This window comes from Ambystoma mexicanum, chromosome 8 (genome assembly GCF_040938575.1).
Source record: "Ambystoma mexicanum isolate Mex_15411 chromosome 8, UKY_AmexF1_1, whole genome shotgun sequence".
Lineage (NCBI taxonomy): Eukaryota > Metazoa > Chordata > Amphibia > Caudata > Ambystomatidae > Ambystoma > Ambystoma mexicanum.
Window position 1 is genome coordinate 1,056,767,469 of NC_090929.1, and position 144,179 is coordinate 1,056,911,647.

Genomic DNA, 144,179 nt, shown 5'->3' on the forward strand with positions numbered 1-144,179 from the left:
CAAACTACAGAGGACATCAGGCAGAGCCTCTTGCATTTACTCATTAAATCATGGCTAAGAATGTGATCACTGCTTGCCATCCTAGCCAAGCAATATACAATTTACTCCATCTACTTAGGTCTTTAACTATTTCCCTAAACAGGGCGGGGTAGTTGGATCCTTGTAGATCGGAACCTCTCTTTGTAATATTGATGCCCAGGTATTTGACAGTTGCCTTAAGCCCAGAGAAATGGTGCTATTTGCTGAATTCCCCAAATCATGGTCCCAGAGTCAGTATCTCTGATTTGTGAATGTAATTTTTAATCTTGATACCAAGCCAAAGCTACGTATTTCCTCCATAACTGCCGCTATTGACTCCTGTAAGGGAAAGAACAACGTACTCTGCAAATAAGCTCATTTTGTTTTTAGCCCCCCACTTTAATCCCTCTTATCCTTTCAATGGTCTGGACCCGTTCGCAAATGGATCCATTACCAGAGCAAATAATTGGAGTGACAGCGGGCACCCCTGCCTTGTCCTCCTCCCCAATGGGATTGATTCAGTTAGCTGCCCATTCACATGAATTCTGGCCTTGGGAGATGCATACTAGCCATGATCATGTTCATCATTTTTGGTCTCATCCCCACTTGGACCAGGGTTTTCCAGAGGAAAGCCCAGTACACCCTGTCAAAGGATTTTTCTGCATCCATCGTCAGTACCACTACCTCTTCCTTGTCCCTGTTTGTCCTATCGATAAGAAGGTTTACCTTCCTAATATTGTTGCCTGTCGACCTACTAGCTATGAAGCCCATCTGATCTGGGTCAATCAGGGTTTGTATGAATATGTCCAGTCTATTGGTCATGATTTTGGTGTAAAACTTTGCGTCTTAATTGAGCAACAACATAGGTCTGTATGATGCACATTCACTCATATCCTTGCCTGAATTAGGGATCAGTAGAGTGTGCTTCTGTCGTTGAGCGTGGCATCTCATTACTCTCTTCTCTAAATGAGTTAAATACCATAGAGGTTATGAGGGTTGGCGACATTAGCTTTTAGAAGGCTGCCGAGAGGCCATCTGGACCTGGGCTTTTCCCCAGCACCAATCCCTTGACTGTTTTCTAACTTCTTGATTCTTCATCGGTCGGTCTAGCCACTCTCTATTTCTTTAAGGAATTCTAGGAAGACCATTTTGGGACAGATATTCCTCCTGGCTCTGTTCACTTGCCCCTCCACTGTGTAAAGGGTTTGGTAGAATTTCCAGAAGGCCTCTTGTTTGTGCACTTCGCCCCCACTTTCCTTTCCGGTATCATCCACTATCTTTTGTACAACGCAGCGGTTTTCCCGTGTCCTTACCTTATTTGCCAGGACCCTATCTGCTTTCCCTTCATTTACATAAAAACGCTGTTTAGATCTCGAGCAGTTTTTCAGCTTTATCAATTCTGAGCCTTTTCAGTTCCCCTCTTTTCACCATCAGATTCCTATAGATACCTTCGGGTCAGGTGCGCAATATAAATAAGTAGATGACCCTCGTTTGTTTCAACCTGTGTGGGCTTTCCAACTCTGCTATGCTTGCTAGTAGCGGTGCATCTTGCTGTTTGCAGATTTTGTATAGGGTTGCTGACAAAGCGATAATGTTGCCTCTAGCCACCGCATTCATGGCATCCCAATAATTACCCCTCAATATGTCCACTGCCACGTTATATTGAAAATACTTGGCAAGAACCTTTTGTAGATTATCCCTTACCATTGTGTCTTTTAACAAGATATCATGCAGTTACCAAATATGCTGGGTTGTTGGTCTCCCTACTAGCAGGGTAATTCATAGAAATTCGCAGAAAAGTGTCGCAAGCGGCTGGCGCAGAGTGTCCGCGTGCGATTGTCTGCGCCAGGCACGTGCGCTAAAACCGATTTCTGCGCACAGCGTATTCATGGATTTCAGGCTCCCAAACCAGCCGTGGCGCAGAGAATCGCAGCGACCCTGCAGCAGCGCCAGTAACGCCCCCAAGAACGCCCTTGCGCAAGGAAAAGCCATCAAAATCGCTAAGTCATCGCAAAGGGCTGCGCGAACCCTGGACCAGTTCACCGGGCTGCCAAACAGCAAACGCCAAGCGGGGAACGTGTATTTCAGGGGTGCGCGGGAAGTTGCATACGCGATTGCAGCAGGGTACGTGTATTTCAGGGGTGCGCGGCAAGTTCCACACGCGATAGTCCCAGTGCGAGCAGGGTACGTGTATTTCTGGGGTGCGCGGGAAGTTGCATACACGATTTCAGCAGGGTACGTGAATTTCAGGGGTGCGCGGAAAGTTCCACACGCGATTTCAGCAAGGTATGTGTATTTCAGGGGTGCGCGGGAAGTTGCACACGCGATTGTCCCAGTGCGAGCAGGGTACGTGTATTACAGGGGTGCGCGGGAAGTTCCACACGCGATAGTCCCAGTGCGAGCAGGGTACATGTATTTCAGGGGTGCGCGGGAAGTTGCACACGCAATAGTCCCAGTGCGAGCAGGGTACGTGTATTTCAGGGGTGTGCGGGAAGTTGCACACTCGATTGTCCCAGTGCGAGCAGGGTATGTGTATTTCAGGGGTGCGCGGGAAGTTACACATGCGATCGTCCCAGTGCGAGCAGGGTACGTGTATTTCAGGGGTGCGCGGGAAGTTGCACACGCGATTGTCCCAGTGCGAGCAGGGTACGTGTATTTCAGGGGTGCGCGGGAAGTAACACACGCGATTGGCCCAGTGCGAGCAGGGTACGTGTATTTCAGGGGTGCGCGGGAAGTTACACACGCGATAGTCCCAGTGCGAGCAGGGTACGTGTATTTCAGGGGTGCTCGGGAAGTTACACACGCGATAGTCCCAGTGCGAGCAGGGTACGTGTATTTCAGGGGTGCGCGGGAAGTTGCACACGCGATTGTCCCAGTGCGAGCAGGGTACATGTATTTCAGGGGTGCGCGGGAAGTTGCAGACGCGATTGGCCCAGTGCGAGCAGGGTACATGTATTTCAGGGGTGCGCGGGAAGTTGCACACGGGATACCAGCAGGGAATGTGTATTTCAGGGGTTCTGGGGAGTATTACACGTGAATTGGCCGTGTGGGTCCTCCCAGGTGTACGCTCCACAACCTCCACGGCCCCTGCAGGCAGCCCACACCACGGGGGACTACCCTGCACCCCTGCCCATGTCCCGCAGGCAGCCCATTCACCATGGGCATGCCCCCCAGCCAACCCACATGTCACCTTGCACTACTGATCAACAATGCATGTCTCCCACCACCCCCACTCCCCAGCAGTGCAGGGGCAGCCTCCACCAGGCCCCCACTCATGTCCCCCTGCACCCTCATCCCCCAGCATCCAGGGTCACCCTACACCAGGCCCCAACTCATGTCTCCCACCACCCCCACCCCCCTGCCACCATGGGCAGCCTCCACCAGGCCCCCACTCATGTCCCCCTGCACCCCCACCCCCCAGCATCCAGGGTCACCCTCCAGCCCCCACTCATGTCTCCCACCACCCCCACCCCCCGGCAGTGCAGGGGCAGCCTCCACCAGGCCCCCACTCATGTCCCCCTGCACCCCCACCCCCCAGCAATGCAGGGGCAGCCTCCACCAGGCCCCCACTCATGTCTCCCACCACCCCCACCCCCCTGCCACCATGGGCAGCCTCCACCAGGCCCCCACTCATGTCTCCCACCCCCCCACCCCCCTGCCACCATGGGCAGCCTCCACCAGGCCCCCACTCTTGTCCCCCTGCACCCCCACCCCCCAGCATACAGGGTCACCCTCCACCAGGTCCCCACTCATGTCTCCCACCACCCCCACCTCCCGGCAGTGCAGGGGCAGCCTCCACCAGGCCCCCACTCATGTCCCCCTGCACCCCCACCCCCCAGCAGTGCAGGGGCAGCCTCCACCAGGCCCCCACTCATGTCTCCCACCACCCCCACCCCCCTGCCACCATGGGCAGCCTCCACCAGGCCCCCACTCATGTCTCCCACCACCCCCACACCCCTGCCACCATGGGCAGCCTCCACCAGGCCCCCGCTCATGTCCCCCTGCACCCCCACCCCCCAGCATCCAGGGTCACACTCCACCAGGCCCCCACTCATGTCTCCCACCACCCCCACCCCCGGCAGTGCAGGGGCAGCCTCCACCAGGCCCCCACTCATGTCCCCCTGCACCCCCACCCCCCAGCAGTGCAGGGGCAGCCTCCACCAGGCCCCCACTCATGTCTCCCACCACCCCCACCCCCCTGCCACCATGGGCATCCTCCACCAGGCCCCCACTCATGTCCCCCTGCACCCCCACCCCCAAGCATCCAGGGTCACCCTCCACCAGGCCCCCACTCATGTCCCCCTGCACCCCCACCCCCCAACATCCAGGGTCACCCTCCACCAGGCCCCCACTCATGTCTCCCACCACCTCCACCCCCGGCAGTGCAGGGGCAGCCTCCACCAGGCCCCCACTCATGTCCCCCTGCACCCCCACCCCCCAGCATCCAGGGTCACCCTCCACCAGGCCCCCACTCATGTCTCCCACCACACCCACCCCCCGGCAGTGCAGGGGCAGCCTCCACCAGGCCCCCACTCATGTCCCCCTGCACCCCCACCCCCCAGCATCCAGGGTCACCCTCCACCAGGCCCCCACTCATGTCTCCCACCACCCCCACCCCACGGCAGTGCAGGGGCAGCCTCCACCAGGCCCCCACTCATGTCCCCCTGCACCCCCACCCCCCAGCATCCAGGGTCACCCTCCACCAGGCCCCCACTCATGTCCCCCTGCACCCCCACCCCCCAGCATCCAGGGTCACCATCCACCAGGCCCCCACTCATGTCTCCCACCACCTCCACCCCCGGCAGTGCAGGGGCAGCCTCCACCAGGCCCCCACTCATGTCCCCCTGCACCCCCACGCCCAGCATCCAGGTTCACCATCCACCAGGCCCCCACTCATGTCTCCCACCACCCCCACCCCACGGCAGTGCAGGGGCAGCCTCCACCAGGCCCCCACTCATGTCCCCCTGCACCCCCACCCCCCAGCATCCAGGGTCACCCTCCACCAGGCCCCCACTCATGTCTCCCACCACCCCCACCCCCCGGCAGTGCAGGGGCAGCCTCCACCAGGCCCCCACTCATGTCCCCTTGCACCCCCACCCCCAGCAGTGCAGGGGCAGCCTCCACCAGGCCCCCACTCATGTCTCCCACCACCCCCACCCCCCTGCCACCATGGGCAGCCTCCACCAGGCCCCCACTCATGTCTCCCACCACCCCCACACCCCTGCCACCATGGGCAGCCTCCACCAGGCCCCCGCTCATGTCCCCCTGCACCCCCACCCCCCAGCATCCAGGGTCACCCTCCACCAGGCCCCCACTCATGTCTCCCACCACCCCCACCCCCCGGCAGTGCAGGGGCAGCCTCCACCAGGCCCCCACTCATGTCCCCTTGCACCCCCACCCCCAGCAGTGCAGGGGCAGCCTCCACCAGGCCCCCACTCATGTCTCCCACCACCCCCACCCCCCTGCCACCATGGGCAGCCTCCACCAGGCCCCCACTCATGTCTCCCACCACCCCCACACCCCTGCCACCATGGGCAGCCTCCACCAGGCCCCCGCTCATGTCCCCCTGCACCCCCACCCCCCAGCATCCAGGGTCACCCTCCACCAGGCCCCCACTCATGTCTCCCACCACCCCCACCCCCCGGCAGTGCAGGGGCAGCCTCCACCAGGCCCCCACTCATGTCCCCCTGCACCCCCACCCCCCAGCAGTGCAGGGGCAGCCTCCACCAGGCCCCCACTCATGTCTCCCACCACCCCCACCCCCCTGCCACCATGGGCATCCTCCACCAGGCCCCCACTCATGTCCCCCTGCACCCCCACCCCCCAGCATCCAGGGTCACCCTCCACCAGGCCCCCACTCATGTCCCCCTGCACCCCCACCCCCCAGCATCCAGGGTCACCCTCCACCGGGCCCCCACTCATGTCTCCCATCACCTCCACCCCCGGCAGTGCAGGGGCAGCCTCCACCAGGCCCCCACTCATGTCCCCCTGCACCCCCACCCCCCAGCATCCAGGGTCACCCTCCACCAGGCCCCCACTCATGTCTCCCACCACCCCCACCCCCCGGCAGTGCAGGGGCAGCCTCCACCAGGCCCCCACTCATGTCCCCCTGCACCCCCACCCCCCAGCATCCAGGGTCACCCTCCACCAGGCCCCCACTCATGTCTCCCACCACCCGCACCCCACGGCAGTGCAGGGGCAGCCTCCACCAGGCCCCCACTCATGTCCCCCTGCACCCCCACCCCCCAGCAGTGCAGGGGCAGCCTCCACCAGGCCCCCACTCATGTCTCCCACCACCCCCACCCCCCTGCCACCATGGGCATCCTCCACCAGGCCCCCACTCATGTTTCCCACCACCCCACCCCCCAGCATCCAGGGTCACCCTCCACCAGGCCCCCACTCATGTCTCCCACCACCCCCACCCCCCTGCCACCATGGGCATCCTCCACCAGGCCCCCACTCATGTCTCCCACCACCCCCACCCCCCTGCCACCATGGGCATCCTCCACCAGGCCCCCACTCATGTCTACCACCACCCCCACCCCCTGCCACCATGGGCAGCCCCCACCAGGTCCTCACAATCCCCAATCATGTGCGTAATGGTCAGCCTCCACAGCCAAAAAGCCCTACCAAGTAACCCATTCACCCACATGGAAATGTAAATCACATGTTAAACCCTCAATGTTCATGAAGCTAATGAACCCATGTCCGTCACACACAATTGTTGCAATTGAATGGGAAAACACACAACATGACATGCATGAAACCAATGAGATGATACCACACAGTGAAGTATGCAAACAAAATTGTATTGAAAAAAATAAAGAATGCTAAAGAAAGAAAACAAACTACAATGTGAATGAGAAAAAATAAGCTGCAAGTCCGTATACAAACACAAAACTGGAAATCCAAATTGAAAAAGTTTTGTCCAAAGTCAAATGTAAAAAAATCTCCATGCAATAAAGAACTATGTACAAAAATAACAGTTCCATGGCCCCGAGGGTCCGCAGGGACGACGCTGTGTCCTCCTCCAACCCCCTGCGGATTGCCTCGAGGCACTCGGCCCGCCTCAGGGCCCTCCGCATGGAGTTCTCCACCCTGACCATTGTGAGCCGCGCCTCTTCCGCCCGCCGCCGCTCCGCACCTATGGCGTGGCCCAACCGCTGCCACACGGAAGACACTCTCTGTCCTGGGTCCCCCTGCCCTCCGGCCGATGCCTGCCCCTCCGATGTCGAAAGCCCCGAGCCTGCATGTCTCCCACCATGTTGCTGCTGCTGCTGCTCTGCCTCTGCCCGTGCACTGCCTCCTGCTGCCTGCACATCCTCCGCCGGCTGGGGTGCACTTGTTGATGTGGCCACCCCTGCTGGACCTCCGACTCCCGACTGTGGCAGGGATGCCTCCTCCACCAGCCTGGCCGCACCGCCAGAGGCAGCCCCACAGGGCACCCAGGTGACTGATGGGTGGGAAGATGGCACAGAGGACGACTGGCGCGTAGGGGGTCCAGTTGAGGAGGGGGTCGGAGCAAGCCCCATCAGACAGCGGAATCCGGCCTGGGTGACCTGTCCCAGCAGGCTGACGTGGTCAACGAGCCATTCGAGATGACGTGCAGTCTCTCCATGAAAAGACTGCAGGTCACCTTGCATGGCCCGTTGACGCAACGCCACACCAGCCAGGACAGGCTCAACCCGGACCTGGATGGCCACGTCCGCAGGCAGAGGAAGGCCAGTTGACGTCAGCTCATCCCCTGCCTGAAAACGGGTCTGGACGTAGGCATCCCTGCTGGTGCAAGATGATGCAGGGACAGGATCGGGGACAGGATTGCACACAGGCACCTCCGCGGCCGCCTGTGCTGCCTCCTGTCCCTGGTCCTGCACTGCACCACTAGCACCAGTGGGATCCCCACCTCCAGACCCCGTCTCTGGTGCTTGCGCGGCCCCCTCCTCCACCAAACCCCCCACCAACCTGGATGACTCCATGCCATCTTCCCTTGTTGGGCCCTGTGGGGTCCCAGCTGCCCCTTCTGCTGCCGAGGAGTCCAACTGCAACCTCCGCCTCTTGGACCTCCCCCCGGCAGCTGCGGCCTGGGACGCGGCACCGGACTCCTCACTCCCCGACGAGATGACAACACGGGAGGGGAGCCGGGCCTTGCGTCTCCGGCTGGCGGTCGGATCCCCGCCGCTGTGCTCCACAGCACCTTCTCCGCCCTCTTCATCAGTTGACGCTGCAGACAGGGAGAAACAAAACACAGGCATCAGGGCACTGTACAATGGACACATACACGCATGACAGTTGCACATGAGTGGCATTGGCAAACCTCAGACATGTCATCACAATCCCCAACACACATGTCATTGCAACTGGCACACATGAGCCATACCACAGCCATATCGCAACTGCCACCACCATCCCTACACATACAACAGCATCAGCAGCCAAAGGGGAGCCAGACATCACATGCAACACAGGAAGTGCACCACACATGTACACACACCACCACACTTGCATGCATGTCTACACCTCTGCCAAGTGTCGCACTGTTCAGACGGGCATCCATGTCACATCTGCCAATCAGGCTTCCACATACCGCTGTCACATGCATCCATGTTGCATCACTGTTGCACCCTTGACAAATACACACACATGCACATGTACACAGTGCTCATACATGCAGCCGAAAACAACATACATGCCTGACATCACGGACATGTCTACTTACATACACATTCATCCAAACATGTGTGCACGCACAACTGCATTTGCCATGCAAGCCCACACACACAAGCACCATCCATGTCTCACACATTACAGCCCTCGCATGTGTCAGCCCCACGGCCCTGTACACCCCCACCCATACTCGACCCCATACAAACAGATGTGCAACCGGCACAATGGCGAATGATCACCACACGCACTGCTCACAATCAGGATGCATGTACACTCACCGCTCGACTCCAGACGGGTCTGCTTCTCTAGGACCTGGACGTGGAGCGCTGGGGATATGCGTTCCAGGACCCCCATCTGTTCTTCCGACAAGTGGCCCCGGCGCCCCTTGGCATCCGCTGCCTTCAAGAGGCGCCGGGCCTTGTTCAGGGTCCTGGACCTGAAGTCCTCCCAGCGCTTCCTGACATGTTGTAAGTCCCGGACTGCCACCCCCTCCGCGTTGATGGCAGTCACGATGTCAGTCCAGATCCGAGTCCGTCCTTCCTTGTCGGCGCGGGAACTTCCGAAGAGGGCATCATACTGCCCCAGGACTTGCTCCACCAGGACACCAACTTCGGTGGCACTGAAGCTGGTGCCCCTCTGCCTCTCTGGCCGGGGGTTGTCAGTGGTCACAGATGGTGTTTGCCGCGACATGACAACCCCAGAGGCAGGAGTGGGTGGGCAACTGGGTCCTGGGGCTGGGCTGTGGAGCGATGGAATTGCAGTCAGGAGTCTTCGGTTCCAGCAGGGGTGGTCACAGCAACTGCACCCCTGGCTGATGTGCAGGCAGCAAATGGCAGTGCACGTGGGCAGCAGGCAGTCAGGCAGCAGCAGATGGCAGGTGGGAGCGTGCTCGGGGCTCTGGGGGGGCAGTAGTTCGGCCTTCTGGGCAGGAGCGTGGTCTTCCGTGTGCTTACGCGTGGCCAGCTTGGTACGGAGTGATTTGGCACGTGAAAATCCTGCACGTCAGCGTGAAAACCGAGGAAAGGCCCTTAGCGCGTAAGCGCGTCAGCACGCATACGCGATTCCATTGGACCAAAGGCCCTCAGCGCGTAAGCGCGTCTGTGACGTGAGCCGCACGGGTGTTTCCCATACAGCATGTGATGACAGAGCACACGTGGAAAGACTGCACGTCAGAGTGTCATCGCGTGTGATTGGTGGAAATGGCCGTACACGCAGAAGTGACAAAGCGTGTAATTGGTGGAAATGGCCCTACACGCAGAAGTGACAAAGCGTGTAATTGGTGGAAATGGCCGTACACGCATAAGTCACAAAGCGTGTAATTGGTGGAAATGGCCCTACACGCATAAGTCACAAAGCGTGTAATTGGTGGAAATGGCCCTAGCGCGTAGACGCCGCGTAAGTGACGCTGGACGTGTGGGCCTGTATAAAAGGTACGCGTAGAACACCATTTCCTTGTACGTGCTTTTCGTGGAGAGCGAGTGGGTGAATTCTGTACTTCTTGTCGGTTCACACGCGATTTACTTTACGGCGTTTCAAGTTCGTATTCCCTGTTACCTCTGACAAATTTTTCTCCTTTTTCTCTTTTACTGGTTTACCTGGGCCTGTTCCCTCAAACAGTGTTCCCTTCTACTGTTGTCCTGTCTCCTCAGACAGCGTACATATCTTCTTTTGGCGGGGGTGTTGCCAACCAAACGCGCTCCTGTTTCACGCTCTTTTACCTGGCAGACGGTGAGTCACGCACGTATCTAACATCTGTGCTTGCCCCGTGTGTAGCCTACCCCTTCAGAGGTCATTCTAGGCTGCGTGTGACACGCATACGTTCATTCTTGTGTTACTGGGTGCCACAGCGTAGTGCAGGTTTTTCTTTCTGCACATGTGGTCTAGGAGGGGTTGCGTGCACGTCATCTCCCTTTTTTGGGGCTCCTGTGCGTAGCGTGACCCGTCATCTTTCCCCAGGGGTTACAATCAGCCTTGCAAGAGCACTAGGGTACAATTACCATCTGGTACCCAACCCCTTTGACCCCCAATTGCCCAGGACAATATTTTACTGCCACTCCCATACGCACATTAACATCAGTGCCATGGCTGGGAGGCGAGGATTCCGTAAGGGTGGCAAAGGTGGAAGAGCCACAAGTGGTGGCCGTGGTGGATCCGGTAGGGGACATGGTCATTACTTGCAGGGTGAGCCTGTCCCCCCATGTGTGGAGGACCAGTCAAGGGCACCCATAATCCCCCCTCCTCCCCCCCTCCCATTGAGGCTGATGTGGCTGACACCATCCATGCTCAGCCCTTGTTGGACCAGCCCATTGTGGCACCAGACCTGGCTGACTCCATGGCTGACTTCCAGGTCAGCAGGCCTATGACACGTGCGCTGGTGCACGTTGATGTCACCATGCCACGTGCATCTGGGGCAGCAAGGTCATCTGCTGCACCAAGTAGGCAGGGCGGAGAGGCTGCAGGGGCAGCTGCGGCTCCATCCACCCCAGCCCTCACACACCCAGCCCGGACAGTGTCGGTCCTAGTCCATGCTGCTGATATACCCCCTGACACCATCACACTAGAGCCAATGCCTGCACCATCTCCCATGCTGAGTGTGCAATCCCACACTCCTGATACAGAGTCCACCAGGGCTCCTGCCCCTAGTGTCCAGAGCGGCGCAGGACACTCAGGATCACCACCACCTTCCAAGCGGAAGAGGAAGAGTGCTTGTCCGGCACAGGCTGATGCCCCAGACACGGCTACACAGTCCGGCCCGTCCAGGAAGCCCAGCTTCACGGATGACGAACTGAATGCACTTGTCGAGTATGTCTCCGCACATGACAACGAGATGGTCATTGTTGCAGGATCCAAGACCACACCTGCACAACGCCAGGCACACTGGCAGACCGTTGCGGACATCGTAAGTGCCCTTGGAATCGTGAGGCGCACAGCCAATGATTGCTATAAGCGCTGGAATGACCTCCAGCGCAGGGCAAAGAGTAAGCTGGCCTCAAGTCATGCCGCAACTCTAGTGACTGGAGGTGGGTCTCCAGTAGTAGACATGGAACTCACTCCACATGAGTCAGTCGCTGGGACCTACGTCACGGAGGAACAGATCCAAGGCGTGGGAGATTTGGCTGATTACGAGGCATTGTCCGGTGAGTGCACATGCATGTGTGTGTCATCCATGTGCATGGTGTGTGTGAGGGCTTCTGTTTGTGTGCCAGGTGAGAGTGTGTGCGCCTGAGTCGTATGGGTCAGCCATGTGCTTCATGCAATACATCCTGCGCAGCTGCATTTGGCCATAGCTGTATCCCTTCTGCCAACAGGAGACATCTAGCCCAACTGCACGCCAGTTGCCCTTGAAGTGTCACCTTGCCACAACATTGTTGCAAAATTTTCCACTGTTCATTTAGTCAGATTTTTTACATTCCACCACTTTTACTAGGCATGTCGCAGTCGTCTAGTCACATGTCTGACATGGCTATGGTAAAGTGGAGTGACTTTGTTACCTGGATATCATTTGTTCAAACATGTCCCTGTGCAATTGCACCATTTCGGACTGGCAGCTCCAGGTGAAGAATCTGACCTGTTTGAATTAGAAAAGCTATTACATGCGGGAACTGGACAGAATGAATAGGTGCTGCCCTCCTCTCCATCTTCACTCAATAGCAATGGTACATGCCATCTGTGTGATGGCATGTGTGTTTCACCTGCCAATCACAGGGCAATGTGTGATGCCACTGCCAGGCAGCATGCAGAAAATGTGTTCATCTTCAATCTTAGTGTCATCAGTGTGTGCCATTTGCCTGCCCTTCAATCGCAGTGAGGGTGCATGCATGGGAGGGTTTTAGTCATGTGGGACACGTGTCAAACAAGTACTGGTTCTCTTGCTTCTCAGCCCTCATTGTGTGCCATGGTGCTAATGCCTGTTTCCATTTCTTTGTTTTTATGTCTTTGCAGGGGAAGACGCACCTGATACTGCTGGGGTTGTGGAGATAGTGCAGACCCAGGAGGGGTCCGAGGGCCGACCAACCACCAGTGAGGGACGTGGTGTGGTGGTGGGTGAGAACCCACAAGTGCTGCAGGTCGTGCTCTCAAGGGGTGTCTCTGGCTGCACCTCCCCCGAGCTGTACTCAGGTGTTGATTCGGATGAGACCTACGTGTCGTCGCAGGTGAGTGTTCCAGGGAGGGATTCTGTTCTGTCTCACCCACCTGCACCAGGGTCAGAACCCTCAATGGGGATGTCAGTGTTGGCAGCTACGCCTTTGGTGGTTACGGATGCAGGGTCACACTCCGTGACATCTGATCCTGTTCCTGGGCCAGCAGATCAGAGGGGGAATGCAGTCCTGCAGCCTCAGGCAGTGCCGGCACAGCAAGGCGCAGTTCGCCTTGCCCCAGACAGGTGTGGTGCCCGCCAACGTGGTGGCCGTACGCCACCTGGCAATACTGCATGGGAGCAATCCATTTACGGTATGGCAACCCAATAGGCAGCATCATCCGAGATGATGGCTCAGGCCATGGATAGGGTGGCCACTTCCATTGTCCCCCCTGAAAGGCTGATGGAGCGACTAGAGCAGGCAACCGACTCCATCTGCCAGTCACACAGGGAGGACATGTTGGGGTCCAACAGGGACAGGCGGGCGGCACTGGCGACTCTGCAGGAGGCCATCTCCATTGAGTCCCAGGGCCACAGGGAAGCCCCGAGGCAGGAGCTCCTTCACCTCAGGACGACTCTTGTTGAGCTTGAGGCTTCTACACACCAAAGGACAGAACAGCAGCTGGAGCGTCTCACCCGTACACTCTCAGCTAAGATGCAGGCAACGAGGGCGGAGGTCCGGGCATCCCGTGAGTTGTTGCATGGGGACCTCCGCACACTCATCCTCCAGAACCAGACCTACCACACCCGCATGCTTGCAGCCATGGAGGAGCAGACTAGGGCCTTGCGGGGGCTGCCTCCCATAGTGCAACCACCTCCCGATGCAGCTGCACAGGGTGATAATAGCGACAGCAGTGATACTCCCACAATAGGGTAGCCGTGTGGGCCATGAGCCCATGGAGGTGTTTTTTTTTCCCAGGATCCACGCAGGTGGGTTCTGGTGTGCATCCTGTCCTCGGACCTCCTGGGTGGCCTCCCCAACCCCCCCCGGGCCCTTCAATGGCCATTTTTAATTTTTTATTTTTTTATTTTTTTTTTAATTTTTATTTCTTTTATTCCCAATTTTTTTGGGACGATTTGTTGGCTTCCGTGGTTCCTGTGGGCATACGCTGCATTGTGGCTGGTCACATGCAGGCTTGTAATGTATTTGGTTCAGATGCTTGGGTTTGAGTCACACACACCCCTCCTGCTTCCCGTTTCCATGGGCTTGCAAAGGGTGTGCCCAAGTGACAGTGAATTACACAGTGACGTTGGACTCCCATGAGCTGTGTGGGCAGTCTGTACTCAATACTGTGTATACATTCCTAGTGCATATTGCTGTTGTGTTGTACACTGCATGTTGCATTGATGTGTAACTCATCTTCTGTGTCTACCTCCCAATTTGCAGGTCCCTTCCTCATGTCTACACAAGGACCTCTAGTCTGGAGATGTGGTCCATGTTGGCAGCAGTGCACCTACAACTCTACAGGCGCCAACACTGCACAGTTGGTAGTGGTGGGAGTGCAGGCATTTCCAGGTGGTGAGACTACTAATATTAAACATTAGTGATGTCAAGTTAATGGTAGTATGTGCTCAAGTTTGTTGTTGGTCCGCCATTACTGTGAGCATTTCAGGTGTTGGAAGTTTCTAATAGGGACACTGTACATTGTGACACTAGTGTCATGTTGTGGGGATTACTTTGTTTACCTGCAAATAGCATGACATGGCACGGTGTGTCGTGTGGCGGTGCTGGGGTTGGGTTGGCTGACATGGCACTGTCCTCTTGTTGCATTTTGCAAGTGGGTATTAATTTTAGCTGCTTGAATGTGTAACTTCACAAAACTGCATTGGTGGTATCAGTGTGGGTAGGGATGCACACATTGTGACACTTCCAGGTGAACAATCTCAGGCTGATATGGTTTTCACGGTTCTTTCTCCAGACATTCAGGATCAGTGTCAGGTTGAGTCATCATTGATTGTCAGATGGAATGTGCCAGGGCAGTGTGCACTCCACAGGGGTGTGATTTCTATGTGAAGTAATTAGCCATTAGCTGTGTACGGGCTGCCTCCCCCCGTGCCCTTTCCCCTCCCATGCGCAGCGGCTGTGCATGTGGTTGGGGATGGGGGGCACCACCATGTCCACGGCCAGGCCCCGGCGTGCCGCAACGTTGTGCAGGACACATGCTGCCACTATGATCCTGCACACTACTGGGGGAGTGTACAACAGCTGCCCGCCAGAACGGTCAAGGGAGCGAAAGCGTGACTTCAGCACTCCGAATGTGCGCTCCACTATGCCCCGGGTTGTAATGTGGGCAGGGTTATATCTTACCTGGGGTGGCGTGGTGGGGTTCCGAATTGGCGTCATCATGTGGGGGCTGAGAGGGTAGGCACTGTCCCCTGTGGAGGTGGTGATTGGTATCATTGGTGGGGTTGTGACCTTGCTCAGTATCTGACATGCATGCATGTGCAGTGGCATTCATACTCACCAAGCAGCCATGTATCGCCATGCCGGCCAGCTTCTAGGTCCCGGTTTAGGGTGGACATTCGGTAAATGAAGCTGTCGTGGGTTGACCCAGGATAGTTGGCATATACTGAGGTGATGATTCCCTTGGCATTACATACTACCTGCACGTTGATGGAATGCCAGTGCTTGCGGTTCCTATAGATGTGCTCAGATGCCCTGGGGGGACGTAGAGCCACATGGGTGCAGTCGATGGCACCTAGCACTTTGGGGAATCGTGCCACAGCGTAAAAATCCAGGGCGGCAGCATGCCTTTCTGCAGGGGTTCTGGGCAGGTATATGTGCCTGCGGACTGATGGGCGTGCAGTGATGATGTTCAAGACCTGGTGTAGGCAGTGTGACTGGGTGGCCTGTGATACACCACCCACAATGGCACTTGTCCGCTGAAATGATCCAGTGGCTAAGAAGTGCAGTACATTGAGGACCTTCTCCAGGGGGCTGAGTGCTTGGGAGCACAGGGTGGGTGATGTGAGGTCGTCCTCCCACTCACTCACCAGGTCCAGTATGATGTGTGGTGGAAACCTGTACCTCCCATGCACCTGGTCATCAGGCATCCCGAAAAGGCTGGTTCTGGGTGTGAATATTCTGGCCCTGACTATCCTCCTCCTCCTCCTTTGGTAGGCCACGGCCACTGCTGCTAGGAACGGTATGTTCATCCTGGGTCTGAGCTAGTTATTTTGTTAGCGCGCAAATTAATGCGTTGCGCGTGTTGTAGGCGAGCGTGTGACCCGCGCACCCCTGAAATCCAGTGCACAGTCCAATAGCGTGTGGAAATTGCAGCGCACACCGGGATACAGGTGCGCTGACGTACTTGCGTGTGTAAGTGTCCGCGCACACCTGATATACACGTCCATAGGCCAATCGCGTGTACACGCACTTTTGTCCAATTACACGCGATGAGACTCTGACGTGCTGTCCAATTACACGCGATGAGACTCTGACGTGCTGTCCAATTACACGCGATGAGACTCTGACGTGCTGTCCAATTACACGCGATGAGACTCTGACGTGCAGTCTTTCCACGTGTTCTCTGTCATCACGTGCTGTGTGGGAAACACCCGTGCGGGTCACGTCACAGACGCGCTTATGCGCTGAGGGCCTTTGGTCCAATAGATTCGCGTATGCGTGCTGACGCGCTTACGCGCTAAGGGCCTTTCCTCGGTTTTCACGCAGACGTGCAGGATTTTCACGTGCCAAATCACTCCGTACCAAGCTGGCCACGCGTAAGCACACGGAAGACCACGCTCCTGCCCAGAAAGCCGAACTACTGCCCCCCAGAGCCCCGAGCACGCTCCCACCTGCCATCTGCTGCTGCCTGACTGCCTGCTGCCCACGTGCACTGCCATTTGCTGCCTGCACATCAGCCAGGGGTGCTGTTGCTGTGACCACCCCTGCTGGAACCGAAGACTCCCGACTGGAATTCCATCGCTCCACAGCCCAGCCCCAGGACCCAGTTGCCCACCCACTCCTGCCTCTGGGGTTGTCATGTCGGGGCATACACCATCTGTGACCACTGACAACCCCCGGCCAGAGAGGCAGAGGGGCACCAGCTTCAGTGCCACCGAAGTTGTTGTCCTGGTGGAGCAAGTCCTGGGGCAGTATGATGCCCTCTTCGGAAGTTCCCGCGCCGACAAGGAAGGACGGACTCGGATCTGGACTGACATCGTGACTGCCATCAACGCGGAGGGGGTGGCAGTCCGGGACTTACAACATGTCAGGAAGCGCTGGGAGGACTTCAGGTCCAGGACCCTGAACAAGGCCCGGCGCCTCTTGAAGGCAGCGGATGCCAAGGGGCGCCGGGGCCACTTGTCGGAAGAACAGATGGGGGTCCTGGAACGCATATCCCCAGCGCTCCACGTCCAGGTCCTAGAGAAGCAGACCCGTCTGGAGTCGAGCGGTGAGTGTACATGCATCCTGATTGTGAGCAGTGCGTGTGGTGATCATTCGCCATTGTGCCGGTTGCACATCTGTTTGTATGGGGTCGAGTATGGGTGGGGGTGTACAGGGCCGTGGGGCTGACACATGCGAGGGCTGTAATGTGTGAGACATGGATGGTGCTTGTGTGTGTGGGCTTGCATGGCAAATGCAGTTGTGCGTGCACACATGTTTGGATGAATGTGTATGTAAGTAGACATGTCCGTGATGTCAGGCATGTATGTTGTTTTCGGCTGCATGTATGAGCACTGTGTACATGTGCATGTGTGTGTATTTGTCAAGGGTGCAACAGTGATGCAACATGGATGCATGTGACAGCGGTATGTGGAAGCCTGATTGGCAGATGTGACATGGATGCCCGTCTGAACAGTGCGACACTTGGCAGAGGTGTAGACATGCATGCAAGTGTGGTGGTGTGTGTACATGTGTGGTGCACTTCCTGTGTTGCATGTGATGTCTGGCTCCCCTTTGGCTGCTGATGCTGTTGTATGTGTAGGGATGGTGGTGGCAGTTGCGATATGGCTGTGGTATGGCTCATGTGTGCCAGTTGCAATGACATGTGTGTTGGGGATTGTGATGACATGTCTGAGGTTTGCCAATGCCACTCATGTGCAACTGTCATGCGTGTATGTGTCCATTGTACAGTGCCCTGATGCCTGTGTTTTGTTTCTCCCTGTCTGCAGCGTCAACTGATGAAGAGGGCGGAGAAGGTGCTGTGGAGCACAGCGGCGGGGATCCGACCGCCAGCCGGAGACGCAAGGCCCGGCTCCCCTCCCGTGTTGTCATCTTGTCGGGGAGTGAGGAGTCCGGTGCCGCGTCCCAGGCCGCAGCTGCCGGGGGGAGGTCCAAGAGGCGGAGGTTGCAGTTGGACTCCTCGGCAGCAGAAGGGGCAGCTGGGACCCCACAGGGCCCAACAGGGGAAGATGGCACGGAGTCATCCAGGTTGGTGGGGGGTTTGGTGGAGGAGGGGGCCGCGCAGGCACCAGAGACGGGGTCTGGAGGTGGGGATCCCACTGGTGCTAGTGGTGCAGTGCAGGACCAGGGACAGGAGGCAGCACAGGCGGCCGCGGAGGTGCCTGTGTGCAATCCTGTCCCCGATCCTGTGCCTGCATCATCTTGCACCAGCAGGGATGCCTACGTCCAGACCCGTTTTCAGGCAGGGGATGAGCTGACGTCAACTGGCCTTCCTCTGCCTGTGGACGTGGCCATCCAGGTCCAGGTTGAGCCTGTCCTGGCTGGTGTGGCGTTGCGTCAACGGGCCATGCGAGGTGACCTGCAGTCTTTTCATGGAGAGACTGCACGTCATCTCGAATGGCTCGTTGACCACGTCAGCCTGCTGGGACAGGTCACCCAGGCCGGATTCCTCCGTCTGATGGGGCTTGCTCCGACCCCCTCCTCAACTGGACCCCCTACGCGCCAGTCGTCCTCTGTGCCATCTTCCCACCCATCAGTCACCTGGGTGCCCTGTGGAGCTGCCTCTGACAGTGCGGCCAGGCTGGTGGAGGAGGCATCCCTGCCACAGTCGGGAGTCGGAGGTCCAGCAGGGGTGGCCACATCAACAAGTGCACCCCAGCCGGCGGAGGATGTGCAGGCAGCAGGAGGCAGTGCACGGGCAGAGGCAGAGCAGCAGCAGCAGCAACATGGTGGGAGACATGCAGGCTCGGGGCTTTCGACATCGGAGGGGCAGGCATCGGCCGGAGGGCAGGGGGACCCAGGACAGAGAGTGTCTTCCGTGTGGCAGCGGTTGGGCCACACCATAGGTGCGGAGCGGCGGCGGGCGGAAGAGGCGCGGCTCACAATGGTCAGGGTGGAGAACTCCATGCGGAGGGCCCTGAGGCGGGCCGAGTGCCTCGAAGCAATCCGCAGGGGGTTGGAGGAGGACACAGCGTCGTCCCTGCGGACCCTCGGGGCCATGGAACTGGACCGCCTCCGGGACATCGAACAGGAGTTCGATGATGCCCTGGCCCAGGACACCACGGAGTGAGCCGCTGGACTTGCCCGCCGCCTTTGTATATAGTTCTTTAGTTTTAGGTTTCCTTTCTTTCTTATTATGATTTGGAGTCGACGGACACTGCTCCACTTTTTGTATATAGTTGATTTTTAGGTAGGTTTTTTATTAGGTTTCCTTTGTTCAGTTGGGCTCATGGACCCTTGGTATTTTTTTATACGGACATGCATGTTTTTTTTTTCTAATTCACATTGTAGTTTGTTTTCTTTCTTTAGCATTCTTTATTTTTTTCAATACAATTTTGTTTGCATACTTCACTGTGTGGTATCATCTCATTGGTTTCATGCATGTCATGTTGTGTGTTTTCCCATTCAATTGCAACCATTGTGTGTGACGGACATGGGTTCATTAGCATCATGAACATTGGGGGTGTAACATGTGATTTCCATTTCCATGTGGGTGAATGGGTTACTTGGTAGGGCTTTTTGGCTGTGGAGGCTGTCCATTACGCACATGATTGGGGATTGTGAGCACCTGGTGGAGGCTGCCCCTGCACTGCTGGGGGGTGGGGGTGCAGGGGGACATGAGTGGGGGCCTGGTGGAGGCTGCCCATGGTGGCAGGGGGGTGCAGGTGGTGGGAGACATGAGTGGGGGCCTGGTGGAAGGTGACCCTGGATGCTGGGGGGTGGGGGTGCAGGGGGACATGAGTGGGGGCCTGGTGGAGGGTGACCCTGCACTGCCGGGGGTGGGGGTGGTGGGAGACATGAGTGGGGGCCTGGTGGAGGGTGACCCTGCACTGCCGGGGGGTGGGGTGGTGGGAGACATGAGTGGGGGCCTGGTGGAGGGTGACCCTGGATGCTGGGGGGTGGGGGTGCAGGGGGACATGAGTGGGGGCCTGGTGGAGGCTGCCCCTGGTGGCTGGGGGGTGGGGGTGCAGGCGGACATGAGTGGGGGCCTGGTGGAGGGTGACCCTGCACTGCCGGGGGTGGGGGTGGTGGGAGACATGAGTGGGGGCCTGGTGGAGGGTGACCCTGGATGCTGGGGGGTGGGGGTGCAGGGGGACATGAGTGGTGGCCTGGTGGAGGCTGTCCCTGGTGGCTGGGGGGTGGGGGTGCAGGGGGACATGAGTGGGGGCCTGGTGGAGGGTGACCCTGCACTGCCGGGGGGTGGGGGTGGTGGGAGACATGAGTGTGGGCCTGGTGGAGGGTGACCCTGGATGCTGGGGGGTGGGGGTGCAGGGGGACATGAGTGGGGGCCTGGTGGAGGGTGACCCTGCACTGCCGGGGGGTGGGGGTGGTGGGAGACATGAGTGGGGGCCTGGTGGAGGGTGACCCTGGATGCTGGGGGGTGGGGGTGCAGGGGGACATGAGTGGGGGCCTGGTGGAGGCTGCCCCTGCACTGCTGGGGGGTGGGGGTGCAGGGGGACATGAGTGGGGGCCTGGTGGAGGCTGCCCATGGTGGCAGGGGGGTGGGGGTGGTGGGAGACATGAGTGGGGGCCTGGTGTAGGGTGACCATGGATGCTGGGGGGCGGGGGTGCAGGGGGACATGAGTGGGTGCCTGGTGGAGGCTGCCCCTGCACTGCTGGGGGGTGGGGGTGGTGGGAGACATGCATTGTTGATCAGTAGTGCAAGGTGACATGTGGGTTGGCTGGGGGGCATGCCCATGGTGAATGGGCTGCCTGCGGGACATGGGCAGGGGTGCAGGGTAGTCCCCCGTGGTGTGGGCTGGCTGCAGGGTCCGTGGAGGTTGTGGAGCGTACACCTGGGAGGGCCCACACGGCCAGTTCACGTGTGGTACTCCCCAGAACCCCTGAAATACACATACCCTGCTGAAATCGCGTGTGGAACTTCCCGCGCACCCCTGAAATACACGTACCCTGCGGAAATCGCGTGTGGAACTTCCCGCGCACCCCTGAAATACACATACCTTGCTGAAATCGCGTGTGTAACTTCCCGCGCACCCCTGAAATACACGTACCCTGCTCGCACTAGGCCAATCGTGTGTGGAACTTCCCGCGCACCCCTGAAATACACGTACCCTGCTCGCACTGGGCCAATCGTGTGTGGAACTTCCCGCGCACCCCTGAAATACACGTACCCTGCTGAAATCGCATGTGGGACTTCCCGCGCACCCCTGAAATACACATACCTTGCTGAAATCGCGTGTGGAACTTCCTGCGCACCCCTGAAATACACGTACCCTGCTCGCACTGGGCCAATCGTGTGTGGAACTTCCCGCGCACCCCTGAAATACACGTACCCTGCTGAAATCGCATGTGGGACTTCCCGCGCACCCCTGAAATACACATACCTTGCTGAAATCGCGTGTGGAACTTCCCGCGCACCCCTGAAATACACGTACCCTGCTGAAATTGCGTGTGGAACTTCCCGCGCACCCCTGAAATACACGTACCCTGCTCGCACTGGGCCAATCGTGTGTGGAACTTCCCGCGCACCCCTGAAATAGACGTACCCTGCTCGCACTGGGCCAATCGTGTGTGGAACTTCCCGCGCACCCCTGAAATACACGTACCCTGCTGAAATCGCATGTGGGACTTCCCGCGCACCCCTGAAATACACATACCTTGCTGAAATCGCGTGTGTAACTTCCCGCTCACCCCTGAAATACACGTACCCTGCTTGCACTGGGCCAATCGTGTGTGGAACTTCCCGTGCACCCCTGAAATACACGTACCCTGCTCGCACTGGGCCAATCGTGTGTGGAACTTCCCGCGCACCCCTGAAATACACGTACCCTGCTGAAATCGCGTGTGGGACTTCCCGCGCTCCCCTGAAATACACATACCTTGCTGAAATCGCGTGTGTAACTTCCCGCGCACCCCTGAAATACACGTACCCTGCTCGCACTGGGCCAATCGTGTGTGGAACTTCCCGCGCACCCCTGAAATACACGTACCCTGCTCGCACTGGGCCAATCGTGTGTGGAACTTCCCGCGCACCCCTGAAATACACGTACCCTGCTGAAATCGCGTGTGGGACTTCCCGCGCACCCCTGAAATCCACGTACCCGGCCAAATCGCGTGTGAGACTTCCTGCGCACCCCGATATACACGCACACGTATTTTTTGTCAGCGGGTGTCCGTGTTTGTGGGTACCCCTTTGCACGTCATTTGTCCTGGAGGGCCACAGTATAGGTCATTCCTCATGGCAGTATATAGGTGCTATTTGTTGGCGCACCTTTTGGCGCACATTTCTTAGAGCCGCAGAGACGCTACCGCCTGCTTTCTTGTGGCAGTCGTGTTTGTGCCTGTGCGCTGGTTTGAGCGTGCGCTTTTTTGCCCTATTCTATTCCATGAATCCGTGTTGTAGGCGACCGTGTGGGCGTTCCGCGCACTTGTCACCTGTACTTTCCCCGTGACGCCCGCGTTTTGACAAGTTGTTCCCCATTCCGAGTGTTACGCCCGTGTTCCGCCTACTTTTGTTGCGTGCGCCGCGCTATGTGCGATTTTCGCTGTGGCCTGTGCGATTTTCGCTGTGACCTGGCGCACGCTGTTAGATGGCCTGTGCGCCAACGTGCGCCGCGCACTTTTTTATCGCACATCCGCTGGTTTTCTCGCGCACGGCCTTCCATGAATCGATGTGCGCTGCTTTTGGTGCGATTTTCGCACTTGCACTGCGATTTTCGCTATTCCACTGCGATTCGCACATTTTTGCCCACTTGCGCCGCGCTAATTATTCCATGAATCGGCCTGTAGGTGCCATCCCACCACAATAGCAGAGTGTTTTGGAGGGATGTTGCCAGCATGAAGACATAGTCAATACATGAGTATAGTTTTTGTACCGCCGAGTAGTGAGTGTATCCTCTCTCCCCAGTGTGTAGATGTCTCCATGCATCAACTAGGTCTATGTCTTTGAGCCCTACTTGAACTCTCTTCGTAATATCTCCAGTCGGTGAAAATTTGATTTGCGATGATCTATCCCAGCAAGCCTTCATAACGGAGTTCCAATGTACAGTAACAACACTTTCCCCCTCCCGAAGAAAGGCAAGAAGGAATTGTTCCTGTCCCATGTTAGGCGCATATACTGACACCATTGCGAGAGTCCTCCCTCCTATTTTGCCTTTCTCTATAATGTATTTCCCCTCCCTATCCCTAATCGACTCGGTCATCATGAAATTAAGTCTCCTATGGATCAGTATAGCCACCCCTGCCCTTTTATTTGCTGTGGTAGATTGTATTTGTATAGGGTACCGCTTGCTTTTCAGTCTGAATTGGTGTGTGTGTGTGTGTAAGGTGGCTTTCCTATAGTGCAAGCACCTCTGCTCCTTCCCTCCTCAGCTTCCTTATCAGCTGAACCCTCTTGTTCGACGTTGTATATGTCTTAGTTGTACCTCTGGTTTTCCCTGAGTTGTGTCAATAAATTCCCCAAACAACTTCAACTTTAATCCATTCCCTGCCTCGTTTTGAGTGAACTCTTTTTGTGCACTACCCTTCAACCACACACAGAGAATCATCCCCGTCCCCATGGTTTAATGAGCGTTAATAGTATACCCGTCTACTCTAACACTACCATTGCTCAATGTTTCATCCAGTTCCCCTCCCATGACCTTCCCACCCTCTTGTAAATACCTTTGCCTGACTGATCACAATCCCCCCAAATACAGTAAGTTTCAAACATGCAAGTAAACTCAACTCTTAACTTGCCTCTGCAAAACCAATGCTTACATGGAGTAATGCTTTACACCTCCAGACTGTGCCCCCTTTGCTAGCCACTATCTCAACTCAACTAGGCCTCAGTGCTGTCTCCCTTTAGGTCTTCTCCCTCCATTGCTGCTCATCTTGGCCCCAGTGCCTGGTGTCGGCTCCTCTGGACCCAAGACCAGCCTCAGTTCTATACCCAGCAGGTTTCCCCTTGTTCAGATAAGAGAGGGTAACCACCCTTTCCTCCCATTTGAACTGTAAGCCAAATGGATATGCGCACCAATATCTATTGTCCTTTTTGGCCAGGACTTCAGTAATAGGCTTTATTCTCATCCTTCTAGCTAGGGTCATGCATGACGTCCTGAAAGATTTGGATCCTTCCACCCTGAAAGTCAATGGGACCATGTTTTTTTGCCTCCTTAAGTATGGCCTCCTTGATTGTGAAGTCATGAAGTTTTGCGAGAATGACCCTTGACTCCCCAGACTACACTCTCCTTACTCCCACCCTGTGGACTCTGTAGATTTTAACCGGTCCATCAGTGGAATTGGTGAGGAGCAGATTAAATAGATCGGAGATGCATTCCCTAATATCATTCTCTTCAACTCCTTCTTTCAGGTACTAAATCCTTAGATTGTCTCTTTGTGATCTATTCTCCAGGTCATCGCATTTATTCTGCAATATCTCGCAGTTGTCCGTTATTGCTAGGATCACCTGGCAGATATGAAACGTGCTGTTGGCACATGAGGCAATCACTTTTTTGTTGTTGGAAATGCTTTCCCCAGTTCCTAAATCCCCTTTGTAATTTCTGATATTACTTTGGAAAGTTCAACTTTGATGGTGGAGACCTCCGATTTGAGAAGAGTAAAGAGGTCGTCTTTGAGTTCCTTGATCATGGAGACCATCATTCCCCTCATCAGAGGGCCTGAGTCCGTTTCTCCTCTCTAAGAGACACTGTTTCCCTCGTCACTCTTTTCAGAGGGGACGTTACCCTGTAGGAAGGTCTTGAGCGAGGCTGTATCCATATGTTTGTTTGATTTAGTCATGCTGTTACCTCGGGGGGATGTCCACTCACTCGCAGGGTCTGCTCTCTGACCCTCCTATTGCACCTCCTCCAGGTCCGGGTTCCAGCTTAGTAGACCTCCTCAGTGCAGCCTCTCCTCGGTTTGTCTTCTTTTTGGCTCTCCTCTATGTCCGACTGCCTCTCTCGAGCAGCTCGATTTCTCTCTATCCTCGTTGCCATTGGTAGGGAGACACTCAATCATGTCATGCCCCTTCTGAATTTCAAATCTCATTCCCTGTTCCCCTGTGCCATCATAGGCCAATGGCTGCCACGCACCCTACTCTTTCAAACCATGGCCCGTCCCCCTCTCTCAGCTTTCTCTCACTTCAGGATGTCAGGGGACTTGCTGCAGTAGCCTCTGAGGTCGTCTCTCCTTTGAAGAGTAGTGAATGGAGCTTGGGACACCACCTTTGCTGTCTCCTGGGTTTCACGTGGGAAAGGAATGGAGTTGGCTCCTTTATTGTGTATTGTTCCTGGGAGTAGGGTGGGGAGCCCTGTTGCCTCCTCTCTCCACTGTGAATCTTCTATACTCTTATGAGAGGTGGGCGGGGGCACCTCCGCTGCCACTTCGGATCATTACAGGACTCCTCTCCATCTGTCGTGTGCCCGCCATTTACCATGGGGCACAGGTCGTCAGAGCTGCCATTCAAGCTCCCGCTCCGTTGGCCATCTTGGCCACGTCCCATATAGATTTTTTTAAACTAAAAAAGGGGTTGATCCCTTTAAAAAAAAATCTTTTTATTTTCTTTATAATGGTAAAACAAGAGACACATGTCAACACATGGAAAAATACCACTTGTACAATATATACTGTTATACCCGCTTTTCCCACCAAAGCCACCCACACAGAGGAAATATGTTCACGTCTGGGGTTGCATACCAACCAACAGACAATATGGAAACTTAAACAACATTCGTGAGTTACCTGAGACCATCTTAACCCCCTTAATATTTATGCAGAAATGAATAGACATGGGTATAACACTGGGATGCTCTCCTTCACTTTGATGGAGGGAGACACATTCATCCGTCCACCCTCGTTTCCCACCTCCAGCCCCCTTGATAAGCCCATAATGATATGGTGCTAACAAAACAACCATGTACACATATTATGTTCAGAGAGGTTTGTTGTCAGATGGATAAAAGAGAGACTGTGTCAGTGCTTTCCATGCCAGTATAGTGTCACTTTCACCATCTGAGTGTGTACGTGCATGTCTACACCAACTTGTTGTTTTTTCCAATTGTAAGGGATCAGAAGGAGGAGACTGACACAGTAGTGGTATACTGGTTGGCATAAATCTTTAGTTTATGTTATGTTACTTGACATTTATATAGCGCTCTATATATCATTGGTATGACCTCAAAGCACTGGTAGGTTAAACGCCCTCGGGAATCGTAGTTCTGGTCAGTAGAGAGAGATAGTGTCGTAGGGTGCGTGGATGCACCAGATATGTGTGCAGCTGATGTAATTGCCGGATGGTAGCTGCATACTAGCGTTGGGTGTGGTGCTGAAGATATCAGTTGGATGTGTGCAGTCTGGTGGGTGGACACCTAGTCTTGGCTCTGGCTGCGTTAGGCCTGAAAGACGCATATGTGAGCAAATACGCCGGAATGTGCTCGGCTAGCTGCGCTTTATTAGGAAGATGAGGTGTTCATGGGGTCGTATTTGTATTTGAACAGCTAGGCCGAATTAATCAGGGGTATAGCTGTGTTCTAGTTGAATGATGGTGTATAGTAGAGAGTAAGCGTAGTGATATAATATGATGGTTATCTTTAAAGCGCCCGAGACCAGGCACGTGAACAGGATGGCAGGGAACAGGGTGATACACGGACACATAGAGACATAGGGCTGGGCTTACAGTGACAGGAGGGGGGGATACGGATATATAACAACAGTATTCTTATTCAAAAGAAAATATGGCAAAACCCTAGCTAGCCCTATTACTAAGCGGGGTTTCCCTGCCTCAAACCAAATGCTAAGGACTCTGTCGGGATGTCCATCAAAAGTAAATGTGTATTACTTCTATACAAACTGATGCAGGAGATACCTTGTTCAAGAATGTCAAAATTTGTGAGTATGTCCGTGATTTTTATTCGCGACTGTACAAGGAGGAACTTTCCCCTAGCGATGAGGAGCTGAATAGTTTTTTTTACTAAGATTAATGTCTCAGAGTTAACAATTGAAATTAGAATCAAAGATTGATGTTACTGAAATACATAATGCAATACTACATCTAAATGATGGGAAATCACTGGGACAAGATGGTTTGGTTTCTGAATTTCATAAAATGTTTGTGGCGCAATTATCACCAATTATATGTGAGTTATTTAATAATTTTCTGTTGACAGGGAAGATGTGTGAATCAATGAAGGGTGCTCTGATTATTGTGTTACCTAAACCAGATAAAGACCATAAAAAAATGTGCAAACTACAGTCCGATTTCTTTGCTAAATGTGGATCTGAAAAACTTTACTAAAATATGGTCAAATCGAAGGATGGGTTGTATAGGAGGCTTAATTGATGAATCACAAGCCGGTTTTACTCCAGGTAGATTTGGATATGATAATATTAGGACGGTGTTGGGTCTTATGGGTGCGCACAGTGGTAGGGGAACAGATGCAGTTATAGGTTTTTTGATGCAGAAAAGTCCTTTGACAGAGTTAATTGGAAATTTCTGGAATATACACTGTTAATAAAGGGGTTTGGTCCAATACTTATGAGAATGATTGATTGTATTCATAAGGATATTACGGCAAAAGTGTTTGTTAATGGATTGATCTCCAAATCCTTTCCATTGTCTAAAGGCATCAGGGAAGGATGCCCATTGTCGGCGTTTTTGTTTAACTTGGCTTTGGAACCACTAGCGGCATATATTAGGCAATGTGGGGGAATTAGCGGAATTTGTGTTGGAAATACAGAAGTTAAGATTTTATCTTATGCAGATGATATGATGATCCTTCTTTTGAATCATGAAGTATGTGGACCACTATTGAAACACATGTTTGAGAAGGTTGGGGATTGTCAGGACATAAGGTAAATTGGGACAAAACTGAAATTTTTCCTTTGTCCAAGACATGTCTAGGTATATACATAATCGGTGATCGTAATAAAATCGCTCAATATTACATTGATAAAGCAATAGACAAAATTGTGATGACTATTAAAAAATGGGAAAGGCTAAATTTGAATCTGTGGGCAAAAATGAACACGATTAAAATGGTTCTCTTACCTAAGGTACTGTACATTATACAATCAATTCCTCTACTAATTTCGAAGAAATTGTTACAAAAGATTGATTAAGTGTTTCAATCTTTTTTGTGGGGAATGGGTAAGATACCACGTATCCCCAAATTGTTAACGAGGGAGGGTTTGATTACCCAGATCTGATGAAATATTATCAACCTTTTTTACTTAAGAAAAGTTCACATTATTTTGATAAAGATGTCAAAGATCCGATTTGGTTACGAATGGAGAGAGAGATTTGTTATCCTTATTGCTTGGATTATCTGTATACAATGGGAACAATGTTGAGCAAAAGGTTAAAATTGCCATTAATAGTAACAGCTAGGCAGGCCTTAATGTCTTTGTTCAGAGGGAATGGTCAATGTTTTGGTTTTAGTTATGATGCATCCATCTGGCATAATGAGGCACTACAACTAAATAATAGATGTTTGCATTGGCACAGTTGGACACGCTGCGGTATATTAAAAATAACAGATTTACTGAGTGGAGATAGCTTGCTGAGCTTTGAGGAATTGCAAGATAAGTTCAGTTTGGGGAGGAGAGAGCTGAATCGATACATGGAATTAATCTCGTTGATCAGTCAAAGGATGAGTAAGGTTGATAAAGCACTGGAAGCAAGACCAGAGATTTGCAAGTTGTTGGTTGGACAAGAATACAATGTACGTACTTATATGCGTTTTATGCCTATGGAGTTAGGTTATATAGAAGCATGGACTAAACTAAAGGATACTTGGTCAAATGACATTAACATGGTCGTATCAGAGGAGGAATGGAGGGATCTTGCTAGAGTGGGCACGAATGCGGGAATGGATATGGGCCTACGTCTAATTCAACAGAAGGTCGTTGGTAGGATTTATTGGACACCAGTTAGGATGTTTAAGATGGCCCTAAGGATAGATGAGGAATGCTGGAGTTGTGCTAGCGGTAGGGGAACCCTATTACATCTGCTTTGGGACTGCCCAAGAGTACAAGATTTTCGAAGGAAATCATAGATACGATTGATATGATTTTTGGTGTAACTATTCAGAGGTCGGCTGCTAATGTGATTTTGCTTATGCATAAAGGAAGATGTGTTACTACTAGAAAGCATAATGCCTGGATTGATACAGCTATGGTGGTAGCGATTAAGCTGATTCTTAGAGTCTGGAAGACTAGGAAGAAATCTATTGTGAATAATTGGCTAGTGGAACTACAGATTTTGTCTAAATATTAAAAAACTTCTTTGAAGGACAAAGGTATAGAAGATGATTACCTTTCTTTGTGGGGTTTATTTAATACCTTATATGACTAATAGAGAAGTGGGGAAGAGAGAGAGAGAGGGAGGAAGAGAAAGGGGGGACCCCACCCCTTTTTTCTATTCCCCCCCCCCATATTGTTTCATGTGTTGTCTTGTGTGTTTATGTGTGAAATATTGTATTTTGTATCTTTTGTTTTTCATCTAGGAATTATAATGTGCTGTTATTTTAAATTGTGAGGTCTGGTATGATGGTAGACTTAGATACATAGTATTATAGTTGTAGGGACATAGGATATTGTTAATTACAATTATTCATGGTTGGCTTTGTGTATTTTTATCACTGAAAACTATGTGATGGAAATTTATTTTGATGGAAACCTAATAAATATATATATTTTTTAAGTAAATAGTCCACAGTCCTGTGTTCAAAACCTATTCCCATCCTTTACACTCTGAACTTAACTAGAAAATGATGCAGGTTTGCTTGATCCAAAGGGATGGATTTATAGTTCCATTTGCAGGGGATAACTTTGCCTGAGAGAATGATTGCCTGCCCCCAGGTTTCAGTTCCTTTTCCAAAACAAGGTTCCAATTGTGGAAAAACAAAGTTCCAAAGTGTACGAAAAAAACAAAGTTTCAAAGTAGCAAAGTTCTCTGGCTCAAAAGAAAGCAAAGTTCCAACTCAGAATGTTGATATCAAGACAATGGCTCCCTTCTCTTGGTCTCACTCACGCTTCTCACCGTGGTCACAAACACAAGGGGGAATGACTTCCTTCCCCTGGCTTTCTTTCCCGCTCTTCACAAATTCCAAGAGAATGCCTCCCTTCTCTTGTATTCTCTCATGCAGTTCTCAATAATAATAATACCAGTTTTCATATAGCGCTAGCTCACCCGAGGGCATCAAAGCACTGTAATAGCCGTGGATATCATTACCAGCAAGCGTATCTCTTCTTGACCGCACTGTCCCCTGGCTTTGCCTGCTTGGACTACTGCTTCTCTCTCTGTCCGGACGGTCCTTCCACATTGGACTGCTTGGGAGCACCTCTCTAGACTCGGTAAGCCCCTGTTATGCAGCTCCTTCTCTTATTCAGCAGTTTGAGCTTTCCCCACGCCTGTGGTTCCTCCAGGGAAGGCTTCCTCACTTCTTCCTGGGTCTCTCTTCCTTTTCTATTCTACTTGGACCAATGAGTAACCAGTAACCACTAGAATGTTCAATGTGTTTCTTAGGAGTACCCTTCATGCTTCCGCTCCCCTTCCTCATCCCAGTAGATGTTCCAAGTTGACTTGACCGCTCATGTTGGTTCTGCGTGGCACTCTGCATTGCTCCACGCATCTTCTTTGTCTAAGTGCTGTTCTTGAGGACTCCCACTGAGTCATAGGTGTTCTTCTTCATCACAGTCTTGTGGCGGAATTCGCATGGGTAGTCCCTACTCTTCTTCATCTCAGTACTTGTTAAGGAGTTGGACATGTCTACCATACACAGGTACATGGGTAGAGGACTATGGGATCTGGTATAGGGTAAGAGGGTGAGGGAGGTGCTGAAGGGGTAGAGGTATACTGCGTTCTCCCCAGAATGTTATCCCTCGTTCCATAAGGGTTTTCCCTCCCCATGTGATCCTCCCTCAGTGCACCACCCCCAGAGGGACTATTTGATTGTGGCTGCACCACCCTGGCCCCATGGGAAGTCCCCCCCCATTGGAGAAGGGAAGACGTCCAAGGATTCATCACACCATGCCCATTCTTTCAAGTCCCCCCTCCATGTTGCCACTTCTGGACCCCTCAGGTTCTTCCAGGCCATCACAATTCTGCACTTCATCAGAATACATAGTAGATCCACAAACATGGTGATATGTTTCTTTTTTTTGGGTCTTGGTTACAAACCCAGAAGGCATGATTTTGGTTAACCACACAAAGCTATGAATTCCTATCCCACTTAATTTATGGCGTATTGTGATCCAATAGGACTGTATAACAGAACTTTTCCAAGATTCAAGTATGAGATCAGCCTTGATATAACTACATCTCCCACAAAAACATTGCCATCCTGCGTGGGCTCATGTATGTCCTATGGAGCACATTCAATTGTACAAGTTTATGCTGTGCGTTCCTGGAAACTTTCTGCACATAAAGAAAGGCTCTATTTAATTTCCCATTTTCCAGACTTGTACCCAAGTCTTTCTCCCATTCCGTCTTAGCCCTGAGCACACTATTATGCGTTATTTCCAGAAATCTACTGTATAATTGTGTAACCCATTTCCTGCCATCAGCTATCGAGCACATGAGTGCCAAAGTGGCGTTCAGTTCCGGGTCCCCCTGCAGACCCGTTCACTGGTTTTTGGCCTCCCGTACCAGGGACATATACTATAAGAATTGCGTGCAGATCATATTCTGTTCCTAAGTCTTCAAAGTTTTGTGAGGACCCATTCGCAAACATATTTCCCCAAACTAACAGCCATTTGTCTTCCGAGTGAGGTTCTATGGAATGTTGCTCCTTGGCATTTCTAGCAATATCTGCCACCAATGGAATGTTTGGCGAATATGGGGATCCTTAGAATCCTATGCCAGAATCCTTTCCCCAAGGACAGAAAGGCGGGACTACGAGGGAGTATTTGATCATCCATCCAGAGGGCCTCCTCATGTGTAAATGAGTAGATAGTGTTTTGCATCAATGGTGTTTCTAGGTTGAGTTCATTCGTGAGCCACAAGGACACAAACTGGATCTGAGCTGCTAGGTAGTATAATTCATCATTTGGGGCTTTTAGTTCTCCATTTGTATAAGATCTACAGAGGGTATACAGTGAGATCTTTTGTCTTCCCCCCTCACTAGAGGAGTTCCCTTATCTTAGCTTTAGAAGTCTTGAAAAAGGTTTTCGGATTTCATAAGGAATATTTGTAAAGTTATAAAAAAGGCACAGGAGAAAATCATCTTGGTTATGGTCACACACCCTATCAAGGGCAGTGGTAACCTCCTCCAAAAGGCAATGGATCCAGAAATACCTCCATTGCCTGTAGTGGGTTGCATTTATATGAATCGCAGATGGAGTGACAGACAGTAATCCCCAAATATTTAAAGGACTCTAATGCCAAAGGAAGCCCCAAGTCTGGAAACTGTCACTCTCTATTTTTAACTAAAGGTGTTAATGGGAACAGGAATGATTTCCCTTGCTTTATTGCTATGCCCGATAATGCTGCAAAAAAGATCCTGTACCACCAGGATGTATTTGAGGTTAACCTGCAGATCTTGAATGTATAGGAACATGTCATCCGCATCATAGTCAAGGGCAACACTCCCCTCTCAAAGGCAGCCTGGTAGGTGTGCAACTGTTTGGGCACCAAGACTTGACTATATCATTTTTAAAATTTCACTGGTAGTCCATCCCCTCCCGGTGCCTTTACCGATGTCAGCTTGAGCAATTACTGCTGTATTTCTGCTTCAGTGAAGGGTGCATCCAGTGGCTTCTCTTGTTCCTGTGCCAGTTTGGTCTGATACAAGGGGCCTCATTATGACATGTGCGGAATGGGTTTAACGGCACTGGTTGTCAAAGGTTTGCCCCCCGGCTCACCTGAGTTCTCTTCTTGTGGCTTTCCGCGGAGGACTCCTTCTCCCGGCCGGACCGGGACTTGTATAAGTGCGCGCGAGTCGAGTCTGACTCCAGCGCGAGCGTTCAAAGTTCCAGGAAGTCACGTGTTCCAGGATGTCCAGGAAGAGGACCGAAGAAAGGTAAGAGATACTGGAAACAGGGGAAAAGGGAAGAAGAATAAGGGAGTTGGCCAGGAACTTGGAAGGGTAACGCCGAGCAGCACACACACGTCGAGACACTACCTAGAGATAGCGTTGAGGTGCGCGGAGGCGCGGGGGCGTGGCCCATTTATAGAACGTGCCGTGTCCGACGTACAGGCTAGTACGGAACACGGCACTGGGCACGGCCATGTTGGAAGTATCAAGGAGCACACTCTCCGTCTGGAATGGACCAGGAAGACCAAAAGGGGCTATGTCCATGGTACATGACAGCATGCCTCCTCCGAAACCCCGTCTCACCAGGCTTGCCAGGGTGTATGAGATGGAATCTTCTCAGCAATCGAGGGGTGTTTAGGTTGGATAGTGGTTCCCATGTTCTTTCGCTAGGAGGATAGCCTTTCCACTCGACCAGGTATTGAAGCCGACCCCGTTTGTACCTGGAGTCACATATTCTGGATACTTCATATTCCAGCTGATTGTCCACAATCACAGGACTGGGTCTGCCGGTTTTCCGGGTGGAGTGGATGTAGGGTTTGAGTAGAGTGAAGTGTGAAAAACTGGATGTATTCTCTTCCAGGAGTCTGGTAGCTTGAGCTGATAAGAAACAGGATTGATGATTTCTTTTATGGAAAATGGACCATAATATCGGGGGGCTAACTTGTTAGGGCGTAGATGTCGTGGTAATAGTTTCGAGGACAACCAGACCTGGTCACCAATTTAATAGGAGGGTGCTGGTCTTATTTTGGAATCAGCATATCGCTTAGTGCGAATCTGGGCCTTTCCCAATTGTTCCTTGGCTTCCTTGTGGATGTTGAGGAGAGTTTCAATCCAGGAATCAAGTGAAGGTACTGGAGTTGGATGTGGTAGAACTGAAGGTAACACGGAGGGATGAAAACCTTGACTGCAATAGAAGGGGCTAACGTTGATCGCTGAGTGATCTGAATTGTTATAGGCAAATTCGGCCAAGGGTATAAGGAGGGACCAATCATCCTGTACCTTGGTTGCGAAACAACAAAGATATTGCTCCAGGGTTTGATTAACACGTTCTGTGGCCCCGTTGGTCTGTGGGTGATATCCAGATGAAAGAGCGCGTTGAATCCCTAGAACACGACAGAGATGTTTCCAGAATTGTGAAATATATTGCGGTCCTCGGTCCGATATGATCTTGGAAGGGAGTACATGAAGACGGAAAATGTGTTCTAGGAAAATTCCTGCGAGCTCTGAAGAGGAAGGAAGTTTATAGAGAGGCGTGAAATGTGCCATATGAGTAAACAAGTCTATGGTTACCATGATGGTCGTGTTACCCTGGGAAGGTGGTAATTCCACGATGAAGTCTGTAGCTATACATTCCCATGGTCTTGTTGGCAGTGTAGGTTGCAATAGAAGGCCCCCCGGTCTCTGATTGTCGTGCTTATTCTGACTACAGACAGTGCAGGTCTTGATGTATTCTTGTACCTTGCATTTCATTTCCTGCCACCAAAACTGTCTTTGTATAAGACGGAGCGTGTTGGTTACACCATGATGTCCAGAATGAAAAGTATCATGGCAGAGAGTTATTATTTTATGTTGAAGTTTCGGTGTGGGAATGACCAAGGCATTGTCCTTGAATAAGTATCCTTCCTTGATTCTTAAGTTCCAGGGATTCTTCCTAGAGACGTCCTTCCAGAGGTCAGAGGACTGGGTTTTGGCTTGAATCTCTTCCAAGAGGTTGATCGCTTGAGCTATAACGATTGTGTTTGGAAACATTGTAGGATAGGTCCTATCTTCAGTGGTTAAATAGTCAGGACGTCGGGACAAGGCGTCCGCAATCACGTTTTGTGATCCAGGAACATGAGTGATTTGGAATTGGTCCTGGGCGAAGAAGTAGGCCCAACGCGCCTGACGACTGTTCCTGCACTCCATAGATTGGAGAATTTGTAGATTTCAATGGTCCGTACGGACCTGGACTGGATATCTAGCACCCAGGAGTAAATGTCGCCATTCTGTGAAGGCTTGGCGGATTGCCAACAGCTCCTTTTCCAGGACGGAGTAATGGGTTTCACTGGTTGTTAGGGTTCTAGAGAGGTAAGCCACTAGGTGGTCCATCTTGTCCTCAAGCACCTGTTTCAAGACTGCTCCTATGGCATGGTTGGAGGCATCCATTTCCACTATGAAAGGGCGATCTAAGTCAGGCTGAGCCAGGACGGGGGCTTGGTGAATCTTGTCTTCAAGCATTGAAAAGCCTTCTCTTGCGAGGAAGACCAGATGAAGGGAACATCCTTCTTCAGCAGAGCAACGATCGGTTGGACGAGCTCAGAAAAGGTAGGAATGAACTTTCGATAAAAGTTAGCAAGTCCCAAGAAAGACTGAACCTGTTTCACCGATGTAGGAGCAGGCCAGGCCAGTATGGCCTTTACCTTTGAAGGGTCCATTCCAACTCCTTCTGGGCTGAGGATGAATCCAAGGTAATAAACTGAAGTCACGTGAAAAAGACATTTCTCAGGTTTGACCAAGAGCTTGTTTTCACAGAGCCGTTGTAGTACCGCCATGACATGTTCTTCATGTTTCAAGGGATCCTTGGAATAAATCAAAATGTCGTCTAGATAGACAATGACAAAGAGAAAAAGCATGTCAGAAAACACCCTCTCCATGAAACGTTGAAAAACTGCAGGGGCATTAGCTAATCCAAAGGGCATGACTACATATTCAAAGTGACCAAAGGGCGTTCTAAAGGCGGTCTTCCATTGGTCCCGTTCCCGGATACGGATTAAGTGATAGGCACCCCGGAGGTCCAACTTCGTGAATATTACGGCGCCTCTGACAGCTTCCAGGATGTCTGAAATCAGAGGCAGAGGGTACTGATCTTTGAGGGTGCATTGATTTAGACCACGGTAGTCGAGGCAGGGTCTGAGTTCCTTGGAATCCTTCTTAGGAACGAAGAACAATGAGGCACCCGCTGGAGATTTTGAGGGTCTTATGGTGCCATTTTCCAAATTGATGTCCAGGTATTCTCGGAGGGCCTTTTTCTCAGGTTCTGAAAGGATAAACATTCTGCCAAAGGGAATTACTGCCGAGGAATCTGTCTCAATGGCACAATCTTCGGGTCTGTGAGGTGGTAAAGCCTGGACTATGGCAGTCGAAAAGACATCAGTATATCCTTGGTATACCTCTGGGACTTGTACAATGTTGGAAACCATGAGTGAGGTTTTTTGCTCTCCTGAATGTTCGATAGCTGGTGTTAAGGAGAGATCCAGGGATAAACAGTGGGACATACAAAACTCAGAGCCCAGAAACAATGACCCTGCTGTCCAATTAATGTACGGATTATGTCTTTGAAGCCAGGGCATACCCAGAACCATTGGGTAATGGGCTGATTTGATGATGTCGAATGTAATCTGCTCTTGGTGGTGGTTTATGGAGAGACGGACCTCTTTTGTCTGTAGGGTTATGGGTCCTGAAGAGAGAGGTCTCCCATCAATTGCTTCTACCGGATGTTTAATGTTCCGTGAATCATATGGTATTTTATGTCTGATAACCCAGTCTTGATCAATGAATATTCCCATAGCTCCACAGTCCACCAGGGCCAGTATGGGATAGGTCTTGTGCTTGGAGGGCGATAGAAAGGCCTGTAGCACCACCAGGTTATTCTATCCAGGAGAGTTCAAGGATGTGATTGATGTGGAGCAGACATCTTTCTCCCGAAACCTCGCTCCATCTATGGCCGGGAGCTGGCGTTTCCCGAACGCCGTGGAGGGGCTAAAGGACATTCTCTAACGAGATGCTTGTCTGAGGCACAATACATACACAGGCCGGTGTGAATTCTTCTCATCCTTTCTTGTGGAGTAATTGGCCCATGAAAGGCGCCTATTTGCATTGGTTCGGAGTCGTTATCAGGGGTTGAGACAGGATGGGATTTCACAGTCGACTCCGGAGGGGTTATTTGAAAGGCAGTCTTAGCCTTTTTCCTTTCAGTCCTTCTTTCCTGGATACGAAAGTCTATTTGTAAGGCTAGATCTACCAAAGCCTGAAACGAACTGGGGCGAGCCACTCTGGCTAATTCATCCTTGACATCGTCATTTAGACCCCTGCGAAATAAGGTGAAACTCGCTTCAGGGCCCCAATCAGCCTCCTCTACCAGCTGTTTGAATCTGGTAACGAACGTTAGCATATCCTGGGATCCTTGCCGAAAATCAAGTAGGCGTTCCTGGGCGCTGAACACTTGTTCGGGGCGGTCAAACATAGACTTGAGCGCCTGGATAAATGCATCATAATCGTCCAGGAGGACGTCTTCAGAGTTCACTAGGGGAGTGGCCCAAGATAATGCATTCCCTGTAAGATGGGAGATTATGAAGCCCACCTTGGCTCTGGAAGTTGAAAAATAATAGGGCTTGAATGTAAAATGCACCAAGCAAGAATCCAGAAATCCACGTAAGGATTTTGGTGAGCCATCGTATTTGTCTACCACTCCACCCAGTATCACGCTTCCCTTATTGGCAGAGTCACGTGAAAGCACTAATTGTTTCAAGACTGCGTTCTCTGCCTTTAAGTTCTGTACCTCGGTTGTTAGCTCCTGCATGCCGCGCATGAGGTCCTGGACCGCTTTCTCCATAGCGGTATCAGTGTTGATCGTTTGGCGTCTCAATCTGTCAAAGGTTTCCCCCCCGGCTCACCTGAGTTCTCTTCTTGTGGCGTTCCGCGGAGGATTCCTTCTCCCGGCCGGACCGGGACTTGTATAAGTGCGCGCGAGTCGAGTCTGACTCCAGCGCGAGCGTTCAAAGTTCCAGGAAGTCGCGTGTTCCAGGACATCCAGGAAGAGGACCGAAGAAAGGTAAGAGATACTGGAAACAGGGGAAAAGGGAAGAAGAATAAGGGAGTTGGCCAGGAACTTGGAAGGGTAACGCTGAGCAGCACACACACGTCGAGACACTACCTAGAGATAGCGTTGAGACGCGCGGAGGCGCGGGGGCGTGGCCCATTTATAGAACGTGCCGTGTCCGACACACAGGCTAGTACGGAACACGGCACTGGGCACGGCCATGTTGGAAGTTTCAAGGAGCACACTCTCCGTCTGGACCAGGACCAGGAAGACCAGAAGGGGCTATGTCCATGGTTCATGACACTGGTAATGGTGCCGGCACCATTAAACCCAATGTGCACTATTACGAGGTTCCTTCGCGGGACCCGCTCTGGACGTCTGATTTTTCCAGACGTCCATAGCGGGTCCCGCGAGGGGACCAGGGAGCTAACATGGGCCCGTTGTTAGTTCCCTCCCCATTCCCATTGAGCCCTATGATGGCTCGAATGGGAATGGGGAAGGACCAGGCCTTACCTCCTTCGGTTCCCTGAAGGAGGAAATACCGGGCCCTCCATACTCGGAATGGCCCGGTATTTCCCCATTCAGGGAACCCGGACCTGGACACGATTTTGGAGGCAGCCATGCCCCTTATTAAGGGCATGGCTGCCTCCAAAGTCGTAATGAGGCCCAAGGTGTATTGAGTGTCATCCGTTTGTGGAACTGCGTAACAATCATATAATGCATCATAATAACATTTGAAAATGTCATTAATCGAAGTTTGTGCCCTGCATAACTCACCACATTCATCTTGTAAGGAGCAAATCATTTGTTAAGGATTCACTCTTCTGCAAAGCCACGCAAGTAATTTCCCATTCTTATCTCCCTCATCATTTTGCTTTCCAGTATAAACCTCATAATCATATTTCCCAAGCCTCTGCCAGGCTATCATGAATTGTTGCCTAAGAACTACCAAGTAGGTTTCATCAGCTTGTGTAGGGTCTAGGGCATTTTCCACTGATTCAATGTCACTCTCAGTTCTGGATAGTGTGTCCAAAAGCGATTTTCTGACCCCTCCCGCCTTTGCGATCACCTCTCCTCTGATTACAAGCTTGAAGGCCTCCCATAACACTTCCTGCCCCTCATTATTTTCGAAATGCTCCTCTATTTTCTCTTCAATATGTAATTTGAAGGAACATTCAATAGCATCTGAGCTCTAAGTCCATGTAGGAATGGAGTCTGCTCATCTCCTCACCATTAGAGTGGAGAACAGTAGAGCAGGATCCGATATAGACCTGCTCTTGTAACTTGTGTCAACAAATTCGTGTGGATCTTCTGCCTCTGTAAATAGTCAATGAGTAATACGGATACGCCCCTTCCCCAGCCTGTTACTCATCCTCCAAAAATCCCCTAGGCTCATGTTCCCTAAGTAACCTACTTAAAGTCCTTATAGGTAGGGTGTTGGTTGAGCGTATTTATTATCTGACATGTCCCTCATGGGGTCCATGGTGCAGTTGAAGTCCCCACCCCATATCCAAAGCCTTTTGTGGAACGGGGACAGACTGCCATACAGTGACTGTAAACATGTTAGTGTGCTATTATTATCTGCATAAGAACTTATGATACAGCATTCCATATGTTCCAAATATCATCAAACTATCACCATCCTCCCTTCTTTGTCCCTTTGGGTTTGCACCCATTTCAATGGCGCTGAGTATGGCACCCACACCAACACCCCTCTAGAGTACATAGAGTCACATCCCTGCCCATACACCTCCGAAGGAGGTTTGTCGGTCTGACGTCACTGAAGTGAGTCTCCTTCAGCAACGCAATTGCCACCCGCATTGTCTGTCAATACGACCACGCCCTTTTCCTTTTTTAGAGAACGATTTAACCCCCTGACATTCCACGTCAAGACATTCAACTTAAAGCCCCCCTCTCCCATGTCCGAGTTGCGTAATGGGTATTCCCCTGTTGCCCCATCAGAGGCATCACATCCCATGTCCAACCCCAACAAGAACGGACCGGCCAGCCATTTTATAGTCGCACAGCAAACTTGCCAAGTACATGCCTCTCTTCCATCCCTCATTCCCCTATGCCTCACCAGCAATATCCACCTCATTCCTCCAAATCGCATGGCTCAAGAAACTCGCATTCAATAAACAAACAAAAAAAACATTAACCTTAATATTTACAAACATGGCACTCAATATTACTAAGCTGTTCGAGCAACTCTCCCTTTGTGCCACCCCCACTCAAGGGGGCTCCCAGGCCGTGGAATACCCACACTACATGTATTCCAAAAACAAACAACACACTTGGGATTCATAACCAGATGGATTTATTCCTATTGTCAATATATTCTCCCAACAGCATAAATAGGTGTGTTTTGGCTTCTGAAGGGCAATTTAAAATTGCGGTGAGACAAAATGTCAGCTACTCAGTTTGGCATTTGCCATCAGGACATATAAAAGATCCTCAACAGGACCCAGTATTTTAGAGCACCAATAAACTGGAGTATTACTTTACTGCATGCCTACAACATCTCTTACAGTTTATCTCTTTCGTGCACACTGATTTGCCCTGAAGCAAATGGGCCCACAACACTCCCCTTCTCCCCTAGACCCCTTACAGGAGCAGCTGGACCGTGCAATTGATGATCCACTTGTAAAACCGCCTTCGTGTTTGTCCTTTCTCTAATCATGTTACACACGAAATAAAAAGGCAACGGTTTATTGCTACACACGTAGTTGCTTCCCTTCCAGTGAGGACGAGTGATTGACGCTGCTTGTCTGCGAAGTGGGCAAGCTGCCTGCACGCTCACCTTAAGTAGCTCCATGGTTGCACCCCACTTTCTTGCCACATCATTTTTTTATCCTGGATTAAGTGTGGGTAGTAGACGAGCATGCTTTGCAAGACTTGTAACAACATGTTTGTTTGTTCTTTGACTAGGACAGGCAGTGGAGCCGTTAAAGGTTGTTCCACCATAACTGTGAGATGGAGAACATGGAAGACTTACATGGGGCAGGAGGTTGTGGGCATAGTATAGAAATAGTAGTGGGCACATACATAGTGTCATAAGCAGCCCCATATGGAGAGTTACTGTCATCATATATCTAGTTGCACCCACATGGCTAGCTACAGGCTTCATAGAGCTAGGTGCGTTCTAGCGTTGCCATATACAGACAATATGAGTCCAAGTTGTACCATCAAATGCCCACATACTCCAACAACAGAGCAGGTGTTGGCATCAAATGCCCTGTCGCTCGCACAATGAGCCAGGAAGTGTCACATGCCAGGATATGGCATTCACATTATAGGTCGAATTATATAGGTCACATCATTCTACCACCTTATTCCCAGGTATTGACATCAAGAAATTAAACCTAAAAATAACATAGAAAACAAGTGAATTGACCCCAATCTGTAGCCCTCCTCTGTTTTTTTGTCCCCTCTCTTGGTTTCATCTCGAGTTTTGGATTCCCTTAGTTCTGGAGAGCCACAACAGTAGTAGTATTTCTAGATTTGAAGGCCAAGGTTGAAGTATTGGTCAATTCTGAAGGTCACACTAGGGGGAGTGTGTTCTGACCTGATGGTCACATATCCAGAAAGATGGACAGAGTATTGAAGTTCCTTACAGGTCCGAGCAAAATAATATGTAATAGAGCCACAGGGGCACTCTTAGCAGCTACCCCAATTACCAGCAAGAGGGTACTTGGGCCCCAACAAAATCCCTGCCGCAAGAACAGAAGACTCAACCATAGGGCAAAGTTTACCGTCTTTATTATCAATAAAAATGTCAGGGATGACACTAGAACAGCGACTTGTTCCCGAAGGTCTCATCCTCCAAACGTGGGTTACACCATTTTAAAGGTTAGTGACATCATAAAACAATCCCAAAAAACCCATCAGGGCTGGGAATTGGTTAGTTTAGGAAAACTACATATGTAATACATAGGGTTTAGTCTGGTTATTGGATCACCATATGTGGTGGCTCCTCCTAGGACCACGTCTAAACGTTACAATTATAAAGTGACAGGTTAACAGGGAAATTATCAGCCACTGCAACATAGTCTGCATAATGTGAAAGGTAGTTAAGTATTGGACAGAACAGGACTTCTCAGCCTTGGGACCTTGGATAGCTGGTCCTTCCATGGTACTACTAGTCAGTATCCGGTAATATTACCCCCATTCATATGGTCACCATACATATGGTCACCGAGGAAAAGGCTCTGGCAACTGTATATATGGTGACCATATATAAGGGGTCAAGAGGAGCAGGGGTTGCTGGAGTGTTCTTCACATGTTCAATTTGACAATGTCCCTGCAAACCACAGCCATTTTCTGGTGACACTTTTGCAGGGACATTATCACATGGAACCCACTAGTGTTGGTGTGTTTGTCTGCACTAGAGAGCATGCTCCTCCCCAATTAGGCGGCAACTGCATGTATGCCTTCGATCCGCAGGCCAGTATTGGTCCATTAGTACTGCAGTGCCAACCTTCTTGCCTGGTATCTTCGATACTCGCTTGCATCCTTTATTCTCTCCAACCTTCACATGACCATCATTCTGGAAACACAATGAAGCACTCTTGAGTAGTAGAATTGGCATAGGACCAACTCGATTCTCCACCCAGGTTAGCAGTTTTGCACTTGCTTCCCATTCCTTGAGGTAATTGTCATTTTCCATTAGCAACTGTTAGGAGTGCATGTGCTTTGGTCCCCACTTTTCCCACTTTGCATCCTTCGGTTGTATATACTTGTTCATATACTAGTAACTGAGGTCTTTCCCAGCAGCTTGGCATTCCTCCTATCTCCTTCTGTCCTGTCTTTGGGCATTGTAATTCTCTTTGTGTCAGTATTTTGGCTTTTCCTTTGTGTGGGCCATCGGGGATATACTCTATTGTCTTGCCAGTAATCCAGTAGTCATCTATCATCTCTTGCATCTTGATATAGCTGTCTTCAAACGGGAACGTCTTCGACATCATCAATCACCCCTAAAATTGGCCTCTGGTGTGCATGAGGCATTGTGCTCTGTGGGTTGGAATTTCAGTTGCTACGAATGTTCTGGATGTACTCATGGCATAGGGGACAAGAGAGCAAACATAATAATTCTTATTCATACTTCCTTTCCCCGCCTTGGTCATGTTTTTGTACCACATGTTTTTGGAGATATGGGCCGAATCAGTTGTATATGAATTTACCTGTTCAAAGTCTACATCTGCATTACGTTTAAATCTTTTAACTTCTGTGACAGCATTTATCATCTGCCCAGATATGGCTTCCGTAAGAGCATGGATGGGGGTTGCGTTAGTAGGAGTCAAAGCATGTGCATGCAAAAATAAAATCCTGCGTAATGTAAAGAGGGTAGAGAGGTAGCGACAACAGAAAGCACAAAACACCACGACAGCAATTTGAATTACAGTTCCCATATTTGTGGTACCGGATGTCCTTTATGTTGTTCTGAAAGTCCGAAAAGCCACCCGAAAAGCCTAACAAATGCGTTCTTATTGTTTTAGTGTGTTAGTTAAGCTCTCCTTCTGTAATATTAGGCAAGAGCTGCAAAGAACAATCATTCCCACACCAAATGGATTCTGGCACTGCTTAACAGCGTGATTACAGATGGATCTCCCTGGGTCAGAAATGGATAAGTCTGAGACACATAAAGAAGAAAGGCATGAAACAATGATCTGGGTGGTACCATCATTTCGTTCTCAATAACAAATCTAATAAAGTGTTCCTCAAAGGGTGTGTGCAGGCACGGAATCATGTATTTAAAGCAGTCCTCTTAATTTCACGATGAATACCTAGTGTGAAGGAACGAGAGTGTGCCTATTCTAGCTCTGTGTTCTGTTCTTCCATAAGTCTAGTCATGGACCTAGTCAATCTTTGTAGTGGTGCTTCTCCTTTGTCTTGTTCTTCTTCCATCAAATTGTCTTCGTACTGGCGGGAAGAGGTCTCACCTCGGCTGGGCTTGATGTCTCCAATGTAATTCCAGGCTTTATTGACAGTCAATTTCACTGCACGGTCAGTGGCCTGCTCTATGGCAAAGGGTCCCTCAAACCTAGGTTTGAACCAAGGCCTGACCAATGTTCACAGATATACCAAATCCCCTGGATAAAGTGGTGGTTGTATGAGCAGTTCAAAGTTCTTTTGCTGTGTGTTGTCTTCTTCAATCTTCTTCAACCTTTCCCACTGGAATTGAAGCTGTTGAGAGATGAAAGAGGGACTAGCCATCATCAAAGTGAGGCAATCAAGCATTTCATCACCTAAGACAACAGCAGAACTATAGAACTATAGGTGTCTGTCAGTGCACTAGTGGGAGGAGCAAGTGGGAGTCGCATGCGTTGCCCTGTCACCACCTCATGAGTGGTTAAATGGTGGTCACATCCAAGTTGATTGCACAATGTGACCAAAGCTAGGGGCAGGCAATGAAGCCACCCCCTTTTTAATGTGGCTTTGATTTTGGCTATTTTCTCTTTCAATATGACATTGAGGCGCTTGCATATTTCATTTGCTTGTGGGTGACAAGCACAGGAAATCTTGTGCTTGATCCCCAGTAGGTCTTTAATATGTTCAAAGGTCTCATTTACCTAATGAGGTCCATTGTCAGACCGCAGGACCTCACACATCCCCCATCGTGGGAACACCTCTCTAACAAGGATATTGGCCGCGCTGAGGGCATCAGAGTATGAACATGGACCAGCTTTGATCCATCAGGAAAAAGGACATACAACTACTATCATGTATCGGTAGACTTGGCAGACCTGAATCATGTCTACATAATCTACATGGAGATGTTGGAAAGGCCCAATTGGGCTGGGTATTACTCCTCACACTGGTCGCAACGTATGTCCCACATTATACTTTTTGCAAACAGTACCATTTTCCATAAATGTGACTATATGCTCTGCCATATTTGGACAGAACCACTCTATTTAAAAAAAAAAGTATTTTAAGTCAAGGCAGTTTGACAAGCATACAACGTAAATAGTAGCAAAGACGTGTTAACCCCAGCCCCTTCCCCTTGGGTCCGTCCCCCCTCCCTCTGTTCCTCTGCAAAGACCTTCTCTCTCCGGGCCCTCCTCTCTGTGGCCCCATAGTTTATGTGTCCCGTTCGGGTTCCTCACCAATTCCAGGGTCCATCGGGCATTGATAGGCTTACAGGTCAGGGCGGGGAACCGCTGGTCATATTCCAGTACCGGGCCCCAAATGTTCTGGAACCGGTGAAGGACCCCGGCCTTTGCTGCTGTCACCTTTTCCGCTATCAGTATGTCCCATAGTTTTGTCCACCAATGAGCTAAACAGGGGCCGTCCGGGGTCTTCCAGTAGCGGGCCAGCACCGATTTCACAGCTAGAAGGCACTGGGTCAACAGTTTCGCCTTATTCCCGAAAACGTGGGTAGATCGCTGGGACTGGGACCCCCAGCAGGACAGGGCCAGGCTCTAGCGGAACCGTTGCCCCCGTGATTTGTGTAATCGTCCCCAGGCATTGGCTCCAAAATCGCTGGATTTTCGGGCACGTCCACCACATGTGCAAAAAGGAGCCTGGGTGGCCACATCCTCTCCAGCAGGAGGGGTCCACCCTGGGATTCATGAGATGGAGCCTAAGAGGGGGGTAGTACCACCTCAGCATGATTTTATACGCACATTCCCTATTGGTGACACAGGAGGTCGAGGAGTGTGCTCGGGTCTAAATGTCCACCCATGTTTGGTCTTCTATCGGGTGCCCCAGGTCGGCCTCCCACTGGGCCATGCAGCGGGTTCTCTCGATCAGGAAATCGCCCAAAAAGCATCTATAAAAGGTAGATATCCTGCCTCTAGATGGGGGGTCCTTGAGCGATAGTTCCAGTGAGGTCGGGACGCGCGTTGCTGCTTGTAGGATTTGGGGCTGTGAGCACCAATGGCGCAGTTGTATGTAGGTAAATCTGTCCTTTTTCTGAAGTTGGAACTTCTCCTTGCATCGTTCGAACGTGCATGGCACGTTTCCCTCGTACATCTGCTCTAGGGTCTCAAGGCCACCCTTTATCCAGTGTTGAAAATTGCGCGGGTTTGCTCCGGGTGAAAAAGCTCGGTTGTGGAAAATCGGTGATTGTGGGTTCAGGCCCCTCGGGACGCCCTTCCGTTTTAGTGCCCAGTCCCAGGTACTCAGGGTGTGTTTGGTTGCCCGAAGGAGGTCTCCCCAATGTGTTCTGAGGGGGGCCGGGATGTGTGGCAGGAATCGCAGGGGCAGCCGTGACTGTTCCAGTTCTACCCATTTGTGATTGTTTGCCATGCGTGAACGTGTGCCAATTGGGCTGCCACTCTGTAGGCCTGCAAGTCTGGGACTCCAAGCCCTCCCATTTTGGAGGCACCCAGTAGAGTTTTGTAAGGAATTCTAGGTTTTTTGCCCCTCCATATGAACTTCACCATTTTATTCTGTAGGACTCGAAGGGTTGGTGCGGGGATTGCCACTGGGAGGGAGGAGCAGGCATAAAGAAACCTCAGAAGAAGGTTCATTTTGCAGGCTGTTATTCACCCCATTAAGGAGACCTCCTGGGCCATCCAACGTCTTAGGTCTCCCTCCAGTTCTTTAACTAGCCGGGGAAAGTTGGTCTGGTATGTTTCTTTTGGGTCCGCCAGGATGTAGATCCTAAGTAGTGGATGGCTCTGTTTTCCCATTTGATCGGGCTCATCTTGATCAGTGTTTCCCGTTCCTCTGGGGCGAGGCCAATGCCCAAGGCTGTTGATTTAGCCAACTTGACTGAAAAGCCGGATACCTCACCGTAGCTGCTTATTTCTGCCAGGGCATGTTTCATGGAGGGGTGGGATTCTGACATTGTTAGCAGGACGTCGTCAGCATATAAGGCGATTTTGTGTTGGGAGGGGCCGACCTGCAGGCCTTTGATCTGGGTGTTTTGTCTTATTTTCTGGGCAAAGGGCTCCATGGTAAGTGCAAAAAGTAGAGGTGAGAAAGGGTAGCTCTGCCTCGTACCACAGGACAACGAGATCGGGGCCGAGATGGATCCGTTGGTCAGAACCACTCTTCCCCAATGTGTGCCACAAGTACAGCGTTACTTAAGTGGGTGGGATGATGCAGTTGCGGGAGTGCAATCTGCAACAATGCTAATGGAATCAATGGCTTGCCTGTGCTCCCCTGTCGCCATAATGCGCCTGTTGGGGATATTGAACAACCCCTCTTTACCCATAATTCCTTTTCTTCTAATGGTGCCTTTCTTTGAAATTCCATTATTTGTGTGGCAGGTAATGAGCTACATCCTTACTTCAATATCCAGTTGCATATGTGTGTGTGAGTGTCAAACTCATTTATTTCTGTAGAATATGATGCACGCTTCGCTTCTGCATCCGCAGCTTTGTTGCCAAGGGAGACTAAGTCCTCCCCCTTCATGTGTGCTTGGCACTTTACGACCACTATGGCTGATGGGAGTTGTAGCGTGTCTATGAGTCTGCCCAATAGGAGCACGTTCTGCACCGGTGTGCCGTCTGTCCTCTGCCAACGTGACAGTCCAGCATGGACTGTAGAAGTCACGTAGGCAAATTGGAATAAACTGTAACCTCCTTGTCTTTGCGTGCTTCTAATGCCATTATGAGAGCCACTAATTCTGCTGCCTGTTCTGAAAAATTTGAAGGCAATCTCACGCTTGCTACTACATCGGCTGTCCCATCTAATTTCATTTTCACCACTGCTGTCCTGGTGTGTCTTTCTCCCTTTGTCTGGTCTATAGTTGATGACCCATCAATAAAAAGCATTTCTCCCCCACTTTATGGATGTCATCATATTGTTGTATGTACGTAGTACAATCGTGTACATACTCTCCCTCCTCTACTGGTTCAGCTATAAATGTTGCTGGGTTTACAATTCTGCATCTCACTACCTTTATCGTCTGATTCAAAATTATCACTTTGTACCCAGATGCTATCTGGGTTTTCAATGTGCTTTTTGGCTTTTCAAGGATTGCAAAGAGGGCATTCTCCATGTAAAGTGTGGTGCTGCACCCCATTGTGATACTCGCTGACTTTTCTACTGTGAACGCAGAAGCAGCCAACACTTGTTTGCAAGGGTAGTGTCCTCTCATCACTGGTTCTAAACGTCCACTATAGTAGGCCATTGGTTTGTGTCCTAAGGCTGTCATATATGTGAGTACCGTGGTCATCGCTACTCCGTTGGAGTGTGAGAACAGGTAGAATTTGCCGTTGTAATTGGGAATCCCTAACACTGGAGCTGTGCATATTGCCGTCTTCAGTTCCTCAAATGCTTTCATATTGTGTGTACATGATAGATTACCGTCCCGTTTCTGCCTCACGAAGCCCACTTAATAGGGGTCTCATGTATGTGCTGAAGTCAAATACCCAGGCTCTCCAGTAATTACAGAGGCCCAAGAATTGCATGTGATCTTGGGCATAATAGTCGGTTTGTTCTGTCTGATATGTGTCATTCCCCCATTCTGTTTTATTCCACCCTTTTCCTCCACATTCGCGATATGTGGCCTATTGTATTGGACCCCCCATTGGTCTCGGCTGTTCCCCATTAAATCCATTGCCATCCTGTTGCATCGGGTATCCAAGCCCTCTTCCCCGGGGCACTCCTTCCCGTCCCCTTGGCCAGTGATTTGCGTCGCCCCTTCCTATGGAGGCTCCTCCTACTGTCTACTGTCTGCAGTCGATTTTGTATATTCTGGGCCACTAATCCCTCTCCACTCGTCAACATCGGCCCTTCCATTGTGTATTTTGATAGCTTCTTCTGCACTAACTTCGCCTCTTCCTGCTTTCTCTCCTCATGCTTCTTTCTTGCATTCTCCTGCATTAACCAACAATACTGCTCTATAGTTAGCCGGATCTCTGACCATGGCTCAGCCTCCACACTTACTAATTTCTTCAGCAGCTACTGTACTGTACTGTGTCCGGATACTGTACCCTTAGAGCTTGCCATAAGGCCTAAAATATATCCAAGGTCATGAGCCCTTTTAGGAATGTTGAGTTACATTGATCTCAGTTAGCTTCACCAGTGGTTCCAATCATGGTGACTGATTGGTGATCCGATACATCTAAGTCCTTGTAATCAATAATTGATGATATTGGTATTTAGCTTGCTGTATCTAATAAGTATAGAGCTTCAATTGTGAAGACACCATTTCTGGTTAGTGTATTAGTGGAAATCCTTCATATTGGGGACAGATCCCAGAGCATGTTCCTCCACCAGGAACATGCTGGTGACGCTAACTGAGATCAATGTAACTCAACACTCCTAAAAGGGCTCATGACCTTGGATATATTTTAGGCCTTGTCAACGACCAGGGGTCGAAACACATGTCGGCTGGCTTTTTCTTTATTACTGAAGAATAAGTACAATACATTTCACAAATTGGATTTCTTGGAATGTTATAATATTTGGATGGACTACTTATCAACTTTAACAAAAGACTGGTTTTGAGTGCGAGATACTCTCCTGAAGCATAATTTCTTGTTTACTTCTAATAGTAGCTAGGGATTCCTGGCCTATGGCTATGCCGCCTACCGCAGGGCACATAGCAGGCAAACTCCCCAAGCAGCTGGGTGTCACTCCTCAGTGGCAGTCATCTGATACAGTTTGTGCTCCTCCCGGAGCTTCTTGACTAAATCTCACAAAATGGTGGAGCTCTCCTATTAGGGAATGAACCACCCCCACAGGGTTGCTGGGGTTGTTATCTGGTGCCCCGGGTTCCCCCCCAGGTACTAGGCCAGATGTAGCATTTCACATCCTACCATGAGTCAATGATTGAACCTCTCCCCCCGTTGCCGCTGCCTCCTCTTGACCAGTATCTTGCGCTGGGACGTGTGCTCTGGTAGGACTTGTGTGCCAGGCTGGGTGGTGAGCTGTGTGTAAAATAGGAGCAGGGGAAAAGGAGAGGTGGGCAAGGTCTCCATAGCACCTGGTTATTGGTCCAACAGTCACCCACCGCAAAGGACCACTGAAGTCTCTAGCTCAAACCCAGCTAACTGTTGCTTTGCTCTCACCTCGGGTCCTTAGAAGGGGTTCAGGCGATGTTCCAAGAAGGTCTTAAATTGATTTAGCCTTGAGTCTCCTGTTGCGCTGAACACGTGCGGCACCAAACACAGTGCTGTTGCCCCACCACAGGCTTCACCGCTGCAGGGACTTAGGTGCCAGTAAATGTCCAACGGGGCGTGACCTGCGGGAACCAGCGAGTTTCACACCCCCAGAGCAGCGCTAAACACTGCACCGTTGCCCCACCGCTGGCTTTACCAGTAAATGTCCAAGGGGGCATGACCTACGGGAACCTGCAAGTTTCAGACCCCCAGAGCGGCGCCAAACACTGTGCCCTTGTCCTGACTAAACTGACAGCCTAAGAAATGGGTAACCTTCTAAGAAATACAGAAATACAAAAACACAACACTAAGCAGAACTTTCCCTTCCCCTATATTTGCCGTATAGTTGAGTCTATTCTTACACTCTGTGATCCGCTAAAGCCCCTTGGACACTGACTCTCCCAGAATCTTCCCCTCTGCCATCCGGTCTGCTCGGTGTCCCATGGGGAGCGGGCAGGAATTTCTCCAAGGTGGTTTCTGATGACCTCTTCAATTATTCTCATTCGTGGTCTTGGGGGTCGGTCCTTGTGGGTCGCTGCGCAGCCCTTCAGCATATGGTGGGACAAGGCAGGCTTAGTGCTGAAAGGTCTTAGCGACCATCCCTCTGCTACCACTTGTAAAGAAGCAGAGGAGCACTCTTGGCAGCTATCCGATTACCAGCAAGGGGGTACTTTGACCCCAACAAAATCCCTGCCACAAGACTCAATCATAGGGCAACGTTTACTGTCTTTATTATCAATCAAAATGACTGGGATCACACTAGAACAGCATCTCATTCCAGAAGTTCTCATCCTCCAAACGTGGGTTACACCATTTTAAAGGCTAGTGATGCCTAAAACAAGTTATGTCCCAAAAAGAACTATCAGGGCAGGGAATTGATCAGTTTAGGAAAACTATATTTGAAACACCATATCTGGTGGCTCCTCCTAGAACCACCTCTAAACGTTACAGGTTAACAGGGAAATTATTGACCACTGCAACATATTGTGCTTAACGTGAAAGGTAGCTAAGGATTGGACAGAACGAGTCTTCTCAGCCTTGGGACCTTGGACAGCTAACAGGCTGAGTGAAACTGTTCAAGGCAATGGGAACGATCACAAAGGTGCTGCGTGTTCCCAATAAATTGCCATCTCTGAGCGTACATCCAGCTTTGAACCTGTGTAGTAATTATATCTTTCCACCTCTGGCTCGATGGGAACATCTTTCCTCCGTCTGCCTCGAATGAATAGGCACTGTCCTATTCTTCCAGGTCACGTGTATGTGGACCACGAAATGGAGCTTGTAATTATGAAGATTTTAAGCTATATTCCTTGCAGGTGTCCTATCACCCTGGTAAACTAGAAACTTTCCGTCTCTGCTTGTCCTTGGCTAGGATGTGCACTGTGCCTGTGCTGGAAGCTCTGTCTGTCTGCCTTTAGCTGAATCAGGCTTATCAGCCTCTCTATGTATTCGAAGTTCGTCTTGCTTTCCCCATTTACTTCAATGCACCTATACCTTCCATCTTTGTATGGCTGTCCATGTTAGTCGCAATTAAGCATGTGGAAGCTGATTGTACGTATTGTTGGCATCTTGCTGTTTCTGCTTAGCTAAAGATTTACTGGTGTAAGTGTGTCGGTCCTCAAACTACTGTATGGGAGGCATGTTATCACAAGTATGACAATGACACAATGGATACAATTTGTAAAACCTTTATTGAAAATGTTGGGGCTGGAGATACTCCTACTTTGCCATATAACTAAGATGGGAGTAGTCTTGACCATCAAACGATAAATAAAACAGTCCTAGTGGAGTCTGTCAAATCAAAATGTCCTATACTTATAAAATGTAATGCCTGCCCTATCTCTTGTACAAAAAGTGTGAAAAGGAGAAATGTATGCAAAGGAAAAATCAGTGTTCAAAGAATAAATGCGGTTGAACCAGCTCTCCTCCCCACGTTAGACCTCACGGAGTCATGCTGTCCCTGTGGGCAGGATGGCACACTCTGGCTCAGTTTCCAACACTATAAACAGTTCCAAACCGTGTATTGAGGCCTGCCTGGCCTTCCACGTTAAAGTCTCTTTTCTCGATTTCCAAAAATAATACTTCAACACAAAGTTCACAAAGGTCCCCCTCTCTTGGGCTCAGACCATTCACCACACAGTTCACGTAGGTCCCCCTCTGTCAGGCTCAGACCTTTCACTGCACAGTTCACATAGGTCCCCCTCTGCCGGGCTCAGACCTTTCATGTCAAGGTTCAACACAGACTTGCAAGGGGGCTCCCTTCCCCAAGCTTATTATACTTTGTCTCTCCCTCAATCGGGCTCGGACCACTTTCCGATGTCAAAGACTTTCGAATGTGTGTGGCTCTCTTTACAGACCACCGTCGGACCACTTCGACTCAAAGTTCATGTTTACTCTTGCTTACTTCACTTTTGCTGGTCATTTGTTTAATTGCTTCAAACAATGTACTTTCACAGAGACTTTCGAGTGGGCTACTTCCATTTGCCGGACCACTCCGTTTTTTAGTATCGCTGATCTCACAGCTGCCTTTACATCAAAGTTCATTCACAGGTCTGCCTTTCTTCGTGTCTCATCCACACTCGTGTAGCCTTCACTTGCGATATAATGTTGCTGCTTCATTCACTTTAATACACCGGTCTCTCAGGTCGCTTGCCAACTCACCAACTGTGTCCGTCTCTTTCTTGTTTTTGCTATTTCCAATTCACGACTCAAGGCTAGTACCATAGGCTTGGCCTCACCTCCCCAACTCTGCCGTTCACCCGGGAGGGTCGCTAGTGTCCTTGAAACACAATGTTGTCTTCACTTATGGGATTTGGCCTTCTCCACGTGTCTTTTGCGGCCTGTTGGAGGCAACGATCTCTGTCATGCTGCAAGCGCCAATGACCGACCCCACCACATCGTTGTGTGAGACAGCCTGCGTTGGGGTCATATTACAGAGGAAGCAACGTTGGGGTTAGGGAGGCAGGGGGGAAGGGAATTCCGGGGTAATGAAAAAGAATAAAGACGGTTGATGAAGCTGCTCCACCTCATGTGTCTTTATTATCACCTGCGGTGATATCCTGCATGCCGGTGGGATGGTGGGCAGTCCCCGCCCGTCCTCGCTCTGACATTGGCGATGAGGAGAACGGATGCATGTCGCACCGACGGAGGCGTCGCTGCAGTGAAGAGCAGTGACCAGTGTCCCGGGAGGATGCTGTCCGGCATGTGATACGTGCGTCAGCGTGCCTCCCTAGTAAAATAGAAAGAAAAAAGTAAATTAAAGGGCCCGCTCCTACCCGCTCATACAAAAGGCAGCCTCTGCTGTATACTCCAGAGGGGAAGGGGAGGAAGGCGCCCTCCCTCACTTTATTTACCACTGGCCACGTGGGGGCAGGCAGGCAATAAGGGAAGGAAAGCACCCTTCCTCAGCATAAGGGGAGGAAGACACCCTCCATCCCTTTACCATGGGCCACGTGGGGGCCAGCAGCAAATAAGGGAAGGGAAGCACCCTACCTCAGTAACTGGACACGTGGCACCATCAAGGGAAGGGGAGCACCCTCCGTCATCGGTACGGGCCATGACAGCACCCTAGCCACCAGTAATTAAGCCAAGGGAAGGGCACGAAGACAGAAGGCCAAGGGGCCTGAGAACTAGAATTGGTCCAGGGCACCTAGGAGAACACCAGGGTCTGGACAACCACCCAGCAGATGAGAACCAAAAGGAAAAAGACACACACCACAGCCACCCAACATGTCAGATCAGTAGGCCGTCTCCACATCGACTGATGGCACGCCGGGAGGTGCCGCAGGACCGGCAAACCCTTCCAGGGGTGCCTCACAGGTACTACACCTGCCCCACGCCTTCGACTTGCACGACACCAGTAATCTGGGGCCCAGATTGGCAATATGGCTGAGGGACTTCAAGTTCTATGTGGGGGCCATAGGGCTCATGGATGATGCCCGCTTAAAGAACCCTTTGTCCATGGAAGTTGGGCCTGCTGTGCGTGACATCACTGGGGAGCTACTCAACCTGCAATAAACTCGAATGTATTTGTAGCTTCGTGCATGGATGCCTATACGCTTCATGTCTAATGCATCTACATTGTGATGTCAGTAGTGACGTCATCAGCTTTTTTCGAGTTTATAGTCAGTCAACCTGTTTGATCAATGAATATTGTATCTCTTCCATATTGTCAGTTGGGTACGGTTTGAATGGCTGTCTGAGCAAGCAACATTTCTCACATCTGCGATACATCACCAATGGCGATGAAGGGCCCAGGAGTGATGTACAGCTCTCATTTCTCTGCCTTCGAGCTGCAAGTCGAGTGGGGGTCACGAGGGCCATATTTGGATCTTCTACTTTAAATAAATGATTGGAACCAAAGTTTCTGGAATGAGAGGCTCAAGGACTATATCATGCTGCACGTAATGGTGGGGGACACGTTTCCTGAGGAGATATTGAAACTGATAAAGTGAATAAACAATGTTTCAAAAGGTCATCAGGTGAGCGAACAAGCCTTGGCATGATGTAGGCAAATTCCCACAACATTCTATCAAGTAACTCACAAAAAGAGGGAGGTCAAAAGCCTTCCTGAAAACATCATTGACTAACCTTTAGGTAGCACAGTCCAAACACAAGACAAGCCTCAACTAGATGGCCTGGGAAATGCAAGGATTACCGTAACAACTGCCATACAGTTAAGAAAACATGAATTTAGGGGCCAGACAAGAGTATATTTTAAAAAAAGTGGAAGGGTTAGCTAGGAATCTCAAATAGTTGCGATGAACCTTGACAAAATATATCAAAAATGGTTATGTGTTTTATAGTTAATGATGTATGGAACATAAAGGTCCTCAATAGCACCGTAATTCAATGGAAATTAATCTTTAGCCAAGTAAGGGCACAAGTAACACAGATGTGAATCCCATTGGAATCGATTGTAAATGCCTCCTTCAAGGCGGGAGGGCTTAACACTTTTTTCACTATGAAGTACAAAAATAACTTGTTAATCAGTTTTTGACAAGTTTAACGCTTTTTTGCTCTTCGTAGTGCAAATAAAGAAATCTGCACAGAAGGGTCTCAAGTGCATGGAAGTGCACACGTGCACTAGCAACTCTTTGTGAAATTAATCCTTGTTAGAAAATTGGCTACTCGGTGTCACTGTAAAAAAAAGAATCACACTACATCCCTAGGCTATTATTAAGACTTGGGTGGCAGCCATGAGTGACACCAGCAAATGTTCCTGCTGCTGTTTGGTAAACTGTGTCCAAGCAGTGCTCTTCCGGATCAAAGTCAGCCGTCTGCTCTAGAGCTGGAAAGCAGGCAGCAGCAAGCTATTCAGCTATGCTTGTATTGTGTTATTTGCCGTCTCGCACCGCAGTGATAGAAGCTCCTCTTTCATGTTGTCAACGGGGGATTGAACTGTGGACACCTCAGAAGGCCAGGTAGGTTGTGGCAAACTGTCACCTACCAGGCCTTAGCCAAACAATGGAATGAACCTGCCCCACCCATAAGGGCCATTTAAAGATCCTGGCCTGCCCTAAAACCAGTTTCTTTAAAGCAAATGGCTAGATGGGTGAACAGAGATTTAAAAGATGGAGTTCTTGGGAGTGTTACTCTGGATCACGCCCAGCATTCCTTACATTAAAATATTGCTACTTTGACGAGAACGAAGGGAAGGGGTGTTAAGAAGCTGAATAATTAGTTGGCATATCAAGTGACAACACGTTTGGCATGTGTTGGCTGCATTAAAGACTGATTGCAAATGTTACACCAATAAGAGGGCCGTTTGACTAAACTTGAGCCAATCAGGATTTGGTATGTAAGGTTTCCATTGCATGCTGCACCTTATGCCTCTAACGCCATTTCCTCCTCTCTGGTCTCTCAGCCCTCCTCTCGCTCTGGAGCTATCGGCGTCTTTTTGTGGGGATTCGGAGGCAGGGGGCCACGTGGGAGCAGCTGATTGTGAGTGGAGAGCTGGTGATGGGATCTTTCTTCCTGGGGGTTTCGCTAGTTTGATAGCTCAGTCTGGTAATGGCTGCTGATCGATTCCAGAAAGTGACAACCATAGAAATGGTAATAACATTTTATTGCCTTTTTATGGCCAGCACTGCCAGGATTCAATCCAGTGTCGGCAATCTGTCTGGGGAGAGCCTTTACCGCTCATAGCAGGAAGATATGCTGCTGAATGTGACTGCATGTTTTGCTATCATTCACCTTAAGCAATGCAATTGGTTTTGCTTGTATTTGGTCCGGGTTCAAGCAGGAGCCTGGCATGAAGCACTATCTGCTTTATGTGACTGTGAACAAATTACACCTCGCCCCACCATCTCCCTTCACCTAACCTGCTCAGACCGCCACCTAACCTCAAATCCACACGTACCACCCACCCAACCTCACCCCACCCCACAACAGGGGCAAGTCCTAAAAATTAAAGTGGGGGACTCCTAAAAAAACGCCGTGCGATGCGACGTCGCCAGAAATCATTATATCAATGTGAAATATGCACATTTCATTAAATTGGTTTTGCATAATCACCCAAATTCCACAGGACGAATGGCATTTGCCTTTCATAAAATCAACACACACACTAAACCAAGAGAGGATATTTTCTTCTAGCAGTGTTTTTGAAAACGCTAAAAGGTGTGCATGTTTTAAACTCCTAGAACCAATACACATGTTTTTTTCCCCTGGAACCTGCAGTACCGAAATGGGACATTTCACCTTTCGTTTGTGATTTTTCATCAGGTTACATAGTGCAGCGGTGAAGTGTCTAGCCTGGAAACCTGACAACTGCGTTTCGTTTTGATCCCTGAGGTTGTCATGTATTCATAAATTCAAAGAGGACATTCAATGTTTCTGATTTTAGCTAGGGGGTGGGGGGGACGGACTGAGTCCACCCTCTGAAAAAAGTGGGTGGGCTTTGTCCACCCGTGTGTACCCTCGACTTGAGCCCTTCCCCACAGTCTCATGACAATCTCACCCCACCTCAAGCATCACCTCCCTTTATCCCATCCATCACCTCAACCTACCCATCCCTGAACCTCATTCAACCACTCACTCCACCCAACCTTACATGCCACCACCTCACTCCAACACACTCACCCAACCGCGCTACACCCACAAAACACCCCCACTATCTCAGACACACTTCACAGCATCTCTACATTCCAGGCTTCACCCCACCTCTCCTCCCGAAAATGATCATGAAACCTTGCCCAACTATCTCACCTACATTTCACAACCTCAAACACACCACCCTCCATCGCCCCACCACCCCACCACCCCACCTCACTTTACACAACCCAGAGGCACACTAACAACCTCACCATTCCACCTCATCCAATCATTTCACCCACCTAAACATCACCTCCCCAATTCACCCCACCCCATCCATCAAACCTCAACATCACCACCACTTTACCATATCCACACTATCCATTCAACCTCACCTCAACAGATCCTCACCTTGCTATCTCATCTCTCACCCCAACATCCAACTCAAACAAAAGTCTACCACCTCCAGCTTACCTCATCCACCACACCGAACTTCTCGCCTCACCTGCCCTTATCCCTTAAAATTATGTTACCCACAATCCAATTGTACCACCTACCCCCACCCACCACTTCAATGCACCCCATGTGCATCATCTCACACCGCCCACACCAACCACTCAAACTCACACACCTACTCACCCCACCATCTCCATTGTTTCATCATCCCATCACCCAACCCCACACCATCTTATCTGATTTTATGCAAAGCACCCACCCAACCTCACCCCACCTCATCACCCAACCTACACTTGCACCACCACCTCATCCCACCATCGCACCTCACCATCATCTCATCATCCAACACACTATATATCCCATCCCATCATCCACCTTACCACAACCACAAAGCCTAACCCACCACCTCATCCAACCCAACCTCAGATGACCACCCGCCAAATCACCTTGTCCACTACTTCTCATTGCACTGAAAACGGAACCTAAGCTAACCACCTCACCCCACTCATATCCCCAACTGCCCCACCTTAAACCACACATACCTCAACACTGCAGCACCACCTCATCCACAAAACCACATCTCACATCACTTCACCTTTGCTCACACCCTTTCACCCACTCTGCTTACCCTCATCCCACCGCCTCATCCCACCCACATAACCCATTCACACCACAAGCTTACCCTACCCACACCATTCATCCAGCCCCACCACTTCATCCCACCATTCTTCCCCAGCCCATCACCTCACACACCCAACCTCACACCACCACCTCACCCAATAACACACTTCATGGGGTGGCTAAAGGGTTAGTGTGGTGGGTGAGCCAAAGTGATTGCCAAGGTTGGGGGTGAGTAGGTTGGGTGAGGTCAGGTGGTGGATTGAGGATGGGGTGGGGAGATGATGAAGATTTAGGTGAGGTGGTGTGATGTGAGGATGGAGGCCTGTGATGACATGCCTCCACCATACACTGTGCAGCCTCTCACCCCAACACCTCACCCATCACCACACCTCATCATCTGCCTACCACTTCACTACTTCCCCTCATCCAATACACTCTCCCCAACCTCAGCCCACCATCACAGCTCACCAACCCTACCAACCTCCACTCACCCCCTCACCATAAGCCACCCATCATCTCACCCCAACACCAGCTCACCCCAGTATCGCCTCACTCTATCTCAGCCCACAACACCACCCCAACTTACCCCAGACCTCCCACCCTAGGCTCACTCCAGCAACTCCCAACTATCTACTCACCCTAGCTCACCACAGAACCTTCCACCCTACCTTACGCAGCACCCTACACCATAGCACACGCACCTAATCTCACTACTGCCTAACCTCTACCTGATCAAGCACACAAAGCTTAATTCTGCCTACCGCTACCCGCTACAGCATATCATACCAATCCACTGCTTAGGCACAACCCCCTACCTCACCTCGGCCTACCAACACCCAACCACGCTTGCTCCCCCCTTCCTTCCCATAACCACTTACTCTAGATCAACCCTGCTTACTCTTACCCATCCCCATCTACAGGGCTCAAGTCGAGGGTACATGTTGCGGGATGGAGTCCACCCACTTTATTCAGAGGGTGGACTCAGTCTCCCCCCCAGCTAAAAGAGAAACATTGGATGTCCTCTTTGAATTTATGAATTAAAGCTGACCTCGGATCAAACTGCAGTTGTCAGGTTTGTAGGCCGGACACTTCACCACGGCAGTATATAACCTGATGAAAAATAACAAACAACTAAAGGTGATATATCCCAATTCGGTACTGCAAGCCCCAGGGAAAACATCAGTATTGGTTCTTGGAGTTTAAAACATGCACACCTTTTAACGTTTTTAAAATCACTATTAGAAGAAAATATCCTGTCTTGGTTTTGTGTGTCTGTTGATTTTATGAAGGGCAAATGCCATTCGTCCTGTTCAATTTGGGTGGTTATGCAAAGCCAATTTAATGAAATGTGCATATTTCACCTTGATATGCTAATTTTTGGCGACGTCACGTCCCATTGCGTTTGTTGATGAGTCCCCCCACTTTTAGGACTTGAGCCCTGCCCATCTCAAACAAACAACTACCAATAGTTTACCAAGCAACCTACACCCTGGATCAACACGTACCCTCCACCCAACCAGTCAAACTCACTCAAGGGATCCATCCGCTCACTCTAACAACCCCCACCTATGCTCCCTAGCAGCCCCAACCCATTGCATTTCACCTCAATTACCACAACCTACCCGTAGCACACCACAGAAAATGGCACCTATCCACCCTGACACACTGTAACATGCGGCAACCCACCCTAGCTAAGCCCTGCCTGCACCTATCCATGCTAGCTCATCACTGCCTACTCTCACTCATCCACATTAGCTCTCCCCCAGAAATACCTACCCACCCTAACTCACCCCACCCTAGCTCCTCCAGCTGAAATAGCTTATTCTACTTTCACATTTAACTCGTACGTTTTTGTCCAAACGTTTGAAACCTAGTATAACTTTGCTGGTGTTTACTAAACCTAAAAATACCACAATGCTCCAACCACAAGGATGCCCAACTATACTGCACTGATGATCCCTAATGAAGGTGATACATGTATGATGTTGTCTGCATCCTTGAGAGCTGTCTGTCTTGGGTTGAAAAAGCCACGTATACAAAAGCACTGCCCTATAAGATACAGGCAATATTCTGGGGAAATACATTTGAGCTAATTTGCATACCTATGGAGCATTGCTCATGTGGCTCTGATCTGGTTGTGAACTCCCAGTGATGGCTACTGGGCGGCGGTGTGGCATGTGTAACTAAACTGAAATTGCTTATTCTTGTTGGCTCTGAATGTAAAATGCAATGAGCAATTGCAAACTCCAACAATGTGGATTTGCCAGTTTTTGTTTTAAAGGAAGCATGGCAACATTCTTTCTCTGAAGAAGGAATTCGAGTACGACCAGACATAAGGCTTCTGGCAGTCAAGGTTGGCCCCTTCCCAAGGGTTACCTCGGCATCAGCTGCAGATTGCAGCCATAAGGAGACAAGATACCGGACTGATGGATAAAAACAAACGTCTTGTATTAGATAGAAAATAAACAGCATACAGAGAAATTATCAGCGGAGAAGCAGGAACATACAGCAGGACAAGTGGCGTGCAGTTGCCACTCGGAGCTCTGAAGGGACCGCCCTGAGCAAATCACTAATATATTATAGCATTTACACAATGGGAGATGTTACTTAGCATGACATTGCAGCCATTTGGCAATAACTGTCAGCATCTGACTTGTGACCATGTGATGTACGTGGGCTGGGTACATTGTGTTATAATATGAATAAGCAGCATTCACAGAAACACTACTGTTTCCCACCATATATGGTGCTACTGCTACAATTGTGGAGACTGAAAGGAATAGCAGGTTTGACGTGTCCCTTTGCCTTGTTACGAGGTCCTGGTCTAATCTGCTCCAGGCGGGGTGTGGGCATGCCAGAGGAGCTGAGTGCTGAGGGAGGCTTCAGGCAAAGGCAATTGGAGAATCTGAGGCCTAAATGTATGAGAGAGCATAATGTAGCATAGCATAGCATAGCATAGCATAGCATAGCATAGCATAGCATAACAATCCAGCCACATCAACCTCTGTCAGGTTTGGGGCATTGCATCAATCAAAGATACCCAGGTACACGGGTGACATAGGAATAGGGCAGATAGGCACACAGATTGTCACAGAATGGATGTTGCTTTACAGACATAGATTGTCGGCCTCTAATGTCCAAATTCAAAAATTCATACAATTCAACATCAGATATTTGTCCTAACACATCTACCATTTCCTGTTCATTGTCTTTGGAGGCGTCCTCCTTAATTAGAGGTGTCTCTAATTCGAGTGGCAGCAGCCTGAGCTCGGCGAGCAAGTGAGATACCTGTTTAGCACAGTATGACAGAAGGCAGCGAATAATAAAAACTATCATTGCAAAGGCGGCAATTATAACAACAATGATTAAAATACCACGTACAATGGAAGAGCCCAGTGAACCAAAAGTGTGTTGAATCCAAGTCAACAGTGAGCCGGCATAACCCTTATTTATTTTGTGTAAGGTGGTACCCACCCTTTGAAGGTGTTTTATGAGGTTCTCAACCTGGGAGGTGGTATCAGGGGCACAGGTGCAGCATTTTTGTCCTATAATTCTACAGGTGCCCCCTTGGGCAGCAGAAATAAATTATCGAGCGCCATTCTATTCTGGAGGACCATAGTTCTGAGTGCAACATGTTCGCTTTTAACTATCTGTATTCCTTTTGCTTTGTTATTGGCTACCTGTTCGAGGAGGAGTGATAGGAAATGGAGATCGGCCCTATTGATCACAGTGCCAATGTCAAGACCAGGAACCCTAGGAGGCCTTTGAGCCATGTCCAGGTGTGGCGTTTGGAACGTCCGGTGTGTACTGATCTTTTGGAACAAAAAGAACACAGGGTGGATTGCTGGCCGAATTAACCCTACGGTGCATTGCCCAGTCCAGTTAGCTGGCAGCCATTGGTAGGCTCTAGCCCCACAATGGAAATATAACCCTCTGTGGGGGTAGAGTGCTATTGCGGTGCTAGGTTTACCATTACTATGAAACAGTCCTATCGTACTGACAGCTGGTTATAGGTGGTGGTTGCAGCACTTCTATTAAGGACATAGGTGGCTGGTGTAATACCCATTGAAGGCAGGGTGCCTATCGCAGTGAAAGAGATCAGAGCGTGTGGAACAAATGCCGTCGGTGTTCTAGGAGGTAAAGTAGCAGCATTGCTGGGGTAGAAGAATCCCCTGGGAAGGGATGGGTCAAATTGCGACAAAAAGAGTCACTGATCAGGAGGTTATAACACCATTCAACAAGTGTGAATGGGGTGGGATAAAGGGAATCTCCCACTGGTGTACATAGGAGTGTGGGAGCATACATTGCAATCAGAGTCATTCATTAGGTCAGCGTAGGCCCAAGAGAAGTCGAGGAAGGATGTGAGGGTATTACTGTTATATTAAGGGTGTGCAAATTGTGCGCACAAGGGGAATTTGTCTGTTCCCTTCTGGGCCACTGGGAGTATCGGAGTATTGCAGAGGCTAGTGGTATAGTAGAGTATGCCCTGATTGATGAGGAAAGAGATGACAGGCTTGATATCTTCCTCGGCTTGAGGGGATATTCAGTACTGGGGCACACGTGGGAGAGGGAGCTCTGGATTGAGAGTGATGCGAACAGGTTTAGCAGAGAGAATGTGGCCTACCTCATTGGCATGTGCTGCCCAGAGGGCAACTGGCAATGAGTCAATAAGGTGCTGTACCTGTGTATCTTGTTTGGGTGTGAGGAATGAAGGAGGCTCTGGGTAAGTGGGTTGTTGGAGGTGAAACAGACATTGAGCTTGCCTAAATTGCGGAACGTCTAGATAAATACCACCAGTAGAACAATTAATGGTATAATGCATTTTGCATAGCAAAACAATACCCAACAGATTTGCAGTTGAGCAAGGGCTCAACAGAAAGGCATGATGTTCAGTGATGGGACCAATAGAAACAGACAATTCATTTGATACCTGGTGTGGAATAGTGGTGCCAGATATCCCAATAACATTGAAAATTTTCCTTTGAAACATCAACATTTGGAAATTCAGCAGCTCGCAGCGTGGAGCGCCTGTCACCTCTGTCAATTAAACATTTTACCCTTTTTCCTTGGATGCCACATTTGAGATAGGGACCAGAGCGGTCCAGCGGGAGCAAAGCAGCAGGCCGCATGGCAGGATGCCTCTGGCAATGTTATTGTGGACCATAGGAGATATGCGTATACTGGTAGCCCCTTCTAGGAGAAGGGAGATTTGGAGGGGTAGGTGGCGGGGTGGAGGGTTGAAATTAGGATGGCCAGGAGGGATGAAATCATTGCGAGGAGCAGTGGGACCAAATTGCTGTGGTCTGGCAGGTTTGCTAGGACATTGCTGGATGAGAAGGACTGTCTGCTTACAATATCTGTAGAAAAGTTACTCTGGCAGGAGTTGCTGGGCAGGCAAAAATGGGTATGCAAAAGTCTGTTTTGGCTGGTGGCCATGGTGAAAAGGGGGCAGAGGATTCTGTTGGACATAGACCTGGAATGAGGTACCCGGGCAACCCCATGCCCCAGAGGCAGTCTTTTGTTGAGCATGCTCTATCTGCAAAGCGATGAGGCAGGTAGCACCATCTTTCTCCTGGTGTTTGAGCTTGTCAAAGAAATGTTGAGCTGCTTGCAGTGCTTTCTGAATAGATTCAGTTTGCCATCCAATCTGAACATTCTAGATATTGTTAGAAATTGTAGGAAGTAGACCAGTCACAAAATGAGACACCAATGCAGGTTTTGCTTGTTCCCCCGGATTTGCAATACTGAAATATTTGGCAAAACAGTCAGTGAGTATGGATAGGTAGTCAGAGGGGGATTCAGACTGGTTTTGCTTGCAAGCGGCGATCTTTGACCAGTCCGATTTCAAAGGGTATTTCCCTTTGATGAGGGCAGGAAGTGCGGTAATATTAGCAGTAATAGCAGCACCATCCACCAGTGGGTCAGGCCATTGTAGTTGGTCCATAGTTTGTTTGTTCAGAGTGTCTTTGAGCACAGCTCGTGGGAGGTGTTTAAGGTTCCCAAATGTGGGATCATAACAGGCAATCACTGTGTTCAAATGTTCAATGAAAACAGTGGGGTTGTCAAGCAATGTGGGGAATTGTTGTAAGTCAGTGGAGCTCCAGGGTGTGTGAATTCTCGTAGGTACAGCACCGGTATTGGCCTGAGAGTAGGTGTGCATAGGCATAAGGGTGGTGGCAGCAGTGGCGGATGATGAGTCATCCATAGTGTGCAGTCCCGGGGGTGTAGACATGGAGGCATGTGACAATTGGAGGTTGTGTTTAGTGAGTCCCTGCAATGCAGCATTGTATTGTGGTGAACATGGGTCTGCTGCAGCGAGTGATATCTGTAAGTAGCCAGATGTCCACTTGTGGACCAGGCTGTGACAGCGTTGGTATTGGGTGTGGGCAATGCACCATGTCCCCCCTCCCCACTCTGTGTTCTTTGTTGTCACAGCCTATTCCCACCCCTGGAGTCCCCTGATTGTTTCCCAGCCCACTGGGCTTTGGATTTGATCCACCTTTGCCCCATCTGTCCGAGCCTCCTTTAGCTCTTGGCTTGGAGCAGAGGTAAGTAGGGGGCTTCGATGATCCCTCCTTTTTGGCTTAAATGTACTTTAATGGTGCCCTCTACCAGCGCTACAGCGCGCACCGCATCCCCTCTCCTCATTGTTGTCGCAGCCTATTCCCACCCCCAGAGCCCTGTGATTGTCTCCCCAACCCTATGTGGCCCTGAACCCCCAGGTCAGCCCTTCTGCCTGGCAGCCCCTGAAGCTAAGGGCACTGAGGCAAAGGGCAACTCCAACAGAAGCCGCTCCAGATGGTGTCTGCAGGTGTCAGCAGGAGAAGCAGGAAACAGGCAGCCATCAACCAGCAGTGACAGACAAGGTAGGGAGAACTACTGGCAGTAACTGCTATGTCAACGGCCACACCATCCTAAACGACCACTTCCAGCAATAAGTACTTCACCCACTAACATACACACCCAGAATACCCGCTGAGGAATCCAGTATGCACTCAATTTATAGGCCTACATTGAAGCGTCCATTGTATGGTGAAACCCAGGCCTTCGTTCCCACTGTCTAGGAATCTCAAATATAGGTGTGTTTTCTAACTGTCTACCATTTTGTGTAACCCAGGCCTTTTCTCCCACTGTCTTGGAATCTCATATCTGGGTGTGTTTTCTCACTGTCTACCATTTTGTGAATCCCTGGCCTTTTCTCCCACTGTCTTGGAATCTCAAATTTAGGCGTGTTTTCCCACTCTCTACCACTTTGTGAAACCCAGGCCTTTTCTCCCACTCGCTAGGAATATCAAATCTAGGTGTGTTTTCTCACTGTCTACCATTTTGTGAAACCTAGGCCTTTTCTCATTATCTACCACTTTCAGAACCAGAAGGAAATGATTAGGAAGCACACACCCAGCGGGGGAAAAGTACCCCAGGGTACCCATGACCCTAACTTACTCTTCCCTAACCAGAGGTCAGGAGGATGATGTCACAATCACCCACCTCCACATAACGGTAGTCCACCGAGGAAACTTAGGTAGGTAAGGACCGCACACAGGATGTGCAAGGAAAGGCCAGAATCCCCAGGGCGGGGGAACACACCTGCATGGGTCAGGTACACATACTGCTAGAGTAATACTGAAGAAAACTTCCACTCCCCAGCATGCCTGCTGACTAGATGGCCAAAAAACTATTCTAATCACACAGGATAATCATAGATGTTGATCGCAGAAATGCAAAGACAAAGAGGTAAGGAAAACCTGCTAACCCAACTCTAAAACCTCAACTTTCCGCATACACTTCTCATACAGAAACTCACACATTAATTTCTCTGCAGAGCAATACGCACATACTACACCACATTCCAACAACACATAACTTGGCACAACAGCGTATGGGAATTCGTACCGAGCTGAAAACCTCAATTAAGCTCTGGGCCATCTTAAGCACTTTTGGGGCCCTGGGCACGGACATCTTTGCGGCCTCCCTCCACCAAACCAAACGAATTAAGGGATCAAGAATAATAGTCGCACCCCCACCCCCATCCGTTGCGCTCACAACCTATAGGTTGATATGCTGTCTTGCAGCATAATACGCACATTTACTCCCTTTAAGTCTCCTTACCTTCTTCATTCTTGCTCTAATCAGAATGATAACCAAGTAGCAATTGAAGACCAACATTAGCAGTCTACGAATAGGTTACTGCTCTAGTGCATACAGGATCATTGTTATCAATAACATCCAGGAAGGTGTGCAGACTGTAGTATTAATGCAGGACCATATGTAAAAGGTACATGTCACCCATAATAGACAGAGAACTCACATTAGCTGCTTCAAAGAATGCAAAAGTGCTCATGCATGAACAGAGGAGACCAATTGGAAGAAGGAGAACACTACACATACCGTAGCATGGATAGTGGATGCAGATTAGAAGCTACCAGAAAGGTGTCTTTATCCAGACAGATTGAGATTAGAAGTGGGATATGGTTTTCAAATAGAGTTGCCATTAGATATCAAAGGAACAAATGCCTGTGGTGTGCGATATAAATATGCTCACTATTAAAGTGGAAGCAACCCTATAGCCAGTGAAACCATGAATAAGTCTTTTATGAAGATCATGCCATGAGAAGGAAATCACTCTGAAGGGCTGAAAATTTTGAAAGGTTTAGGGTCTGGCAATATAAGATGCCCAGGATCACACATTGGTTAAGGGCTGAAGGGGTGAAGCTGGGATTTGTGCCAACACTGCAATTTCTGCATTTGAACACTTTCTTTTCCAGTTCTTACAATCTCATTTTATAAAAAACAGACTTGGAATGTACACAAATCCCATTACCAAGCATGACCATTTTAACAAAATATTATAGAAGGGTTCTATGCAAAATGGGAATGGTTCTAGCTTCATTATCTCGATCATCAAGGGAAGTATATAAATACCAGCATACCAATCGATGTGATTTAACAAATGTAATCTGGGTTTGTCTTTTGTATTTTAAAGCTTTAAATACTTCCAAAACAATGGCTTGTGACATTTTAATTTATAAACGTGCATAAAAACCTTTGACTTTTACCAAAAAGCTAACCGTTTTTTGTGTCAAACAAGCAGACCTTGAAATATGCTTGCCTAAGGCCTGTAACATCTGGTCCGCTCTCTTCTGTCTACCACCCCTTCCACTCAAATGGTCTACATAGGAAGAAAGATCAAGCAATGGGCTAAACGATGCCAGAAGCATGCAAGTAGGCAAACCTCACAGAAGACAGCAAAGTAGTATAAGATATATTAGATGATTTGACCAGGATCACTGTATCGTCTGCTGGCAAAGCCAGGATACAAGCATGAACGCTTTCATTCCATAGTGTTGAATTTGGATACTTATTCACCTCTTGGACTAACAGTTTATGCCATCGTTGGAGGCGATTGTCTAGGTTTTACAACACCTCATCTGAACAAACCAATTTCTACACCTTCACCATATGGATGACATGTTAGTTTTTATAGCATTCCCTATCTGGTACAGGTACATTGCTGACACCAGCAGATGTTGTTCTGCAAAACCAAGTACACATGCAGGCAGTTTTATAAACTTCAGACCTAGGAAAAGCTCAGCCAGCCTTGCTGGAATATGACATTCTAATTTTGCATATGAACACATATCTCTGCAATGGGTGCTGCACACACTGAGCTAACTTCTGAACCATTGTCACACTTGTCAAAACAGAAAGGCAATGGGTATGAGGACTCAGCAGCACCCCAAAAAATATCCTGATGTGTGCAATTTAAGACTGGATAACAATGTAATCTTACTTCTTCAGATCAGGCAGCCTTTTTGGGGGCCCCCTCCAGGGTGGGGGACCTGGGCAAGTGCCCCTTTTGCCCTTCCATAAAGACGTCGCTGCTTAAGCTAAGCGAACGGTGTAAAGTGAACTGAAGCTGCCAACAGGACATCACAACTCTCACTTTCCTATTCCCACTACACCCTACTAACCCTCACTCTCCCCTGTTTTGATGCTCTCTGTTTCAGATCCGCCAGAGTGCCTGGGGCCCCCTCCAGGGGTGATGGTGCACAGTACAAATACATTTAACATTAACATCAAACAAGGCAAGCCTGCAGACAGCAACTGAAAGACGTCTGGAGTAGGCAAAGGATTTGTGTAGTAGTGGCGTACCACAGTGACCCTCTGATTGAATGTCAAAGGCAAGCCACAGCATGGAGAAAGTCAAAATTAACTTGGGTACAGAAAATAATCACAAGGTCACCCCATCAGCTGTAAACCTAAAATCAAAAGCCTAAAGAATGCACCACAATGCTATAGCGACAGCGCGTTGACACCAAACTCTTAATAGCCAGCGAAGGACATATGCATCGAAATCTACACACAGTCCTGGCCATGTGCAAAACACACATGCGCTCCCAATGAAACGACCAACCAGAGTCCAAAATCATGGCACCTGTGGCGGTAATGAATTACAAACGAACTCAATCTGCGGGCAGTGACCTGTCCCCTGTCTTTGCAAACACCATTAAAAGATTGTGACGTCACATGGGGGCCACAGACCTCAATCACAAGAAAAATACAATCAGGATAAAAACCTCATCTTCACACAGTGTGAGAAGCAAAAATGAACAGCAACATAAATGGTTAAACCTAACTTGACAGCACAAAAATTGAAATCAAAACAACACTGGCAAAAGTGCAATAAAAAATGAACATCAGCAGCAGCAGAAGCCGTTTTAACAGAACACAACAAATAGACAGTAACAACAGGTACACGCTGATTGCAAGAAAGGTCCTCTAAAATGTGAAGATCTTCAATGAGTGAAGAGCGGTAGTCAATGAACTATGATTATTAAAACTACTGAAAATAACTACAGAAGGACTGCAATCTGTAGTTCAGTACTTGCCTTTATCTTTGTTTTATGTTTGGCAAAAACATTTGCTTTGATGTGGGCTGTGGCAGGCACCTTGCCAGTGATTCTGCGTCTGCAGAGTGCTGCTGTAATTACATACCATAGTCAGGCAATCTAACCATTTTTAACTTGACTGCCAAGACCGATGTACATGTACTTGTAACCATATGGGTCCCTCAGCGGTGGCACCAAAAATACCTATGGTCAGGAAAGCCTTTGGCACTAATTCAGTCATCCGGACTCAATTTGAGCTCTACACTGGAGCCAGAAAAGCTGTGCCTAAGGCAATAAGAACTAGAAGCTTGACAGACACGGTACATGCCATGAATGCAACAGACAGAGCAAAGAAAAAACTAAAACAAAAAATAAATCTGCAGCACAGCTATCAAAGATGCAGATGAATGGAAAATGTACCAGAGGGTGTAGATAGAGAGACAGCAAATACATGACATAACAAATCAACTTTTAGTCAAAATACAGTTCAGTGCTGAGAAAAACCAAGCGACAGAAAATAAGGGGAAGGAAGGTTGTATTTACCAATCAGCCAGAGTGGAATATGTTCACAGCCGTGCACTGCGCGAGAGATCCTCCGTGGCCCACCTCTCAAACCACACTGCAGATTTGGCAACTTCACAGTCAACAGATGTGCCACGCTTATAAAAACAAACTCTGGTATGGTGCGTACCTTGTGTTACTCGGCGTTGTGGTCTGGGCAGAGGGCCGCTCACAAAAACTCTCCCAGCAACGTACACTTACAGGAAGCATTTACAATTGATTCCAATGGAATATAAATCTGTGTTACTTGAATTGCCCTTACTTGGCTAAAGATTAATTTCCATTGAATAAGGCTGCTAGTGAGGTCCTTCATATTGCATTCCACATTGACTATAAAACACATAACAATTTTTGATATGTTTTGTCATGGTCCATTGCAACTATGTTTAGATTCCTAGTTAACCCCTCTCCTTTTTAAAACATATAGGGCCTCATTAGACGGACGGCGGTAACCATGGCGCTATTAGCGCCATGGTTGCTGCCGGTATTTTACCGATTCCGCCTTGGTGAATGGAGGAATTACCGCCCCATTCCAAGGTTGGCGGGGCGGTAATTCCCCATTCACCAAGGCCCTTCCCCATTCCCATTGAGCCCCTATAGGGCTCAATGGGAATGGGGAAGGAGCAAATAACGTACCGCTATTAGCGGTACCGTTATTTGCCCTGAAGTCCCTCAGCGGGTCCCTTCCTTAACGTGTGGCCAGACCACACGTTAAGGACGGGACCCGCTGAGGGACCTCGTAGTGTAGCGCTAAGGGATTACCGGCACTGGTGCCCTTACCGGTGCCGGTAATCCCTTAGCGCCATCCGTGTAATGAGGCCCATACTCTTGTCTGGCCCATAGGTTCATGTTGTTTTAACTGTATTGCAGTTGTTACTGTGATCCTTGGATTTCCCAGGCCATCCAGTTGAGGCTTGTCTTGAGTTTGGCCTGTGCTACCTAAGGGTTAGTCAATTACTTTTGCATGTGAGCTAATGTGCATAACTATGGTGCATTGCTCATGTGGCTCTTTACTGGATGTGAACTTCCAGTGATGGCTACTGGGTGGTGGTGTGGCATGTGTAACTAAGCTGAAATTACGTATTCTTGTTGGCTCTGAATGCAAAATGCAATGAACAATTGCAAGTTCCAAACATGTTGCTTTGTCAATTCTTGTTTTAAAGGAAGCATGGCAACATTCTTGCTCTGAAGAAGGATTTAGAGTACGACCAGGCATAAGGCTGAACAAAAATAGAGAGTGTGTTCCAGTCAGGGAATAGAAGGCAAGTTTCCTAGTTCCGTGCTTGACACCTCGAGCCAATACTGTTTTTCCCCATTTCATACTTTGACTTGTAGGGCCATACCTACAATGGGGAAATAACTACAAGTCCTAGCGGGCAATGGGAACAACCAGGACTGGCATGAGGTGTCATGCATGGAATTGGGAAATATGGCAGCTATGCCTGTGTAACCTCGTAACCTTATACTGCAAGAGAGAGTGTTGCTGCTGCCTTTTCTCTCTGTAGCTAAGAATGCAATTTTGTAGGATTGGAGGACCAAGTAGAGGCCTTTTGGGGAGGAATGGTTGACTTTTGTCCAACTGCTTGCCAATAAAGGTAGGAAAAATGCAGGAGTGGTGTGGATTAAATTCACTCTCACACTAGACAATTGGGGGCCCTTTCTTAGGTGTTTATGGTTAAATGGACTGGCTGTATATGAAGTCTATGGTTGTGCCATAGAGTTTCTGACAACACCGATTTTACTGCAGCCACACGGCACAGACCGCTATATATGTACATGTGGGGTGACTTCACTGAGTAGTTGCTGTTAAACATGTACCCATGTCGTTTTGGCTCATTGTGTTGAGAACATGCACTGCTGCTAAACTGGATCTCCAGAAATTAGTTATATTTCATGCACATTCTGCTATGCCAAACGTAACCACTTTTTCTTGACATGTTGTATTCTAATTCTTTTTTCAGAAAGATATGTGTACAAATATAGACATTCAGGCTGTGTTGAAAATGGGGTAAATTTACTCAGGGAGTGGACCCCTCCTTTTTTGTGCGGTGCGAGTGGTCAGAGTTGCGTGGGCAGGGTAGAGGGGTGGAGCCCCAGCCCAAGTTGAGCAGTGTTCGATCTTCTCAAGGAACATAATCAATTTCAACTGGTGGGCACCCGCGGGCGGAACTGAGTCTTGGTGATTTGCATAAAAGCAAAGTGAATTCTGGGAACATAAGACTGACCCCAGAATGTCCGGCCCAAAACATTGCTCGGACATGACCAGGGAGCACAGCTCTGTCTTGTTCCTGACCAATTCCTCCCCCGCTTAAGGGTCACTAAGAAATCCGTAATCTTCTCCATATTCCTTATCACGTCTTTCACTGTGTTATACAGCTACTTCAAGACGAAATAGAAGAAAATCCAGAGTGAACCACTGTGGTATTCCGAGTGCTTCTACTATGAATCAGGTGTAAGTCAGAACATGTTGCTGTTCATGCATCTAGCCCATTCCCCAAAACTGCAGGGAAATAAAGGCAGCCAACCCTTTTGAAGATTAGGGAGAAACATATGGATTCAGTGCTGGAAATTGAAAAAATTAACTCTGGGAACCCCTTACTCCTTGGGGGAATTAGTGTGTGGGAGAGGGAGTGGGCCGAAGGGAATTGTCATGCAAAACAGCATCTCTTCATGGAATCCAAGCCTTGTGATTTGCATATAAGCAAAGAGCATTTTGGGAATGAAAGAATGGCCATAATTTGGAATTTGTCTGTTGTAGTGATTCAGCAAGAAACCCTTTTGAGCGAGTAATAGAAGTTGGACTCTGCTCTTTTCATTGATCACAATACTCACTGTAGCAAAAAAAGGTCTGTGTCTGTAAATTGCAACACATTTATAACCATTTGGACAGCTTCTGTACAGGATCTGAGGCTTTGGCTGTTTTGGCATTCAGTCGCCGATCTCAGCCTGCAAACATATCTGGGAGTTTTCTTACTGGCCAGAGGCCTTGGCATTTACAGATTTCACCCTGCAGACTGAGGAGCAGGGGTCGCTCTCGGGCACCTGTGCTCTGCGCATGTCCGGAACCAGGAGGCTCCCCCTGCTTCCTGGTTCCTGCCTGCATAGAGTGTGTTAGCTTTAGGCTTATATAGCAACTGAGGAGGTGGCAGCGAGTCTGGAGTGAAACAGCAGGTAAAGGGGAAAACACAGCATTTCTATCTGTATAGGCTTGTGAGGTGTGTGCGGGAATTGTTTGTTTGAATGTATGTGTGTGTGTGTGTATGCAAGGGTGTTTCTAAAAGTGCACACATATGAATATTATGAATGTATGCTGTGTGAATGGCGTGACTGGTGGGTGAATGTGTATGCATGAGGCACGTGTGTATCTCTGAGTGTGTTTCTCTGTGTGTTTATATATCTGTGTGTGTGTGTGTGTGTGCATCTTTGGTAGTGTGTGTGTGTGTGACTATGTGCATGTATATCTGCGTGTGTGTCTGTGTGTGTGTGTGTATCTCTGTGTATGTGTATAACTTTGTGTATTTCTGTGTGTATCTGTGTGTGTGTGTATCTGAGTGTGTTTCTCTGTGTATATCTGTGTGTGTGTAAATCTGTATATGTGCGCATGCATACATCTGTCTGTGTACATCTCTGTGCATGTGTATATCTCTGTCTGTGTGTGAGCGTATATCTCTGTGTGTATCTGTGTGTATCTCTGCATGTGTATATCTGTGTGTGTGTATAATCTGTATATCGGTGTATGTGTGTATATGTATGTGTGCGTATCTCTGTGTCTATCTGTGTGTGTTGACATATCTCTTTATATGTGTACATCACTTTACATATCTGTTTATGTGTATCTGTGTAAGTGTACATCTCTGTATATCTCTGTGTATATGTGTTTTTGTATATCTGTGTATCTCTGTGTGTTTATATCTGTGTATATCTCTGGGTATGTGTGTATCTGTGTGTGTGTGTGTATGTGTGTGTATATGTGTGTGTGTCTGTGTGTGTGTGTTTATCTGGGTGTGTATGTGTATGTATGTGTTTGTGTATCTGTGTGTGTGAGTGTGTGTGTGTATCAAGGCTGGAGCCTGGGGGTGGTCATTGGAGCATGAACATTTTTTGACAGGGCCATGGCATGTTTTACTGGTGTCGTTGTGAAAAGCCAACTTAAGCGTTATTATGTAAAGAGGGGTTTGGGGAGGTAAGAGGGTACTACAATGGGACTTGCTGGGTACTGCTGTGGCTGGGAGTTTTGTACTTGCATTAAGAGCAATGGCAGCATGATAAGTGTTCATACAGGGGGCGGGGGGATGCATTTGTGCAGCCGGCAATGCAATGTTTTCTTACTGTGGCATGACATGTTTTAATGAATTTACGGTGCAGATACAACATTATGAGTGTTTTTATATGGGGGTGGGGAGGGTTTGTGTAGCCAGCAAGGGCATGATTTCGCACTGTGGCATGACTTTTTTTTGTAATGCCATTAAGGCAAAGCCAATAGAAGTATGTTCTTACGTGGGGATACTGACATATATTGGCAGCGGCATTATGAATATATTTTGTTATTGTATTATTACAGACATAATGAGCAAACCAAAAATTAATATGTTCATACATGGGAATATATATGGCACATAAAGGGGCACTAGAATGGACATGTGTAGGCAATATCCGTATGAAAATGTTTTTTACATTGCAGAGTACTGGCATGTAGTGGGCAAATGCATTGAAAAATGTGACTTGGCATCTAATGGGCTTTTTTCATGTCTTACTCTACGAAACCTACTGTAAACTTTTTGGCTTTTTACCCAATTTATCACAGACAACGTATTGTAAAATTCACCATTTTAACCCATAATTAAAAAAAATGTCCTCGGGGGAGAGACCCCCGTCCCCGAAATCACTGTTGATTGGTTTGCACTCCCTCGCTGCTCTCCGTCACACCTGTGCATTCGGCCAGAAATAGAACCCGTACCTCTGTGGTCTACCCTTAGGGTGAGCCCTACAACATCAGCTCCAGGACCCACTTGTTACACAAACATGGCTATCCCTCTGGCTAGCCCTGGACCATGGGCAGCACTCTGGCAACACAAACTTTTCTGGAGCTCTGCACCATCTTGTTCCGGCACATTTCCTACCCTGTATGAATTCATATATTTCTTTCATATAGGAATGATGATGACGGATTATCGCAGTCAAGTTGAATGTCTTTCTTGAATACAAAATATTTGGAAATCATTGGGCCTCATTACGACCCGGGCGGTAAGGGATTACCGGTACCGGTAATCCCTTACCGCCCAATTACGAGGTCCCTTTGTGGGTCCCTACCATAACGGCTGGTTTTACCAGCCGTTCAGGAAGGGACCCGCAAAGGGACCTTGGAGGTAATTACAGTACCGCAATTTGCGGTACCTTTATTACCACCTTCCCCATTCCCATTGAGCCCTATGGGGCAAAAATGGGGATGGGGAAGGGCCAATGGTGAATGGGGAATTACTGCCCCGCCAACCTTGGAATGGGGCGGTAATTCTGCCATTCACCATGGCCGATTCCGGCGTCAACCATGGCGCTATTTGGTTAACGCTTGGGTCGTAATGACCCCCATTGTATACCTAATTGTGCTATTTTTTCTGACGAAATATGTCAAACCATGTTTGAACTAGATCAAGAGCAAAACATGACATTTCCTGTTTAAAAATATACACCCAAAAGACTGTCAAGTCTCGTGCTACTAAATGCCTCTCCACCCTGCTATGCGACATTCAAAGCAGGTAGAATTCAGAGTGCGTGTGTGTGTGTGTGTGTGTGTGTGGTTCATATGTAGACTAAAAGGTGTTATTTATTCCCACAAATTGCACCCTGGGACAGTGTCAGGGGCTTTCAACTTTTTCAGTTGAAAGGGGACTCGAGCCCCAGGGGGGCGCCAGGAATTGCCCCCATATTGCCAGTCAGCATTCTTATAATATAGCAAAATATCCCTTTCTTTATTACATTTGCTCTCCGCTTTCTGTTTGATCCGATTCCGATCACAGGGTGACCGCCACACCTCGTGTGAAATACAGGAGCCAAGCAGACCGGGCGCACGATAAAGAGAGTAATTCCGGCTAACAAGCTAAGCAACCAAGCCATTCGTAGAAGTACCTCCAGGTGGCGATGGAGAAACAGTTTAAGTGCGTGTCCTATTAACGTTCTATTCTAAACGGACTTTGATTAAAATAATAAAAATGAACATGACCCCCTTCCAACCCCACCACTACCCGCCCCTCTAGGAAGCGCTAGTATTTATTCACAATTTGAATATAAAATGAAATATATTTCAAGGAAGCTGATATTTTTGTGTGGAATTTGAGGGATATGCTCCGAAAAATGTTCAGAAAAAACGATAGCGCTGGTGCTTGTCATAATAAAAATATTAAAGTGTGCTTGCTACAGCAGCATGTGCACTAACATTGGAGCTATAAAGAGCAGGTTAGCATAGCCATTGCGCTAGGGTGACCTGCAGATTCCCGAGGTGAGCAATAAAATACAATACATTTATGTATATTTATTTATTGGTGATTACTATGATATACATTTCATACAAGAATGGACCACCATATGTATCGTTAATATCAGTGTGTATAGGCCCATACTACCAAATTACTGTGACTGCAAGCCCACGTCCAAGGCCAAGAGATAATGATGTGTTATTATGTAGCACTCTAATGGGTGAAGTTCCCTTAATGTACTCAATGTGGATGTGAACATTATTTAGTTCTGAAAAGGGTCAAGTAATTAATGCTTTAGGGGTGAACCTTGGGCTTGCCCATTAGTCCCATTCATCACCAACCTTTTCAATTCTTCTTTGTCGGCTGGCCGTGTCTCCCAAAACCAAGCATGCACATGCTACAGTATCATTTCTCCCCTCCAAAAACTTAATGCAACCCTAAATCCTACCTTCATTCTTCCCTCTGCCACAAAAGCATTGAAGAATGCTCATGTCCCAACCCTTCTCCCTTCTACAGACTGACAACCTGTTGAGCAACTTCAATTCAGGGTCAATATCGATATCACCTCATTCCTCAAAGGCAGAGTAATGAAAGTATTCTCTAACATAGCTAATGCAGCCTCCACCACCATCCACTGCGGCGTCCCACAGGGCTCATGCACAGCAACCACACTTTAGAACCTCTTTACGAAGCCCCTCTTCGAAAAAGCTTGATGCACTTGGGATTGTATACACAAACTATGCTGACGACGCTCAAGTCCTGTTACCACTATCGGGCTCATATGACCAAGACGCAAAGGCTCTCCACCTAATCTACGGTACCATCCAAGCATGGATGGCAGCAAATGGCCTATGCCTCAATGGAGATAAAACAGAGATCTGGATTCTCGGTGAAAAGGCCACACTAGCCAAGCTAGATCCCCTCTACACCAAATTCAACATAGACAACTCTAGCATTCCTGTCTCTTCCTCAGTAAAGACGCTAGGGGTATACATTGATGCCACCCTATAAATGAACAAGCATGTAAGCGCCATTGTCTCTGCATCTGCACTAAGCACAAAACGCATTAATGCTATAAAACCCTAACTAACCAAATCAAACTGTCTCTCAATTGCCAGAGCTATGATAGGGGCTAAACTAGACTATTGCAATGCTCTTCTAGCTGGCACCTCTACGAAAAACCTAAACAGACTTCAAGTCACCCAAAACAATGCGCTAAGAGCAGCATTAAGCAACCCGAGAAGAGACCACATCGTCTAAGCCAGACAGGCAGTCCACTGGCTCCCAGTCAAAGACCGCATCACCTTTAAAATTCTCACTATGACTCATAAATGTCTCAATCTCTCTGCACCCTCCTACCTATCAGAAACCATATCAAGGACCACATCCTCCCGTCTCACCAGAACAGGATATACCAATAAAATTAATATTCTACACATCAACAGGGCCAAGACAGGGGGGATAGGCTTTGCATTCATAGCCCCCAAGCTCTGGAACGCTCTCCCTACTGCCCTAAGAGCCGAGTCTTCCCTCCCAGCCTTCCGGAAACATCTGAAAACCTCCCTCTTCAATTAACACCCTTCCCCCATTGTCCCACTGCCACATAAACATCTTACACTCCATACACCCACACACATTCCTTCTCAATGCATTTGGTATATCATGTAAAATGTACTGTGTTAAGTATGTAAAATATTTGTATTGTTTCCCATCCTGTAACTAAGCTCTGCTCAATCTCTGTAACAAGCGCCACGGTGCCTAAGGGCCGTTGTGCGCGCTACAAATATGAATAAATAAATAAATAAATATCTGCTTTTGGAACTGAAATTACTGCACTAAACAGGGAGGCAGGATTCAGGAATTCTGTCAATAAGGTATTGAATACCTTGCATTTTAGAATGTATGAACTAAGGAGCAGATCTAGTGTGGCTCATTTCTTTCATGGGCAACTGTTACCAACAAGTCAACCTGCCAGGTGCATTGCCAGAGCAGTGTTCCATTCAAGTTGGGGAATGGCAAAGGGTAGTATAGGTCAGGATTGAGGTGCATTGACCGAGATTTGTGCAGGCGCTAGTAGTATAAGAACCCCTGGTTCTGCAGGTCCTAATTGAAAAAACCCATCAAGTGGCCCAACGTGTGATGCCTTCATTGAGCTTAGCTATGCACTTTGCATGGTGTCATTTGTACATTTTGTCTTCACAATAAATGCATGGGCCTACTAATCCCAGCATGGAAAGTGCAAAACCTAGACTGACTGATTGAGCCACGCTTGAAATTGAGGCATTTGGTAGCGAAAAAAGGTTCAAATGTCTTGGTATCAGATCTTTCTACAAGATCAAGCCCTTCCTAAACTCATCACGGCCTGTCGACCATTCCTTACCTCCACCAACTGCATTACCCTTGCCAGAACCCTCATCATGTTGAAACTCGACTACTGCAATGCGCTCTATCTAGGGACCAGCCAACGGAACCTAAGCAAGCTACAAGTAACCCAAAATAACGCCATCAGGGCAGCATTAAACATTCCAAGAAAGCACTATATCTCCGACATTAGACAAAGCCTACACTGGCTATAAGTTACCCAAACAATCCCCCTTAAACCTCTGTCACTTACGCATAAATGCCTCGCCAATCAAGCTCCGGAATACCTGGCTAACAGATTCACACCCATCTCTTCTGATCGCCATCATAGAGCAGCCCAAGTACACTGCCTCCTACTACCCAGGTTCAAGCTGCAGAAAGCAGGGGGCTGCCGTTTCCCGGTGCTAACCGCCAAACTGTGGAACTCGCTACCCAACCGCCTCAGATCAGAACCCTCATTCCATTCATTCAGAAACAAAGCCAAAACCTGGCTTGCAGCGCAGGACCACCCTTAACAATTACAGACGCACTGCTTATAAAAACATAGGCTTGTTCTCTGCTCTTGTGTTCTGCCCTCATATGGATCTCCACGTTGATAAATACTATATGTAAATGGTTTTGTAAATTGATGTATATGGATATGTAAAATGTGATGTATATGCAACCTTTTGTATATTTATGTAACTGTAACCTTGTAAGAAATGCACCTAGATGCATTTGGGCTTGGCGCGCTATATAATAAACAAAATACAAATACTTACACTTAAGCGTTTTATGTAGAACAAATATACATACAATATCACCCACCCTGTGTTGGTACTTATTTATCAACCTCAGAAGGATGAAAAGCTAAGTTGGCCTTGCTGGGATTCGAACCTGCAACATGCAGATCACACACACATTGCAGCCGCAGTGCTCAACCCAGGGAGCTATTTTATGGGCTGCAGTAAAATGAGCAATTACATGTCTGAACGTTCTCAAAGTCAGAAAGCAAATTACACTCTGTAGTGTATACCGTTAAAATGGTAACAGAGATTTAACAGCAGGACAGTTCATCTGCAGGTCTGCTGCAAAGTTGGCCGCATGTCAAGCCTGCGTGGATCTACTTTTCAGGCTTCAGAGGTTGGCAAAATAGGGAAAGCAGTGCACTCATATGACATCCCATACTCTGGGCACTCGTTACCTCATACATGCAAACATTCCTCATGCCAGCGAGATGGGAAAGATTGACACATTACAACAAAGCATTATTTGGCGCACAATGAAATCAATGGCCATTTGATGTGCTATGGTCAAATATTTCTACACTGTACACAAGCTTTTAAGCACAAGGATTTTGTCAAGTGACCGAGGACAACGAGATGGAATGTCTTGTGATGATCGTAAAAGAGACAATGGGCCTAATTACAAGTTTGCCAGTCTGGTAACTACGGTACCGGTAAGCCTGCCGGTACCTTAGTTACCGGACCAGCAAACTAGGAGTTATGCTCGCGGGTGCCTTTTCACCCGCCAGGTCTGACCTGGCAGACAGAACGGCACCCGCGAGCAGAGCATGTCGGATGCACTGGCACCATTCTCAATGGTGCCGGTGCATCCAACCTCTCCATTCCCATTTGAGCCCTATTGGGCTCAAATGGGAATGGAGATTAATGCATTCCGGCACCCACGTATGGGCAATTACCGGGTCCGGCCGGGCCGTAATGACTCGGTAATTGCCCATTAGCGGGTGCCAGAAAAAATAAGTTTGGCGGCAGCCTGCCGGTTATACCGTCGAGGCTACCGCCAAACTTGTAATGAGGCCCAATGGCAGAAAAAACATACTATAACTGCAACTTGCGAAAAGCAAAATACATATTCCGAAATGGATGCTTATTTTACTCTAAATGCTTTTTGGAATTTTTTGTCTGCATTGTGAATTTGAGGTGTTTAGGAACAGAGTAAATAATTATCTCACCCCCTGAATTGTGCCTGAAATAAACCTTTAATGAGTCCCGCAATTATTGTATAGAATTTCAGAAAGACAAATTATTTGTTATTCCTATTCTTTCTTATTTAGGTCCACTGCTCAAAGTGTTACACTTGTGGAACCCCTTATTTTTTTAAGAGGCCTGATCAAAAATGCCAGCCACTCTGGAAGCAAAGAGCCACATGGCGCTGGCCACAAGGAGCTTCCATTTAAAAAAAAATATATTTTTTTTAGGGGTAGCAAGAGAGACTGTCACGCCTTCAGGAGTCCAGGTGCAGGAGTGGCACAAACCAACTACCCCTCTGAGGTTTTGGCGCCTGCAAGCAAAAGCTTACACAGGTGTCCGCAACCCCAGCAGGGAAAGAGCGTTAGGGAACGTTGGTTGGATGGGTTCGGGGAAGTAAGAACACCGGATAGAGGTTTCAGGAAACAGTCTTGAATGGCACACAAGGTAATTAGGAAAGAGACAATTGTCATGCAAATAAATTCTTAACACTCCACTCATTCATGCACACATGCACCCATGATTGGAGGCATTACAAAACAACCCAAACAAAATATCAAAGGCATTTAGCTTTGGGTTTGAATGCTGGCCTCCTGCCTGCGCACTCCAGGTCCGGTATTTCTCAGAAGCAGTCAAACGCTGCAACAAGAGCTCAAGTTAGTAATGCTCTGCATAGTTCGGATTTACCACAGCATTACTTGCATACATTTACTAAGATTGTCTCATGCACAACAGTGTGTTTGTTAACTTCAAGAGCCGCAGGTGGCTCTTGACGTGCGTTTCTCTCCAGAACCGCACGTGTATATTTACATGCAGCGATCCACAATGTTTTCGCTTTGGACGTGCGTTTAAATGAACCACACGTGGTTCCTACATGTAGCTGCCCACAAGATTTGCTTTGGACGTGCGTTTCAATGAACCACACGTGGTTCTGGGTTCCGGGGCTTGTGGCTTCCCAAACCCTTCGGTGTGGAATATGCGGAGCCGCACGTGGCTAATTAGTAGTCTAAACATGCAGCGTTAGTTTAAACATGCGCGGGTTTACACGCGGCAAGGAAAGATAGGTGCTGTTCCATACGCCATGCAGAGTCAAGTTAAAGACTATAAACGATTGACTTAGGTTTCCGGAGTGCAGGGGGGTTTAAGACCTGGGGTGTTGCCCCCTGTGCGTGATTCCCCTGTGACTCCTTCCCCCAGCAGTATGCATCCCTTCTCCCCTGCCAAGCATGCGCCATTTATATTTAAGATGCGAGGGGCCGGAATGGATGTTCCTTGGGGCATGGCCCCTCGCGTTATCCCCTGAGGCTGGAGCTCCGAAGATTGTGACCGCTCGTGTTGGAGCTCTGAGCATAAGCCCCGTGCTTGGAGCTTCCCGCATGCGCCTTGCCTCGCCACACCCAACGTGGCTTGTAGAAAGTAGTTCCTGCCCCTTGGGCTGCTGGGTATTGTAGTCTGGAAAGGCTTCTTCCTGTAATAAGGGTAAATAAGCCTTTTGTAGGGCTTGTTACTGTTCCAAAGCCTTTTTTGTGGCCTTCTTCCCTTCCAGCCCTCTCCTGTTACACTACACACATTAGTTGGCACCCTGACAGTACTCCCCCCCTTGCGAAGGGTCCGAGGTTTGGGTTTCTCAGGATGATTAGTGTGGAAAATGTTCACCAGTTTAGGGGCATGGACATTGCTGGCTGGTTCCCAAGAGCGATCCTCTGGACCGTATCCAACCCAATCTATGAAGTAGTAAACTTGACCATCTCTTCGTAGCTTAGAATTCAAAATAGCTTGCACCTCATACTCAGGATGACCCTGGATTAGCACAGGGGGAGGTTTAGTGGTACAAATAGATGGTCTTACAGGTTTTAACAGTGATACATGAAATGTGGGATGGATTTTCATCTGTTTTGGCGACGCCAATCGAACAGCCACCGGATTTATTATATCAGTAATATTAAAGGGGCCTAGATACCGTGGTTGTAGTTCGCAAGTCCCTGGCATATGTATGTGTTGGGTGGACAGCCATACTCAATCTCCCTGTTTATACAATGGGCTATTCCGTCTTTTCTTGTCCACATAAGCTTTATATGACTCTTTAGCATGTTGTAAATTACCTTGGTTGTCGATCCACACTTGTTACACATGGGTGTGTCGTCCTACCAGTGTGGGCAAGTCTAACGAGGGGACAACGGATGACATGGGCAGAATCCGTAGATGATAACTGTACATGCCATAAAATGGCATATATTTTGTTGAGCTGTGCACTGAGTTATTGTATGCAACCTCGGCTAACCAGACATATTGCACCCAGGAGGTCTCCGCAGTCAAGGCATAACACTGCAGGTACCGCTTGAGGCCTTGGTTGACCTTCTCGGTTTGCCCATCGGTCTCGGGATGGTAACCGGAGGACAGGCTAACTTCCATGTTGATCAGCTTGCAAAACGCTTGCCAAAATCGTGATGTAAAGTGAGGTCCCCTGTCCGTGATGACACGAGTGGGAAGACCATGAAGACACACTACGTTATTCAGGAATAACTCAGCAACTTCACCCGCAGTTGGCACTCCCTTACAAGGGACAAAATGACCCATCGTGGCAAGGGAATCTACCAGAACCAGGATTGAGGTGTATTTATCAACAGGTGGTAAATCCACAATTAGATCCTTTGTTACCATGTGCCAAGGGGCTGACGACGTGGGCAGTGGTTGGAGTAATCCTGCTGGTTTTGATGACCGGCTTTTTGTCTGCTACATGTTTCGCAGTTAGAGAGTATACTCGAGTGTCCCGTAGTAAAGTGGGCCACCAGAAATGTCGTGCCATGTTCCTTCACGTTTTCACTATACCAGGGTGTCCTGCTAGAGTGGAGTCATGACACCATTGCATGACCTCCTTCTGAAATTCGGCCGTTGGTAAATACAGGGCATTCTCATAATAGGGAAGGCCATTTATTAAAGAGTGTTTAGGTCCCTTAGTACTCCATTCTTGTAGTTCGGGAGCTGACATGCTTTCCAATACATCTTCAAAGACGTTGGGCCTTCTTACCACTCATATGATCGGATTTGGTGGGATGATAGGTCGAGTTTCGTTCATTTTCTTTTCTTCCGGTTCCGAATATCGAGACAAAATGTCAGCCTTTCCGATTGTCTGTTCCAGGACGATATGTAATAAGTAAATCATAACCGGCAAAGAACAATGCCCCCCGTAATTGACGATGACTGAGGGTTTTTGCGGTTTTAATGAACTGCAAATTACGATGATCAGTCATGACTGGGATTTTCTAACAGGCCCCTAATAGATAATGTCTCCACTCCTCAAATGCGGATTTAACTACTAGCAGTTCTCTATCGTCTATGCTATAGTTAGATTCAGCCTGGAGCAGTTTCCTTGAATGATAGGCTACCAGATAAGAAACCAGATTTGGGGTCACGTTGGGAGAGGACAGCACCCAACGCGTAGCTAGATGCATCCGTTTCAACTACAAACGGTAACATCAAATTCGGATGCTTTAATACCGGTGCGGACGTAAATGCCAACTTGAGTTGTTTAAAGCCACGCTCGGCGGATTTGTCCCAAAGGAACGCTCAACCTTTTCGCAGCAAAGTAGTTATCGGGGTTACTAGCTCAGAGAAGTTTCTTATGAAACGTCGATAGAAATGAGCAAAGCCTAAAAAGGCTTGGATCTCTTTAACGGAAGTAGGCGCATGCCAATCCAGGACTGCTTGAACCTTTATTTTATCCATTTGCACCCCTGATGGGGTCAAGAAATAACCCAAGAATTCAACTGTAGTGCGGTGAAATTCACACTTTTCAAGCTTGGCAAACAAGTTATGTTCTCTAAGACACTGCAAAATGACCTTCAAATGTTGTACATGTTCCTGCATGTTTCGCGAGTAAATCAAGATGTTGTCTATGTACACTACTGCAAAGATATCGAGATACTTGCAAAGTACTTCATCGAGGAAGTGTTGAAAGGCTGTAGTGGCATTACACAGGCCAGACGGCATTACTTGGTATTCATATAGACCAAACTTTGTTCGAAATGCCGTTTTCCATTCGTCTCCAGCTCTGACCCGCACTAGGTGATAAGCACTCCTGAGATCCAGTTTAGTGTAGACAGCGGCATCAGGCACTTGATCGCACAGGACAGGTATCAGGGGAAGCGGGTATCGATTTTTTACAGTGATGCGGTTGATTCTGCGATAGTCTATGCAGGTTCTTAGTTCACCGGTCTTCTTAGATACAAAAAAGAGTGGCGATGAGACTGGCAAATTTGAATGCCTAATAAACCCACTGCAGAGATTGGTATCGATATATTCCTTAAGGTGGGTGGTCTCTGCCTCTGTAAGAGCATAGATACGACTGCAAGGGAGTACCGCCCCAGGATCCAGATCGATACGACAGTCGAAGGATCGGTGAGGCGGCAGTGTCTCGGTAGCTTGTTTACTGAATACATCTCGGTACTCATGGTATTCTGGGGGTAGATCCTGAAGATTCTGTACCTCCGCCAGCATTATGGTTGGCTCTGACGGGGACTTTTGATCGTTCTGCTGAATGATACAATGTTTCTGGCAATGGTTCGAAGAAAAGGTTACTGTGCCCTTAAACCAAGACACCTGTGGATCATGCCTACGGAACCAGGGAAGCCCCAGGATAACATGAAACTGAGGCGCTGCTATGAGATCAAATTGCACCTTCTCGAGGTGAGTCCCCAAGCAACGCAACTCTAAGACTCGTGTTCTCTGGTTTATGGGTCCAGAACTTAGGGCTGTGCCATCTACTGCACGTACTGCTTCTGGATGCTCTTTTGGGCATAACGGTATGCTCAACTTAGTGGCATACGTTATATCTATGAAATTACTGGTTGCTCCTGAGTCCAACAACAGTGTAACCTGAGTTTCTTGATTCCGAAAACCCAGATACCCTTGCAGGGTAATGTGTGATGCGTAGTTAGTACAGCTTTTACTTGGAGCCACTAGGATGTCCTGGCTTGACTGTATGACCCCCACTACTGTTGAGCAGACGCGTTTCCCTGAACCTTGGGCTTTGAAGGGCATTCCTGAACAAAGTGCCCTGTGGTTCCACAGTACATACAAAGGCCCTCTTTTCGACGGCGTTCCTTTTCCTCCTTAGTAAGCGGTCCCCTGGTTGAACCGATTTGCATGGGTTCATCACCGCTACTTTCCGGCACCTGTGTTGATCGAGACTGATCTAGGCTCGCAATTGGGCGTGAGTCCCCACACCGTTTATCACCCCATCGTTCTGCCTGGCGATGATCTAAACGCAGAGCCAGGTGAATCATAGCCGGACAATTACTCGGCTGCGGGTCCACCTGAGCGATTAGATCTTTTAGCTCGTCCCGCAGACCCTGGTAAAAAAAGGACATCCTTTTCTCTCGAGGCCAATCAGCCTCTGCAAACAACCAATTGAACTGGGTAACGTAGGTGATTAATTAATCACCCTGTTGCCTTGTCGCAAAGTTAGAAGCTCCCGGTCCTTGCACAGTGCTGCTGCTCTTCGATTGAATATTTTTTCAAATTCTGCTAAGAATTCGTCCCAATCGTATAAAACGTTGTCATCCCATTGTACCAGCATATTTGCCCATGCCGCCGCATCTCCACTTAAATAGGATATCACAAAGGCTGTTTGTGCCTGTACGGATCGAAATGCAGCTGGTTTGGTTAGGAAGTGGAGACGGCATTGAGTAAGAAAAGTCTGAAACTTTTGGGGGTTCACGGTATACCATTCCAGGGGGGCTAAGGGAACCACAGGTTCAGGTGTAACTTGTACTTGAACAGGGGCGGGGGTGGATGCCCCCCCACTGGGTGAGGGGGCCACCTGGCAGTTAGGCCATGTACCTGGGCAGCCAAAGTAGCATAGTCCTGTCTAGAGGCAGCTAACTCCGCCTGTAAGTCCTGCAATACTTTAGTGAGATCCTCCATGACCAGGCTGGGTCGTACCACTCGGGCGCCTGCCACACGTGGGCTTGTGCTTCTGTCACACCTTCAGGAGTCCAGGCTCAGGAGTGGCACGAACCAACCACCGCCTCTGAGGTTTTGGCGCCTGCAAGCAAAAGCTTACACAGGTGTCTGCAACCCCAGCGGGGAAAGAGGGTTAGGGAACGTTGGTTGGATGGGTTTGGGGAAGTAGGAACACCGGATTGAGGTTTCAGGAAACAGTCTTTGATGGGACACAGGGTATTTAGGAAAGAGACAATTGTCATGCAAATAAATTCTTAACACTCCACTCATTCATGCACACATGCACCCACGATTGGCGGAATTACAAAACAATTCAAACAAAATATCAAAGGCACTTAGCTTTGAGTTTGAGTGCTGGCCTCCTGCCTGCGCACTCCAGGTCGGTATTTCTCAGCATCGGTCAAACGCTGCAACAAGAGCTCAAGTTAGTAATGCTCTGCATAGTTCTGATTTACCACAGCATTACTTGCATACATTCACTAAGACTGTCTCATGGACAACAGTCTGTTTGTTAACTCCAAGAGCCGCACATGGCTCTTGACGTGAGTTTCTACCCAGAATTGCACGTGTATATTTACATGCAGCGATGCACAATGTTTTCGCTTTGGACGTGCGTTTAAATGAACCGCACGTGGTTTCTACACATAGCTGCCCACAAGGTTTGCTTTGGACGTGCGTTTTAGTGAACCGCACGTGGTTCTGGGTTCCGGGGCTTGCGGCTTCCCAAACCCTTCGGTGTGGAATATGCGGAAGACACACGTGGCTAATTAGTAGTCAGAACATGCAGCGGTAGTTTAAACATGTGCGGGTTTACACGCGGCGAGGAAAGATAGGTGCAGCTCCATACGCCATGCACAGTCAAGTTGAAGACTATAAATGTTTGACTTAGCTTTCCAGAGCGCAGAGGGGATTAGGACCTGGGGCGTTGCCCCCTGCACGTGATTCCCCTGTGACTCCTTCCCCCAGCAATATGTGTCCCTTCTCCTGTGCCAAGCATCCCCCACTTATCTTTAAGATGCGAGGGGCTGGAATGGATGTTCCTTGGGGTGTGGCCCCTCGCGTTATACCCTGAGGCTGGAGCTCCGAAGATTGCGACCGCTCGCGTTGGAGTTCTGAGCACAAGCCCCATGCTCAGAGCTTCGCGCATGCGCGTTCCCTCGCCACACCCAACGTGGCTTGTAGAAAGTAGTTCCTGCCCCTTGGGCTGCTGGGTATTGTAGTCTGGAAAGGCTTCTTCGTGTAATAAGGGTAAAGATGCCTTTTGTAGGGCTTGTTACTGTTCCAAAGCCTTTTTTGTGGCCTTCTTCCCTTCCAGCCCTCTCCTGTTACACTACACACATTAGTTGGCACCCTGTCAGACCTGAGGAGTTGCATTTGCGACCCCTGGTGACCCCTGGCGACCCCAAATGATGTGCCTGTCTACGCATTTGCAAAAGTAAAGCGGCATTTCTGCCCACATTACGCTGTAATTGTTTGGAACAGGCACAGGGGAGTGCACATTGCTTGACAGGGTGTTACGCTGTCATGCATTTTTTAAAGTGAAACAGAAGTATGGAACAAAACTGTCCCACTTGCATTGCTATCCCTCAAACATGCATAGAAATGTGTTATCCTTTTACAGTTCACAGGGCTCACACTTCATACCGGGCTGCTCCTGACATATACAGCCTTGTTCCCAGGGATCCTCACACACCGGGGGCCCCCGAGGTCACGGTCCTACAGGGAGCCTTTAGCTGGGTCACCTGATCTTCCTTCTGTCTCTCTCCCTCTCCCTCTCTCTCTTTCTCGCTCTCTCTCTCTCTTCCCCCTCCCTCCCACACTCCCTCCATCCCCCTTAGAGTGTAATCCTGAAGAATAGGTAAGCCCATGTAAAACACTGAAGGCACACACATGTACATGTTCATAATATACTTTTCCCCATCCTTGGTGTCTGTCTCTTTCTTCATTTATGTTCTTCCCCTCAGGGGGTGAGCAGCATAACGTAGACCTCCCTAGCCAGCCTTAATTTGGCCAGTGGTTACACTTACACTTACATGCTGTTGGGTCCTCTGTATGCAATTCTATACATTCATTAGGTGAATGCTCGAGAGTAAAACCAGGCATATTCCCATTTCCTCTTCAGTTTTCCTCTTCTTTTTGTGAAAAAATAAATGCCACCTGAAAATTATGCTTTGCGATTGGCATTTAGTAAAAGGATTCCGATGAATTCTTCCTACTCTTTAGCAGATGCTATTTTGAGGCGGATCTCAAAGGAATCCATTAGTTTTATGCCTGCATGAAAATCTCATGTAGGCGTAAAACGAAGTGCACTAACCTGATGGTGGTCGCGCGGTGGGGCGACCACCGTTTTATCTCTGCTCCATTCCCCTCCTAAACCTTGGCAGTGCAGGGAAATGGGACAGAAGTGGAAGTGGATGCATAAAATCGTTGTTAACAGAAATTCTAATTGTAGGATCGAGAGGGCCTTTCTGATCAAGACAATGAGGAATAATTATACGAACCGGGTGAAGAGATACCGTTTCTCGATCAAAAATGCACACTGGCAGACGATGTACAACATATTGAGGAAGGGTGAAACGAAAACCTCTTTGAATATGTTAAACAGGATAAAGTGAAATAAAGCCGCCTTGATAACCAACACCATTGGTGGAGACACATGGATCAAGCCTATTTATGAGACCTATGGAACAGATATGAGAGGGACGGAGATAAGTCCACACAGTTTTACGGTTCCATGTCATTTCATCGCAAGATGTTTTTTTGTGGGGTTTTTTACCGTGACTTTTTTTTCTCGAAAAAACCCATTGAATTTTTTTTCTTTTTTTTGGGGGTGGGGGGGGTGGGGTTCCCCCCAGCCTCCCCATTTTCTAAAAAAATTTGATGGGTTTTTTGGAAAAATAATTTGCGGTAAAAAACCCCACGAAATAACATCCTGCGACGAAAGAACTTTCTACCAGTTTTACTGACCAACCTACTATCTTATTTACCAAAGCGACTGTGTTATTACATATAAATAACCAAACAAATCCTAGGGCTCCGGAACCAGATGGTCTGGCCAACATAGTACTGTTGTGGGTTCCAGAGATTTGGGCAGCCATACTTACAGATCTTTTCACCAAAGTTTGTAAGGAAGCTGCCATACCGGAGTCTTGGGGGAAAGAAGTTCTGAACTCAGTTCACAAAAAATAATTCTAGAACAGACCTGAGTAACTATGACTCTTGTACTTACTAGATGTTTCTGGTAAGGTATTTGCAACATTCCTACTTAACAAATTAAAAAGATGGGCAGAGGGAACCAACTTCCAGACTGGTTTCCGGGCTGCATATGGCACGACCCACAACAATATAAACGCTTAACACCTTAATCCTTTCGACACAAACAAGAAACATCCCTCTTTTGTTCACTCTGTATGTCGACTGTAAGGCTGTATTTGACTCCATCGATAGCCGACGCCTGCGGGGAAAGTTGAAGATATGGAATATACCTGGGGGACATTTTAACCGTATAATACAATTGCATGAGAGATCAAGTGTCCGGGTCAGATTGAGCAGCATGGGCAACTGTACTAAAGAAATACCTACTTATAAGGGTCTGAAACAAGGATGTGTGCTAGCGTCCATGTTGTTCAATGTGTACCTGACAGATCTTCCCAGACTACTGGCGATTGCTAAGAAAGTACTACCGAAAATAGGGTAGGAGCATATTACGTGGTTAGCATACGCGGATGATGTGATCCTTTTAGATCACACATTCATGGAACTAACGAGAAGTGCATGCAAATTAAGTGCCTACGTGAAAGACAATGGGCTACAATAAAACTATGAGAAAACTGAATACCTGTACTTTGGTACTAGCAAAAGACAAAACCACCCATTATTTTTTTGGAGAGCACTATTGAACAAGTGTCTTCCTATGTTTACTTGGGGCAAATAATTAGTGTGGAGGAAAACACATGCAACTAATAGTAAGGAAGCGTAGGAAAGCTATGGTATTAATGGCTACTATTAAGAAATGATCAGAAAGAACGGCGGGATATAGACTAAAAGGTAAACTGGCATATAAGCAGAGCATAGCATCTACTATCCCTTATGGCTTAAATGCGAGCCATGAAAAGAACTACACTTGGCTGATCGTTTTGGAAGGGGCCATATGGAGGAGGCTTCTAGGATTACCATAATGTACCCAATTAGAGGTAGTTAGACAAGAGTTAGGGTTGACTTCTTTAATGGATATGACAAACAGGGTATTTTATACATAAATCCCATGAAAGAGCCAGTCTTCCCACTGCACAAATTGTTGTGAAACACCATAAAGAATTCTCGGTATGCAGTGATAAAATCGTGGCAAAAATGTCACCTGTACAAAAAATCGTGGCAAAAATGGTGTGGTTTGACTCGTTAAAGGTGCCCCATTACACCATTTAAGGGGAGCGGGGGCTGTGGCGGTGTGCCCCGCTGCCTTAAATGGTATAATGGTCTGGGGGATACGGGGGTGTCCCCCGCATCCTTTACATGGATTGCGGCAGCAAAACCACAGCCTTTTTGCCACGATATTTTGTGTCCACAGCCATTTTCGCCGCGATTTTAACACATGGAACCAAATTCTCCAGGACATGCTTTACAGGAGTTTAAAGACTCGAATCAAGAAACCTTTATGTGCAATGGATGTAGCCATTCATGGGAACAATTGATACTGTGAGCCTGGGAAAAAAATTAGGAGCACAAGTCCACTTCAAAAACCTTAAATGAGCAGGCTGGTATGACATTTAAATCACTTGAACCATAAGACATATTTGGTACAATGTCTGTCCTCACTTGCAAGGAGATTCATCATATTAAGGCTTAATTAATTGCCGACGCTGGTAGTATGTGGCCCTCATCGGGGTATTCCTTTATCACCAAGGTTGTGCAAACTGCAATTAAGAAGTGTACTATTTACACAGACGTTTTTAGTATGTACGTAGACCTGTAGAAAAAGTGAATGTGAATATTTTAAAGGTGTATTGTGTACGTTTGGAATAGACGATATAATGAATGATGTGCTGTAGGGATGTTAGTTGGATGAAATATTGTATTGTATTTATGAACACATGATTTGTATTGCTTTTTTTTAAAATAAAGTATTTGTATTGTTGAGAAAAGTTCGATTGAACTATAACACACGCATTATTAAAAAAATATTAAAAAAATGCATTACACTTTGCTTTTAAACCTCAATGTTTAGGCTTTAACAAAAGGAAAGAAGAACACTCTAAAATCCGAAATGTATCAACATTTTTTTTAAGGTTATTTAAGGTTTTTTAAGGTTATAGCTTAACCTCCCCCTGAGTGGACATGATGCTCTACACGAAGGAAGACATCTTTGTCTAGAATTAAAAAATCTAAAGTTAGTCCGAAAAAGTCTTTTAATCCACTTTCTGTTCTACATAAAGGATCAAGATCGTGCTGTGCAATTAGATGGCGGATAGCAGTCACCTATGCAATTGGTGACTGGACGTTTAGAAGCATGGTTAAAAAAATCAAAGTGCCAGTGGTTGCCAAGGGGCTGAGAACTCGGGCACTCTGACAAATGAAAGGACTACCTCCGGCTGCCAAGTGAGTGCACAGAGCGCGACGGCTTCCTTGCCATAAATGTACTTGCTGTTTCATGGGTGCATAAGCTGCGACCCTACATTGTCTATCACTGCCTCTTTTTAGTGTTTTTGGATATGAAAACAAAAGCAACACAATACAATTAAACAACTGCATCTCAAAATCGAGTTGCAATTTTTATTTTATTTATTTGCAATTTTAAAGTGCTCACACATCCTGGGAGCATGGAGGCGCTGTTACCAGAATATGTCTTAGTTGCGTATTTCTTAAGCGCTTAATAACCAAAGGTTTCTAAGCGCGGACCCGGGGATCGAATCTGTGTTGCTTCATGTCGTTTTGTTTTCGCTGAGCTATGCTCCTGGCACACGTAGGTGTGAGTTCCAAATCCTTCTCCCAGGTCTACTCTCACTTCACGGGAGAGCGGCCAAACCACTTCACAACCCCCGCCCTAACCATGAGGCCTGTAGATGCATACATAAGCACTAAGACATCATCATATATCACCATGCACTGGGCTCAGAGAAGACCAAGCCCATGCGCTCTGTAGTTTCTATGCAATGCCACACCGTGGAACAAATGAGGAAGGGCTGTTCCTTGTTGGTGTGTCGGTAACAAGTAAATAAAAAGAAATACATTCACCAGCAGGGGCCTGCCCAGACAACATGCCCCATATAGGGGCAAAAGGTGCATTGTGCGGCGGTCCATATAAAACATGCCTCTGATAAATATAGGAGGCCCCCTTAAAGTAGGCTGAGCCTTTTGAAAAACACTTGAGAAAATTGAATTGGCCAATGCAATACAATCTTTGACGATTGGACGATAACAAATGGGTTAACTTAAAAAGAAAATCCCAGTTCAATCAGGTGGAAGGATCGGATAGATCAGGCAGGTGGTACTGCTTTGCCATTGTGTGACCAATGTGCAATAGGGGGATTCCTGGAGAGGAGTCCCCCTGCACCAGAATTACAGGAAATCTTTGGATCTCCCTATTAACTAGCCCGCCTTATCAAAGAACTTCCTAAAACTATTAACAGAGAGAAAATTGATGGAGCAATTTTCAGATGATGTCCGGTTGACATCAGTTTCCTTGTTAAATATAGGAACCAGCGTAGTAACCGATGCACCCAGGCCGAGCTCTCCCTCATCTACATTCTTTCTACAACTAGCATTGCATCACACACCGTTCTACAATTCACACGGTCACTTATAGAGTCTAATTAGCTACAGAGTATGTGCCAGATGGCTCCATATATCTGGGCTTCTGTTTGTCTCAGCACCTAATCCAGATGGCATGACTGTCTCGTTCTCCTCTGTTCCTAGGCCCATGGTGAATACTGCCGGTTTCAGGCAGCGGCCACCTCTCTTGCCTCCATGGACAGGCACATGCTATACAGCTCTCTATCCATCGGCACAGTTGTCTATCCTCATTTCCCCTGTTGCTGGAATAAGCCAGCTGACTACCTTTCACACGGTGTGGTTGACTGTTCTGTCTCTGCTCTTGGGTCTATACTGCATTCTGGCCACGTGTCCACCTTCTGGCCACGGTTGCCGGCTTGCTTGACTAGTGGGCGCTCGGACAGACAGATAAGAGCAGATCGAGAATCCAGTGACAAAGAGAACATACCGCAAGGCACATTTGACAATTTTTGGCTACATAGCCACCAAAAGCAGTGCCATAGCCCTGAGGACGGACTTGCTCCAAAATACATTGGCATACCACACCTGTGGCACTAGCTTACTGGATGCAATTTTTCAGCCTCCAATCAAATAAATAATTATAATTGATAACACCACACAGAGGATGTTTTGGCTTTTAGTGTGAATCTCTGAATGGATTATGAATGACAACCCGACTAAATGCATTTTGACTTAAATTCTTCTGCAACTCTAATTGAGAGCCAATCATGAGCACACCTTGAACTTGATTGATTTCTAGTTCTTCTTTCACATTGTTCTCATGGCCATCTGTTATTGGTTGGGCCTTCCTGAAACAACTGATCCACCTACCCATCCTCCAACAGACTTCACTGGACTTTTAATCTGAGGACACCCTGCTTCCAGCTTTGATGTTTAACATTCCTGCAATACGCTGTTACAGTTTACTCAAGATGACAAGTTTAGGTGATAGGGCCTGTCCTGATCACGTCTGTAGAAAATGCAAAAGCTGCGAATCAGTCAGAACTACTGGGGATTTCTGTAGGGAGTTTCTATTCCACCATTTGTATGTCATCTGCTCCATAGCAGAAAATGGGAAACCATGTGTAAATCAGACTTTGTTCCAGCACCATAGGGGTAGTTTAGAGCAGACTGGTAGGCCACACCCATTCAGCATGAGACCAGAGTCAGCTCTAGACATGCTTCAGACTCATTGGGAACCATCTGTGATGTGTAGCTTGGGACCCTAATTTGTATTTTATATTTGTATTTATTTGTCATTTATATAGATCTTTACTCTAAAGCGCTGTACAGAACATACTTATCATACATTAAAATGAGGTTGCAAACTATACAAAATGTTCAGGATCGACAACAGGAGTGAAGGAGATGACTCAAGAGTACGAGGTAATAGATCGACGGGAGAGGGAAAGAGCATTCGAGTAGAGTGGAGCAAGCAAAGTAAAAGAACGAAAATGTAATTGAGCACACGGGGGTGTGGGGTGGGTGCGAACTGATAATAGAAATTGAGACTGGGAACGGAGTGAACGAGAGGGGAGACAAAAAGAGACAAGAAGCAAAAGATAGGAAGGGACAAGGCCATGAAGAGATTTAAAGACAATACAGAGGAAATTGAATTTAAGGCGTGAATGAGGAGAAAGCCAGCCGAGAGAAGATAGGGACATTGAAATAGAATTGCAAGGAGAGAGTGAGCATAAAGATGAATGGAAGCATTGAAGACAGATTATAGAGGAGCTAAGCGAGAAACAGGAAGAGCAAATAGTGCAGTAGAGCAATAGCATAAGCGTGAGAGAAAAAGTGAGGAGATCAAACGTTTAGTAGCATTAAACATCAGAAAGGGCAGAGCTTCACAGATGTTAAAAAGATGATTACGACAGGAACTGTAAATTATGGAAATGTGATCAAAGAAAGCTAAGTCAGTATCAAGATAGAGGCCTAGGTTTTGGACAGTTCTAGAGCTAGGGAGTAGAGAAGGAGGAAAAGAGACAAAAGAGGGAGGAGTAGAAAAGTATTAGGGGGAAAAAGAGAACTTCGTTTTTCATTGTATTCAAAACAAGAACATGGTCTGACATCCTGCATTTAATAAAATGATGAGACCCAAAAGCTGAAATGATAGCAGCAAGTGGAGAAGTATAAACATAGAAAAGAAAAGGGCCCAGGACGGAGCCTTAAGGAACACCATGAAAAGAGGTAAAGTATCAGAAGAAGACCCAGTTCAAGATACTGTGTATGTACAGTTGGAAAGATAAAAATGAAATCAACATAAAACAGACCAGAGATACCAAAAGAGAAGAGAGATGATAACAGTAAAGTATGATCCACTGTGTCAAACACAGCTCAGAGATCCAATAGAATAAGAAGAGATGAGTGTTTAGAGTAACAAGCAGAAAGAAGTGAGTCACATACCGAGAGAAGAGCAGTTTCAGTTGAGTGAAGAGGATGAAAACCAGACTGGATACAAGGAAGTATGGAGTTATCTGTTACAAAAGTGGAGATCTGAGAATAGACTAGATGTTCAAGTAGTTTAGAAAGATAGGGAAGAAGAGAAATTGGGTGGAAATTTGAGGGGAGCGAAGGATCTAAAGAAGGTTACTTCAAAATGGGGAGAGTCGAGGCATGCTTAAATGAGGAAGGAAAGGTTGAGGTAAGAAGAGAAATATTGAAAAGACTAGTGAAGTAGGAAACTAGAGACAGATAGAATTTAGGTATGAGTGTTGAAGGAATAGGATTTGTCATGACTACAGCCCCTGTAGCTCACTCATACACATCCACAGCCCACAGACTAGTGCCACATTATCACCACTTGGTATCTAGGTATAGAAAGGGACTCGATTGGGCTCAAGCATGGCACTCTTGGCACCATTCCCTGAACTCAGTATAATTCTGATCACACCCAATATGGAGGGTTCCATTCTGCCTCATTCTGATCACACCCAACATGGAGGTTCCTGCCTCATTCTGATCACACCCAACATGGAGTTTTCCATTCTGCCTCTTGGGAAGCGGTCTAGTCTCTGGGTGTGACTGGCTATTTAAGACACACCCAGGCGTGCTCCACCGCTTCGCGTTACTCTGCTCAAGGCAGCTGAACGCTCACCGTTGCTCCGCGGCCCAGCTTGTGGACCTCCGAGTCGTCTCGCCGCTCCTGATTCATCAGTCCTCCAGCAAACTTTACCTTCGCGTTCCACGGCGGCTCCTGCAGTCCGGATTTTTGCCATCTCCAGTCTTCGTTTCCGCGGCGGTCCTGTCCTCGTTCTGCATCGGCTCCTGACTCCTCCTCTCGTGGCCCGCGGAATTTCCAGCTCTCGGTCTCCTGTTTCCACAGCGCACGCGACCAGGTACGGAACCCAGCAATCCGGCGGTCCTGAAAAGAAAGAGAAGAGCTAGCAGCAATTTGATTGCGCATAAGGACTAAGTATGTAAAAGAACTTGATCACAAGGCAGTGGTCGTATTACACTCGAACTTACCAAAGACACTGAACATTCCATTGTTGTGGTGCATAGACTGAAATCCACTTGAGTGAAGCAACTCAGGAGGATTGGAGCAGCACACGTATGAGAGTGCAACGCGCTAATGGCATCTGAATATAAGATCCCCTGGAGACATCATTCCAGTGAAGTAACTGGTGTCAGCAGAACATTGCACCCCTGATGTCCAGTGCAGCAGGACGGAGAGCCTGCTAACCCATAACACAAGGTGAGCTCACGTGGAGGGGTGGGACCACGGGTGTGGGGAGGAGGGGGGAAGATGTTACCTGCTGAAGCCCACATAGAGTTCTAACACTCAGTACCCAATTTGTATTCTGTTCATAGACACCATTGTCCTGGTGGAGCAGTCAGGATCAGTCGGAGATTCCCCACGGTCCGGCATTGAGGTTCCAGGTGCTCCTGCAGAGTTAAGGTGAGCGTAACAGGATTAAAGGGAGAACCTGTGGGATGAGCACGGGCTAATAGAGAAGAACTATTTCATTTAGTGATAGGATAAAAGGATGAAATAACTGAAGTAAAAGAGAAGATGGAGAGGGAGAAGAACAAGAGGAGGAAGAGTGTTCAACAGACGTGCAAAGACTACCCACTTTAGAATAGAAGTAGGAGGCAGTTAAAGTAGAGTTAAGTGAATAGTCAGGCGAGGGAGGAGAAAGTAGATGAGAAAGTGTTTGAAACAGACACCTGGGATGAGCAGATTTGGTGTACAAGAAATCAGAATAGTATAAAAGTTTAGCCGAGAGAAGATTATCATCAAATAGTGCATGATAGCACGGAAAAAGACACACGATCTGCATTAGATAGATTTTTTCACGAGCATCACCCAAGGCCACAGAGGACTTGCTGCATTCAGCAAAGTTGTGAAGTAAGCCTGGGTTGTGGTGGCTCCCCAAAACAGAAACGCATAGGATATGGTGATTAGAAGAATAAACAGGGAGAGCAGAGCAGAGGATGAACAAAATGATGAAAGTGATGAAAGTAAAAACAAGGTCCAGACTGGACCCAGAGACTTGAGAGGCGGGAGTCAAAAGAGCAGAGAGATGATAGGAATCAAGAATAGCAAGAAATGGAAGTAAAGAATGAACTGAGGAGAGATGCAGATTGAAATCACATAGAAGTATGAGTGGGGTTGAGGACAACAGAACACCAAAGAGTGTTGATATTGATGCATTTACAATGCATCAATATCAACACACAAAGCAGCAGGAGGACCGAGTGGACGGTAAACAAGTAAAAAAAGTCCAAGAGTGAGGTTTGGAAAAAGTAGTCAGGGAGTACTCAAATGAAGAAAACGTGGGAAGAGACATGGAAGTAGGAGTAGATGCAAATGCTGAGTGATAGAGAATACTATTCCCGCCCGATAGCACAAAGACAAGGAATGTGAAGAAAAGAAGTAGAAGTAGAGAGAGAGGCAGTAATAGCCGTCTTAGAAGATGAAAGCCAAGTGTGAGAGGTCAGTAATGTGAGGCTTACAACTGAAGTTAGGTTTTTCAAAGTTTGACATTTTATTTCAAAAAGAAATAATATACAATCCCTAACTAAAGGTACTCTACCGGGGGATTTTCTACCTATTCTAAGATCTAAGATACCTCCTAGCATACACAAAACCAACCCTCAGACTAAACAATCAAACAATCAAAATAAAACAATAACATTAATAAAAGATTACCAAGCAATTAAGGTTGTGGCTAACTTCGGCTTGTTCTGGGCAGATTCTGCTCCCCCAGAAATGTCCAGAGAAAACAAAGTCTCAAATATGTTCTTGAAAACTTTCAAAGAAAACAAAGTCACTTAAACAAAAATCCAAAGGTAACAGTTTCAACTTCTCTGGGTTAAAGGCTCCCTTTTCAAAGTTAAATAAAGAAAACAGCACCAATGGTGATTCTGGATTAAGTTCAAACAAAAATGCCACTTCCATTTAATAACAACTTTATACTTTCTGTGGGGTCTTGTGTGCAATTTGTTAGGATGCTTCTTTTAAGGAAATTGCTCTCTTTGTGGCAACGTCCTTTTATCTGTGTTACTGTGAGGACAGGTTTCTCTGTCTCAAAGACTGCTTCTACTTCAACTTCTTCAACATGTAACAGTTCTGACAAAATTCTAGACAACCACAATTCAAAATCTGCTGCTCCAACTTGATTTAGTGGAAATGTTATTAGGCAACTTAACAAGACCGAGTTCCTTCATACAAAAGCCTTCTAATGCATGAGATGAGACATTACTCCCTGCAGTCTATCATCCAAATCTGAAATTCCTTAACTGTATACTTCAGGGTCTGTGGCATTCCCCCAAAGTATTCCTGCTTGGCCTAGAAAGTGTTGTTGTTACAATTCAACTCTTTACTCTCTGGAGAATCCCCACATGCAAACTCGCCGGCAAGAACAACACAACAAGGCCTACCTTGTCTTCGTTCCGAAATGTAGAATAGATAGATCTACCTGGAACCAGCTTCCGACACCTTCCAACTCAGGTATTGAAAGGAGACTCCCGGGAAACCCTCGTGGGGAAGAAAACCCGGTGGCCGGTAGAGAGCGCTGGGTGTAGAGCTGGTTTCAAACTCTCAAAGATCTTGCGGGATGATGTCTTCTAACGGTAGGTAAGTGGTTCTTCTATGAGGTATCAGGCTCAGGAAAAACTGGGAATAAACGTATAGAAGTTAGCGAAGGTGATGATAGCGGATTTCCTGTGAGTGTTGGATGAGAATAGTAATACCTGGTTGAGAGCCACTGGGAGCGAGTGGTAGGAACTGGGTATCAGCAGAGGATTTCCAATCGCTGTTTGTATGTGTGTGTGCCTTTAGAGATGGATTCCAAACGGGGTTCCGAGAAGGAGCGGGATGGCACGCTGAAAAGCTGGGTTTCTTTGGGAGGAATAAGGAAAGAGAAATTTAGAGGGGGAGAGGCCTGACCTATAAGTTTGGTACCGGGTACAAAACGGAAAGGAGCTTACAAGAGTGGAGGTTGAGACACACCGCTCTCGGTGGCCGAATGTAGTCGGTAACGCAAGCGTGGGTGACAGAGGAGGCGGGGATTCCCTGCTCGAATATGAAAGGAGAGAAATCAAGGGTTAGTAGATTCAAAGGTTCTAAGGAAATAGTAACGTAAGGTTTCTAACGGCAACTCACGGAGCGAAGCCTCTGATAGCAGTAGCAACGCGTTGTTGTCCAGGAGACGTGGATTCTTGTAGCGTTTCCGGGATGGGCGGCGGAGCTTCGCTTCCGTCTCCCGTCCTGACCACTAGACCATTGACTCCAAGCACAGGCGCCATGTTGGATGAACAAAGCCGCAACTTTGGTTGAAGCCGCCAGCGGTTCCATAACAAACCGCGTCGGAGACCCATCGTAACAGTATGCCCCCCTCCAAGGGAGGAAAACCCCGGCTTACCCGGGTGGAAGCGATAAAAAGCACAAACCAACTGCAGAGCATGAACCGCGGATGCAGGTTCCCAGGAGCGGTCGGACGGGGTATAACCCTTCCCGTCCACCAGGTATTGAAGAACCCCTCTATGGTAACGGGAGTCACAGATCCCCGAAATCTCATACTCCGGACCCGAGTCCGTCATCACAGGAGGGGGAGAACCGCATGTAGAATGGTGGAATTGGTTACGAACATCTGGTTTTAGCTGTGAGACGTGAAAGGTGGGATGAATGCGACTCCAAGACCTAGGGAGCCTGAGTTTGAAGGCCACAGGTCCGAATCTGGCAATGATGGGAAAAGGACCGTAATATTTGGGTGACAGCTTAGAGGGAATGAGTCGCCTGGGGAGAAACTTGCTGGCCAGCCACACATGATCCCCGATGTCGAATTGTGGGGTAGGAGTCCGATGTCTGTCGGCTTGTTTCTTGCTACTGGTCTGGGCTTCTTGTAGGGCCAGCCCTGCTTTGATATGGCCTTGTTGAATGGTATCGATCAAAGCGTCTATATCCGGGAATTTGGTAAGGGCGGAGGTCACATGAGGAAAGATTGTAGGATGAAATCCATATGTGCAAATGAAGGGACTGGCTTTGATGGAAGAATGCGCCGTATTGTTATAGGCGAATTCTGCTAAGGGTAGCAGATCCTTCCAGTTGTCTTGGGCTGAAGAGACATAACAGCGAAGGTACCCTTCCAGGTTCTGATTCAGCCGCTCCGTCTGCCCGTTGGTTTGCGGGTGAAAGCCGGAGCTTAATGCTCTCGAAATTCCCAAAGCCTGACAGATTTGTTTCCAATACCTCGAAGTACACTGCGGTCCTCTATCAGCAATTATAGTTTGTGGGAGGCCGTGAAGAGAGAAGATGCTTTCCAAAAAAACCCGTGCCATAATGGCTGCTGAGGGAATAGTAGGCAAAGGGATAAAATGAGCCATTTTAGTTAAACTGTCCACGGTGACCATGATGGTGTTACACCCCTTAGAAAGGGGTAAGCCCACTATGAAATCAGTAGAGATTATCTGCCAGGGTTTGACCGGTAGTAGAGGGGTCACCAATTCTCCTAAAGGGGGACACCGAGGTGTCTTGGTCTGCAGACAGACAGTGCAGGAAGCAATATAGTCTCGCACATCAGTGCATACCGAAGGCCACCAAAAATGTCTCTGAATGAGTTCCAGGGTATTAGTAAACCCTCGATGTCCTGCCGTCTGAGAATCATGGCACAATCGTAACACTTCTTTTTGGAGTTCGGGATCAGGAACGTAGACTTTTTCCCCTTTGAACAGAAGACCTTGGCTTCTCGTTAATCCATGAGTCGATAGTAGGGTAGAGTCTAGGATCTCGAGGTCTTTCGACTTGTCTTCCAATTTTTGCAGAAAGAGATGAACTACAGGTACGGACATTGTCCTTGGAAACATATGTTCAGGTTTAAAAGGGACCTTTTCTTGGGGAGTCTTTCTGGATAAAGCATCTGCCTTCAAATTGGTGTTTCCTGGAACAAAAGTGAATTTGATTCGATATGGAGAAAAGAAATGGGCCCATCGGGCCTGCCGGCTATTGCAGGTTTGTGTTTACTGTAAAGTTCGGAGGTTATGATGGTCAGTTCTGACCTCTATAGGGTGTTGGGCCCCTAGAAGAAGGTGACGCCATTCTTCAAAAGCCCGTTTGATGGCTAGGAGTTCTTTCTCCAACACTGTGTAGTGAAGTTCAGCTGGTGAGAGAGTCTTGGATAAATAAGCCACTGGTCTTTCTATATTCTGCTCGTCTGGTTGAAGCAAGACGGCCCCTAAGGCATACTGGGATGCGTCGGACTCCACAATGAATCGTCGTCGTTGATCTGGTACCGTTAAAATAGGAGCCTGAGTAAAGAGAATCTTGAGTGGTTCAAATGATCTCTGTGTCTCAGCGGCCCAAACAAATGGGATGTCTTTTTTCAGCAGATACGTTAGGGGTTTGGTCAGCAAGGAGAAATGTGGGATGGATCTTCTATAAAAGTTAGCGAAATCTAGGAATCGTTGAATGTCTTTAATAGATCGGGGAGAGGGCCATTCCGTGATTGCCGATATCTTACCAGGATCCATAGCAATACCTTGTTGAGAAAGAACGTAGCCTAAGTAGGAAATGGTGGTTTTGTGAAATTCACACTTCTCCAGTTTACAGAACAGATGATTCTGTTGTAGCCGTGTTAACACTTCCTTTACATGTAGAACATGTTCTTTCCAGGTAGAAGAAAAAATCAAGATGTCATCCAGATAAATGATAACATAATGTAAGCTGATGTCTGCAAAAATGTGATCCATAAATCTTTGAAATACTGCTGGGGCATTCATAAGTCCAAACGGCATGTCTCGATACTGGTAATGACCAAACGGTGTGCGAAAAGCCGTCTTCCATTCGTCTCCAGCCTTTATTCGAATCAGGTGGTAGGCTCCTCTTAGGTCAAGCTTGGTGTAAACTTTGGCTCCTTGCACTGCTTCTAATATATCGTGGATGAGAGGCATGGGGTATTTGTCCGGGATGGTGATCTTGTTTAAACCCCTAAAGTCGATGCAAGGACGGAGCTCGGTGGTGTCTTTTTTTGGTATAAAAAATAATGAAGCTACTGCGGGGGAAGTGGACTCAGAAATCAGACCGTTCTTGATATGTGTGTGTAGATATTCTTTTAGAACTTCCTTTTCTTTGGCTGATAGGATGTACATTCTCCCGAAAGGAAGTGGATGATCTGGGATGAGGTCTATCGCACAATCGTCCCTCCGGTGAGGGGGAAGTTCTGAAAACTCAGACTGAGAAAAGATAGAACGGAATGAGTGGTATTCTGCCGCCGGTAGGGAAGAGACTTCGTTTACTATGGTATTGGCAATCTCTGCTTCCTGCTCAGGATTTGGTGAAGGGCGTTTAGCTGAAAGGTGACCGTGAACACACTGTTTGGAACCTAAGAAAAGAGTACCCGCCGTCCAGTTGATATAGGGGTTATGGACCCTTAACCACGGGATTCCTAAAATTACTGGATAATGAGCGGTTTTAATGATGTCTAGCTCAATGTTCTCATGATGGGAGACCACCGTCATTTTTAAGGCTCTTGTGTGATCCTTAATGGGCCCAGATATAAGAGGGCTACCGTCCACGCTTTCCACAGGGATGGCCATGGTCTTGGTAGTACGTGGGATACCATGTTTTCTTGCCCAAACATCATCGATAAAGTTGCCCGCGGCTCCGCTGTCTATTAAGGCGGGAACGTTAACAAGACACAAGTTATCCCAAGCCAATGAAACACCTAAAGTAATCATGGTGTTTCCATCTGCTAGGGTAGAAGGACTGATAGTGAAATTTGGAAGGGGACTAATAGTAGTTGAAGAACCCGAAGCTGTTGTCCCCTTTACGGTCGGGCATTGGCGTTTCCCGGTTTCCTCGGGGGTGCAACCGTACATTCCTTAACAGTATGGCTGCTTGATCCACAATACATACACAATCCTTGTGTTTTTCTCCGTGCACGTTCTGCAGGGGAGAGAGGACCCCTTGCGTTACCTAATTGCATGGGCTCCTCACTAGTATTCGGTTTATGAGGAGAAGAAAAGGATTCCATATGGTATCTAGGGTTCTTTCCTTTTCGTTTTTCTCTGTTCCTTTCCTGGAGCCTATAATCTAACTGCATCACTAGGGCAATAAATTCAGTCAGATTGGAAGGTCTCGGGACTCGAGACACCTCGTCTTTTAGTTCTTCAGATAACCCTCTTCTAAAGAGGGTTATCAATGCATCGTCCGCCCAAGAGGTGTCGGCGGCCATCCTTTTGAAGGTAGTTATATAGGCTAGGATATCCAGGTTCCCTTCTTTTAAATCAAGGAGCCTTTCCTGAGAGGCGACAACCACCTCTTGTCTGCTGAACATACTGCGGATACTGTTACAAAATGCCGGATAGGAGTCCAAAATGGGGTTGTTATTGGTGACTAAAGGAGTGGCCCATGCTAAGGCTGCTCCTGTCATTTGTGCAATCATATGGCCCACTTTGTCTCTGTCCGTGGGAAAAAAGGCTGCCTTAAAGGCAAACTGCACTGTGCAAGATTCAAGGAATTCTTTCACGGCCTGGGGATTGCCATCAAATCGACCGCCTGGTAAAGGCCCGGGAGGGACTTCTGAGCTCCGGGCTGCCTGTCCCCCTTGTTGTCGCAATGCAGTATTTTCTAATTTCAACTATTGGACCTCTGCAGAAAGGGTCTGCATGGCGGCCATCATTTGTTGTAGTTGTTGTTCCATTGTTAATGCCCGTTGAGCTTCCCCTGTGAGTCCTCCAGAGCTTCTTTTTTTTCCGGGCGTTGCTAACTGTTACAATTCAACTCTTTACTCTCTGGAGAATCCCCACATGCAAACTCGCCGGCAAGAACAACACAACAAGGCCTACCTTGTCTTCGTTCCGAAATGTAGAATAGATAGATCTACCTGGAACCAGCTTCCGACACCTTCCAACTCAGGTATCGAAAGGAGACTCCCGGGAAACCCTCGTGGGGAAGAAAACCCGGTGGCCGGTAGAGAGCGCTGGGTGTAGAGCTGGTTTCAAACTCTCAAAGATCTTGCGGGATGATGTCTTCTAACGGTAGGTAAGTGGTTCTTCTATGAGTTATCAGGCTCAGGAAAAACTGGGAATAAACGTATAGAAGTTAGCGAAGGTGATGATAGCGGATTTCCTGTGAGTGTTGGATGAGAGTAGTAATACCTGGTTGAGAGCCACTGGGAGCGAGTGGTAGGAACTGGGTATCGGCAGAGGATTTCCAATTGCTGTTTGTATGTGTGTGTGCCTTTAGAGATGGATTCCAAACGGGGATCTGAGAAGGAGCGGAATGGCACGCTGAAAAGCTGGGTTTCTTTGGGAGGAATAAGGAAAGAGAAATTTAGAGGGGGAGAGGCCTGACCTATAAGTTCGGTACCGGGTACAAAACGGAAAGGAGCTTACAAGAGTGGAGGTTGAGACACACCGCTCTCGGTGGCCGAATGTAGTCGGTAACGCAAGCGTGGGTGACAGAGGAGGCGGGGCTTCCCTGCTCGAATATGAAAGGAGAGAAATCAAGGGTTAGTAGATTCAAAGGTTCTAAGGAAATAGTAACGTAAGGTTTCTAACGGCAACTCACGGAGCGAAGCCTCTGATAGCAGTAGCAACGCGTTGTTGTCCAGGAGACATGGATTCTTGTAGCGTTTCCGGGATGGGAGGCGGAGCTTCGCTTCCGTCTCCCGTCCTGACCACTAGACCATTGACTCCGAGCACAGGCGCCATGTTGGATGAACAAAGCCGCAACTTTGGTTGAAGCCGCCAGAGGTTCCATAACAAACCGCGTCGGAGACCCATCGTAACAGTTGTACATAAATCACAAGCATAGCCCCATTCTCAGCCACATCAGGGCTCCCTTGCGCCAAGAGGTGATTAACTTACCACAAGGTAAACACCCAATTATAATCTTCTATTTTAGGCAAATCAAAACCTCCTGACTTCGCCTCTCTAGTTATAAAGTGCAGAATCTGAGGGTGTTTCCCTTCTCCCCAAGGACTTCATTATTCAACAGGCATGAAGTGCCCTGAGTCTCTTCTTTTGCACAGTCATGGATAGTGTCTGAAGTGGATAGTACATGTTGGGTAATAAACCTGTTTGCATTGTGTTAACCATGCCCCAGATAGGAAATTTTCACTACTTTCATTTTTGCAATTCTCTCTTTTCCTCTGACTTCATCTTTTTTTTAAATTGTTTTTATTGCCATTTGCATTCTACAACATAATAGCCATGCACCCCCCCTTCCTTCCCTACTACCCCACTCCCACCCCACTTTTGGTTCGAGAGTTGCCATAAACATTACCTAAGGAGGAACGTCCCACCCTATGCGCCCCACCCTATACAATATCTATTATTCTCAACCTTTGTGGGCATATTGGTATCCATAATTTTGGAGGAAGATCAAAACTAGATCCCAATCCTGTTTAATCAGTAAATGTTCCCCTTGGATGGAATATCTAACCCATTCCATTTTCAATCCAGTCATGTTCAGTTGGAGGTTCTTTTTGCTTCAATTTCTGTGCAAGACCTAGCCAAGCTGCAACGATAGATGGTTTCATTTGTGCTCTTGAGGGAAGCCCCTGTTCCCGATCCCATATCCCGAGTAAACATTCCTTTCTGTCAGCTTTCTTTTTTGTGGCAAACCTCTCTTCTAATCTGGCGATAACCCCCTCCCAGTATGGTTGGATCACTCGGCATTCCCACCAGATATGAGCCCTGTCGCCTCTAGTTTTACAACCCCGCCAACAGAGGGGTGATGCTTTACGGTACATCTTATGTAGCATATCTGGGGTGAAATGCCACAGTGTCATTACTTTGTACCACCTTTCCTGAAGCTGTAGAACTCTCGTTAACTTCGGGACATTTTTTCAAAGATAATCCCACCACTTTTGGGGGAACAGATTGTCCCAGCACTCCCTCCCATTTCTTCATGTACAGCCATTTAGTTTGCAGAAAGATATTTATTAGAATACCATATGTGTGGCAACATACTTTTCAAAAGATGCAAGAGAGCGACTGCTGTTTAAATCTGAGGGTCTGATAACCAATGTCTTAATTAAAAGTATCGGAGCCTCTCCATTTCTCCCAGCCCAAAGAGCCGCCTGCAAGCCTCAAAGGATTTATCTTCTTGTCCCTCAATTTCACGCACCCCACCTCCCACCGCCCTCTAGTCCTGATGTGAACTGAGGATTGCGATGAAAAAGAGAGGTGACCGGAGTGGGGATCGAGGATATACCACTCTTCTATATTAACATTCCCACATGTTTTCCACCAATACTGTAATTTGGCTCAGATGCAAATTATTGGGCCTGTGAGCCTTGTTTGGCCAAATGTGAGGGGTCAGTAAAGCGAGGGAGACAACTGTTTGATGATTTATCAAAACATGCCATTTTATTCTCAAAATAAATGTCATAAAATGCCTCACTCTCCCAACCCTGCTGAGGATTTCCCTACCTAACCAAAGATGAGGAAAACCACTCTAACACAGGATATCTGGCCCTCACACAAAGCAACAAATACACTAAGAAAATATATGACAATGCAAAATAACATAAACAACATTCACAGTTTCTGAATAACCTTCTGATGTCCTTGGTGCTTTCACTTCCCCGTGGTTCAAGGTCAACTCTGCTAATGCTTAACTAAAGAAAGAAATGTCTCAAATCAGTTCTTGATGTTTCAAAGTCAAAGTAAGTGTTTCTAACCAAAGTTCCAATGATAGCAAAAGTTCTTCTCCTTGATGAAATATCCACTTTCCACTTCCACTAAATAGCACCAATGGTAATCCCAACCACAATGATTTTTCACCTCTTCAAGAAGACTTGCCACAGTTCAAAAGAAATGCATTATCCACACCTGTCAGTGATACCCAGTTCTTGGTTAACTGTTAGTATACCTTAGTTATAGTTTTGGAATTCACAATGGTATATTTGTCAGGATGATTTCACAGTGCTGTTGCTTCAACAACAACAACTTCACTTCTACATGATTCACTAGTAGAACAGTCACCTTTGTCTCAAAGTACTCAACTTTGTTTAGGCTACTACAATGTTGCATCTACTGACAACCAGATATACCACCATAGCCTCAGTACTTTGGACTAATACAACAACTTCAATGATTTGTACTTCTAGATAGGCTTCAACAAGATATACTGTAAAGTACTTCAACACCTTCAAGAAGCAAGGCACTCTTCCTCTGAATTTATCTCTTCAAAAAGGTCAGCCTCTCTTGTCTGTCTGCCACAATAACAACCTGTGGGTTCTTTCAAGACTCACTTCTCTCTGCCTTCCACAGTTTTTGGGCATTACAGGTTGTGTCAACTTCAAAATAGTCTTTTCAAGCAGGCAGTTTCCCTTCCCAACTTTACCAGCCCAAGTAATTACCCGGAAGCCTTGGTGCCACTCTCTTAGCTGCAGGTAATACTTGCACACACATATCTTAGGCCAGTTGAACTGTCAATTACTTCACAGTAACAGTTAGATTGCTTTTTACCTCTGATAATGGCTAGTTTCACTTTAAATAAAGGGAGGCTCTTGGCTTGGGCAATGCATGTTCCCTTAATCAATAGTGAATACACTTTAACTTCCTATAGATGAAAAGGTGTGCCACGTTAAAGTAAAGAGTTCAGTCTTTCTTTAGTAATCACAACTAGGCACAGGCGACCACTTCTTAAGGAAGCTTTCAAAGGTTAAAGACTTGTATTGAATTGTATTCCCATTTGAAAGTAAAGGATAAGAGTTCTGTCTTCATTTGGTAATCACAATTAGTCACACACGACCACTCTTTCAGGTACATATAGTCTGTTAAGTGTTTAACAATGGTTTAAGCAGCATTTGCTTTCCATACAAGTAAAATAACTTTCCTAATACATGCAAGTACTACTTTTCCATTGTTCATGTATTATAACTTCAACAAACAACTTCTGCTCACTTTCACACGCAAGTGAATTGGGAATTGGATACTGTTACCGGCAATGCAGTTCAAGCTCCTTCCAATTACCTGAACCTGAGGGGGACTTTTATGCCTCCCAGGTTTCTTCAGGTGTGGGCTGTTAGGCTTAATTGCCTGACCACTGCTACATGTCTCTTCAGTCCTCTTCCTCATCCCAGTACTCATGGCATTATGGGACATATAGTGCCCTTCAAAAAAGTTAGTTCTTTTAACAATTGAGTTAATTTTAAGGGTAGATTTATTTCCCTTCAACTCATTAAAAGATGGACCCTTAGAATGTGTGGTTACTGAGGAAGATATTTGACTTAATGTATTTTCACCCAATCCTTTTACCTTATACCTATGGGAGTAAGGAGGTTGTTCATCCTGAAATGCTTTAAAAGATCTTTCTGTTAACAAGGCTTGCTTGGATCTAACATACTTGTACCCCGGGTCACACATCTTATATGAGGGTCAGGGACATTAAAATGACAATATGCCATTACCTGTTTTGGCACCCTAGAAAGGCACTTCTTTCAGAGGACAAACACTTTGACCCCTCCCACGTGATCTCCTCACCACCCTGGGCCCTGCATCCTTCTTGTTGATCCTCCCACCATACACCACCCCCAAGTTCAGGATCAGGAAGCGTTTGCCTTTTCCTGGCCACCTGGGAGGAGATTTTAGGTAGGGTTTCAGTGAGGGTTCCATAAGATTGTTCACACAAAGCCTTTCCGAGAGGGGCATTCCCAGAAGGGTTCATGTCACCTGAGAACCATTCTCAATCTCATCTTCCTTCGCACCCTTCCTTGGATCCACCTATCCCTTTCCCAGAGCCCCACCCTTGCCCTCCCTCCCCCAAACAATCCCCATAGCTCCCTGGGTCGGATCATTGTTCCTATTGATCCTGGAAGAAAACCCTTTGGCCATGACGCAAAACTAAACCCTGAGATACAAACCTTCAGGGGTACCCTAAGATGACCCGCTCAGTTACAAAATTCACCATTGTCATTGGAGTCTCACCCCAGGACTCTCTCCTAACCTAGAACATAGCAATATGCTCCCTGTTCCTCCCACCTTTGAATAGCTTCCTAACATGCACCCAGTTTTGCCCCCTATCCACCCCGGACCAAGTGTCTCCTCTTGACCACCAGAGTTCCAAGAACTCTTCTTTAAACATTTCGGCTCTCTGATGCGAACAGTTCCTAAGGACCGTCCTCATGGTTTTGCACACTCAGTAGCCTCTTCCTTTACCCCTTTTTGGCACTGTTGACCATTTCCAGTAGCGTTTTCTGTCCGGGAGGTGACACCTCCCCAAGCTCAATTCCTCATCTCCATCCTTTGTGATCTGTAGAATCCTCAGGCCTTCTTCTAGGGTAGTAATTTACTGTTGTTTGCCCTCCCATGAAAAAATGAAACCAAAAGGGAAGGTCCATTTGTAGAAGATGTTCTTCTGATTTAAAGCTTTCACTATGGGCGCATGACCCTCCGCTTCTGTAGAGTTGATTGTGCTAGGTCCTGATTTAGTTGAACCGCTGTCCCATTTATTGTTGTGGGGCTGGGTGATTGTGCTGCCTTCAGGATATTTTCTTTCTGGCCATATGACACCAGAGTTATCAGCACGTCTCTCAGACATGAGCTCGGTTCTAACCTTTTGGGATCAACTTTGTGTAGTCTATTAATGATGATGATGATGTCTGCCAGCGGAATGCCTCATATTAGGTCCCCAAAATAATGTTTTTATTGTATCTTTCAGGTCTGTGACATCCACATTCTCTGACACGCCTTTGATTCGAATGTTGGACCTCCTCAATCTATTTTCTAAGTCCTCATACTGAAGATTCAGATTTTGGGACAGATTAGCTAGTTGTTCCATTAGGTCATCATTTTTCCTAGTATCCTCTGCCACATGCTGTAAGGCTTGCTCGTTCATGTCTACGTGCTCTTCCAACTTCAGGATCTCTTATTTCATATCTTCATAGAGCATTTAAGTTCCTCCTTCAGAGAAGTGAATTGGTCATGGAATGAGGCTGCAATTGTAACCTGAAAGTCCTGAAGGCATTGGATTAATTTCTCTTTATTCATCGCCATTTGTTCTGTGGGTTTACTCTTCCGCTTCTCAGGCATTTTCTCCTCTGTCAAAGGGCATTCCGCTGTGGTACGTCACTGTTGTCAACACCTTTGCAGGTCCCCTTGCAACAGGTGTTGATGTGTTTTGAGGTGCATAGGGGTATCTTTTCCTTTCACCCTTGGCCTTGTGGATGTTATATTCCCTCTCACTCTGGGTGCCTTTCTTGCCACTGTCCACTGAGGTGCAGCTTGAGATGACCTTTCCTTCCCTTATAGCACCCAAGGGGATCCATCAGAGGTGCTGAATCTAACTACTTCCTTACATATACTGTGTGGTGCACACTTCCACCTCCTTATGTTTACTGCTGCTGTTGTCATGAGTCCTCACACATGGGGGTCTTCAAATGTGAGTGAAAGATCACCTTTTATCTCTGACATTCTATGTAGTAGTGCCAATGCTGTTCTCACCTCTTTCGTGCCAAACAGCCTTCACCCCCGTGGGGCAAGGTCTCCTCGCATTGCATACTCCAAAGCTCACCTTCTCTTGTCTCACACTTCCTGGGGCGAGGCCCCCTGAGTTCCTACGCTATCTCGTCCACCGGCTTCCGGCCCTACTTGTTCTTCCATGGTCTCTACGGGTCTGACAGCACTTCTCTTCCCCATGATTTGTTAGCCCGCAGAGAACGGGCCTGCACACTAGGGGTGTGGCCCACTGCAGGGACATCAGACCTTGCCTTGTTCTGCCCCTTGGTCTGTTCACCAGCAAGGGGTTGGGCCTGCCCCCCGGGGGTGCGGACGATCCTCTGTAGGGCCGGGCTTGAAGCCCAAACATCGACACTGCTCCCGCACTGTGTAGAGTGCTAGTTTGGTCCCGCCCTTGGTGCGGCTCAGCTGAGGGTGGGAGAAAAGCATCCAAGGGGCACCTGGACTGCACAGAATATCCTGTTGTCTCCCTTCCTGCCCGGGCTATCCGCACAGTTTTTCTTTGCCCAAACCACCTCTCCCATATCCCCACAATATCGTGGGTGTCTCCAGGAGGACTGCTTGGTGATCTGATATTGTTAACGACTGCTCCTGGGTGCACATTTGTTCTCTGCAGGGATGTGGAGCTTTAATTTAGAAGGCCAGGAGGACAAGCTCGATGTTCACATCCCCACTCTTCCCAGTGCCATCTTGGAATCTTGACTTAATAATTTAATGTAAGACCATTCTTCCCATCGGTACAATCTGCATACCTAGGTGTGTCAGCCAATTGTCAAAGTGTGAATGGAAACTGGTGGGCGATGACAATATGATGTCCAATTTACTTCAATTAATCATGTGTCCAGATATCCTCCCAAACTGCCCCATCAACGATAACCATTCTGGCCTGACTTTTCTGTGTTGCTGAGAAATACGACAATGTATCTGCATACAGCAGTGCCTTATACTCACCTGTGTGAGTAGTAATGTCTGCAATATTTTTTAATTGGTGAATTTCAGATGCCAATGTCTCGATTGCCATTTTAAAAAAGAATGGAGAAATCCCATTCTCTAGATGAAATACTGCATAACCAATGTAATGAGTTATGATTCTTGTTTATACATCATTATATAAAAGGAAGGATATAGCTGGGACCTTACTCCAAACCCAAACCTTCCCAGTACAGATTCTTTGCTTCTCCAAATATTGAATCTGTTTACCCCATATCTTTGTCTGCCTGTCCCTTCAGGCCAATGCTGTGTAGATCCTATCATGAGATGTAGGTGGTTACTCCTTCCGCTTGGACTATTGATAAAGGCCCCACATCCTTAGGTGAAGAGGACTATCTTGGTCATTAAGGGCTTCTGTCACTTTCAGATATCTCCCTAACGTGTATAGCACCATTTTATGGACATCCTACTTTCGCCTCCCCATTATCCTCATTACTCTTCATTTCTCCTTCTCACTCCTCAGAGATGTTTTCCTTTTTCTCTTCTGCTTCTTCCCCAGGGCTTTAGATAGATGACTATCTATTCAGCAGTGTCTTTGTGTGTCCCCTCCTCTATTCCTACACCAATACACTTCTGCTCCTTTTCTGTGGTGTAGGTGTGCGTCTTCCTCTCCTTTGCTCTAAAGGCAGTGCTGAATGGCTTACCCCCCTTGGTGGGTGTGCCAAACGGACCATGTCATCTAGGCAGGATAGAAATTGTGGAGGTGAGGGGCCCCCTAGATGGGTATGCCTTACCCTTCCTTTACAGCACACTGTATGTAATCATCCCAGCAGTGGGGTGACAGTGACATCACATACGGTCATTGGTGTGATAGCATCATGGGGTGCTAAAACGCTCCCCTTTTAAACAATAATGTTGCAACACTGCAAGTGCATTGGATGCTGAACTTTCCTGTCCACCTCCTGCAAATTGAGGTATGGATCTGGTGTGTGTACTAGTGCTGTAGCCAAGCCATGGGTAGCTGGTGGCACCAACTTCTCCACAGTCGGGTAAGCACATTTGTGGTCACCTACTATGGATAAACTGGTAGGGCAAATCAAACTGAGGTGTTACTGATTTTCAGGCAACGTAATTTTGGGTAGGACAAACCTGAAATTAGGTATCTACGGAAGTACACTAGGCCAGCAAAGCTTGGGGAGTATGGTGTGGTGTGGCTTATTCATAAATGGGGGTTATAGTTGAGGGGTATATGCAATTTTTCAGGATTTTGAATGAAGGGAAGTTATGAATAGTGGGAGTGCATTGAAAATCAAGCTTATAAACATGTATTACAATGGGCCTCATTAGGACCCTGGCGGAGAGGGTGTTACGCCAGCGTAGTGCATGGCGTACCTCTCCGCCATACTACGAGTTCCCGTAGCGCCATGGCGGCCTTTTCCGCCTGGTTTTACCAGGCGGAGAAAACCATGGCGCTACGGGACCTCGTTGTTAATTACGCCACCGTATTTTACGGTGGCGTAATTAACTCCTTCCCCACTCCCATTATACCCTATGGGGCAAAAATGGGAATGGGGAAGGGCAGAATGGGGATTGGGGATTTACCGCTCCGCCGAGGTCGGAATGGGGCGGTAAATCCGCCAACCCCCATGGCGCTATCGGCGGCTTTCCGCCATGCTTCGCGGTGCATTTAGCACCGCGAAGTCCGCCTGGGTCCTAATGAGGCCCAATGTGTTTTGTCTGAATTTATGTCAGAGGGCCGTGTGACGTCATTAATTCAAAATGGCTGCTGCTACAATTTATGAATCAGAATTTGATCTATAACTCCTTTCAGAGTGATCCTATCAAATATTTTCTAAGGACCTTTTCTGTTCACCATGAAAACTGAATAAAGAAGGTTCTTAAAAGAATTTGATATCTCTTATTGTTTAGAAGTTTCTGTTCGTGGTTCATTTTTCTTGATTTCTATCAGTTTCTTCCTGCTATTTTGTTACAGGTTCTGGTAATTGGCAATAAAATGTGAAAATTATTTATGAGCAGTTGAAGCGTGACATTTGATTCTATCTTCCAGTAAAATCAATGTTTTCAAAATGTTGAATACCTCCAGATGTCAAAGGTTATTTAAAAGTAGAACTTCCACCATCAGCAAAAAAAGAAAATGGATAACAAACTTTTACTTGTGTATCTTATGTCAACAAAGAAAGAAATCTCCCCTGGATAATCCAAAATGTTATGAAAAGGTTTAAGAAGAGACCCAAGTGGAAAAATTACGAATACTAGAACATAAGTCTTCCATTATGCAACATAACACCTGTAGAACTGAAAAATGAAAAAGTATCATGGCATTCAGAATGTTACAAGCAATGTACTCATAAGGGAACATTGATCAAAACAAAATATTCTATGAACAGCAGTTATGTGAGCCAAAGCCGTCTATCTAAAGCCACCCCGGGAGGATAGCTCAGTGGCAGCGTGCTCGCCTTGGAAACAAGAAAACACTGAGCACCACACGTTCTATCCCCGGGTCCGTGCTTAGAAACCTCTGGGCTATAAATATGCAACTAAGACATATATTCCTGTAACAGCACCTCGATGCCCCTGGGCTGTGTGAGAGCTTTAAAAATGCAAATAAATAAAAAAAAAATTAAGAAGAGGAAGAAGTAGAATGAAGCTACACTACAAGATCAAAAATACCTATGTACGACAGAAATATATGCTTCTTTTGCAATAGAAAAGGAAAAAGAAGAAATTGATTATATTCAATAGCAACTGATTCAGCAGGCATCTGATTTAAGAGAGCAGTAGAACTGTCTAACAATGACACACTGAAGATTTGTCTTAGCAATTGTACAGATTTTGGAGATCCTCATGCAATGGAAATAGCATATCACAAGCTATGTTGGAACACACATGTTGTGAAGTCTTAAGATGCAAGCCTATGCTAAGTGGAAATATGCAGCCAAATTCACTGTCTTACAAAGCACCAAATGTTGAATTTGTAACTTCAATCAGTGATTTTCTCCTTGAAGGCAACGTTACAACAATGGGAGAAATTAAAATGTTTTACAGAAAAGTTGCAGCTAAAATGGTTTAGAAGGATAGATGAAATCAGGAAAACAAATCAAAAATTTCATAGAAGAAGAGCTTGAATGTATTGGCATTATTTTTAGCAATCCCAAAAGGGTAAATGAACAACAACGAGTCTCACTGAAAGTAACAGCAGATCAAGAAGTAGAATGTGAGGATTTTGAGAAAAATATGAGAACCCTTCTTGAAGCAGCTACCATTTTAGAGAGAGTCATACTAACTTGTGAAAAATTGAAATTCACTGGACGTTTTGAAGAATGTATTTTTTACAATTGGTGCTGTCAAGGACAGATGGACATGAAAATTAATTCAGATAAGCGGGATATCACTGTAATGAACAGGGCTCATAAATTGTCACAGATGTTTATATATGAAAAGCCAGAACAAGTTTGCTACATTAGCAGTTCTACCATACGGCATACCCGAGAAATACACTTGCAAGTGGCAGTTGGGCTTACAATGGACGCAGCTACCCGCAGCTAATTCATCATTCAATTTCTGCACAGCATTGGAGCTGCTATAGATTATTGCAGAGACATTTGGTTTGAGACACAGATAGCCAGAGAGGTAATAAAACTCATGGATGAGTGTGGAGGATCTTAGGTTCCCTCATAATTGGTCAGAGGTAGATTTGTCTATTGTGCTGATGACAACATTGAATTCCTTGCGGATACTCTGTATGGTATGGTAAAGGAACTTTGCACAGTACAGGAGAAGGAGGAGTCAGATGTCCTAAGCCCAATTAAAATATAAGAACATCATCACTTCGATCACTGGAGAAGATTCCTCAGTCCCTGTCTGAGGTCATGTCTTGCAACATTCTCCAAGGGTGTAGACCACAGAATCCTGTAGGTAGTCAAATTATGGGTTATACAGAGAGGAATATGATTATTTCAGATTCCAACAGGCGTGAGGACCTACTTTGGATGATGGCAGAAGTATTGCCATTCAGTGATTTTCAAGTATGTTTCGATGAAGAGTTGCTGGATACAAATTGTAATCGCACTGAAGAAACCGAGACTGATGAATGTGACAGAGTCAAAACCACTCACTACAGTACCAATTGGTCAGCTTGCAATTCCATTGTAAGTGATCCTCCAACGAAAGAAACTAGAGTCTGTGTACTCCCTCTCATAGATGCCAGCCCAACAAGCATACAAACACAGCTCATATTCATGAAGAAGATGGAGAAAATAATATTTGTTGTCACCCCATAGTCAAAATCAAAAACAGTTGTAACATTTGATCTTGACCTTTAGAAGCCTGTTTTAAAATTAGCTATTGCTAAAAAAAGACTTGTTAAAGAACTGGATGCTTAGTCCAGGTGGGCTACATATAATAATGACAATGCTTCAAGCTATTGGTTCTTTCTTGGATGGTACAGGCATTGAGGCCACCTTAACTGTACTTTATAATGCGGATGTTGTGTCAAACATTCTATCAGGGAAGTGTCTAAGGATAGCAGTTGAAGCAAGGACGTCACTAAGGTTTGCACTTTTCAAATACATTATCAATGAATTCCACAAAGAGCATGTTGAAATCAAGGAAAGAATTGCACCTTAGATTAAGATGTTACTTAAAAGTTTACAAGTGGATGATTCCCAAAAAACAAAATCAGTCCATAATTGTGTTGTGACAGTTCTGAGAAATGTGAATGTGATGGCCGAAATAGAAGCATTTTCAGCTAATGAATCTCAAGAAAAACCAACACTCAGAGTTGCTCTTCAGTACATTCACATGGTGAACACAATGATTTTATTAATCAGATCCGGCCGAACTGCAAACTGGTAGTTACACCTTGCATCACTTATTTATTTATTGTGCATATGTAAGGGGCTTATACATCAAGTAAATTTTGTTTCGAAGCTCCCACAGGACAACGGGGAGGGAACATGGGAATGAAAGGCAAATATAATAGCAATGAAGAGAAAGAAAGAAGTGGTCCTACTAGGCCTTGTAAGCATTCAGAATATACAAGTGGAGAGAGAGAGAAGGGATGAGGGAGGGGGGTAAGTGCAAGGGGTTCCAAGCAGGGAAGTGCTAGGCAGTATGTTTGCAGTCAGTTGTTAAGTACCTGTCAGAGATCACTTGTTAAGAGTGGTCAAATTCCAATACAAAAGGTGCAGGCCTGGGAGACAGCACAGACCAGTGGGTGCCCAAAGGTCAGTGCTGGGAGTTGGCAGAGGCTGAAGGGCTGTTAAGCACTTTTTCACCCTCGATTTGATAAAATATGCACGCATAATAGCATGGTACTTAGCAGAAATTAAACATCTTGAAAGCAAACACCCGAACTTGTCAAGTGACTTTAAGAAAGGCAATTGGGTACTGAGCAAGAAAAAAATACCATTTTGTGCTTTAGGTTCAGATTAATCTCTGGAACATCAAAACAGTGCAATGAAAGTACTTGGTCGTGTGGTTAACATTACTCAAAAGAAACAGGCTCTAGCACAATTCTTTTTAGCCTCTCCTGAGCTGACAAGGCTGTCTACAGATGCAAAATAAATTGTCGGAATCACAGATTAAGAACCGGCAAAACATCACTGCCTAACAGCATTCAAAGCAACACGCTAAAAGGAAGATGTTCATGACATTGAATAATCCTGTGAATTATGATGGAAAATAACTCATCAAAATCAGTTTTTGATTAAATAATTCAGAAGGACCCATCAAGAATGACAGAAAAATGTTGCCAAATGTACAACCGCTTTAAAGAAGACTGTATTTAATCAGTCAGTTGTAGCCTGTGGGCACCAAGGAAGAGAGAGAACCTTCAGCTGTGTAAAAATGCACGCAAAGTTGTTCAGATGAAAGTACCAGACACCAAAGTTCACTTGAAGGTAGATCGTTCTTTGTTCACAAGTTGGCTGATTGCTTCGCGAAGCAGAACTGACATTGATCTACAGCAATGCTTGAGTAATTACAAATTCTTTGCTGTACCACTTTCAGTGTTCAATTTAGATGATACAATGATTTTAGCTGCAAACAAAATCAAGCTGATGAAGATACTGGAAGAGTCAAAGCATAAAGAGTTTTCTAACAACATGACAAATGTCTCTTCACTTGTTACTGGGGACAGATTATCTGTACCAGAGCAAACATATTCAGCAGCTGTCCTTGACGGAATGCAGGAATTACAAGCACTGCTGCAGACACCATCATTTGTGAAGACATGCCATGACCTTGAAAATGAGTTTAACAAGAAAATAGTACCTTATCTGCTCAGGTTTGATAAAACTCAATTAGTATTTGAAACCTAGCTAGTAAATTAACTCAAGAAGTCCATGCAAAGGAAAAGAGCAGGAAAATCAACACCTGTTGAGTACAAAATCACGTATTCTACAAATGTTGAAACATTTTCCATGAGAAACCCTCCTATTGCCTTCTAAAACTAAAGATGAGTTAACAACTTGCCTCTCAAATAAAGCAGTTCTGCATGCACAGAGGAAAACAATTACAAAAAAGGTAGCAGGCGCCCCTCTCTCGAAAGAACATGGGATGATAACCTGTTCTGTGGTTTTACCCACTGTGAGAGTCCACAGCCATCACTTTTTAGCTCACTGTACTTTTCACAAAGGAGGAATATCCATTTGCATATCAGTTTTTGGCCCGCCCACAAGGGCAGTCCAGCACCGAAAAGCCAGGCAAACCTCCTTTGAACAAGAGTACCAACAGCAACCCCATACACGTGTTTCAGTCTTGTTGGGCCTCATCAGTGAGGTGGAGCTGTGCCTCTCTGAGCACAGTGAGCAGGGGGTCCACGTCTGGGTTCCAGAGGAAAGCAATTAGCTTAGTAGTTGGAGAAATTAAGCTATCAGGTGGAAACAATGTTGGAGACATTCAAAGCACACATGAGGAGGCAGACATACAAATAATTCTTCACTCCCTTTATGTGTCACTTTGTCATTTTACGCTCCACATTTTTTCACCTGATACCAATGTTTTTGTACTTTCACTGTGGTGGTCAGTGTTTTTCCCATATGACAGCATGTTTGTCACAGGAGTTGGAACAAATAGAAGATGTGTAGATCTCAAACGTGTTTGCTCCTGCTTAGGGCCTAAACAAGTGCAGGCATTGCCTTCATGCTCTTTCAGGGTGTGATGTTACCGGGTGATTTACGAAGTAAGCAAAACTATCCTTCTGGAAAGACTTGGATGTCTAGAAGAAATTAAGAAGGAAGATGAACGATTGATAGAGCGATTCATTTGTCAATTTTACTCACCAGGAGCAAAGATTTCAGACATTGGTCAACTGCGTTGGTGGATGTTCACAAAAAAGAGCTGTGAAGTGAAAATCTGCCGCAAATAAGATTCTATATAATACCGTACATCTTAAAGACTCATTACCAGGTGATGGAGTGGCGACGCGCTGATCAACAACACCCGCATCTCCCAGAGGCATAACAATTCGGTAGGGAGAAGGCAGATAATTCATATTCTCCTACTATGTGCACGGTTCCATGTGCACCACAATCAGCTGGTACGGTGTGCATGCGTCAAAGGACGGTGTGCTGTGCATTGCAAATGCTGAGCTCAGTCACTAAGGTGCACAGAACTGTGTAAGTGTGATGTCGACGATGAGCTCTGTGATAAAAATGATTTTGCAGATGCTGATAATGTACTCTGGGGCTCAGAAGATGACCTCTAAAACCTACATTTCCACTTTCAAATGTAAATAGCTATTGTAGTTTTAATAAATTGTATATTTCAACAAGAAAGTTGCAAATGATTTCAAACTTTCTAATTTAGTGAGCATACAGTCGAAGGTTTGCAAAGCATTAGCAATAATTTATGAGGCTACATTTCCGAAATGGTACAAGATATCAAGACATCCCTTATGAACTTTTCTATTCCTTTGATCATGTTTAACAAAAAACCTACTTAGCACATTTTTTATAGAACCATACTAAAGCAGTTACAGCTCAAAAACGATATTGGTATCCGTAACGGCAGCCATCTTGGATTAGGCCATTACACAGGCTCTTTGCCACAAATTCATACAAAAACACCAGGTAGTACAGGATTGCATGCTTCATTATCAATGCATCCCTGCATACCTTTTCTTCATTCAAAATCCCAGAGACTAGATTATTGCAACAGATGCCCCTCGATTATTCGAGTTCTGCCTTTCTCTACAGTGAAACCCCCACAGGCATCCCATAGAGTGTTCCACCATCTTGGTGAAAGGGATTAGATCTGCTCTATTCATAGGTGGTGGTGGGGCTGCAATGTAACCATGATGGGCAGTTATTGACTTTTCAACCTAATCCAAGTTCTATTGTCTTTGCTGTGGGTGTGTCCTGTGCATTTGAAATATTCTGTGATATTTGCAAAGAGTAGGAAAAGGGAACAGGCCGGATTGGGGGGAAGGGTGTTCCATACTCCTCTGCAATGTCCTCCCCTCCATCTAATCCTGGACCTGTGCCAGGCAGATCGCTAAACCAATCAGACGGACCCTTTTTCCTCTGCACCTAGAGCCATGCTGCACGCATTCTTATTTCGAGGTGAAGTGGTGGTCAGTGCCTGTCTGATTTGCCTCATTAGCTCCTTGGCAACGCTCAAGCACACGTACGTCTTCCCTGGCGTCGGTCCATCTTTTGTCTGTGAGGAACAGGCCGTGCCAGACCAGGCGCGGTTGGTAGCTTCCTCCCTCTGCGGCAGACGCCCTCCGTTAATGCATTCCGTGACTTTGCAGAAAAGCAAATTGCTCGACTCCTCCCGACTTGAGCTCTTTTCTCACCAGCTGCCACACGGTGGCACTGCAGATGTTTACTTCAGTTTGGGGGACATCACTCCTCTCTCTCCTGCCTTTGTGGTGTATGTCTTTGGGGAAGGTTGGCAAGTTACCTGTTCTAAGCGTCCACTCCAGTCCTCGCGGACCCCGAAACATGGCTCGAAGAAGTGAAATCTGCCTTTCTAATGAGAGCCCATCCCTATTTAAGCGCAATTGTCTTTACATGTTTTCCCTTCAAAATGAGGCTTTTGAATTCAAAATGTAAATACATGGAGGTCAAAAACGTCCTGACCTCTTGAAATCCTAGCCAAATGACTGACAGTCAGGGGCGTAATTGACACCTTTGCAGCATGCTGTGGTGCAGGAGAACACTCACTACTCGCAGGGGGCATAGATTGGCCCAAGACTGTTATTCTCTGGGTGGCAGGAATAGCTGGGCCCTATATTTTGAGCGGGCCGACAGGGCTCATTTTGTGTCACGCCATTGCTGACGTTTATCAAATGGGTTCTACATCCAGTCTTTATGACCAACAGGGCAATTTCATTCAAAGATGCATCTTTGAATCGAATAGTTCTCATCAAAAATAGTTCTCATCAAAGATGGAAATGTAATATAAATCATTCGTATGCTGTATCACTAGTTTGCCTGCTTTCTACAGTGCGTACCTCCAGTTCAAAGGATCAAGAAACACATCCTTGATGCTTTTTATTTCTCCTGAGCCAAATATAGAATCGGCCCAGGCCGGACATTCAAGCACTGCCAGTTTCCCAAGTCACAGCTAGGCTGAAGGCGACAGTGCCTTAAGTGGTACTACAAAATGAGCCGGGGCTGATCAAGGGGCCGTGGCCTAATGGCGGGGGTCCTGCTGGCCCGTCAGGCCACGCCTCCTTGACGAGCCCCGGCTCAATGGGCTACTGGCACCCCTGCCAGGCAGCCTTTTGTAGAGATCAGCACCCTCTCCCCATGGCGGAGAGGGTGCTGATCTCTGCATTTATGTTCAAACGGCTTGCCTGGCAGGGGGCAGCCCTCGCCTGTTCAGCCTTAATGGTGGCGCCGGCCCTAGCCAGCTGGGCAGGGGCAGCGTCACCATTAAGGCTGAAAGGGTGAGGCCACTGGAAGTTGAGGCCGTTTTCCCGAGGACTGAAACTCCTGCGAATGCGCGGGAGTTTCAGAATTAGGAAAACAAGACCTCTGCTTCCAGTGGCCTCATGTTTTCTCCTTAATGGTAGTGCCGGCCCACGGGCATCTCTTGCTTAAAGAGATGCCTCGCAGGTGCGGCACCACCATTATGGCTAAAAGGCATTTTTTTTCTTAAGTCTGAAGCTCTCGCACACGAGCGAGAGCTTCAGGCTGTTGAAAAAAATGCCTTTTCGTGTAGTGGCCGGGGCTGCCAGGGGAGATTAGTGGGCCCCGACCGGGCCCCGCCTCAAAACGAAATTTCGGAGCCTGCCGGGGCCCAGCCCCAGCTGGCCCCGGCCCACTTAAAGCCCTGGAAGACGCACACACACAGCGTCCAGCTTGTTGAGGTGCTCAGGTTGCAAACATATTTCTTTAATCAGTGGCAGCAGCCTTTTCTATGCATGATGGAACAAGTCCAACTCAAAGAGCTTGCAAAGCATGGCAAATATGTCATAGTTAAAGTGAGCAACACAAAGAGCCCATTTAAAGATTTGTTTATATCCATGATGTCTACTATGTTGACGTGCAACAAAAATAAGTTGCTTTAAGTCACTAATCAAATGTTTTCAACATCATGAACAACGATCTGGAAGTTTATGACAAAGAATCTACATATCTCTTTGTTCATTACTCAACTTCTTTTATTACATGTCTTAAATCACTGAAAGTCCCGTGGGATTAACTTGATTTTTCAGGTTGACATTATCTTGCATTCTGGGATTTATAGTTTACCATTTAGGATGTGAAAATTAAAGCCACAATGATATTCTTTTGGCATAACATGTTGCTATAAGGATTTACATGTTGTCACGTGGTGTTATTATGCAATTTGTAATTTTTTGTATGTAAACTCTATAAGACATTATTACTGTAGACCTTGAAATCCAACAATTTGAGCCAAAGTTTGTGATCCTGGTCCCCATAACCCCCTACACCCACTCAACACCTGTACCGCTGCCCCCTCACATTCCTGCCCGCCCATCCCACTACCTATTTTTGGGGTGCAGCCAGAGTACCACTAGTTCCTTTTTTCCACTTCCACCACTGGTTCTCATCTTGCTAATGAAGCCTTTCACTGATGCCATTTTCTTGACTGATTTATGCATTGCCAAACGGAAAGTCCTGAGCTGTGAGTTGCTTACAGCAACATTGTGACAAACTTTCGTGGCACCACTGGGCAAGGGATGAAGATCGGTTTCTAAACCATTAATCAGCCTGCACCTCTAGTACAACAGAAGGGATCCGAACATATTGGAAACACAAGCAAATTATGAACCTCCTTGTCCAATTTTGGTAATGTGGACGGAACGACAGACTTACCTCCGCAAGGCTGTCGATCGTTGGTTAGTTGCAACACAGCGAAAATACAATTATTACCCAATGATAAAAGGGCATGTCCTGTCAAGGGTTGTATAAAAATATCTAGTTTATTATTATCACAACAGACAGTTCTAGCACACTACAAAATACAACCCACCTTGTAAAGGAATGCAGAGGACAGACAGTTTCAAGAAGGAATAGGGATGCACTCTGAATACTGACAGGAGGGTAGCCGGTAAAGTAATTAATCCCAATAGTTCAAGGATACTTGATTTCAACACAAAGGGAACAATGGGACAGAAAATGTCAATAGGGGCCTTGGGTGAAGGACCAGGGGGACAGAACCACAATGTACCTTGAGCTTGTAGAGGTTCTTGGTGCTCTACAGGGTCGAGTCGGTTTCAGGGTGCTTTGCAGCTTCTGTGAAAGAGTTCAAGATGGGAGACAGCTGCGGGTATCAGGCAGCTTGGCGAGCGAGACTGGATGGACGGCTGCAGGCTGGTCTACACAGCAGCTCAGGCTCAGGAATCGTTGTCAGTGCTGGTTGGCAGGTCTGAAGCACTGGTGGAAGAGTCTTGGACGGCATGTGCGACTGTGGCATAATACCAGTCAGCAGTGCAGTAGGTTGCAGCTTAAGGGTCTTGACTGGCTCAAAAATGTCCTTTAAGGCAGATGTTGGTTGATGCTTGACGATGCACTCCTCCTAGCTTCTTCACTGGACTCGTTTTGTCCTTTAAGGAGGATGGCCCAAAGCTGAGGAAAGTGTTGCAGGCAACGGCCTTGTCCTTGGTTTGGTTTAGAGACTCTCTAGCCCGTTCCATCTAAGAAGCATGCTGTAGATCCTAGCCTATCCACCTGGTCTTGGGAGGATAGCTCAGGGGCAACGTGCTCACCTTGGAAGCAAGACGACACGGAGCACCACAGGTTTGATCCCCCGCATCCGTGCTTAGAAACCTCTGGGTATTAAGTGCATTATAAATAACCTATCATTGCATATCACAGCAGGGCACACTGTGTGCGGCTGGGTACCAGTTCTGGAGCTGCTGGAGGGTCCTCTGGATTCAGTATCTCCCTCTGTTCCCTGGGAGAAGTTTAGGGCAGGGATCTTGCTTCCCTCTTGGAAATTCTGGCCTTCCTTCACTGGCGGAAGCTGTAAGGCAGACTGTACCTTCAGCCGGGGGCCCAAATGAGTTCTTCTTTTTACTCATTGTGAAGTCTTCATATGATCTGCCAAAAGAGGGGTTCAACCCTCTTTTAAAGCCAAATGGTCCCCAGTTATTGGTGTAGGCTAAGCCTACCTTAATGAACCGATCCTGGGTGCCCACCAACAATCTCCTTTATGCATGAGGTACTTTCTAACAGAAAAGGTAAAGGGGTAAAAACATGTAATACTAAGTCCCACCCATCTTTCTGTCTTTTGTGGATCAAAGGGTCTCTCTGGTTAATTAAGCTGTCTGTGGCTCCTGATTAAAGCGGCAGGTTTCCCTTGAATCTGCGGTGGGACCAGACATTTGGTCTCCCTCAAATCACATACTCGTACCTTATGAATGGGGTCCCTCTGCAGGGATGACTACTGTAAACACATAGTCCCAGACATGACAGGTCACTGCCCTTGATACTGAGAGCTGGGAACTGGCTTCAGGTTAACAAAGTGCATATCAAAGGTTGTTGGGGTTTTCCTGTGCTCGGGAAGTCCTGTGACCAGGCCTTCCATGAATTAATTCTGATTAGCATGCAAGGCTGCCACCAGCAGCTAACAAAGGAAAGGGCGGATCTATGGGGCCTTTGTTAGTTAATTAGGCTGACCATGGTAGGAGGAACGTTTGGCCCTCCCCCTTCTGAGATTTCTTGATGTACACTTGGCTGTCATATTCCAACTAAATATGACAGAGGGGACGGCGCCTGTAGGTTGTGTCCACCCAGAGTACACAGGTCTATGTGTATGTCGTGCAGTGAGCATAGGAAAATATGTGTGGGGCACATTTTCCGCAGGTTGATCTACCATCATTCAATTTCATTTAACATTTCAAAAAAGCCCATGCGAGCGCAAACCAATGGTGCGGATAGTTGAATTCTCAAATGACTTTTTTTTTACTGTTCCCCCCTGATTATCTTTGTTTGACCTTTTGCCTGGAAAGACCTGAGTTCAAGGAGCTCAACTGTGCACTTAAAGTGTTTGCCCCCAGAAACCTTGGGCTCTGTGTGACAGGCTTACTCAAATTATTCGCATTTTTGACAGCCAAGTACCTTCACCTGTCTGGCTTTGTGTGGACTGCCTGGTTGATGGGAGTTTTAATAGCTTTTGGGGTGTAGCCAAAGGATGTACCTACCAGTGCCTGACTAAAATTGTGGTAACTCCCTCAGACAAACCATAACTTCCACAAACAATGAATGAGAGGTTCCTAAAATGGCCGACCTTGCTTTAGAAATATGATCAGAAAAGGAGTTGCTCTGCTCTGTTTGGTTGCCCTGATCCTAGAGAAATGCTGATTTCGGCCAGAATGCTGCAGAGTGATTGACACAAAGTTAGAGTGAGATGTACTTCACGCTGAATGGGCAGGGATTTCAAATTTGAATTATTGCTCAAATGTAATTGGCGCTGTGATTAACTTTACACTCTCACTCTCCACCAAAATTCTGGAGGCTTTGCAAAAGAAGATTGATGAAAATACCCCTTTAACAATAAACTTCAAGAGTGGGGCCTTCTGACCCAGTGATGATAGCTTTGGGCAAAAGAAACAAACCCTCATATCCTGCTTTAGCGTTTGTGCCAATCGACACTGTGAGGATCCACCAAATGGAAACCAACTTCCAAAAGCCAAGAGCTGTCACCATGTGAAACTTTTGAAGAGCCCTAAGAGAGCCAGTCTAGCAAATTCACATCTGGGACCTGTGCAGAAAGGTCAGCAGCAAGAACCCTAAATCCCATATTGAGCGTCAGGTGATCCCTAGCTTGATTGGAACCCCTACTCACCCACCACACATAACCACATTTGCCTGATGTGCACGTTCCTCTCTGCCACTCACAGACTTGTCTCGAAGCACTGGGCATGCGATTGCTCCACATGTTCCCACATTTACCACAACTCCATGGGCTTCCAAGCCTCAGTCCCATAGTAACTAGACATATGGCTATTGAATACTGGGGAACGAACACCAATGCTTCACCTGTACACCCTCTCGTGCTCTCCCTCTACCCAAATGCCAGTGCTTTGCAGTACCAATGAAGCCATCTACTCTCACACCTGTGCTTTTCCATAGAAGGTGTCCAGTTCCTACTGCATCTCCAAGAACTTGAACCACCTGTGGCTTGACAAGGAGAGTCACCGGAACAGCAGAAAGGGTTATCCTGCAGCAGGAACCACGGCCAACACTGACAAATCTTCCATCGCAATCGAGAGACGATGGGCACCAAGAAACCACAATGGCAGGGCTCTATATTTCTCTGAAAACAAAGGAACTATTTCACTGTTAAGCACATGCCCGCAGGGGCCTGCTCGCTCCAAGAAACCTAGGGTCTGATTACAAGTTTGGTGGTATTTTGGCCATAAATATGCCAAAATCCCATTAAACGGATTTACTGTTACTGCCACTTGGTCTGGTGGAGTTACCGCCCGATTACAAGTAGTGGTAGGCAATGTTAGTCTACATTTATTGTAGTCCATTGGAATCCATGGGTATTTCTGTGAAGTTACCACTGCCAGTAGTTGCGCCTGTGGCAATTCCACGGATTTGGCCATTTTTTGGCAGTAAGACAGAGGAATTGCTGCCAGCATTCTGCACAAACTCTGAGAAACCTTTGCATTTCTTTGTCAGTTTTGGGCTGGGGGAGCACTGCGCACAGATGCAGTGTGTTCTGGTATTATTTTCTTTACATGGACGGAGATCAATTGGCCCAAATAGAGAATTGCTTTATATCCTTTGTATGCTAACAGCTGCAAGAGAGCGACAGAGCCACTTCAGCACTGTTGTTCATTGCCACTGCACACGAACAGATCATCCACATATTGGATGATAGTATTGGGTACTTGGATATTCCCCAAATCTGCATGTAATGTTCAATTAAAAATATTAGGGGATTCACACTTCCCTTGTGGTAATCTCATGTGTTTGAACCGTATTCCGCCATACGTAAACGTGGTGAGGTGTTGAGAATCTGGGTGCAAGGGTTTGTAAAAGAAGGCATTTTTCAAATCCACCAGTGAAATGTGTTGCTTGTTTTGGGATGCTGCACAAGATGGTTGCAGGGTTAGGAATTACAGGAAATTCTGTCTTTACAATATAATTCAAGGCGCAGAGATCGTGGATCATTCTACCACTTGTCCCTTTTGCCTTTTTTATACGGTATATGGCCGTATTGTATGGGGAGTCGGAGAGCACAATAATCCCCTGATTTATGAGTGTGTTAATGATGTCTTGTATTCCCTCCTCTGTTTCCTTGGATAGGGGATATTTTTTTACTCGTTTACTCAGGGCAACACTGTGCCTGGTTTGAGAGTTATTTTTGCAGATGCCACCCCCTGCAAAAGCCCTACAATGTGGGTACTGGTTATCCATAACCACTCAGGGACCTGCTCTAGATCTTTGTCAGTGAAGAAGGGCGGGGCAACAAAGGCAATCAAGGAACATTGCACCCTATGGTATTGCACCATAATAGCCATCACTACTTCTCCATCATCAACCCTATCCTCAAATAATTCTGCATCTGTGCCTCCTTTTAGATGTACTGTCGGCTCAATACACAAAGCAGTGCACCTCTAGCATCCTATCTCTACCACTCTCATTCCTGGGGTGGCACATATTATTCCTCGGTCTGTGAAGGAGACGGACATGTTCAATTTACGTAGGCGGTCGTGCCCTAACAAATTTACTGGGATGGTTTCTGAATACAATAAGGGTCCACACACCACTTTTCCCCCTATTTTAATGGTTACTTCTTCTGTGTACAGAACCGTGGTGACAGCCCCAGAGAAATCTTTCATGTCAAGAATTTCATGATAGTGGGATGTTTCACTCACTGATGCATGATTTAGGGGCACCCTTATTGATCATAAAGATGAATTGCTTATTTCCTATCTCAGCGCCAACCAAGGGTTCCTCGTCAGGGTGGGTAGTCACGGACAGGACTGGGCACTTCGTGGGCTGTCCTATTCAGGATATGTATTGATACCAGGGAACGTGAAAGGGTTACTTCTCACCCCCAATAAGGTACCATGGACCCATTTGGGATGACATTGCTTCCGGGCATTGGGCCACCGTATGATTGGTTCCCATTCTGCTTCTAAACTCCCTTGCAAAATGAACCCATTTCCTGCATCCCCAGCACTGAACTGGTCCCGCTCTCCCTCTCGGCCCTAACCCTCCAAATCCACCTCTGCCCCCCACCTCCTTGGAACCCCACTCTTCCCCGCTGCTGGCCCCCTTGGCACGACACAGAATAATGCGGCTGAGGTCCACCGTTCCATTGCCCTTGTCCTCCGCCTGACCAGAAAGCAGCTATTCTTACGCCCGTTCATGCTGTTGCCTGCTCTGCTAAATCCGTTTGTGTAACTGTTGCTACTGCCCCTTGAACTGCTATTTAAGAAAATGTTTTCTGTACAAGTTTTGCTTCCTCGCCTTCTTCCCTAGCCTTCCTGCTGTCACTTCCCTTTTTCCTAGCCACTGCAGCCTGCCCAAATCTATTCCTCAACTGCAGACTCCATAGGCTCTCTACCCATGGGGTAACTTCTGGCACCTCCTCCTCATCCTCAAACTCATTCATAGTGTGCCACTCCTCTTCCCTAGCTCTTTGTTTGTATCTCTGTCCGACCTCACCATCCCATAACTTACCTCCTCACTCATCACTCCTCCCCTTTTTAATATGTACATTCTTGATTGCAGTGCTGTCCAATCTCAACAAAATATATCCAGGCTTCCATTTGTCTAGTCCACACCCAATTTACTCTCTTCTTCCTGGAGGGCCCTCAACCATGCCCCCAACCATGCCAATTCCTGTTTGCGCTGCGAGTAAGGCTTCATCTAATTCTTCTGGGGTTTCCTGCCCTGTGGTGCTCCAGTGTTGGTGATCGTTTGATATTGGGGCAGTTTTTTTGTTGAGGGCGGTGCTGTGGTGGGTGATGGAACATATGTCGTATATCCTGTGGTGGGGAGAGTTGGATAAAGCCCTACTTGGGGCGGGGGTGACTGTGTTCCTTCAGGTGCTTCTGTTTTAACTACACTCAGGGCTGGACTGCTATCACAATGGGACCTGCACTCGTCATTATCCTCTATGTCTTCTACCATTGTCTACAACTCTAAGGTCTCGTTCCTCCTTTGAAGCTATTTACCCTTGTATTTAGCAACCAAAAACATGTATATGTGTTCCAATATCACATATTATTCATACCCTGCTCTGGCCATGGGCAGAACATTGCTCCTTGTGTCTCTGCCACCCACTGCTTGTGGTATTTTTCAATCTTATTTCTATACAATGTCAATGCACTACACATGTACTCCGATAGAGTTATTACCCCATGTCGATAACCTTTAAATTAAAAAATATCGAACCATATACGAGATACCATTCCTTTGTTCCCGTTCCCCTGTAGCCCCTATCCACACATCCCTCACGTGTGCATGCATGCACGAATATATACACACACACACACACACACGCACGCACGCACGCACGCACGCACGCACGCACACACACACACACACACACACACACACACACACCCCCACCCCCCCACCCCCACCCCCACCCCCCCCCCCCACCCCCCCTCTGCTTCCACAGGCCCTCCCTTGGTGCCCACTTGTTACACAATAACAAGTTAAAACACTAAAACAATAAGCTAAAACACGAAACTAAAATAACAACCACTATTTCTTCTCATTACCCCAACTGGGATATATTGGGCACAGAAATCCGAGCTCTCTAATTATATAGAGCCTCTACTTCTGTATTTTATTTTTCACCATTTCAAAATATGGTGCCACCTTCTTATCTAGCTCAGAAAGGATCCCACTTCTCTGTTTCTCTTCTCATATACGTATAACAACATTAATAATAATAAAACCGCCACATGGCCTTACACACTGACCAACTAAATCACGCACCAATCATCCATACACCCTTGCTCCCTCATCTTCAACCCACACAGACACACACACTGTCGTCTCTGTTCTCACACCTCCTGCTTAATAAAAGCCCACTTTGTTGTCACCCGCAAGACAGGAATTCTGTGAAAATGGCTTGTGTACACCACTACGGGTTGCATGCTTGGGACTGGTCACTGCAGGTGTGCCCAGCCCCTCCAGATGTGCGACCTGGAAGCCTCCATCTTTGCAGGAAAATCTGGGATAATGCCGGTCACCAAACTTGTAGAGAAGCCCATCAAGGGTCACACCAGAAAAAATACAACCCACTAGGGAAAAAGGCCCAGGACACTTCTTGCAAGGAGAACAAAGTTTATTCTCATAAAAAACAAGTATGTGATAACAAAGCACAGCTTTGTAAAGTATTTTTGACAAATGATCCTTCACAAAACAGAAATGAAAAATGCTCAAAGAATGAAAAATTGATCAGAAATGTCTCAATTTAGGTATTTCAGTCATTTCATTGCAAAGGACATGACATCCGGACTTGGAACCATAAGTACATTAAATATTTCAACTAATTTAGCAAGTGCAGGTCAGCAATCTTTTTGCTCTCGGGATCTCTATGAATCACCTAGAAACCGTAATAGAGGAACTACACCAAGTGATCCTGCAAAATCTTTGTCCACAAAGCCATAGTTCTACATTTCAGACCACAGGGAATTGATGCCAGCGGGCTAGCTTGTGGTTCAAAAGAGGAGACAGGCGATACTGTAGGCAGGCAGGTGTAGAGAAGCCCCTCAATGCTCACACCAGAAAAAATACCACCCCTAGGGAAAAAGGCCTAGCACACCTCTTGCAAGGAGAACAATGTTTATTCTCATAAAAAACAAGCACGCAATAGCAAAGAACTCTGCTGCCATGGAGCGCTACAGCGAAAACAGCACAAGCAGCAAATTATAAAGGCACACAGTGTCATGAATGACGCAGATTACATAGGTTACAGATCTAGGTGGCTGGTTGCTGCGACCTGATACATATACCTCCTGCTCCATAAGGGATGCCAGGTCATTGGTCCCAGCTTCTCCTGTTCATCTTCTTCCGTGTAGGGTTCTTCTTTGTACGTCATCAGGCGTGATGCTCCTAATTGCCAATTACTACCACAAATCATTGCATTCCCTATCTGTGGCCTAATGTGCACCTGGTACTGCAGACATGGGTGCAGAGGATACTTTTGAGGTCACAATAACTTGCAAACACCAGCTCTATCCCAGACGCATCAGCACTGTCCCAAATCTTCCCACCCTGGTTTTTGGTTTGTTACTTTTCTCCCTTGGCACCTCGCAGCGCAAATCACAGGGCATTGTGAACCCACCTTTCTGCTGTGATCTTCCTGATCGATTGGCGATGCAATGGTTTTATGGTTTGTGTTGTGGGGGGGGCTATAACCCTGGAATGCTGGGGTCTTGGACAGGGTCATATGGGCCCTATAACTTAGGGGTTGGACTAGGGAAGGTCAAAGACTCTTGTGTTCCTTCTCATGGGATAACTTTTCACAAGGAACTCTCGGCCCTCTCGTGGCCTTGCAGGGCGCATTCCTTCTGAGCTATGAGTACTAATAGTATGAAACAATGGGAGGGTTATGAAGCTCTGCAGGCTTAGTCTTTCTCACTGCTGACAATGCTGCAACCCGACCCTGCATGCACATACCTATTTGTATGTTCTGGGCCTGGGGCCTACTGCCCTGCCTGCAGTGTGGCGCTAGGCCTCAATTTAAAAATAGCTGCTATTTCCTAAAATGGAGTTTCATTCCCAGTGCAATCTATACCTCAATATATAGTAACCTACCCATAATGCAGCTTCTATCAACACCCCCTCCCTCCGATACCCTCCCCAAGCCCCTATGACACACTCTTGTGCATCCGCCTCATCCAGAACCTCTTGGGGGCCTGGGATGATCGTCCCCGCTTCCCAACACAGGGTCTAACTACATATGCACAGAGGCATATAAATGGAGTATTTTCGGGAAAGACTACCAAGTGTTTCTTGGTTACCACAGAGGGGCTGTCTAGAGTCTTTCTCATGGGCTGCCTGGCTACAAAATCTTGGACCATGGTTGTATCTTCTTGAGCTGGAAGTGGCATGACAATCTTGGATAAAGATTTGTACAAGATGCTGTCGTAGAGGGAGATGGGGTTTTTGCTACCATTCAACTGAGGTTCTGCAGGGACATTCCACAAGGCACAAAGGGAGTAAGGCAAGGAAGCAAGAAGGTACTGAGGCTAAGACTATCTCTCCAGCTTTCCAGCTTTGCACCTTGCTTGGGTTTCTCCACAAGCCTAAACAATCAAGGGAAATTACACAGCCATGCTCAGTTCACTGGTTTCCGTCACCCCTTCCAAAAATGCAGCACAAAGGAAATATCCGAAATGGGGACAAAACCTAATTCTCCTGCAAGAGGTAAATCTGTGGCAGCTCAACTACGTCTGCAGCCACTGTGTGGTTTATTTCAGGAGGATTTGCCTCAGAATCCTAAACACATGGATTTGGCGAGAACCTTCAATATACGTATGGAGTGATCCTTCGGAAGGAAGACTGCATCCGTACGCTGCATCCCACTTTGATCTCTTCCTTGTACAGTCCTTAACGTGGGAGGGAAACAAAGGCAAATGCCTGCATCATAAACACAATATCGTTCAATAGGAGCACACCAATATAAAAATGATATAATGAACTCTTGCAAATTCTTAATAAATTCTGGGTGCTGGGGAGGAATACAAGCCCTAACACGGAGCTTGTGCAATACATGAACAAAGAAAAAAGTGTCTATTTTAAAGACACTCCCGTCCCCTGCACACCATTCAAGCTGATACAAAATCAGTCTATACACTCTGATTTTTCCCAAAAAATATATTCATGTTTAGGCAATGAAACAGAAATAAATACATCCAGTAACTTCTGGTTAACAATTAAGTATTAACATATAGTAGCAAGCTACAAAGACGGCCATCATGGAAAAAGAGCAATGTTCTTTTGATGAGGCGAGATTTCAAGCTCTATGCGCTTCGGGGAACCACCCCTTCTTCAGGAGAAAAGTAATCTGTAATCACACATATGTACAAAAGATATTCAATAACCCAATTTCCCAAAAATGTGTAATATACTTAAACAAATCAATACAATTTTTATTCTTAGACAAACATCCAACCAGTATAAAAAATACCACTGGACTTTGCAAGTGCATAGTCAATGTTACAGTGCACTTAGTGTATATACACTATACATAGTGTAGCCAGGTTTATATATGGTGTGACTCCAAAGAATAAAGCTAGAAGTGAAACAATGAAATAGTGTATCCCTGTGGTGTACCTGTAAAGGGACGTGCACAAAACAATGTGAAGAATCTGTTTAGCCGAGGGTGTAAACTACACATGGTTTGCAAATTCAAGGTCTACACAGACACCCACCAAGGGGAGTCCCATGTATTGTGAATATTCAGAAGTAGCCTGTGTTCAGTAGGATCCGAGAGTACTCTACAAAAAATGTAGAAAGCAATCAGTCTAAGTTAAATGATCTAGGCCTGTTTACACATGGTAAGAGTCTAAATGGAATGCTTACACAATAAGCGTATGGGTGCTGGTAATTGAGCTAAATACTTAAGAACAAACTTGAAGGAGGCGCTTACAGGTTATCAAATGGAACAGGCACACCTAGATTCCACGTCCCAATGGCTGGACAGTCTCTGTGTAACACCTATAAATATGTATGCATGCCTCTAGAGCGCCAAGTGTGGTATCCACTAAGCACAAACGTTGGTATGCTGATGCAAAACATTATACAAAAGTACAATCAGTACCACCATCACTGGATTGTTCCACCAAAGAATCTAATTTACGATATTAACCTCATAGGATATACCCACAACTTAATCTATATCAAGCAGTTCCATTTCCCTCCTCAGTGTCCAGCATACATGTGCACACAAAAGAGGGCATCCCGTTATTGTATTTGGTAAAACCACCTAGTCGGAATGCTTAGAGACTATAGAGACCCGTATTCATGGATAATTTAAAATCTGGCCAAACCGATCGGCCTGATCAAACAAGCATTTTTGCTCAGCTGAGTCCAATGTAAACTAACATTAGTTGTTAGATAAAAAGCGTACCGGAACAAAACGCTAATTCTAGTGGAATAGATCAAAGAGTAGATTCTACTATGAGCACAATCTTTACCAAGTCAGGCTGTTTGCAATCCTCCGTTTCTAATAACTACTTCCTGGTACAACCGCATACTGTCCGCGATCTGTATATGGGCTGCCTCCGGGAGATCATCTGGGTTGCAGTTGTTCACGTGACTAGGTCATGTGACAAAAAAGCATCTCAACGTATACCAGGTCAGCAAATCTGGGCCGTTACTTTCAGCTTTACAATATGGGATACACGTACCGCAACCACTATCCCAATACTCAAATTAAGTGAAAAAGTAATATCATGTCCGGTGTAGAAAAAAAAGATATATTGAAATTAAAAGAATAGTAACACCGAATTAACTTGGACCACAATAGATATAGAAAAAACACTCAACACAAGGTAGTAATGCAGAGAAAAAAGGATTCACTACTCAATACTGGACAGTAATAGAGACTGTAGGTACTCTAACCAAATAGGATGAAATTAGATGGAACTCATAAAAAACCAATAAATATATACATAAATACCTATGATACCACATGTAAGGCACTCCTGTGGTGAAGAATGTAAACTAAAGTTCAATGGAATATAGGAAGTGTCTATATGTACTATGAATGATATTAATAGAGAATAATATAAGGATTGCCTGGGATCCGTAAGGCATAAATATACACAAAACATGTGTATCCATAGAATATATGAGTTTGGTGACTCCGCACTTACACTCTTTCTGTTATATCCACTTTACATATACTGTTTTGGTTCTTTCCTCCATAACAGAGTTTACCCATGTAGATCCAGCGTTTCTACCTCTGAAGAGGACTCTGTAGTTTTGTTTAACTTTGACTGATTTCTTTCTACATTTTTTGTAGAGTACTCTTGGATCCTACTGAACACATGCTACTTCTGAATATTCACAATACATGGGACTCCCCTTGGTGGGTGTCTGTGTACACCTTGAATTTGCAAACCTTGTGTAGTTTACACCCTCGGCTAAACAGATTCTTCACATTGTGTTGAGCACGTCCCTTTACAGGTACACCACAGGGATAAACTATTTCATTGTTTCACTTCTAGCTTTATTCTTTGGAGTCACACCATATATAAACCTGGCTACACTATGTATAGTGTAAATACACTAAGTGCACTGTAACATTGACTATGCACTTGCAAAGTCCAGTGGTATTTTTTTTATATTGGTTGGATGTTTGTCTAAGAATAATAATTGTATTGATTTGTTTAAGTATATTACAACTTTGTTGGAAATTGGGTTATTGAATATCTTTTGTACATATGTGTGATTACAGATTACTTTTCTCCTGAAGAAGGGGTGGTTTCCTGAAACGCATAGAGCTTGAAATCTCGCCTCATCACAAGAACATTGCTCTTTTTTCATGATGGCCGTCTTTAAAGTTTGCTACTATATGTTAATACTTAATTGTTAACCATACGTTACTGGATGTATTATTTCTGCTTTGTTGCCTAAACATGAATATATTTTTTTGGGAAAAATCAAAGAGTGTATTAACTGATTTTGTATCAGCTTGGTGTGCAGGGGACGGGAGTGTGTTTAGAAATAAACACTTTTTTCTTTGTAAATGCCTGCATCATCCCACCACTCCAACTCCCCAGAAAAAACATTTTTGAGAATGTCCCCATGTATACTTGACAATCATGACGGTTACACTGTTCGCAGTTACAGTGCATGTTGATCTACCACTCAATGGATAATTATTGCATGCTGAGAAGTAAATCCCTTTCCAATTCTCTTTTGTGGTCTTGCAACTTTAATCGTCTCATGTGCTAGATGGAATTACCAATAAAGATCTCACACCGAATTACCGTACAGACTCAGAAAATATGGCAAAAATACTACTTTATTCTCAATTTAATAAAGCAGGGCAAACTGGCAGACATCAGACTGATGCTTGCACACTCACACACAAACTTGATTACACAAAGATTATATACCCAAATATGCGTAATCTATGATGTCATCCTATTTATATTTATTTATTTTCATTTTTGTAACATGCTACATCCCCATATGCTTCACAGTGCACAGAGAACACAACACGACATGCAACAAAGATAGAACAGGTCAGTAGGGTGGAGGCTCAGCAAACAGAGTGGTGACTTAGCCCAGTGTCAAGTCGAAGCGATAGGTCTTGATCCTTTGTTTAAACCCAGTAATACTCTTGATCGTTCTCAATCCAAGAAGGAGAGCATTCCATCCTGATGGGGCCTGGATGTCAAAACTGTAGCCACCAAATCTGACCATTTTGAACCGGTGCTGCAGAAGTCTAGACTGATGCTGAGACCTCAAAGTACGACTGGGCTGGTATGCCTTTAAGTGATTGTTAAGGTATATGGATGCCTTCAGATTCCAGCATTTGTGGGTCAGTGTCAGAAGTTTGTGAGTAATGCAGTGTTTCATGGAGAGCCAGTGAAGGTCCCTCCGGGCATTGCTGATGTGTTCACGCTGGGTAAAGCCAAGAGTCGCACGCACTGCTCCATTTTGCATGACTTGCAGAGCAGTGATATTTGCGTTGGAAGTACAGAGCAGCCGGCTATTGCAGTAATCCAAGCAGGAGTTCACCAGGGCTGAGGCTAGCAGGGATCGGTTCCTGGGGGAGATGTAGGGGCGGATGTGGTTATTGCCTGTTGTCCCATAGACCCTCTGATTGGTTGGCATTCTCAGCCAACCTTGGACTTTCAGCTCGTTAGCAGCACGTAAGCAAAACGAAACCCAGGTCCTTGAGTCACATCAGATTACTCCCCTCTCCTTTACTTATACTGGGTGTTCTTGCTCATGTTGGCATCTGGTGACTTGCTCACTCCATTTTGTATAGACCTTAGCCACTGTCAATTGTCCAATACTTGGCTCTTGCAAATATTTTCTTCTTCTTTAATCTAAGAGAAATATGTCTTATGTACATACCTTATCTGTCTGCCTCCCCATGTGCCTTGCAATTATTCCTTAAAATAGCACCATTGATCCCAGGCCAACACAGATTCCTCTTTATTTTGCACACAGAACCATTTCTCCAATGTCTCCTGACTCTGCATCCTTGGTCTGTCTCTGAAGGAGCTGAATTGAGCCTTGACACGAGCCGACATCCATCTTCCGATTATGGTCGCCTTAGCCATGTTATAGTTTCCTTTATAGCAAGTATCTATATGACCCATTTACCTTGCATTACTGCATATTTACACTTATTGGTCAGCAGGTTATTTTATATTCTTTGTATATATGATTACTTTATCATTTTGTACATGTTTCTCTTGTCACTTCAGTTACATTGTTACTCTTAAGTATTTTCCTATTTTTTCAGTATGTCCTTGTTTATCTTCGTCATGACATCACTCTGCCCTTGTCAGATTTCACTCAGCGCTCCATAATGTCCAAAGGTGCGTGCTGACATCCTTCCACTCTTTCAGTACGAGGGTACGTTTAGTATGGTTGCCTGAGTGCATATTGTCTCTCATACACTCGATGCGGTATAGGGACAACAGGATATGGGTTGTTTGACCTAAAAAACCTGACCTACTGCTGATTTGACTGAATTTTTTGGGTCAAAAGCTTATTGACCTACTGTAGAGGAAGATCCCCACAACACCCCATAATGTGGGGGTAGACACCCCACACCCACCACACTTCCCCCACCTCAACCTATTCCCTTATCCCACCCCACAAATATTTTTTTAATGAAAATATACCATTTGACCTACCAAATTTGACCAAAAAGATGCGCTCAAATCAGAGTAGGTCAAGTTGGCATTAGGTCAACTATGCCAATATTGGGACAACACATGGGGTCCCACATATGGCTCTTCTGCTGTTCCAATATGATGGCCGTGTGGGGGCGGGAGCCATGGAAAATGCATTCCCCTGCTCCTTTGCATTTTCTTTCCTCTGCCATAAAACATAGGTCTTAGTCCACACAAACCCTCTATCCACCATTCTTTCTGTCAGTGGGAGGACCAGCACTTTAGTTTTATCCATGGTCTCGCTACACACTCTGCCGAAAAGCCACATGTGCAACACCTTTGCCACTCCTCCACTGTCTTCTAAGAAGATCCAGCGTGGCCCCTAGATTGGCAATATCCATCCTCAAAATGCTTCCTTTGGCTCTCCTTAGCAAAAACTCTCAAAATAAATGCATTCCCTTGACCCGACTCTCTGCTGCCTCACTGATCAACCACATGCAACAACCAGTCACACAGTAAAGCACAGGAGATAGGTCTCAGGGGCCATGCCCAGAGCATAAAGGGGCCCCACACCAAAACACCCACACACCAAAATGCACAGCTCAAATACTGATGATTCAAATATACTTTTGAGTCTAACCTCAGTCATTTGTAATAACTCACAGAGGGACCAGCTCCAAAGACGCCCACACTGGGAAAGGTAGATGTGAATGTGAAAATGGCTGAACATGGGGGTGGAGGAAAAAACATCTGCCTGAGTGCCAAGTGAACAAAAGAGTGGGGGGTGCAAGCGAGCAAGGCAGTGAGTCACGCAACAGAAGAATGATAGGATAGGTCATTTAATTCCCAGAGGTTTCTAAGCGCGGACCCGGGAATCGCACGGTGCTCCGTGTCGTCTTGTTTCCAAGGCGAGCACGTTGCCCCTGAGCTATCCTCCAGAGACGATTGGAGGAATGCATTCCTGCAGACCATCAAAGTGTCAAATATTCTTCACCTGCTAAAAGAATGCCAAGAACATCATAACTTTAAGTTACACACAATGTATAAACATGCCTCATTTGGGGGTAACAAATGTTTCTAAATGTATTAACTGCTCTGCTTCCAGCAGCGATAATGACATTTAACGTGTTTAAAGTGGGCTAGGGGAGTGTTACAACTGGTCCTGGATTGCTGTCACTGGCCAGTTATGGCTGAAGGCTGTACTTATGCAGGTGGCGTCACCACGGAACTAAATAAGAGTTCCACTTGCGCACGTGCGGAGGACCCGACTGGTATCCAGGGCTGGACTGGGAACCAAAAATGGCCCTGGAAATGTTTTTCAAAGTGGACCCATATTTCGCCATGGACCTATATTTGAGCGTGAGCCCAACCTTTCTATGAGGGGATTAGGAATATCCCCCACAATATTGTTGGTAATGCAGTGATTTTGAGTACATGAAGGGATCCATAGACACACTCTACTGTAGAAGGCTACCAGGGTAGCTCAGCAGGTTGCTGGGATGTTACATATGTTAAAAACTGGTTGTTAATCAAATTACTTTTTGCAATTCCTTATAATAAAAAAGAAAAGCGCTATCAAATGTGTTTGGCCGCGGCTTGGGTTGTCGCTTGCTTATAGTCAGGGCAAAAGTGCCCCTGTAGTGAAAATGAAAAGTTAGCATCCGTGAACCCCCAGTTTAATTTCCTAATAATTGCTGTCAGCACAGGAGAAGCATTTATTTGTGATTAAGCACGTCCACAAACATATAACTTCTTTATAAATATAACCTGTGATAAAACACAAAGGAAGGGGCAAGAAATGTATAGGGTATTTGTGTGGTAGTCCGACAACAACAAAAATACATTTAAAAGAAAACGAGTCAATGCAGGTTTAAGCAGCATTTTTTAGTTTGAAAATCACTTTTTTTTCTATGAAAGTGTAAGATGCAAATTTAGAAAACAATCGTGTACCCAGCATCTAGAAGGCCTGCTTTTAACAGTGACAGGCCTTAGGCATTTTCGCAGTTGCATCTGGTCTTGTGTTCAAGTTGCAGATAAGAGATGGGGAGCTCAGTGGTGTGGCCCTCCACGCCGCACTCTCACCCAAGGCAATGGGCAGAATGGATCGGATTCCTTCCGACATATGTTTTTGCCAGAATGCTAGATAATAAACAGTGCGGGTCGGGGTCCGGGTCTGGAGGACGAAAAAGAAAACAAAGAGGAAGAACAAGGGGGAGAAGAACATGCATTTTAAGGACATCACAGCTTGTTGCGACAAGGGGAACAACGAAATCCCTTTAAGATCTGAACACGTGACCCAGGGGAAGCATGGGAGTGGGGCGGAAATTGAGAGGGAAGGAAAATTCAAGTTCAGTTTCAGTTTCAGTTTTGGAGGTAGAGAAAATAAAGGAGGTCGCACATAAAGCCGGCACTGTGTGATTCGTAGTTGTGTGGATGTATGAACTTTAACAACTGGCGACGAAGGGACCAGTACTTCGCGTGACCACAAAACAGCTGCGGCTCGCCAAGGAAGCATCTGGCCTTCCTATGGCCCATGAGGGGAATCCGGATTGAATGCTGAGTGCGGTCGACAAAAGACCTGTCGTACCGCACTGCAAGAAAAGTGAGGGACGCAACAGCACCATCGCCGGCAGAGGAGCAGCGTAATGAAGGTTGAAGGAGGCCACTGCCTGTGACCCACCAGAGAGGACAGAACGCTCAGCCGCGCGATGCAAAGGAGCGAGACGCGTCACCAGAAGGGTGCACGAGGACGCTCCCAGCACGTATGGCAGAACAGTGAGGCTCCAGACGACTTCGAAGCCAGCAGGAGTAAGGCCTCAATAGGAGGATGGTGCAGAAAGGCCGCATGACGGCAGGGACACCCGCCACCTGGTAAGGAGAGCGAGAATCACTGCAAAGAGGCTGGAGAGAATGGAAAAGTAAAGCAAGTGTCACTGCAAGGAGGGCAGAGAGAAGGGTAAAGTAAATAAGAAAGATAAAGGAAGAAAACAAAAGGAGTAGACAGCAAATAAAGGTTGGATGGTAGAAGAACACACCAGGGGCAAGGAAAAAAGGAGAGGAGAAGAATGGGAAAACGGCAATGGGGAAGTACACCAACAACACACAGTGAACCCAGCAGCTCACGACTAAGCCATAAATAGTCGCAAACCGCCAAGAAAGCGGGCAGACACGGAAAGATCAACATGGTGGACAACGCGCAGGCAGATGCTGGGGTTGGGTGCTGGAGTGCTAATAAATGTTGTGGCAGGTACCTCATCCAGGGCAGCATTCCTGAGACGACCTAGCCCATTCACGCTGCAACAGCACCACAACCAAAACATAGTTGGGAAGAATGGATGGAGGAATTAGAAGATTTCATGAGCGCCATAGGGGACTGGGACTCACCCACCAATATAGACATATTTGCCAACCTAGAAGGAAGGGATATCAAAGGAATCCTAAAGACGACCCATGCGCAAGAGAAATTCACATATGTGCTAATGATAGCAGCCATCCACTGGAATTTGGTCATACTACCCAATAAAGACTATGAAAGGTACTCTTTCAATCAATGTGTACAGCTCCCTCACAAAACCATTGGAGAGTTTGCCATAAGACTCCAAAAAAAGATAACCCATTGTGACTTTGCAACCTTCTCGGATATGGAGGCAATTAGAATCAGGATAATGGAAGGATGCACATGCTCCATATTCAGGGAACATCTGCTGAAGAAGTCTCACTCGCTGCAGGAGATTATAGACATAGCCAGAGTGTATGAGAGAGTGGATGTGCAAGCGGCAGCTATGGAAAACCCCAAGAGGAGTGACAGCATTGCAGCAATGCATGTCATACCGCCTATGAACGCCAGACATCAAGGGACCCCATTCCAGCAAGGACCAAGAACCTTACACCAAAGAAACCCCAGAGAAAAACAGTGCTACAGGTGCGGGTTTGAATACCCCCACAGCAGGGACGTCATTTCACCAAAATGCCAGGGGTAGCGGAAGTGACATCACATGACCCTTGACCTCTGATGACATCACAGGTAGTGATGTCATTTGACCCAACCAGAAACGACATCACGGGGAGTGATGGAACACAACCTTTCACCCCTTGACAAAACAGGAAGGGGCATCACAGAGCATTGTTCTTAAGTACACGAAAAAAAATATGGTTACAATATCACTATAATGTGATATACATTTCATACAAGAATGGATCACCATATGTATCGTTAATATCAGTGTGTATAGGCGCATATTACCAAATTACTGTGAATTCAAGCAGACGTCCAAGGCCAAATGATAATGATGTGTTATTATGTAACACTTACACTTAAGCGCTTTATATAGAACAAATATGCATACAATATCACCCAACATGTGTTGGTACTCATTTATCGACCTCAGAAGGATGAAAGGCTGATTTGAGGTGTTTAAGAACAAACTAAATCAGTGACTCACCCTCTGAAGTGCACCTGAAATAAACCTTTAATGAGTCTAGCAATTAGTGTATAGAATTCCAGAAAGACAAATGACTTGTTATTTATATTCTTTTTTATTTAGGGTCGCTGCTCAAAGTGTTACACTTGTGCAACCCCCTATTTTAAAACGTTTTTTTAAAGAGGCCTGAACAAGAAAGCTAGCCATTCCAGAAACAAAGAGCCACATGGTGCTGGCCACAGCCAAGCCAGGAGCTTACATTAAAAAAATAAAAATAAACTTTTTTTAAATGTCTTTTTAGGGGTTGCAAGGAAGACCACAGGGGTAGCAAGGGAGACATCAAGGGTCGCAGTTGCGACCCCTGGTGACACCCAAATGACATCCCTGCCCCACATATCCAGCCATGGGACAGATGTGCATGAGACGTGGCCAAGAAAATCATTTCCAAGCCATGTGCGGAGAAAAGAACCCAGCCCTCTCAAAGTACAAGTCATCCATGCCCCCAGGGACAGCAAGACAACTATGGAACTATGGAACACTCTCAGACCAGTATGGCGGAAGAAACACAGTGACGCTCTAAACTGGGATGATAAGAGCAATGGAAGACCTTACGCTGCAACCACCGCCACGAGCATGACTACTCACCAAACCCGAGTATATAGGGATTTAACATTGGGTGCACTACTATAACTATGTTTTTTGAAACTCAGTTAAGAAGGTAGTGACGTTACTACAACTTAAGGTGCCCTGGGTTCAACCCTCGCCACAGAGGGAACAAACAAGAAGCAAACACAATTCATCAGACACTGATGAAAAACCCAGTCAGTCACTCGAGGTCTGAAATAACCCCTTCCTATGTGTCATTAGACTATTTATTTTCAAAAAACAAAAACACATATCTTCATATCAATATACAAAATTGATTAATACAGAATTATTTATATCTTCTTCACTAAATCAAAATTTCAGTTTATAAAAAATGCAACTCATCTCAATTCATTATGCGGAAGAGAGGTAATCAAACTCATAATTTGATATTGCTCCTAACATACTTTGACCCACATTGTATGTTTATTGGTTAACATAGATAACAGTTCCGTGTCAAATTCAAGCTGTTACACATCAGCAAAAATAAGTTTTCTTAATGGGGTGCTTTGTCTTGACACTGCACTACGCGTTTCGGGACTTAATGTCCCTTCTTCAGGTGCAATTGTTATCTGTGCTTATGATCTATACAGGATAGAAGAGAAAATAATTCCCATCAACCAATTATTTTATCACTCAAATGTCAGCTCTCATGATCATTAAAGCCAGAGTACTGACCTCTCTAGTCTTGCACTGACCAGTCCGGTCATTTACTCCCCCAATGTACGAAGAGCTGAAAGACTTGTAAATACAGTCTCTCATATTCTGCGAATACCTTACAATATTCATAAACATGCATCTGAGCACTTTAATAATGTCAGTCTAATGGTACCACTAAACCTGTTTCCAAAAGGTTGTAGTCCTGAATGTGGGCTGTTAACCA

General features: G+C 47.1%; 1 non-coding gene across 1 annotated transcript; it reads left to right on the plus strand.

Moving 5' to 3' along the window:
* The first annotated feature begins 75,962 nt into the window (after positions 1-75,962).
* On the plus strand, positions 75,963-76,069 carry LOC138474985 (U6 spliceosomal RNA). The gene has a single exon (XR_011269191.1). It is a non-coding gene; the product is annotated as a U6 spliceosomal RNA (small nuclear RNA).
* The last annotated feature ends 68,110 nt before the right edge of the window (positions 76,070-144,179 follow it).